The 113649-nt window shown below is 48.5% G+C and overlaps 9 protein-coding genes and 1 long non-coding RNA gene across 21 annotated transcripts; 3 read left to right on the top strand and 7 right to left on the bottom strand.

Moving 5' to 3' along the window:
• Window positions 1-1695: 1695 nt before the first annotated feature.
• On the bottom strand, window positions 1696-14218 carry DMC1 (DNA meiotic recombinase 1). 6 transcript variants are annotated; one of them, XM_079305195.1, is made up of 15 exons: window positions 13928-14218; window positions 13361-13462; window positions 11650-11737; window positions 10975-11019; window positions 8632-8778; window positions 8258-8340; window positions 7596-7648; window positions 6674-6715; window positions 5399-5471; window positions 4634-4725; window positions 4057-4130; window positions 3845-3959; window positions 2950-3010; window positions 2305-2421; window positions 1696-1878 (listed from the first exon to the last, which is right to left on the bottom strand). In XM_079305195.1, exons 3-15 carry the CDS (start codon window positions 11704-11706, stop codon window positions 1809-1811), a joined length of 1029 nt encoding a protein of 342 aa, XP_079161321.1. In that variant the 5' UTR covers window positions 11707-11737; window positions 13361-13462; window positions 13928-14218; the 3' UTR covers window positions 1696-1808. The 6 variants fall into 6 exon arrangements, with proteins under 6 accessions (XP_079161321.1, XP_079161320.1, XP_079161319.1 ...); XM_079305194.1 differs by lacking the exon at window positions 13928-14218 and adding an exon at window positions 13551-13876; XM_079305193.1 differs by having other exon boundaries at window positions 11650-13462.
• A 14236-nt stretch (window positions 14219-28454) lies between these two features.
• LOC306800966 lies at window positions 28455-29502 on the bottom strand. Its single transcript, XR_013773953.1, has 2 exons — window positions 29233-29502; window positions 28455-28845 (listed from the first exon to the last, which is right to left on the bottom strand). It is a non-coding gene; the product is annotated as an uncharacterized lncRNA (long non-coding RNA).
• CBY1 (chibby 1, beta catenin antagonist) lies at window positions 28906-32113 on the top strand. 2 transcript variants are annotated; one of them, XM_079303512.1, is made up of 5 exons: window positions 28906-29152; window positions 29699-29818; window positions 30441-30546; window positions 30631-30746; window positions 31569-32113. In XM_079303512.1, the coding sequence occupies exons 2-5, from the start codon at window positions 29741-29743 to the stop codon at window positions 31647-31649; spliced, it is 381 nt and encodes a 126-aa protein (XP_079159638.1). In that variant the 5' UTR covers window positions 28906-29152; window positions 29699-29740; the 3' UTR covers window positions 31650-32113. The 2 variants fall into 2 exon arrangements, with proteins under 2 accessions (XP_079159638.1, XP_079159639.1); XM_079303513.1 differs by lacking the exon at window positions 28906-29152 and adding an exon at window positions 29284-29302.
• A 127-nt stretch (window positions 32114-32240) lies between these two features.
• Window positions 32241-34155, top strand: TOMM22 (translocase of outer mitochondrial membrane 22). The gene is made up of 4 exons (XM_079303509.1): window positions 32241-32401; window positions 32502-32620; window positions 32917-33034; window positions 33428-34155. The coding sequence occupies exons 1-4, from the start codon at window positions 32291-32293 to the stop codon at window positions 33500-33502; spliced, it is 423 nt and encodes a 140-aa protein (XP_079159635.1). The 5' UTR covers window positions 32241-32290; the 3' UTR covers window positions 33503-34155.
• A 222-nt stretch (window positions 34156-34377) lies between these two features.
• JOSD1 (Josephin domain containing 1) lies at window positions 34378-45486 on the bottom strand. Of its 2 annotated transcripts, none has more exons than XM_079303511.1 (5): window positions 45127-45486; window positions 43791-44580; window positions 38446-38574; window positions 38137-38331; window positions 34378-36804 (listed from the first exon to the last, which is right to left on the bottom strand). In XM_079303511.1, exons 2-5 carry the CDS (start codon window positions 43973-43975, stop codon window positions 36705-36707), a joined length of 609 nt encoding a protein of 202 aa, XP_079159637.1. In that variant the 5' UTR covers window positions 43976-44580; window positions 45127-45486; the 3' UTR covers window positions 34378-36704. The 2 variants fall into 2 exon arrangements, with proteins under 2 accessions (XP_079159637.1, XP_079159636.1); XM_079303510.1 differs by lacking the exon at window positions 45127-45486 and adding an exon at window positions 44934-45074.
• Window positions 45487-45735: 249 nt separating this feature from the next.
• Window positions 45736-64973, top strand: GTPBP1 (GTP binding protein 1). 2 transcript variants are annotated; one of them, XM_079303496.1, is made up of 13 exons: window positions 45736-46120; window positions 51271-51382; window positions 53786-53966; window positions 54965-55313; window positions 55766-55889; window positions 57820-57934; window positions 58387-58531; window positions 58647-58829; window positions 59602-59737; window positions 60253-60431; window positions 60918-61115; window positions 62232-62273; window positions 62710-64973. In XM_079303496.1, exons 1-13 carry the CDS (start codon window positions 45821-45823, stop codon window positions 62800-62802), a joined length of 2157 nt encoding a protein of 718 aa, XP_079159622.1. In that variant the 5' UTR covers window positions 45736-45820; the 3' UTR covers window positions 62803-64973. The 2 variants fall into 2 exon arrangements, with proteins under 2 accessions (XP_079159622.1, XP_079159623.1); XM_079303497.1 differs by lacking the exon at window positions 62232-62273 and having other exon boundaries at window positions 45746-46120.
• Window positions 64974-66179: 1206 nt separating this feature from the next.
• SUN2 (Sad1 and UNC84 domain containing 2) lies at window positions 66180-76634 on the bottom strand. 3 transcript variants are annotated; one of them, XM_079303498.1, is made up of 18 exons: window positions 76497-76634; window positions 76154-76311; window positions 75519-75691; window positions 75247-75381; window positions 74980-75075; window positions 74699-74792; window positions 74446-74516; window positions 74087-74211; window positions 73537-73758; window positions 73377-73454; window positions 73215-73258; window positions 72026-72191; window positions 71713-71940; window positions 70614-70698; window positions 70415-70530; window positions 70113-70280; window positions 69605-69697; window positions 66180-69496 (listed from the first exon to the last, which is right to left on the bottom strand). In XM_079303498.1, the coding sequence occupies exons 2-18, from the start codon at window positions 76279-76281 to the stop codon at window positions 69383-69385; spliced, it is 2136 nt and encodes a 711-aa protein (XP_079159624.1). In that variant the 5' UTR covers window positions 76282-76311; window positions 76497-76634; the 3' UTR covers window positions 66180-69382. The 3 variants fall into 3 exon arrangements, with proteins under 3 accessions (XP_079159624.1, XP_079159626.1, XP_079159625.1); XM_079303500.1 differs by having other exon boundaries at window positions 74087-74208; XM_079303499.1 differs by having other exon boundaries at window positions 76561-76632.
• Window positions 76635-78452: 1818 nt separating this feature from the next.
• LOC306801762 (extracellular serine/threonine protein kinase FAM20C-like) lies at window positions 78453-87232 on the bottom strand. Its single transcript, XM_079305127.1, has 10 exons — window positions 83368-87232; window positions 81765-81940; window positions 81602-81680; window positions 81022-81114; window positions 80732-80847; window positions 80254-80434; window positions 80029-80138; window positions 79283-79364; window positions 79114-79173; window positions 78453-79032 (listed from the first exon to the last, which is right to left on the bottom strand). Exons 1-10 carry the CDS (start codon window positions 83844-83846, stop codon window positions 78798-78800), a joined length of 1611 nt encoding a protein of 536 aa, XP_079161253.1. The 5' UTR covers window positions 83847-87232; the 3' UTR covers window positions 78453-78797.
• A 1216-nt stretch (window positions 87233-88448) lies between these two features.
• Window positions 88449-92648, bottom strand: DNAL4 (dynein axonemal light chain 4). 2 transcript variants are annotated; one of them, XM_079305125.1, is made up of 4 exons: window positions 92548-92648; window positions 91315-91526; window positions 90525-90608; window positions 88449-89620 (listed from the first exon to the last, which is right to left on the bottom strand). In XM_079305125.1, the coding sequence occupies exons 2-4, from the start codon at window positions 91384-91386 to the stop codon at window positions 89456-89458; spliced, it is 321 nt and encodes a 106-aa protein (XP_079161251.1). In that variant the 5' UTR covers window positions 91387-91526; window positions 92548-92648; the 3' UTR covers window positions 88449-89455. The 2 variants fall into 2 exon arrangements, with proteins under 2 accessions (XP_079161251.1, XP_079161252.1); XM_079305126.1 differs by having other exon boundaries at window positions 91315-91529; window positions 92548-92567.
• A 5986-nt stretch (window positions 92649-98634) lies between these two features.
• Window positions 98635-109118, bottom strand: NPTXR (neuronal pentraxin receptor). Its single transcript, XM_079303502.1, has 5 exons — window positions 108336-109118; window positions 101591-101813; window positions 101215-101459; window positions 100707-100886; window positions 98635-100325 (listed from the first exon to the last, which is right to left on the bottom strand). Exons 1-5 carry the CDS (start codon window positions 108906-108908, stop codon window positions 100101-100103), a joined length of 1446 nt encoding a protein of 481 aa, XP_079159628.1. The 5' UTR covers window positions 108909-109118; the 3' UTR covers window positions 98635-100100.
• Window positions 109119-113649: the final 4531 nt, after the last annotated feature.

The raw sequence follows: 113649 nt of genomic DNA, 5'->3' as shown, positions 1-113649 counted from the left end.
AAGCGAGTCCCCTTTACTTTCAGACCCTTGGATAAAAATAGCAGCCTAGAACAACACAGAAATTACCGTTTTAGTTTCACATGCTATATATATATGTATGCATGTATCACGTGTGAGAAAGCAGAAAGCAATCTAAGTGCTTAAAATAAAATACTGGAAGAAACCTGGGTCTTTTAAAGTGGGTGGTAGGGAGTCAAGTGACACGGCATGCTCTCACTGACACTGGGTACTTGGCCCCTGGATAAAAATGCCTGGTGTGGGAATGCCTGGCACATGCAAAGGACTGGACATTGCATTAAATGACAAGGGCTGGTCCATTCCTGGCTCTCTCACATCAGCCAGCTTCCCAGCCATCAGCTCTCTGGACTTTTCTCCACCGTGAAAAATAGTGGTTTACCTCAGGAAAAAAAATCAACTATCTGTTAAGAAACCACTTACAGAAGGCAAGCCCTCTAGGTCTGCCACAAGGAAATACCTGGCTAAAGCGTCAGGCTCCACTTACATTAATTTCTGGTCATTGCTACCTTTTTACTTGATGTTACCTTACATGCATTTGGTAATCTAAACCAAAAAATTGTTTTGCCAGTGAGGACAAGTTCTTTGACCAGATACCAAAATTAGACTCAGGGTAATTACCAGAGGACAAAGTAAGACTACCCCATTATATCCATGTGTGTGTGTATGTATTGTTTAATTCATTTTAAAATATGCAATTCCATTAACATTGGAGATATTGCAAAAGGAATTGCTATTTTGGCACCCAATGCCTTGTTTCCCTCTTTATTCCCAGCTTCTTCTTTTGGCCCCTGTGACCTCCATCTCTGGCTAGTTCAGAGCTGTGCCTGTGCTGGCTGGATCCCTCAGCAAGCTGAAGCTTAAGTGCCTTTTCCTTGGTGTAAGTGCTGGTGCCAGCCTCTCCTATCTAGCCACTGCATTTGTTTTATTCTTTTTAATAGTAACAATATTACCTAATAGTAATCTTTAATATTCTTACTTATACTAGAAGAATGACAAGTCAATTACATCAAGTTTGTTTCTTTAGAGAACTTAAAATATGGTTTTAAAGTGTTGGGTTGCACCCAAATTATTCTTCTCATGAAAGATCAATGAGATTTTTGAGAGGAGAGTTTAATTCAAAACACCCAAACATAGTCAGACTTCTCTTCTAATTCACAGTCTTTATTTTTAATTTTAATAAGAACAGGTTTAAAACATTCTGTCCAAAAAGTAGAAAATGCTAAATAAAAACATAAACATTATCTAGTCAAGATAAAAATGTTTAAAAAGGTTTTCTTAAAACTACTTCCTCCTCTACAGTACATGAAAATCTGTCAAGTTCTTCAGCTGTTGTTCCTCCCACTGCCTTTTCCATCTATATATGTCAATTTTATAACCAAGTTTATTCCAGTTCTGTTGCATTTCACACTGTTAAATTACCACTTTGACACTCACTTTGAAATAAATTAAGAAAGAATATATTCACTCCCATGTGAGAAGAAAGGTTTGATTTTCAAAACATAGGAAAAGGATTCTAAGAACAATTCACATTCTAATTGCTTAAATCTCTGTGTGCTAGAAGTTCAATTGAAAAACAAAAATTCTAAATAAACCAAATTCTAGTTCAGTAAAACTGAACTGTACAAAGTTCATCCCAGTGCTCTCCCAATATCTTAAATATCTTAATATCTTAAATATCTTAAATAGTTCCCAAAAGCTACAAATGCAGCCAGGTAGTTGTTGGCCTTTCAGAAATCTTCATCCTAACTACCCAGCATTTTTTTAGCTGCACATTTGCATAATTTTTTTACCTATTCTTTGGCATCCCCAATTCCTCCAGCAGTTATTGCAAATGTGGCTTCATTTTCAGGCATCTCAGGGCTGGGAGAAAAAGAAACAAGAAACCTGTGGTTTTTTCCATTTGTCTCTAAAATGTTGTGAGTGTGAGCAACCTGGAATACATCAGTGCCCTTATACCTACATGCAAACTGTAGAACGGGATCAATATCATCAGGATCACAAATGTGAAATTATTGTGTCAGGAAAACCTAGGAATTTAACATGTCCACAATTTTCCTGCCAAGGGACCACCACCATGGGACTACCCAAGTATTTGATGGTCTTCATTAAGAGCTGAGCATCTAGTAGAATTTATGATGAAAGATTATGTTATTTAATGTATGCAATGTGCAAAACAACTTTAGTTGTTGGTTAATCTGTTAATTAGTTTGTCCTTCCAGATTTTCTCCCAAGTTTCAACACCTTGAACTTTGTGACCTTCCCTCCTGTGAGGGAAAGGTGGTTTACCTGTCGTAGATCTTTGCAATACGCAGCTCCCCTCTCCCTTTCCTCAAACTGATCCTGGTAGTTGAAGCATGAGCAAGGATGTGGCCCCCAATGGGCTTTTTTGGGTCTGCTTGAAAGCTGAATTAGCAAGAAAATTGTGGTGAGTCACTGTGCAAATTCCAGAGGTTAATGCTGTGATTATCTGTCAGACTGAGCCCTATTCAACTCAGTAATGAATAATCAGTAGGGAAAAGCATTGGAAACCTGACTTTACCACACTTGTCTCAGGATAATATGTTCAAGTGTTCAATGCTGGCATCATTTTCATTTCATTAAATTCAAGAGGATCAAGAAATACACACCTTAAATATCACATATAAGCTTCTCCAAAGGAAAATGTGGTGCTTTTTCAATACTTTTTATAGTTCATTTCCTTTGTTTATCACAGTGAAATCACACCACCATACCAGGCAGCAGTTAAATGTAAAAAAGCTCATTCCAAAAACTGAGAGAAACTTCCAGGTGTCATTTACTTATGATTCCTAATACACAGGGGAAAATGACCAATCTGATCTTTCATTTCACTGCTTCAGTTCTCATTTCTGTTAAATATGTAATACAAAACACAGGATTTTTTTTTTAAAAGAGAGATAAAAAGTATCTTACGTCATAGTTGCTCCTGGGTCAGCAGTCATCTGGTTGGTCACAAACACAGCCACATTATATTCTGCAAGAGAAAACATTGCAAACAATGTTTGTTTCCAATCCAAATAGAATTCCAAAATATTCTCTCATCCATAGTAAAAGCAAGGTTTTTGCTGAAGCACTTCAACTTTCAAATGAATGAGAAGAAAATATACTTTATGACTGATGGCTGCAGTTAATCAGGACACAGCCTAGATTTGCTCCTGTGTGGCTTCATCTGTAATATGCCAAAAATGAGCACTTTTCAGAATTCCAGTGAACAAGTCTTTCTCAGTCCCCATCTATTCTCTGTTGGCTCCCTGCCCTTAGCTCCCTCGACTTCCCTTTCACTGCCTTTTTTTTTTTTACCTCACAAAAAAAGCATTTGTTCATTCCTCATCAACATTTCTGAGACATTCCAAAGAGAAGGAACTCTATTCATCCTGTCATCCTCCCTCAAAGCATTGCAAAGTACTGAGAAAGTGGCAAGAGGCATGGCTTCTTTTTTTCTCTATGCCTTCATCCTCTTTTCTCTGTCTTTCTTTTGGATTTAGACTGTTGAAATTTGGGGAAGACAATTACTCTTACTGAATATTTGTCCAGTTCTACAACCTATTATCTCATTTTGGGGCTTGACAGTATTTCTAGAAAAACTCTAAACGTTGGAAAGGCCAGAAGTTTTCTCAATCTGTCATCTTGAAATTATACATTATCAGTTCCATCTTTTTGGTAACTGACAAGTGGTGTAAAGTGAGGAAAGATCCCTGGGCCAGTGCCTGATTGATAATACACTTGGATTACTAGGTGGCTGTGCTACCAACAGCTACTGGTAGTGAATCCAGCCCATGTTTCCCAAATCCTGCAATGTTTCCTGTACCTTCTGAAATTTTTTGGAGCCTTGACAACATCTGAGCTAGTTTCTGTTGTCGTTCAGCCAACTCTCCACGACCACTAAAATCCACACGGAAAAGTGCCATTATGGAGTCAATGATCTGCATTGTAATCACATTAGATGAGTAAATATAATACAGGAAAACAGGAACACTTAATTTTAAAAAAGTAAGCATATGGGAAAAAAAGGTCTTGTACCAATAACTTGAAGATACCAGCTTCCTCATGGAACTTGGCTGCTACATAGTCAAGCAATTCCATCTGATGTTCACCTAGTGGGAAACAGAGTTGCCAAGAGAAATTAGGACCAGAAAGAAGAAAAAGGAACCAAGCCTGAACTTTAAAATTCCACTTTAAATGTCTGCACAGGTTATATTTTCATTGCCAGCAGTTTTAAATCCTGTGCTCAGTAACAATCTATTTGGCAGGTTCCAGTTTCCTCTCACCCATCTCACAACACTTCTTTGTGAAAATCTTCACTCTGCATGAAGAGAACTTTTTGTTGTGTTAAGAACTAAATACATTTTAATTTCATGTTGAATTAAATGACACACGGAAAATATTTTAATCATATTATTTATGTTTATATAGCACTCTAAAAAAGAAGTCCTATTTCAAAATGTCTTGAAGTTTTAAAGCAGTGTCTTGTGTCACAGAGTGTGTTGAGCTGTTAATAAACCGAGAAGTGCTAAAGTGTTAATAAACTGAGAACTATTAAAATGGGTATGAGAGGAAAAAAGCCTAGATATCATGCCAGTTGGAATAATGGTCTTACTGGTATATGCACGTGCATACAGCACATTGTCAAGTACTGCCTCGTGGTCAACGTTGAAGCGATCAGCAATGTCACGCAGGCGGTCTGGTCGGCTGCCATTAGTCAGAGTTAAGGATTTCTCCTTGTGCAAACCACGCTCTGAAAATAATAAAACTCCATTCCAAAATAGGATTGGGAAGGTGGGGGGGAAAGGAGAATATTTATTTTAGTCTTAGAGCAGACTGACTTTTTGTCTTCAGGCTGTCCCACGTACCCTAAAGATAGTTTAGGGCTCACGATGATAATTGTTTTGTGTTTAGGGTTTGAGGCGGGGGGGTTGACATATGGATATCTGTGCTTTAGGAATTCAGCTGTGAGCAAAACCTGTTTATACACAGTCTACTGCAAATGTGAAGTGTTAAAAATAGTGTTTAGTACTTAGATAAATTTATCTTGAATAGAAAAGCTGCTATAACCTGTAGGAGGCCTACTAAATAAAAAAAAACTCCAAAACTCCCCAAAACAAACCAACAAATAAACAAACAAACAAACAAACAAAACCAAAACAGTTACAATAAAATCCAATTCCTAAATAATTTTCCCAGGATTATATCAAATGACAGAAGACAAACTCACTTCCTTGTGGACCACTACACACTGTGCTCTCCAGGATTTCTGTGCCAGTCATGTTTTACATGTGTGAAGCTATCAGGAGACTTCTACTTCCTTACAACAAAATAAACTAACTTTCCAGTTCATCACAGCTTTTAGCAGTCAAAAAGATACAAAGTGTTTTCAGTATCAATGAAGATAATCTTTCCACCTGTGTAGCCATTTGGTCCTGGGAGCTGAGCTGTCACTACAGAGAACCGTAGATTAAAATGAAAAAGCAGCAAAAATATTTTCTTATATTATTATTATTTAAATAAAATGCAACTCTTTATCCATATCACAAAGAACTGTCAGCTTTAATCACTGTGAAAATCAGGAGTATCTTATCTTACTGCCATCTTGAGAATAAATTCAAGCTGCTTTTCTTGCTTGCAGATCAGATGAGATTTAATTAATGGTGTCAAACTTGTTTTATTCAGTATCATCCCTAAATCTGTATATTTTAGGGATATTATTAGTAAGTTCTTACACACAAAGCCTCCTCTTAATCCTCTGCCCAAATTAATTCTATTGGCTTAGTAGGCACTCTTTCCAACTGTTACTCATATGATCCAAAATTCTTTGGATATGATTTTTTCCTGATATGCAAATAGTTGCTGATTGTGGGTTTAGTCTCTTTGGAGTGAACAAGCTAAAATACTCAATCCAGTTGTAATCATTCATGCAAAAGGGTATGACTCTGCTGACCAGTACACTGTACTAACCAGAAGGGGCCTTATTTTTCCAAAACATGCCACATTTCACTTTACAATATAGGGGGTTCATTTAAGAGAATTTGCCTACCCAGTGTCTGGTAATTCCAGCAGCATTATTAGTTATAGAAGTTATTGTTTACTACTCTTTACACACTGAGAGATATCTCTGGGAAATCAGAATCCTGCTGGTTTTGGCACTGCCCAAATATGGTGACTGCCAAAGTCTGTTTATCCAGTCATGATAGCCAGTAGTACCCTTTCAGTGCCCTTTCAGAATGTCAGATTCAGCAAAACCTCTTGAAACCAGGACAGTCAAAGAGCTGCTGGAAAAAAAAAAAAAGCCTCTGCCCTTTTCTGAGCAATGCCCCATCTACATGTGACCCATTTTTGTGCTCTGCTTTTCCAGATGGTGTGTTTCACTGGTTTATCTAAGACAGCCTATAATCTTCACTCTCCTTATGGCAAAACTTTCATGGATGTGAGCAGTATTAAAGTACCATTATATTAAAGTAACCATTTTTATGAGTTCTCTACTCAAACACAGTTTATGGAGTTAAGAGTCACCAGGTCTGTTTCACTGTATTTGTAGAAACAAAATATTCTGACTTGTCTATGTGTGTTTAATTCTGATACAGTTGTAAACAGTGGATTCACTGAGAAGAAACATCACTCTCTTTTATGGTTTTATGCCTACCACAAAGAGTGTGAGATAGCTGGGTTTTGCCTGTCCGGAACTCTGTTAAATAAAGAAAAGGAAAAAAAAGAGTCAGGGTTTCTTTTTCCAAGTTTGACAGATTCAGGAATTACTGCAGTTAGAAACTCTTACTTACAAATTTCATCTCAATCTCTACCTTTTAAAATTATTTAACCTCAATTTCTGAATTGTATTCTGTGCAGGAGAAATGCATTACATGAAAAGAAAAATCTGAAATGCTCTAATTTGATCGTGCCTGAGTGCTGAAGTAATTTATTCTCTTGCATAGAGAAGTTAAAACCACATGGCAACTGTGGAAAAATGATAATGGTGGGGCGGGGTGGGGAAGAAATGGTTGAGTCCATTAACCTAGTTTCATTTCCAGTAAAATGATCAAGGAGAAGCTTACAAGTTTATTAATTTCATTCTACCACATCAAATTAGTCTCCAGTTTATCTTTTCTAAAGGGAAGAGTACTGTTTTTTATGAACTCTTATTGCTGAAGTGTCAAGCACCAACTAATAAGGTGTACTGCAATAGTAGCTTAATTGTAATTCCAAAGTCTTACATAAAATGTAATGTTCCTTAAGTATGCATAACTAAAATACTTTTTGTGGCAATTTTATTATTGGAAAGGAATACACTGCATCAGGGAGAATTTTGCCATGTCAGTAATAGTCTTAATAATGCTATGCTGTACTGAATCAGCATGCCCTGTAACAATTATTCAGCTCAAACTTAGTCCACAAGCAAATGAAGAGGAAAAATGGGAAAACATTAAGAGAAGTGGATTATTTCTTCTTGCACTAATGCAGATACTCATCTTGTAACTACAGTGTGGTAAATTTGATAGAAGTAATCCAAGTTACAATCAAGTTACAATTCTTTGTTTGGTAATACCCATTTAATGTGGTTCTCTCACCTCCAAAGGCCTCAGTGATTGCCATGCTTTCAATCCCACCACCCAGAAGTTTGCTGCAGACAGGGAGAGGATTATGATCTAGTTAAACCCAAAAAATCACAAGAGGAAAGTAAAAATCTTTTTTAATACTTTAAGGAAAGTAATTTCTGACCTAAAGCCTCTCACTTGATGCATTAAGTGCAGGGCACTAAATGATCATTGATTCATAAAAAATTAACTCTGTCTTTACCTCCCTTTTGGTGTGTAAAGGAAACATCTATAGAAATTATTACTGGAAAGGAGAGAAAATAACATTGAAAATAATATTTCAATATAGCATTCCATAAAAATGTCTCAAGAGAGGACTTGAAGACTTGTAATTTTGATCTGAAAACTTAAGATGATTTTGATAGGTTACGAAAATTATACTTTCAAGATTTCTGGTTGCCAATTATTTATTTATAGTGACTGTCCAAAGTCCAGTTTCCCCTCAGAAAAGGAGTTGGTTTTGGTGCTTATTGATGTAGGCATCTTTAATCCAGCACTAACTCCAAATGCAACGGGATCTATGTGTCCTAGCTAAGTATTTATTCCCTTATATTTCTGTGCCTCATTAAAGGCAATGATTAAAGATGATTATTTGGAACATTTGGATGAAGGAAGGATATAAGAGATAAGCTTACTCAAACTCCTGGCTGCCAGTGGAAATATGAAATACCATCTTCCTTTTTTCACTGTACTCAAAGGCAGTGAGGAAGCCTGGTTCCTAGGGAAGAACAAAGAGAACGTGAGAGGTTTATTTTAACCTAAGTTAAAAGTGTAATATCCCACATAAATATCTTCTTTCCCCCCTAGCACCATTCCCATGGATTGGCTATAAAAAGCACCACAGCACTCGTCTGGTTGTTGTGGAGTATAGAGTATTATGCCTTAAAGTAACAGGCAGAATAATTTTCCAATTATTTTGATAATGCAGTGGGAAATCTGCTACAAGAAATTGTTGCATATCATTTTGGAGAGGAAGAAGTTCAAACTCTCAGGAAAGTGACTGGCTTACAACAAGCTTGTTCGCAGCTTCTTTAATCTTGTCCACTTTGGCCTCTGAGAGCCCCTTCACATTGCACAGTGCCCGTTTTGTGGTCATCTGGATTCCTTTGATTGTGCAAATCCCAACTGCCTTCAGCTTTTTTATATCTGCTACATTCTGCAAAGAAATTTCCCTTCTGTGAGTACTCAGGACAGTTAACAACAAGAGGTGAAGTAAACCTTTGCAAAATATTTTAAGCTTACATTCATACACATATGTTTTCACCAAGAAAGAAACAGATTTACAGTAAACTCTTCATTGTGTAGTTTGTGACACCAACAAAACAAAATTTTGAATAACATTGGTGTGAGGGATCATGGTGCAGAGAGCAGCTCCCGGTGGTTTTGAGAGAAAGGTGACTGGGTATTTACTTCTCCCCCTTTTAGTGTCAGTTCTTCTAGATCAAACCTGATAGTAAAGAAACAGTACAGAATTATTTCAGATAGTGTGGACCTAGGAGACCCTATAACACTCAGTCTGTCCTTGGTCCCTTAGCAGAGATAATCTGTAACCCAGATAATCTGGTGGTGGATAGCTGGGATCTCATTCACAAGGATCACTGGTAGCTGAGTCTAACTGCTGTGCTCTTTCTGCAAGTCCAGTTTAGAACACATGTATCCTGCAGATCTGACTGACACCTTGGGCTGGAGTGAGCTACTAGTTTTTCATAAATTGGGAACAGCACAACGTCAGACAGCACCCTACTGACATATTTTGCCTTTCCTCACCTCATTTTATGATTCTTACATGACTGGAAATGTAAAAGCAAGAACAGATTACTCACAAGAAAACAATCTACGTGAAAGGTGTGGGATAATACATCAATTTACCATTTCTGGCCATGTTTTTTCTTTGACAAAAAATATGAACTGGACATATCATCTATTTATCTAGAGTGTGTGGGTACATAGAGCATAAGAAGGGAGGGGGGCTGTGTGAGAAATTAGTCATATTTATTTGTAATCTTATTTCTCATCCTGTGATATGTGTGTGACACTCAGCAGGGGCTGAGGGGTAACAGCACCTTAAATCCTACCAAACACTTTTGATCACCAAACCACAGCCTCAGTTGTTCTAATCTGATTCTATTTCTGAGCACACTGGCAGATCCAATAAATATTTTTCTCTCTATTCCTCAGAAAAAAATTCTAACCCCACAAAAATTATTTCTTCAGGTAAATTAATTTAACAGATATGGCTCACCATATGTTTGTACAAAGCTTAGCTGGCACAGCTGAGAACAAAAACTTCCTCTGAATTGTGGGAATAACCACTTGGAAGAAAGAAAAAAAACCAATGGAAAGGAACAGAAAACCTTTACAACCCCAGAAGAACAGCCTAAGTCATTATTCTTGGTTTTCAAACTCTTTCACACATTTGTATCATTCTGTGAATGCCATGCCTTGTTTCATACTGACAGGGTAGTACAGCTCCCTTCTAGCTCAGGTCACCCTCTTTCATCAACTTGCTAAATTTTTAAAGCAATAATTTGTTTAATTTTCCTATGTTGCTCCATAGTTTGAACTCCCAACCATGTGATCCTTCTTCAGAACTATCTTTAAAACTGCCAATGAACTGCCAATAAAAAAAATTGCCAACAATTGCACTACTGACAGGGTCAGCCCAGTAACAGTGCTGACTAATGATGAGTCATTGTGACATGTCCTCCCCATCTTTATCTGTCTTCAGTCACTTCTACTAAATCTCACATTACTTCAGGCAAACCCAACTTTTTATTCTATAACTGAATATAACAGGATTCCAATCCATGAACCAGCCTCCCAGATAAACATATAATAATTGTAATTGAAATAATAGGTGATGTTTATGTGATTATGGTAACAATGACAGGAGTTCACATTTGATGAAGAAAACTAACCTCTCATTTCTCTAGCTACTAATATTTTCCTCACTCCTACTCTACCCCCTGCACCAACATGCTGAAAATAGTATAGCAACAATTGTCACAGTGTAATTTCACAGGCACCAAAAATGCAGGAGTAATTACAAAGATTGGCAGGAACAGGAAATAATCTATCACACAGTTTTCAAATAAATTAGCAAGCAGTTGGTTTTTCAAGAGTGCTAGGTGCTAAATACTTTGAGTATCTTGACACTTTATTTAGGAATCTGATGTGAATGAGCTTTTCTAAAAATCTGTCTTATCACCAAAGGCAAAATTTGTCTCCACTGACTGAGTTAGAACTTATTGCAAGGAGGAACTTCAGTTATTTGCATCAATGTGCTTAAAATTTTGGAAACAACCTTACAGTAGCTTTTGAGGGACAATTCTGTGTGATTGCTAATACTTACAATTCCATGCTTCTGCAGCAGGTCGATATCCTGAAAAAAGGATTCCTAAACAAAATAGCAGAAAAAAAAATTAGATATTTCTTTTTCTTGTTATTACATCTATCTCACTGCTTGACTGTTTCAGATTTGTAAACATTAATGATTTTTCATAAATAATACATAACTTGTTGGACAACTGAAATAAATAAAGCCATAGTGAACTAAGTGTAGTGTAGTGAGGCCAACACATTTCCTATCATGTTCTCCATAAAGTGTATCTTCACAGGCAATTAATCCTCTGCTGTGCTAATAAAACTTGTGCTATCATCATAATCTGCAGCTTTTCTGCCATAGTTTCTCACTCTTTTTGTGCTGATAATCATTCCTCAGAAGCAGAAAATTAACTGAGAGTCCCCTTGCCTTTAATATGGAAGTGTAAAATACGATGAAATAATGATAATCCCGTTAGAAACTGTGCATAGCTTTTGAAAGGTTAATGAAGATTACTTCAAGAGGCAGGTTGTACAGGGATTAGGGGAATGAGATTTTCTTGGTAGTAGACTGGAACAAAATTTTAAATGCCCTGAACTCCCTGATGGTTTTTGGGGACCTCCTGTTCCTCCATGGGTTTCATAACACTATCAAAATACCTTCAAACATTTGCTGCACATAGTTTTCAATCAATCACAAATTTACCTCATCATCCTGGTATCCTGGTTCTTCTTGAACTACTTGATCCTCCACGGCCTTCATCGTGAAAGAGCACCCAGTAAAGTATTGATCACTAGTGGGAAATGCAAACAAAGTCATGGGGAGGCAATAAATGAGTAAATGTCTGTAAAAGGACTTTTAAGAGTCCAAGGACTACAGAAATATGTCAGTATGACATCACATATGGATTTCAATTTGAATTCTGCTTCCAACTCTTCATTATCTGACCTACCCGGCCAAAAGTAGAAAATCTATGGCTTTACACTCAGAGGAACCAGTTTGGCTAGAAAGGGCTTCACAGGTTTTAGGAAAAGAGATGTCATTTCTTTGCGAGAATCTTGGGTCAGAGATGAATTTTGGAGGTGGGAACATTTAAAATGAATTATCAATAGTGGAATTTATTCTGATAAGAATGCCAAAGGCAGTCTGTGTTTTTATAACAAAAGTCAGCATAGCTGCAGACAGAATGGGTAATGGAAAGGCAATGGAACAGCTCAGCCTATCCATCTTCACGTGACAGAAAACCCACAAAACAGTGCTGAGAAGGCTACAACTCCTTAGTAGAGCATCTTGAGAGCAGATTATTAAAGCTGTATTTGTTTTGAAGTTCTTGCTGAGGTTCAAAATGGCCAATAAAAGCTGAAGACATGCAGGTAATGGGTGTAAGGAATATACTTGCATGGAGAGAACAAAAGAAGAGTAATAAAAATCTGGAACTTTTATTTTGCAAACCCACATACAGAGAGCTCATTTCATGTTTTTTCATGGTTAACTTGCCATGTCTGTACTCCACCACAGCTTCACTGCCCTCTATGTGACTTCTTATAAACAAGGTCTAGAACTGAAATAGGCACTTAGTGATAGCACAGTTAAATAAGCAAAGTGTAACCTCCTTAAATTTTATGAATGCAAGAATAGTGAATACAAAGCAGTTCCTTAGAAATATGATCTTATAACCAAACTACTCTATAATCTTTGTGGTTTTGTAAATGGGTTAAGCTGCTTCTGTTTAAACTGTGAGTTTACCTTTGGTATTCTAGCTATGGATCATCAAAAGTTTTATAGACCACGACATGAAAATGTGTGTATATATTTACTTGCTCATTTGTTAACAAAATCCACAAACTATAAGATGGGCTATATCTAACAGAGGTTGGGACAGTTTAGGCTAAATATCTGCAAAAACCCTTTTTTTCAGCTTCTAAATGGATAATAATTTGCTTGCAAGAATCTTGTGTATATAGAGGTTGGGAAAGAAAGGAACAGAATATCAGAATTTCAAAATTATCTTATTCTGTTAGTGTTTATTGGAAATATTCCTATAAAATCAGTTGTTTCTGATAGTGTCATGATATATTTAATTTCTGTTTCAGAACCCTGGCAATTATGGAGTGACAAATTATGCCTTCACATAATTACAGCAAAACATTAATTAAAAATACTTTGGGAGATTTGAAAAATCCCCTAGCTTCAAATACTGAAGGAAGAAAAACAAGTAGTGCAAGAGGCATTAAAACTATATTACAATCTCCTTCTTCATTAAAAATGTCCTCACAAAATGCATGTAATTGCAGGTTATGGGATTGTTCTACTCCTCATCCTCAGGCAATTGGCATCTCACAGCAGAAAAACGAGGCAGACTCAAACCTGTGCCTTCCTACAGGCTATAAGGGAAAATGGAGAATTTATACCTCACCCTATCAAAAGCTTTAGGTATGAAAAAAAATCCTCCTGCTCAGTGGAGTGTAGTCCTGCTGCTGGTATGTTGGCACACCTGAAGGATTCCAGTCACCACTGCCTGCAGTGAAGCAGATAAAAGGGTGAAAGTCTGAGACAACTGAGCAAATCCACGAGAAACCACCAACAACCTTTGCCACCTTAAGTACCCAAGGGTGGGTGAGCAAGACCTGGATCCCTGTGTCCTGTCCTGCGGGTGTGACAAGGACGCGCTCCCTGCGATTCCACCTGGCCTTGGGCCGGCAGAAAATGGCAGCAGAGCTCGGCCCCCTGGGTCTCCACGGCGGGGCCTCACATCTGTTAACCCGGAGGAAAATAACTCATTAATCGTCATCAACACACGGATTTATTCGGCTTGTTTTCGCCAGCTGCCTCCTCATGAGACGTACATTCCTGTCCTCAAAGGGCGAGGAACCGCTGAACCTCCCTCCCCCGCGGAGCACCGTAACTCCCCATCAAAATTAGCATAGTAATTAAACCCCAGCTCATGCCCCGGCACTCCGGGGGGAGAGGGTGGGTGCAGTACCCGGGGCTAAGGCTCTGAGCTCGCCACGGCCGCCTCCTTTCCTCCTCCTGAGGGCAAAGCCCCGCCGCTTTCCCGCCGAGCGGGGCGGGGCTGTGGGGGAGCCGTGAGGGCTCCCGGCGGAGCGGGCTCTGCGGCTTCCCTCACCCGGGCTGAAAGGCGCCTAAATCCCCATCTACAATCACTCCATCGCCCGTGGGGGAGCCATGAGAGCTCCCGGCGGAGCGGGCTCTGCGCCTTCCCTCACCCGGACTGAAAGGCGCTTCAATTCCCGTTTCAAATCACTCCATCGCCCGTGGGGGCGCCATTAGGGCTCCCGGCGGAGGGGTTTGTGAGATTTCCCTCACCCGGGATTAAAGGCGCCTCAATCCCTGTGTTCAATCCCTCCATCGCCCGTGGGGGCGCCATGTGGGCTCTCCCCGGTGCGGGCCCTGTGCTTTCCCTCAGCCGGGCCGAAAGGCGCCTCAATCCCCGTCTTCAATCACTCCATCGCCCGTGCTTTATCAACTACTGTATTCGCCGTCTCCCGGGAATATCGCATTGCCCTTACTCTACAGCTGGAAAAGGCAACCTTAGTTAAAGCAGCGTTAGTTTGGAAGGCATTCGGTTTAACGCGGTTCTGCCTTTTGTTTCTCCAGGGTGCCACTCACGCATCTTCTTCATCAAGGCACACACGGCGTTTTTGGATTGGATGGCCAGAACCTGTCAGAGAGCTGGAAGATAAGTGACTTGCCTGGAGTCACAGGACAAGAAAATGAGGCTGAGTCATACATATGACTTAATCTGCCATTTTAAAAGGATGGGAAAGGTGCTTTTTAGGATATGAACACTTCTGCGAGACATCTGCAGTCTTCTTGGAGACAGTATTTGGAAAGCAATCGCTCGTTTTAGCTCGCCTCTGGTAGCACAGTTGGTTCGAGACTGCATGTCAAGGAGACATCACATTCCTGCGAGCAGGAGGAGTTCCTGGTGCCCCTTGTGTGGGCTTGGAATGAATGGCAGAAGGGATTGAGAAGCATTTAATCCTGTTTCAAGGGGATGGTGAAAGCTTCCCCACCCTCTGCCCGTGGGAGGTTAAGGGCACCTTTTCCAAGCCATTACTTAGCCGAGTCAGGAAACCAAGCAACAAAACTCATGGTCCTGTGCCATGGTCAGCACACCACAGGAGTGCTCGCAGGATCCCCATTCGAAACATCAGGCAATGTCTATAAGTACCAAAAGTGCAATCCTGGGAGCCCAAGGCTTTGACTATAGAGAGGAAGAGGCTGGCATAGCTTTTGAAAACAGCATTATTCCGCAAGAGCTATTCCAGAAGAGCACTTAGGCAGACAGCCCTTCAAAGGCGAATTCCTTCACAAAGTGTGCTTTTATTCCAGAGCAGAATGCACATGCAGGCGGTGACCCTTCTGGTGCTGCAGTAGATAATACCTCACTCTGTAAGCAGCCTTCCCTTCATTACCCTTTTATTTGTAAAATGGTTCTCAGAAAGGTCAATGAATCCACAGAATCTTAAGACCATTTCCCACTCCAAAGAGCTACTTTGGGCAATAAATTACATTATACAACTACAAAACGTTGGGTGATCATTAATTACTCTTTTGGCTTCCAGCTGGTGTTGTACAATAACCCCACAGAGTTAACAATGTCCCGTTAGACATTGGCTCAAGTGAGCAGAGGCATCCCTCAGTCTTCTCCTTACATTTTACAGGTTCTGCTGCTGATCAATGCATCTCCATCCCTTAGGGATGCACTGGAATGAGACACACCACTCTGATACACATTTCCTCTCACTTGAGATCTTGTACCTGTTTTTGGACAAGAACCAAGTCAAACCATTGTCATAAAATATTAAGTATCCAGGTGATTTTTTTTTCCCATCCTCACAAACTTCATCCATGGTTGTAAGAGGGAAATCATGAGGGGTTTTGTTGTTGTTGTTGTTGGGGTTTTGTTTTCCATCTCTGGTCAGAATTAAGATGAACTGCAAAATCTCTGTGCATACAGTGGGTCTCAGGGTAGGACTGGTAAAATATCAGATCAGCCAAGCTTCACAATTCAAACTGAAGTAACAGGAGAGCTCTATTGTGAAAATGGAATTACTGGAAGGAATAGATATGGTGCTGGGAGATTGAGTTATGCCTGCATCACAGTCTTGAGATCCTTAGGCTAAGCCTTGACAAAAGTACTCATTATCACAGTATTGGGAGCAATCCTGCATTAAAAAGACACAGATTTTGCTACCTCTAATTTATTTTGAGTTAATCACTAAGGATTTATTATAGGTTTTGATATCTCCTTTCTGTGGCTATCAAGATGTCCTGTCCAGACCATGGTTCAGCATTGCAGCTATGGAGGAAGTGATGAATTAGAGAGCTGTGCCCTTTGTTGTTAAAGAGATGTCAAGTCAGGAACACAACAGATTGTATGTGACTGGAAAAGAAGATAACAGTAAAAACACCAACTAGAGAATTCAGAAATGGGTATTTTTCTGAATGAGAAATAAATAATCTGTGTGTCACCTATACAAGCACAGTAAGTGACAGCAGTCCAAGCACCACAAGGTTCACTATTTTTATAGGTGATTGTGAAATTAGAAATTCTTCATATATATAATTAAGAATTATATGATAAAATAAAACTAAAAAAAAACCCCAAACAAACAACAAACTGGAAAAAACAAGGCCACTTTCAAACTTTACAAAACCCAAACTGAGTTAGAGGATTTATGGAGACACACATCATCAAAAAGACAAAGGAGATAAGAAAAACTGTCCATTTTGAGAATGCACTAGGAATATTTTTTTTAAGATAAAAAAACAAACTAGCAATAGAGAACAAATGGACTGAAAGAGACATCAGGAGATTATCTCAAAGCAGAGTCAGATCTTCATTTGGCTGGGGAGGCTGTGGATTTTCTTTTATCTTTTGAGAAAGCACAAGACAATTTCAGTGCTTGCCTATCCTTGTCATTACCCTTGTCTACCCTTCACTGTGCCATACAGCTTTACCTGTAAAAAATATTCAATATTTGAGCTAACTTCTATTGTTAAAAGTTCAGTAACTGAGACTCTAATTCTTGCGTGCTTTTTTCTACCCCAAAAGACAAAAAAAATGCCAACATAAGCAGTTCTAAAAAAATGCCCAAACATGATGGATTATGTGATAGTGCAGTTTGTTCTTACCTGCTCATGACCTTTGAGGCTGAAACATGCAGCCCTGGAATATGGTATTGCCACTCTCAGAAACTTGCCATAAGCTTTGTACTGGATGTGCAAAGCCTCAGGACTGAGATTTGTCAAGTTTGCTTTGTTTGAATTTCTCTTGATCCTTCTGTGTCTTTTCCTTGGTTAGCTGTGACAGCAGTTTCTATAATTAACCAGGTCTATGGCTAATTTATTTTACTTCTGTTTATCTGTGTGTGGTACAACCATCATTTTATATAAATAAAGTAACAAGCAGTTATTCTGTGTAGAAAAAGAGATGTATGACTAGCACAATGATGCAGTACAGGGAAATGCAGGCATGGAGCAATAGCAGAAGCCTCAAGAAGTGGGGGCAAGAGATTTGCTGAGGAATACAGGGATATAAAGGTGACAGACAGGGCATGGGCTGGGCACAGCTGGCCTGTTTGCTGTGAGCAACTCACCAGTGATCTGTCAAAGAAAAGCTGACCTGCAAATGGATTTAGGGGTAACAAAGGAAAAAAATAAAATAACATTCATAATAGGCAATACATACCATAAAATCAGATCTAATGTGGTGCTGCTGGGTGTAGGTGCAGCAATGTTGGGGGTCTGCCAGGATCACTTGCCATGCCTTTTCCAGCCCCAATGTTCCTGGAGCTGTAGGCTCTTTGAGTCTCTCAACCCTAAATCTAACCCCATAATCACTATCCTGACCCTTCGAGCACATTTCTAACCAATGCTAATAGATAGTATTAAAAATATATCTCTTTCAAGCAGCTTTTTCATTTTTAACATTTCTTTCTGCTTGAGCAATGTGCTGCAACCTTTTACAGTTTATCAGTCTCTGCACAAAAAAAAAAAAAAAAAAAAAATCTCTATTTTAATCACTATTGAAAAAAACCAAAATGCACTTGGTAAAATATATTACTCTGAATCATGAAATGTATACTTTGGGAAGTGCATGTCTTTTTTTAAACTGTGAGAGCTTTCTAAACAGCTGTTGCAAATTCCAAAATAACTGCTCTTGACTAACTCCACATACATAGATTTTTGTTGTGGAAGAAGTGCACCTTGTTCTGCTTGAGCTTAATATTAACTTTATGATAAACAGAAGTAACAGACTAATTATGAAATAAGACTGCCCACATATGTAACTAAGTGGGAGTAGTAATTGCAATTGCATATATCTTTGTTCATTTGAATTACCTCCAAGATCAGATAAAAGTAGGATGAAGAAAGCAGTAATAAAATTTATTTGATATGAAACCGTTATCAGTCTTCAGATTTGGTGGCAGTGCTCTGACAAGCTTGCATTTGAATCAAAGCTCAGTCACAGCTGTGGTTAAAGTCCATGGGTATATTTTCATTTCGCTAAGTAAACCAGAAGAATTGACTAAACAATCCTCTGCTCACAGATTAAATGGGAAGCCATTCCCCAGGGGAATGAAGTGCATCCCATGGCCAGTCTGTGGCACCAGGGGCCTGATCAGAGCACAAAGCATGGGCAGACTCCTACACTGCCCTGGCTAATGCTCCATGTTCCAGCTCTCAGAATGAGCCTGAGCTTTAACCCAGCAAGGCATTATGATTTGCTTTTCTATTATTTGTATTCCCTCTGGTGCTTATCTGAACAGCAAAAAAGGGAAGATGGAACAGGCAGCTGTGAGATGAGGGAGAAAGATAGGGAAAGACTGCCTCGGCATGGTGTGGCATCAGTTTTGCCATTTGGTGGACTGTCACTGTTCCTGAAGACAGAGGGATTTCTCTGGGACTGAATGCAAATACAGGGGGCAGAATTTGTCTGGCAGCAGCCAAACACATTGGTTCATAATAAAAAAATGAGAGAGAAGCAGCAAGGATTTGTTGCAGGAAGCTGAGTCAGAAAACTTGGTTTAATTCAACTCATGAGAAAGGAAGTTAAAACAAGAAAATGTTTCAATGCTGGAAAACACAGGACTCTGTGTATGTATTCTTCACAAAGACATTCTGACTTCTAATGCAAACAAAGTTGGAAGTACTGCAAATACTGTCTTAACTGTTATGGCCAAAAAAGTCAATGCTTCTTTAAATTATTCATGCACTAGCACTGAAAATGAATCTGAAAAAGACATGAAGCAAAACAGCTTTATGCACCAGACATAGGACAGGAGTTTTCAGTGTTACAGCTGAAAAAAGCATAATTCATTGAATGTCTTTTTTTCCCGTTTAATGCATTCCAGCTCAAAGAAGCTGAGGGCTTCTTTGTCAAATAGAGTGAATAATGACTTTGAGTACACTGCTCTGTTTTGTACTCAGGACAACATTTTTATTAACATGATTCAGAAAGAAGAATGTGTTTAAAGTGCAGCTGATAGAAAATTTTAAATTTTTAGGTCATGGCAGATTTCACTGGTCACATAAAAAAAAATTATGTATTGCAGGAACAACATTTTTAGATTTGCATTTGGAAGAAATTCAGCACTGGTATTTGAGACATTTCTTCATTTAAAAAAACACCAAATTTTGAAGAGCATCTGCTTGAAAAACTAATAAATTTAACAGTCTTTCCACATTCCTTATCAGTTTGGAAAAGCTTAGGTTTTCTAGCTTAGAACTGAACATGCTCTTCCTTTGGCCAGTTTTCTACTCTTGGCTTTTCCTGCTGCTTCCAATTGAGTTTATATGTAAACCACAGATAAAAACCCCAGTCTTGTTCCATTTGTATTCCATATGTTTGCCAGGTTATTGGCCACAAAGGATCATAAGCAGTCTGTTTTTCAGATCTCAAAATTTGGATAGGCATTGAGTGCATCATCATGGAGTTATTTTTAGATTAGAATAATATTTAAAGGTCTCAGGAATTGTAATTGGCTTTAAAATACTGTTTCCTTGATTTTGCTACAATAGAGCCTTAATTTTCAGTGATGGTCCAGCTAATAATTTTCTGCAATCTCAAACCTTAAGAGATTCATTAGCCTGATTGTTTTTTTTTAAATCCATTGTTCTCCTTTCCTTGGATTACCATGGTTTCTTTACCAGCCTTACTGGAAGTGAGTTCTTTATTAAACATTTCTGTGCCTATATCTGAAAAAAAGCTGTTAATCTCTCCTTCTCATGTTTCTTGTGAATTGGTGATTGTAAATGACATATCTGTGGTTCTGAAGCTCTGTGCAGGTGCACAACTCCTACTCAGTAACAACTCCCATTGGAGTTCAATATACTCTAGTACTTTCTACTGCAGTCTTTCTTCCTATTTTGTCTGTCCTCCACTATTGTTCTTCCACTGGATTATTAAGGCAGCACATCCTATTTTAACAGTCAGGCAATCCAAGACAGAGGAATAGGACAGAATTTCTGAGACCAGAGTTCACATATGACCTGTGTTCAAATGTTTGATTTCAATTACTGAATTGCAGCCATGAGCATGAACTGTGCCTAACTGACCAGGCACAGTTCCCCAGCCTCAGCTATCACACGCTGCTGATGCAGCACAAGCAAACTGGAGATATGAAGCTGAAGAGAACAACCACCATCTTTCATCCCAGGCATTTTCTAGAAATCACTGAGTAGTCTTGAAGAACGTTTTCTAAAGTAAAAGCATCTGCAGATCAACTCAGGGTTCTGAATTGTCTGGGTGAAGGACATTCCTGGGTATCATTTCAGAAGGAATTCAAGTGTATTTGAAAGGATAGAGGATGTGCTTCCAAAGCAAGGAGTAATGTCCTCTCACCCATTCTTCTTAGGAAGACAAAAGGGTTTAAGTGGTGATGGGTCAGGACCTTACTGGCTTATGGGCAGAATCTGTGAGACAAACTGGCAAAAAAGCAGCACTAAAATGTGCAAAGCAATCCCATTTCCACCCCACCTTTACATGAGCAACTGCCCTTCAGAATATTTTTTTTGCTTTTTTGGTTTTTTTTTTTGGTTTTTTTTGTATTAGAGGGTGTATATGGGTGCCAACAAACCAGCTATGTCAGCAGGAGAGAGAAAAGTTAACTCAATCTATGACATCATGTCCTATCCTTCTCCAAACACTGCATCACCTCTCTAGGATGAGGTGCTATTTTTAGTCCTCTAGTTTCGAACAGATGTTGAGATTGCTTCCAAATGCTTTCCTTCTTATCCTTTTCAAGCTCTGCACCTGGTGTGTGGAGGTCTGAAATACTAAGTATTAGCAGTCCAGATTCCCTGCTCTTAGCACATGTCAGTGAATCCAAAACCTAAGGAAGCTATTTGCACTACTTAGGCATGCAAAGGAACACACACACACAAAAGCAGCTTTGATGGGTTCCAGCTGTCTGGGATTGACAAATATATACACATCTGTGTATAACACTCTCCTGATTCACATATGGGGAACACATATTGTAGCATAGTAAAGGCCTTCACAGCAACAAGCCTGAAAATTCTTAGTAAAACAAATAGTGTTGAAGCTTTACCTCCCCATTATATACCTGGAAAAGTCACTGGTTTATATTTTACTTGTTTGGACTTAGAGGATTTGCTTGTTTGATGTGGATGGTACTTTCTAGAAGCTTGTCCACATCTCAGTTCCTTCAAGAGAAATGAAGGGCATTAAAAAATCCAGTAATTTACCATGTTGTTAGGATTAATGCCTTCATTCTCATGCACTCCCTTTAAAAAGTCTGGCCCATCCCCAAGTGAAACATAGCTATCTCTAGGGCAAAATACAGCAGCACTAGTGCTAGCAGCACCACAGTGGACTCATGGGAAAAGGAATAAAGGCATCATCTCCAGTTGAAATGGCAGGAGAAATTTCAGGGTCATAGAAGGCAATTGTAGGCTTGCAAAATACTTATGACACCAGGGAATGTCCTTATCTAGTAAAAAGCAACTGATGGAATTATTCCATAGAGCTCACAGCCAACTCAGCTGTCTCCAACAGAAACAAGTTTAAGATGTTTCTTCCTTCAAGATTTATTGACTCCATAAACTCTTTTCACAAAATTAACAAATCATAACACACTCGTGTGTTTCAGTCTGCCAGCCTGGATAGAAAATGACACTAGCATCACGTGGTTATTGTATTTTTCCAACACAGTTTTATAAGCAAGCTAATTTTTTCCCAAATTCCATTATAATTCCTTAGTGAAATGTTTCCCCCTTGCCAATCCATGGTGAAAAAGCAGCACCAGTTAAAGGGCTTTTCCTAACATGCTGTGATGGCAATGCCCTGCCTGTGGCAGGAGGAATGTGGCTGGCAGCACAGCAGTATCACTGGGATGATACTTAAACATAAGCAAAGACAGGGATTCCAAAAAATAAAAAGTGACCTGGATTACATCAGCATTGCTCTAATAGTGACTATTAAAAGAAAAAATAAACCAAACTCAATTCAGCTTGGTCAAGAGAAGCCAAAGATTTTGCTTTTACTTGTTGACATTTTTCCTTTTCCCTAAAACACTAACAAAAAGCATGTTCAAAATTCCCACGGTTTTCTGTTTTGCTACTTTCTATCCACCTACAGTGGTCATGCTGTTGCATTATACTCCATCATCCAGATTATTCAGGTCTCAAGATATCAAACCAGGAATTAAATCAAAAGCTCATAATTAAACAGTAAAATTTTAGTGGTGGGCACCTGCAGTTCCCATTGACTGCAAAATAAATGCTTATTATGAAGCATATTGGAAAGTGTCACTACTTGCCTAAGTGCCTAATATCAAATTAGGACATTAGTTTGGATACTGCAATTCCCATTTTTTACCAGCAGATTATCCTTTTTTGCAGCCCATTGCACACTGGCTCACCTGTCCCGATTAATACAAGCTTTCCCGTGTTCTACACCAGGCTTGACATCCTGACATGATCCCTGGCAACAAGTTATCACTACCAGTTGTTTAATCTTGGAACTGAAGTAGCACATTACTTCAACTGTAGATGAATGAGTGAATTGTGAGAACAGCCTGTCTGCTGACCCATGAAAACAATTTCCCTTTCTTTCAGAGTGACAAGATTTAAATCTTCAGAGACTCAGATTTTCATTTGCTTTTATTTCCAAAATGAATCAAATTACACAGATGTGTGAGCAGGGAACCAGTTTCTAAGCATGACATGCCTTCCCTCCCATTTAAAAGATGAGATTCTTTACAATATTTAAGCACTTAGTGTGTAAGTCAAAGTTAAGTATAATTTTCCCTGTACCACATTCTTCCCTTACCTGTTTTCTCAAGGAAATCTTGGATTTTGGCTCTTGGATCTTGGCTAGCGAGTACAATACAGGCAGTGAGTGTTGACTGGGGAATGATGACCTGCAATAAACAAGAACTTCTGAACAGCAGAGGAAGTGTAAAAGGTGCTTGTAGGCCTGTGTTTGAAATTAGGGTGATAGAACATCTGCTGAGGACTTCAAGAAAGTCTTTTTGAATGGTTACAAGACAACACCGGTTTCAGGTCATGTGACAAAATGGACTAAAAAAACCTCAAAAAACAAGAAACCAAAAAACAAAAAATCCAACAAACCCAAACCAACAAACTTTTCAGTTATAGTAACAAGACAAAGTGTGCTGAGGAGCACATTCAGTGCAGGTAGCTTGGTGTGCAGCTGCAGTGTCAGCCACAGAGTGGGCTCTGGGTGGTGAGAGCCCCAGGCAAGAGGGCAGGAACTGGCACTGACCCTTTGCACAGCAGAGGCCACAGGACCTGTGGCACAGCCAGGTGACTGGACACTGAGACACAGCAAGAGCCAAGGGCTCAGCTGCAGGAGCCAGGACTTTGTCACTCACAGACTGGGAGGGTATAAAAACTCAGGGCTTTCTTTGGGGTCCCTTCTCAGAGGCACCCAGCTCGAGCTGCTATTTTTTTGTGTATCTCAGATGTCTGAAACTCTGCTATGGGAAATCCTGGTTTAAGTCAGTGGGAAAACCTGGTCTGACTGTTGGGAGTGTGGGGGATATAGGGAGTCAAGTGAGGTACCTGCTGAATGATTGGAGCTGCCCCCTGAGAAAGGGCTTCAGTCCCAGTGCAGATCACTGGTGATCTGTCATCTGCAATCCTCAAAAGCTTGAAAAGCAACATCATCTGCATATAAGCAGGCAGCTGACACCCAAAAGGACTTTCTGGGTCACACAGTCCATTGTCACAGTCGCAGACTCCACATCATCTAAAGACCACATTACTTCCAATTTTTGCATTTGATAAGACCTGTTTTCTCTCCCTTATAAACAACTCAGCAGCACAGTCCAAAAGCCAAACATCTTGTCTCCAGCAGCTGCCCGTGGTGAAGGGTTACAACTGCACTAAACATCAACTCATACAAAGAGACCCTTTCCCTGGCATTCCCTTTCCCTGAATCTGCTCATCAGGAATGTACTGACTGGAGGCTAAAACTTCATCATTTCCTGGAAAGGACATCTTAAGTGAGGCATGGAAACAAATGACTATGAAAGTAAGAGGCAAGGAAAAGAATGAAATACATATGTGGAAGCAAGCAAAGAGTAGCCAGGTAATAAGAAGAGAGTAAAATAAAGCTTAAAACAAGCTTTCACTGCTATGTGGGCCACACATGTTCTCTGAATGTTTGGTTTCCCAGTCTCCAAGGAGAGCCTTGTGGCAAACTCTGTCAGGAAGCAATGGATTCTCTCCAGAGCAACTCTCCAGAGTTGAGTGGCTCAGCTGCCTGTATATTTTGTGTAAACTCTTTCAAGTGAACAGTGTGGTCAGAATGGTGAGCAATGATTGGAAAACCTCCTCAGAAGCCTGGGAACTTTGCATATTTCATGCATGGCTTCATTTACACTTTTTCTGCTTCTTAGAGCAGAGGATACATGTTTTCCACGTTAGTACATATTAGAGAGGCCAAAGTACACAAATGCAAACAGTTATTTGTATGTATGTAAATTCAGGGAAGAGGGTAGGAACTGAGTTTAAAAGACAAGGGGTAACTCAGTTTGCAACTGAGGGTAACTTACAGCTTGCAGGAGCTCCATTTCTTGACAGGAGGGAAACTGTTCTCACCTCTCATCCATTCTGAAATTGCACTGCACAGCTGCGTCTTGGACTCATCAGTACTGAAACATAACCTTGGAAAGTAAGCAAGAAGCAGATATACAAGGCTTGACTCAGCAGTGAAGACAAAAATAAATAGGGTTTAAAGAAGAAAGAATGACAACTCTACATAGTTTTTGGTCAAGAGATCATGTACACAGTGTTCTTTTGAATAACAAAGTCTACATTTCAGCCAAAGTAATGACTGCAGCTTTGAAAAACTAATAGGGAAGACGTACGTGGTTTGGTAAAAAAATATGGACAAAAACATTTCTCCTTCCTCCTTTCTTTAAAGGTCTGGTTAGCAAAATAAAGCAATCAGAAAGAGTGTTAGTGCAGGACTTTTAGGACACTATAAAAGCCAGCTGTGAAAAGTGAAAGAATTAAAAACTGCTGAATAAGTAAGTAACTAAAAGAGGGAAGGCAGAGGCAAAGTAGGTGAAAGTGTATTTGTTGGGTGATAGAGGGCACACATGAGGGATTAGAAATATAACCTGTGCTTTACTACATTTTATTATTTTTTTAGGTTACTAAGATACATCCAGAAGACAGAGGCATGAAGTTTCCTGGCTATCAATCAGCTATTCAATGAAGAGTACCACCTGTGACAGACTCCATTATCTCCAAAAGTCATGGCATCCATGATAGTGGGATATTAGGATACTTGCAATAATTAATAGATGCCTGCACAGTACTCTGAAAAATCTCAATTTATAGGATAAGTATTAATTTCAGATTAGTCTTGTGCAGATGTGTTTCTCCACTTCGCTCTCCTTGTGTTTTCTTTGCCTAGCTATAAGCACTGCAACGAGGGCCTCCTGGTGGTGGAATCTGTGACAAGCAGGAGGAAAGCCCATTTCTTCACAAAGCAGTCTGGTTTGTGAAAAAAAAAAAAAAAAAAACCAAAAAACAGAAACGGCTGGTTTTTTTCTCTTGAGTTAGCTATGGTGAAATAAAGAAAGAGAGAGAGAAAAAGAAGTGTTGGCTTTGACAACAAAACATATTTTTGGTATTTAATATCTAGGATTCTAAAAGAAGGGGCATCATAGACTGCACAGCACTGAAGCAATGAGAATGACCTCACTGCTGAAAATTTTAATTGGGCAGGGAATTAATTTCAATATGCCAAAAAAGTTTTCGTTTAGAGATTTCAAACTCAGCCTGATTTAGCCCACCAGGTATTACCGATAGGTAAGGCTTCATAAAGATTTTAAAAAATAAATACTCTCTAAGTCTAGAATAAGTCTACTGAATTCACCAGTCAATGGTTTCCCTGTAATTACAGAGAACAATAATAATCCCACAGTGTATGTGAAAAAAAACAAGGGAAATGCTATGGAGTTAAAAGCAGCTCTGAGAACATCTAAGCTATAGATTCTCTAACACTTTTGAGCCAAAAAAGCTGAAGATGCTCCAAATTAGGCTACCAAGAGCAGCTTGGGTCTGTTCCAGAATTTCCACAGTGCCATGTGCTACAGCCCTATCTTCATCCTGTCAATCTCTCAGACTTCACTAATGTTCTCAAAGATGTCTTCCTGAGAACACAGGAAGCTTCCTTACACAATGACTGTAGCATACAGGTTCTTCAGCATTTATTGGGCTTTTGCAGTTCCTAAGTGATCTCTGTAGTTATTGTCTTGGGAGAAAGAGTGTGTGCTAGGTGTTCTTTTGGCCACAGAGTGACAGGAACAGAAGGATGCATACTACTACACCATAATGCTTTTAACATAACTGAAAATCATATGTCAAACTATATATAAATACATATATGTATGCATTTGCAATGTATTGAGAGACAATGCTAGAAACAGCAACAGTCAGTTCTTGTCTTGGTATCTACCTGATGTAGGTGGAGAAGCAATGATGAAAAGCTGCTGCCAAAATACCCATGTGCAGTGAGGAAATTCCATAGCATTTTTCAAGGAAATGGAGTCTGGCGAGAAATGAAATTTTGTCAATCCGTGCAAAAGACGACAGATTCCTGAAGCAAATCACAGCAGAAATCAAAACACTGAACCTCCTTCTCTTGGTCTCCAGGGGAAGCTTTTTGCTCTTGTTGACAAGCCCTACCAACTATGATACCATTCACACAGGTATTATCCACTGTGGGCACAGCAACCAGGCACAGAAGGAAGCATTCACCTCACATGCCAAGGCAGTGAGGATGGGCTGCCTGCCTTTTTCCAAGTCTCTGCTCCACAGAAAGAGGCAGTAAGAGAATTACTTTGAGACCCCACTGAGGTAGTTTGCATGAGGCAGTTTAATTTTATAATAATTACAGTGTGTTTCTAGAATACTCATCCTGCTCAGCACAAGGAGAACTCAGGCAACAACTGTCCTGAAACATACAGGTTTCTTCTAGGAAGGTGAACATTACTGAAAAAAAACACCCCAACCAAACTGAGCTCAGTCCCTCACTATTCTGTATGGTCTTTGACTCTTATAAGCACCCAGGTAAGCTGCCTTTATCTTCTCATTTCAAAATTGTAATTCTACATGCTCTCAGCTTTTCTTCCAAAGTTCTTGCCCTCATTCATCTGGACCTTTTCTTTTCATATTTCCTATTAATAAAATCACACACGTATGGTTATTAAATGGTGATAGAAACCACAACTACTTCACTGTTCTGAACAGTGAGGTTTTATTCTACTTTTATGGGTGTTGACTTCTACCCCCAGCCCATTATAATCACTTCTCTTGTTGCAAAAATCACTGATTTCCAGTGCACAGACTCTGGTATACTAGGTCAGAAGGCAACTGTTTCTATAGCATGTGTCCTGCAAGAACCAGATATTGGTTAATTGGACTACCAAAAGATACTGCAGCACTAGAGATTTTTCTTGTCTCAAGTCACTGGGTTTAACTGTGCTATTTTTCCAAATCACATTCCAAGCGAGCAATTTTCTGGTTCACTTAAGGCAGAGTGCCAATTAAGCACTCTGGGAATGAAAGACTATTAGATTTTTTTTTTTTTCCTGGAGAAATAATACATGTACAAACCAAATCAAAATGTTAGTGACTCTCTTCCTTTCTCCTCCTTTTATCTGCCTGCCTCTGCTTTTTTCCCCTCTTGTCTTTATTGTTCCCTTTTAAGTAAAAGCAGGATCTTAGTATCTCATTAATCAAAAAATTTTCAGGAAAGCCCAGGAAGTCCTCAACTAAGCTTTTTTAACAATGAAGCAAGTAACTTCAGATCTCTATTCTAACATTGGATAATTATTTTATAGTATAGGAGTGGCATTTTGCCTCTGTAACATAAAAAGTGTTTGCTGGTGATACGTGTTACACATCCATGCCATTCATTCAAAATATCCAAATCAACTGCCACTGCCACCTCCCATGGAATACAAGCCAGCAAGTAACACAATGAATCTAAATGTATTCCATCATGTGCTGAAAGGGAGGACTTTGCAATGCGCACGGGAATCAGGGCGCTGGGACTGCTTCAAAGGAAGGCGTGTGAGGAGCTGCTGCTGTGGAGTCACCGTCCCTGGAAGTGTTTGAGGAAAGACTGGACGTGGCACTTAGTGTCACGGTTACTTTCACATGGTGGTGTTCGGTCATAAGACAGCACTTGATGATCTCAGAGCTCTTTTCCAACCTAGCGGATTCTGCACGACGCTTTTCTGTCCAGCTCCTCAGCCATCATCCCCGGAACCCGTGCAGTCCAGGACGCCAGAACTCCTCCACTTCTTCTCCCACGCTCCCACCAAGAAGGGGTTCGCTGCCTCATGGCATGTAGTTATTTATCTGGAAAAACAAACAAACTATCCCCGCCAAAAAAACAATTTTAACAACTCTCCCAGACGATTCGAGCACTTTAGGGAAGGTGATAAGTAAAGCGCGGTGAGCACGCCACTAGTTCGACACAACGAGCAGAACCCGAGTCCCGAGCCCGCTGCCCGGCACTCCGCCCCCGTCTGCCTCCAGCACGGGAGGCGGAGCCGCGGATCCCATCGCCCCGGCAACGCGGCGGCCGCAAACCGCTCCGGGACACGCGGCGGATCCCACCGGCGGCGGCGGCCAGCGCCGGGAGCGGGCGCGGCCCCACGGAGAGGTGCGGCCCCCCCGGGATGAGAGCGAAGCTCGATGGATCAGCCCGGCCCAACCGCCCCCGCACCGCGGGGCTGACCCGACCACTGCGGCGCGGGGGGGATGGCGGCATTCTCCATCGGCTCCGCTCTTGCCCAGCCCGCTGCTTTCGCCAGTGAGATGCCGGGAGGGAAAACAGAACAAAGGAGCATCCCGGTGGTGGCGAATAGCGCCCCGCGGGGCTCCCGTGCCAGCTGCTCGGCGTGCCCGTAGGGTGGTACGGCCCGTGCGCCCCGCGGTGCCGGGCCGCGCGGCGCTGGTACCGGCGGGGCGCGGGGAGGGCCCGAGGGGAGGGGGTGACACCTGCACCGCCCTCTGTCACCCGCCCGGCTCGGGCACGTGGCGGCCGCGGTGCGAGGGACGTGCCCGTTGAGGGCCGGTGCTGCCTGGTGACAGTGGCAGGGAGGTGGCCGGGACCCCCTCCCTCTCCAGTTGCCATCTTGGCCTGAGAGCTGGGGGCTCTGCCTGGGGAGAGCAGCTGCCTTGTCACATCGCTGCTTTTGTCCCACAGCCCCGCTGTGTCTGTCCTGCTCCTTCAGGAGCCCGCCGTGCGATGCCTCTCTTTGGGAACTCCTTCAGCCCGAAGAAGACTCCCCCCAGGAAATGGTCCTCGCTGTCCAGCCTGCACCTGGTGAGTCCCAGCACCTGCAGATTGCTGCAGGAGCGCTGCCTCAGTGACAGAGGGGGGTGGCTCCTGCTCTGAGTGCCATAAACCTTACAAGAACTCCCAGAAAGTTCTTGGACACCAGAACAGACTTCCCAGGGCAGTGCTCACAGCACCAAGCCTGATAGTTCAGGAAATGTTTGGACGATACTCTCAGGCACATGGTGCAGCTCTTGGGGATGGTCATGTGCAGGGCCAGGAGTTGGACTCAGTGATCCTTGTGGGTTCTTTCCAGCTCAGTATATTCTATTATTTCAACTGTGCTGCTTTCTTCCTGCAATGCAGCACCATTCCTTATCATACATGAAGCTAGAAATGGAATAACTCAGGGAAGAATCATCATCACCCCACCTGCAGTCCAGAACTGTGTCACTGAAAACCTCTCACCAAGTGGTGTCCAAGTGCAGGGAGATGAGTGGGTTGGAGTGGGTGGCAGGGATGGCAGTGAGAGGAGCCAGTCCTCTACTGCAGCAGTACAGGGCCATTTGGACCAGCATCTTCCACTGCAGTGCCAGTCACTAAGAAATGGGAGAGCAGGGGGTGGCTCTGTAATTCTGTGAAACTCTTGAGTGTGATCTTCTCCCTGTAGATGGATAGATCCACCCGTGAGGTTGAGCTGGGCCTGGAATACGGCACCCCCACAATGAACCTTGCTGGCCAGAGCCTGAAGTTTGAAAATGGCCACTGGGTTTCAGGTAGAGTATAGCTCAGCTTGCTCTGGTCTGAAGTAGCCACAGTTGGCTGACAATCTGTATTTTGAGCACCTTCTTTCCTTCAAGAATCAGGAAGCTTCATGGGGGATCGCAGGGAACTGCAGCGCTTGCGCAAACGAAACCAGCAGCTAGAGGAAGAAAACAACCTACTTCGGCTGAAAGTGGAGATTCTGCTGGACATGGTGAGCCTCTGCCCAACTCCTGTCTGCCCATAGCAGTGGGGATGCCTGAGCAGATGGTGCTGGGTCCCCTGAAGAAGGCTGTTCTCACTGCACCCCACTTCCTGCTTTACCCTGCCCTGCAACACAGGTGTAATGGCAAAGTGACAGAGGGAGTAAAGCCTGATCCCCTCTGTGAAAAGAGGGGAAGCTTCCCCCCACATCAGTTTGTTGTGAATACTGTGACTGAGGAGAGGGAAGCCCCTGCAAGTGCCATATCTCCTGTTTCCCTTTCTGCACAGAATATGGCATTTTTCTTCCTAATCTGTCCTCTGCCCTAACTATGAAACTGAGCTACTCCCACTGTTTCTGGTCACAGAAAATTAAAGCTGTCATGAGGGGTGTGACATATATTCTATGTGCAAATCTATGGATGAAAGAATTTCCAGGAAATAAACTGAAATTCAACCTTACCCAGAGATCACAGTTTTCATGTTTAAAATCTAGAGCCATTCAGTGAATCAGAACACACATGTATTCTCAGTTAATAAGTGATTTACCCTTTATGTTGCTCTAAACAAATATTTTCTTTCCTCACTCTTCATGTGTTTTAAAACTGGAAAATGGCTTTTGTGGCTGGTACACTTAGCAGAAGTGCTAGCTGCTCTCCAGTTTTTCCAGGCGATCTCAGTGAAGCGTGACATGGCAGCTTCCCCCTTGCTCAACATTAACAAATTCCCTCCTGCAAGACCTGGCTTGTGGCTGTAAATCTCGTTTGTGCTGTGAAGTTGGGAGGGCCTCATGAGCCTTTAACTCACTGCTGCTGTTGTTGTCTGTGTGTTGCAGCTCTCTGAGACCACTGCCGAGTCCCACCTCATGGAGAAGGAGCTGGAGGAGCTGAAGCAGCATAACCGGAGGAAGAAGTGAACAAGAGGCAGCCAGGCTGGTCTGGCTGGGATGCTGGGGCTGGCTTGGGCCTCCCAGCCATGTTGGTACTGTGTGGAGGTACTTTGTTTGACAGGACCACGGGTGCCGAGACACCTCCAGCGTTGTGTGGCGCTGAGGGTACTGCCGATGGCTGGTTCGGCACCACAGCGCTGTTCAATAACACGATTTTCCTCAGAGCACTTTACCTTGCTACGTTTCCTCACCGCAGCCCAGCACAGGTACCCTCTCTCTAAGGCAGCCGGACGACAGGCGGTGAAGATGTGTCTCCATGAGGGCTGCTCCTCGCCCTCTCCGCTTACCGAAGCGGGGAGACCTGTGTCCGCTCCCCCTGCGGAGCCCGCGGGTGCTTGTACAAACCTCACCGTCTGCCTTGGGCGAGCAGGATGCTGGAGTTGCTCGTTCTGAGAGTTCTGCATATTTTACATAAAACCTTGCAATTAAAACCCGGTTCTGAGGGTGTTTGTAACGCGTCGCGCAGTGCTGCGGGGGCCGGGGCGGGGGGCGGCCGGTGTTCCTCCGGGCCGCCAGGGGTCGCTGCCTCGCCCGGGCTGCGTGGCGGGAGGGCCGCCGCGCTTCCGGCGGCGCTCTGGCCGCTGCTCCTTCCGTCCTGTCTGCTGGCGATGGCGGCCGCGGCGTCCCTGTCCCCGGAGGAGCTGCTGCCCAAGGGCGGCGCGGGCAAGGCCGAGGAGTTGGAGGACGAGCTCGACGAGGAGGAGGAGGACGACGAAGAGGTATCGGGGCAGGCGACGGGGAAGGCTGGGCGGGCGCGGTGACCCCGCGGGGGCGCGCAGGACCGTGTGGCGGGGCCTGACATGGTGATGCCGCCCGCAGCTGGACGAGACCCTGGCGGAGCGGCTGTGGGGACTCACGGAGATGTTCCCCGAGAGCGTCCGATCGGCGGCCGGGGCTACGTTCGACCTGTCCCTGACGGTAGCGCAGAAGATGTACAGGTGAGGGGGCGGCGGGCCGGGCCGGGGCCCCTCGGAGCGGGCCTGGCGGGCAGAGCGGGGCCGCGGGGCCGCTCCGCCGCCTTCCGCGGAGGCTTCGGCCGCTGGTAGCGCAGTGCGGGGCCTGCGGGGATCGGCAAAACGGCTTTTGTTTATGGGCGGCTTGGGCAGGGCGGGGATAAGAAGACACCCCGGAGCTTGGGGTTGGATTTGGAGGCAGGTTTATGGTTGACGCACGGGAGGGAAACGCGGGATTGTGCCAATAAGAACTGATTCCTAGGGTTCTTTCTCCTTGACAGATTCTCTAGGGCAGCTCTGTGGATTGGGACCACCTCCTTCATGATATTGGTTCTTCCTGTCGTCTTTGAAACCGAAAAACTGCAGATGGAGCAACAGCAGCAGCTGCAGCAGCGACAGGTGAGGCAGGAAGGCCGGCCCTCTCTCCCGGCCCTGCAGAGTTGGCTGCGAGTGCCTGCACCTCCCACTGCTTCGGGAGCCTGGGGAGAAGGGGGCAGCCTGTTGTAGACTGTGGCCTCACTCATCCCACCAGATTCTCTGGCTGGATGTTTTAATTGGACAATCCTGCTGATTCCCAGTGTCAGGCTGGCAGCAATCCCTGGCAAGCACAGCCTGGCTTTCACCAGCTGAAATGTGCTCTGAAATAGGGGCTGTGGTCAAGCAGTGACCTTGGCTGTTGCAGCAGGCCCAGGACTGGTGCTGCTAAGTGCCACCAGTACCTGTGGGAGGGGGGACAGCATGGCAAGGCTGTCTTGTGTCCTTAAAACCCCTCACCAATTGTTTTCTTTGCAGATCCTCCTCGGACCCAACACCGGGCTCTCAGGGGGAATGCCAGGGGCCCTTCCTCCGCTGTCTGGGAAAATTTAATTTGTGGAAGCTGAGTTGGATTCATATCAAGTGGGAAGACCTTGCGATTATGATGTATTGAACTGTTGATTTGTTGGGCCAGGGCATTTTTTCTTTTCATTTTTGGTTCTCCTTTGGGACATTGACCTGTTCATAACGAGGGAGGGAAGCCCCCCTCTGGACCTGATGATGGCTCCTGTCTGCATCCCCCTCTCCTTTAGAAATCATGAGTATTTCCTTTTATTCAATCACTATGCCATAACCAGTTACAGACTTGGACCAGAGGAGCTCCTCTGCCAGCTTCTTACCCCCACGAAACACCCTGGGGCACAGGTCAGGCTTTGAAAAGCAGCAGTCAGACACAACAAATGCTTTCCTTCCTGATTTGGAGCTGAAGGACAGTGGTGGCAGGAAGTGTGACTTTCCCAGCAGAGGAAGGAGGGGTGCTGGTGGCAATCAATACCCCGTGGAAAATACTCTTTGGGAAGATGCATCTGCAGAAACACTTTCACTGCAGCTGTGTGTGTGTGAGAACCGAGGGAGCAGCAGGCCAGGTTTGAGACGATCACATCCACGCAGATTCTCTGCCTCATAAAGTAGAACAGACATCAGCTGCGTATTTTTTTGTATGGAATATTAAATAAATCCAACCTGAGCAGTGTGGTTTTAATAGATGTCCTTGAGGGAGGCTCAGTTCTTTCAGAGCTGCTGGGGGATTTCTGGGTAGAGATCTCTCCATTCCATGCACAGCCTGGCAGTGCAGAAGGGACTGATGTGGCTTTGTCACCTTCAGAGGGGTGGGGAAGCCTTGCATGGCTTAAGGGAATTCTCTGGGAGGTGATCCTACCTCAGCACCAGTGTCCCCCGTTCAAGGTACTTAACTCACAGAAATGTGGTGGTTTTATAACCAAAGAAAAAAATTTATTTATCCTTTACATACTTTGTTACAGAACAATTCAATTGAACATACAGAAGTGATAGGACATTTATATGGAAACTTTTTTTTTTTTCCATTTTTAATATTTGGTTAAACAAAATACATCTCTGTAAACAAACCCAAGACAAGGCTCTAACAAAACCAAACAAGCAAGGAAACAAAGAGGGGCTTCCCCGCTCCCGAGCAGTGGGACTGGACCAGCTCACCCACCCTCGGGCACAGCAGCTCACCTCCCAAGGGGATGTGATCATACACTTTCCCTTTACCTGAGCAGCTGGATCACACTGTTTCTCCCCCGGGAAAGCAGCTGACATACAAGGAGAAGAAAGCAGCCCCTAAGTATTTTAAAACATCTTTGCATATTGTGCACTGATCCATTGGCTTGCAGTTTCCATGCAAACAGGGTTTTTCTCCAAAGTGCAACTTCAATCAGCATAGAAAATGTTGCTGTTGAGATTTTTTTTTTCCCCTCTTGAAGAAATGGCTTCAAGTTAGGAGCAGAATGCCTGCAGGCTGAACATCCTGCCTGGAAAGTGTTTAAAAACTCTGCCAGCTGGTATTGGTCATTGGAATGTGTTACGAAATAGACTTTTTAAAACATAAGAGCCATTTGCCCTTGACTGTGGGAGGCTGTGCTCAAAGGACTGCCAAAGTGCTTGCCAGATGTCCAGGGGTCAGCAAACACCATCGTCCTGTCATCATGTGGCCTCTGTTCTCTGTTGGGACGGTGCCACTTTGGTGGTCTCTCGGGTTCGAGCACCTGCTCATGCATTTGCAGAGCTCTGAAGAGAAAAATAACTGAGAAAAGGTCATTACAATCCCTCCTTTCACCACCTCAAACATCAGTAATGAGAGTTTCCTGCATGATGGAACAGGATCCTTCAAGCTCCATCACGTCCCAGAGGTTGCTTTTCAACCAAGACATCTAAAGATGGAAGCAAACAGCAGCTCAGCCAGGAAGTGCTAAACAAAGTCAGTTCCAAATTCAGCGTTTCCTCCTCCTGCTGCAGAAGGCATGGCTGAGCTACAGCTCTCCTGGGTGACTGGGAAACAGCTGGTGGAGATTCCTCTTACTGTCTCCGTGTCTAGTCTCTCTTCCCCATGGAAGGCAGGAAAAAGCAATTCACCCATTAATGGAATGTATGCTGGCCGATGCTAAAGGAGAGGGTGGTTCAACTACCAAGCCAGGGTGTCTCCAATGCCTGAAAGTTCTGGTGGACCCTCTGCAACTCCCACACCAGTGGATGGTAGCAATAAAAGGGAAAAACTGACTGCTATAAAGGCTCCCTCTCCTCAGCCCATTTTTGTTTTATAACTTGACCTCTTTCAATTCATGTGACATCCATGACTGTGAGCTAGACTTCTGGAGAGAGGAAAATAAAAGGGAATTCAGCTTTATTCGTCTTCAGCTTTATTTCTCTCTCCAAGGAGCCCCTAAACTACTGGGTGACCATGCAGAAAACCAAAATAACTGTCAAAAACTAGTAAAAAAAAACCTCACCATAGCATGAAGAAACCCAAGCAGACTGTGGCCTCTCTCCAGTCCAGAAACTTGATACTCCTCAGTCAGCCTGCGCTTGCTGTTTCCATGTCACCTTGCCCAGACACACTGCCAAACAACCGCTCACCACATACAAAAATCCTTGGAGACCCTGGGGAAGAATCCTCTATCTAACCCAAGAATTTCTTGGAAGATGACACTGGTTTTATTATTCTTTCCTAATTCCTGGCACAAACCAGCCCTAAGAAGTAGAGGGTCGTGCTGAGCACCGTACCATTGCTAGTGTTTTGAGTGTCCTGAGAGACCTTTAGGAATTGCAAATGTCTGCACAACAACTTGTTTTGGAGGGAAAGAACTGCAAAGAGGTGGCAGCATGCTCAGCCCCTGCTCCTTCCTGAGAAGCCCTGGAGGGAGCAGTGTCCCACCACACGCAGCCTTGAACCACATGGGGAAACAGAGGCCCGGGGTTTCCAGGCACTCTTTCCCCCAACCCAGTTTTTCAAGAGCATGATGATGCCTTCCAGCTGGCCAAAGGGCACTGCAGCTCTTCCACCTTGCAATTAAAGTGACTGGCTTCCAGTTTCCTCTGCTCTGCCCTCAGGTCTTCCCCACCACCACTCCCAATGTCCTGTGCCATTGCCCTATTGCACCGAGGAGGGAAGAGAAGAGCCTAACAAAGGAAATTCCAGACGAAGAAGATTCGGGGCACCTATTATCCAGGTTTTAGGACATCAGGAGTTTGATAAAGGGGAAGAACTGTAGTGGGAGGACAGAGTTGGCCCAGGTCACACGTCAGCTCTCCAGGTCTGATGTGCTTCAACCTCCTCTGGCACCACCAATAGGAGTTCACAGTTCTTTCCTCTCAGCTGGTGTTTCAAAAATTTCCTATCATAAAGAGAAACAGAAACTATTACTGAATGTAGAACTTTGTCATCTGCAGCAACAACTAACTATTCAGATGTGACAAGAAATGGAGAAAAACCCCACTGTCTTTAGTTATTTTATGACAGAAAAATCCCAAAACAAGTATTAAATTTGCCCCAATAAATCTCTACCCAGAAAATTCTCATAATCAGACAGACATTATCTTAACCTCATCAGAGATGAGTCTATATAGATGCCACTTTCTTACTTTCCATGGTAAGAAAAATAGAATTAAAATCAAGTTTAGTTTCTTCATATTTCCAAGATCAAGAATTCCACCTTAATTTAAAATAATTTCAACAAATCTGAGAAAAAATATATTTCTTGTAAAAAAAGAACACCTCATCATTTAGATGTCCTTAAGGAGCAGTGTACCACTTGGTCATTGGACAGGTTTTTTAGCCCCTTTCTGCATCTAAGCTTTTTTTAATACCAAACTGGGATTACTTCCAATAAATATGAAAACTCAACATTTTCTCCAATATATTTTGGTCCAGATTTCCAAAGCTCCCAGTGGAGAAAGCCCTTATTTATTGCTGAAGAATAACACACCTACGATAAAATCCACCAGACCCTCTGCACAGTAGTTTCATAAGAGAGTTACTTTACTCCAGAAATTCACCAAAACTTGGCATGGCTGGCTCTGCAAACACTGCACATGTGCAATCCCTATCTCAGAACAAGTCTAGTCAAGGAAGTAAAGCTTAATAGGATGGCAGCATGATGGAATGGAAGCTAAACAGCAATCAAAAGCAGGTGAAACTTTACAAAGTATTTACAATGATCATCTTTTGTTGAGATTGAAGAGGGAAGGGAAGCTACCAGAAAGGCAGTGTATGCATACATAGGAAAAGTGACTCCTAACAAACAGCTCTTTACTGCTGTCAGGGATAAGGCTGCACTTTTAGTCTGGAAAGCCTTTTGATAGAAACATACAGATTGTTATTGAAGAGGCAAAGAATGCTGATACTGTAGTGTTGGAGGAGGGAGCAGGGCACAGCACATTGTGTTGCAGGTGTCACCCAGTAATACCAGAGGTGGCCTCTACCTTCACCACTGATAGAGCCAGACACGTGAGAGGCCAAGTCAAGCCCTCCTGAGCTCATGCAGACACCGCTGCCAAAAATCATTTCCCTAGCTTTGCACAAATGGGGCATAAATCCAAGTGAATGCAAAAGAACTCTATTATTCTCAAATTTTTACTCTTGAAGGTTAGCCATACATGTTTAAATAACCAACTGTTTAAGGACAGACTTCTTACCCCCAACAGGGAAGGATTAGAGGAAATCCTACCTGAGCTCACTTTCACCTCCAATCCACTCGGGCACCTTGAGCTTGGAGTCGAGGTTGTAGTAGGTGCCTCCCACCTCCCGCACACAGATCCAGTGCTGTCGCTTGAGGGGGAGCTTCAAGGGGCCCCAGCAAAGGCTGGAGGGCAGATTCATGATGAAGCCCATCACGTTAGACAGGGCAATGGCATTAACATCCCTGAAAGAGTGCAGAACACAAGACATCAACCAGACTATGTTCTGGTGCTTTCACTTCAATCTCTCATTTTTACAAGCAGTAGCCACCTCTAGAATGACACAACTTCTCAAGTACCTGCGCTTATCCCACCAAACTGCCTCGTAGCCTTTGGTCTGAAGTGCTGCCATAATCACGTTCACGTCATAGTTCCCATTCCCCAGCATGCTCTTCTTGTGGGGGGTCACCATGGTGTTGGGAGACAGCCTGCAAACAGAAGAGGAGACTGCTCTAGCAGGTATTTGCTGAACCTGTATTCCACAACTGGAAAGGGGATACTTGCTGTGTAACTCATTTTCAGTGGTTTTGTGTTTAAACACAAACTATTCCACCCTCCTTATCCATCAAATGGGCTTAGGGAACTAAGAAATAAATTACTAATAACTTTTATGTATAAATCCTCCAAAAATCCTGCCTTTGATACAAAAGAAATCACAAAGCTCTTCCTCCCTGACCCCTTGAACTGATACTTCTCAAGGATGCTTCAATCATGATTTTTCCTCAATTTACAGTTGGAGTAAATGCCAGTTTGCTATTTAGGACAACAGCTATTACAATTTCAAGAGTTCAACAGCCAACAGCAGTCTTGAAGACTGGATGAGAAAAAGAGGCAGGGGAGGTTGGCTGCAGGAAAGGTTGTTATTCCTCCTCCACTAGTAAATGAAACAAGTATTCAGACATAAAGCTGTGAAGATACTTGGGCCTGGGAGCTTTCCAAAGTGTTGCTGTTGCTAGATGATAAAAAAAATATCTGTTGCTGTAGGTAACTAAACAGATAATCCTCATGCAAACAAATCTCTTCAGCTTTGACTTGTAAGTTTGCTTAGATATTACTTGCATTACTACAGCATCTAAAAATGCAGAATCACAGTCCATTGCATTCATATAATTGCAGAATGTCCTGAGTTGGAAGGGATCCACACGGAGTCCAACTCTTGGTCCCAGACAGGACAGCCCTAAGCATCACAACGTGTGCTTGACAGCATTGTCCAAGCACCTCTTGAACTCTGTCAGGCTTGGTACTGTTACCACTTCCCTGGGCAGCTTGTTTCAGTGCCCAACTACCCTCTGGGTGAAGAACCTTTCCCTAAAATCCAACCTAAGCCTCCTCTGACAGTGCATCATGCCATTCCTTCAGGTCCTGCTGCTGGTCACCAGAGAGGAGGGATCAGTGCCTGCCCCTCCACTTTCTCTGATGAGGAAGCTGTGGGCTGCTATGAGGTTACATGCCAAAATATACAACGGTCTTTGCACAAGTTCAGATAACGGATGTGAGACATAACATGGAGACGTGTGGCAAAAAGAGACACTTCTCCAGTTTTATGTTCCCCCCTGCCCCCGCCCAAGAAATTTTGTAAGGAGGGAAAACAACAGGATGTACTATTATGAAGATGACAGCAGGAAAAGCAAGCACAGGGGAAACTTGGAACAGAGAACAACACAGTCACGTAATGCCAATCCAAAGAAAGCCAAGCCACAGATGAGTTCTGTTGTGATGAGTTGCTCTCTCCATTAATAAGGACTCCATTAATTCTGCTAGTGCAAAGTTCAGATTTTGTATCATCCAAACATCTGTATTTTATCTGCCTCCTCCTCCTCCTGTCAACTCCATCCCCAAAACTCCTAATGTTCCTGCACATTTTTCCCTCAGCCTTTAGCACACTGCATCTTCTGCAGGCATATCTCATCCACTGAAAATCCCTCAGTCCTTCTGCATTCCTGCCCTTGTTACCCAACAAATTATATTTTTTTAAAAAGGTGTCCATGCAGCAGTGGCAGAAGATGTTGGAAAATTCTTTTTAACTTTAGCACAATAGTGTTTGATCCCTAGATCTGTGATTAATGCTTTGTTTTGTACTATATAGTACTTTGTACAAATGCCAGAGATTAATGTGGCTTTGTGTTAACTCCCTACATCTGTGACTAATAGTCTTGTACCAGCTAGTGCTTCCTTATTTACCTATATCAGCAATTAACATGCACTAGCAGATGTCTTAATTTTGAGAACTAGTTTTGAGAACTTAGTTTTGAGAACAAAGATAAGAGTCCCAGGGCAAAGAATGATAAGAGAAGTGCATGGTGACCTGACAACATACTTGAGATAGTCTCAAGGTGAAATGATTCATTAGAACCATAAATGGGAAATTTGGGGAATGGGATGTTCCCAAATGATGCTCAAAGACCTTCATAAGACCCCTACTGATACCCCTATAAATCCATGAAAATAATTATCATATATGCATGTATTCAGGAAATACAATGCATTTGTAGTAGAAATGCAGTGAATATATACTGGTTTCATGCATATAACCTGGTCTGCTTATATGACTGGTAGACTGCTGGGTGCATATTAGGTGGAGCGACCCCCATGCACCCAGCACACTGAATAAAGCAGTCTCAGCTTTCTTGCCTAACCAGCTGTGGAGAGCTTATTTCCCAGTTTTCAGTGACACCCTGACAGCATAAGGCATGTGACAAGAAGAAAGCAGTGGACTGAGTAGGGAGTTTCAGAGCAACCAAGGCTAGAGAGGCTACAGACAGGTAGCCTTTGTCTTCAGCTGTGAGTTCTTCTGCAGTGGAGCAGTCTGTAGCAGAACAGTTTGGGAAGTGTGTTCACTATAGAACAGAGAGGAGTACACAATACCATAGTAAGAGGAAAAGTTGTTAATACCCACCATGGGGGAGTATTTTACCAATCACAGAGATAGAACCTGCAGCTTGTCACAGCTCTTCCAGCATATCCATAAAACAAGATCATTTGGCTACAGCTCATCCCTCAAGATCATTGCTTCAATCTACCAACTCTCCTGAGTGCAAGTGAGCAAGGAAAACCTTACAATTGAGAGAGCCCTTTGGGCTGCAGAAGCACCCTCTCATGGCACCATTTTCCAGAGACAAGTTCATTCAAGAGTTGAAAGAACACATTTATGTTTGTTCCTTCACATAACTTCCAGAGCACCAGAAATTTGATGAGGTGGCCAGCATGGGCAACAAAAAACTGGCACCTGTGAGCAAACTTGTCCCAAGAAGCACCTCAGCATCTTGACCCACACATACCCAAGCAGAACCCACAATCATCAGCTGAAGTATTCTGACTAGGCAAGGAATTAAATTGCTGGTTTGGGCTTTTTTATCAAGCCACTGAGCTGAGAAAGACTGACAAAGTTGGACAGAAGTCCAGGTAATAATCCTCCTGATCTTTCTACATCAGAAACTTTCATCAACATGTTGTCTTAACACAAGGGGCTCCAAGATTCCTGCATGCAGTTGTCTTTCCTAATCAGGTCTCAATATGCAGATTCCAGTGAAGTGAAGAGATTTTGTTTGTATCTCCACGCAACACTTGGAACATGCAATCATACTTCCTGCAACAAAAGCACCAAAAATATCAAAAAGGTATTTCTTGTTTTAGAGGAAAGAAGGGGGAAAGACCACAAAATCAGAGGGGTGCCCAGATCAAGTTTTGGCATATGGTTGAGATGATAATCATCAGACTACCCTGGCCTTACACAATAGGATGCAGCAAAAGGGAAGCTAATGATTAAGCAATGTGGTTCAATCATTCTCCAATGAATGTGGTAAAAGCTGGAGAGCTTAAGTTTATTTGTGGTTTTGTTACCTTGTCAACACCGAGTTTAAAAATCAGATCTCAACATTTTTGCATATTATTAAAAATATTCATCAATCCTTTATCAATACACAGAATGTGAGTAGACACAGGAAAAGACAAGTGACACATAAGGCAACTAAGTTCATGCTTCTTAAAGGCAAGTCAAAGAGCTACACACAAGTAGTCAACCAACAGAAATAGAAAGGCAGTGGCAATTCTTATGGATAGCTTATAGCTCCCCCATTTCTAAGAGGAATATTCATATGCATTTCCATATTAACATGGGGCTGAATCCATCTGTGTATCTTGATCTGAATATTAGGATGCAACAACTCCAGGACAGAACAAACTACAAACTCTCCTTTCTAGGTAAAGAGGTCCAACAATATTAATACACAGTCTTTTTCTGAGAGGTTTCATGCTGCACACTAATTCTGTCTCAACAAACGCAATGAAAGCCAACTAATTAGATCATCACACTCCTTCTACCACATGAACTGCCTTTGTTTGCTTCAGGCCAAGAGCAATCCAGCTGTGATTGAGATTCTGACAATTGCTGCTCTGGAACAAAACCACAGTGTGTTTACACTGGACAAAAAGTGCCTTAAGCCGGCCATGGACCAGCTCCACTCCACCAGCAGGAGTTTTATCTACAATGCTATAATAAATAGCATTTCAATCTGATACTTGCTATTGTCCTTCACCACATTCTTTTGCCAAAGACAGGCATGAGTTTGATGAGTCAAGTACCAGTTTCATAATTTGCAGTTTTCAGGAAAGCAGCAACAGGCTCACAGCTCCCTGCTCATCAGCACACGTACCATGACTGCCTCATCCCACAGCACGTGCTGCCATGATCTGGGATCTCCTACCTGTCACCAACACAAGATGCTGGCAACTGCTGGTAACAGGTATCCAACCATAACTTACAGGAAGTTTACAGCATCTGCAGGTCGAGTATCAGAGGAAAGCCCTTTTCCTATATCACCACTTAGCTTCATCAGTGCTGGGTCACCAGAACTTATACAGGCTCACACCTTTATGGAGAATTTCCATAAAGCATCAAAACACCATGAAATAAACATTAAGCAAAATATGAGCTATTGCACAGGCCACATAAATAATTTACATTCATTCCTTTAAAACTCAAACCCGCTTTATTAATTATCTGAAGCTCCTGGGAAACATTTAGCAATGCCACTGGAAACAGGCATCCAGCTACTGAAATTAAATCCAGTTTGAAAGAGTACAGAGTCTTGCTTCATGGGAAAAAAAGCCCATAATATTTGAAAAACTTCACTGAACGTCTTGAATAAGGAGTCACTCATTTGATAAAACTCCTAATTTCTAAAAAACTTGTAAGTGTTGCAGTACTAAGTCAGTAAGTTTTTATGATGACCTGTTAGTCATTCCTGCCACCTTCATGCTCCCAAGGCAATCCCCAAATCTATTATTAATATCTAGGTAATTTATCTACACAAGGCAGAGGCAAACATATGGAAGACAGGTAGAAGAGGCATTAAGGTGAGCAGATAAGAAGAGAGCACTCCAGCCACATGACAGAATCTGCAATAAAGGCCTTGGACCCAGGCAACCAGAACAGGTTAAGAAACAAGTAAAATGAGAAAGAATATTTGCATGGAAGAGAAAAAAAAAAAAAGTCTGGGGTAAAAAAAAACAAGATACATTCAGTTCAAAGCAGTGGCACAGTCTGAATCCCTCTTCTTTCTATTCCCCCCCAGATAACACCCAAAAATTCCTCCAATCAGCAGAAGACAAGGGGAAGCTAATGGCAGTACAGGGAGCATCCTACCTCTGGAAAATCTCCTGCAGGGTTTCCCTAGTGAAGGCGTTGCTGTCCTGGAAGACATTGTTGAGGGCGTGGAGGGCACACAGCTCCCTGCGCTGCTTCTCATGGTAAATATGCTGTGGCGGCGGCTGCGATGGCTCTGGCGATTCCGATTTGGTCTTGTCACCTTTCCATGGCACACAACTCATTTTCTCGATGGGTGGATGGGGAGTAGGTGGTGAAAAATTAAGGAGGCTGAAGTTTCTGCCCCCACAGTCACAACAGCAGCCCACTGCCACTTTCTTTTGTGGGCTAGTGCTGCTTCCAGCTTACAAATCCTCCTCTTGTGCTTCAATTTATTCAGTAATTGCCTCTGACAGCTGGTTTTAAAAACCACATGAAGATCTGCAACCTCCCTCCTCCCATACCCCATAAAATGTAGTATTTCCCTCCAGTCCACAGGAAGAAAAAAATTAAATGTCAAAATATACGATTCTCCTTAGTGTCAAGGTAGCAGTTGGAATTTATCACACCGCTCCTTTTCTTCCATCTCCTTTGGATATTAAAAAAGGTACCCAGACCAGGTAACGAGGAGTGGCCCACCCTCAAAGTGCCAAAGGGAAGATGAAGCCGGCGCCTGGTACTGCCTATAGGAGCACAGGGTGGTTAAGCACTTATCAGCTGCATTCCTCCATTCCTTTGGGAACGACTGAATCCTAGCAGGAAGATGCCAACAGCTCGGGAAACCACTTCTTGTTAGGCCACGAGAAACCCAAGTCCAGGTTGCGGGGAAGGCGATTCCTCACAGGTCACCCTGTGCTCCGACAAAGGGAAGTCTCCGTTAGCAACCAGAGGCAGCACAAAGCCCGCAGGAGCCAGGGCAGGCGGGACCAGCCCCACGGCCTGCCTCGCACCTTTCCACCCCGCCCCTCTCCACCCTGCGCCCTCACAACCACCACCAAAACAACAACAGCGACTCCGGCGGGAGCCGCTTCCCACCACCGAGGCCCAGCGACCCCCGTAGCCCACCGCGCTGAGTAGAGGCCCCTGTCTAACCCCCACCCAGCCCTTCGGGGCTCGCTGCCGGGCCGAGGCGCCCGCCCTTCCCCCGGGGAGGGTTGGAGGGGCCCCGCCGGGCCGGGCCGGGTCCCGCCGCCGCCTCCTCACCGCCCGCTCGGCCCCTCGGGCCGCCCCGCGCCGGCGCACGCGCGCGCCGGGCCCCGCTCGCGCCACTCTCGCGCACGCACGCACACACGCGCGCGCGCGCGCCACCCCGCCCTCCGCACGCGCCGACGTGGGACCCGCCCCTCTCTGACGTCAGCGGTAAAACTAGTCGGGACACCAGCGAAAGCGGTCTCACCGCTCGCCGAACAAACAAACGAAAATCTTTCCCCGGCTTCGTTCAGTGCCACAAGTTGGCGCTAGTGGCGATGGTTGCACAAGCGTGCGTGTAGCCAGGAGGAGGAGCAGCACAGGCAGCTTTTCCCGCCATTCTGCAGGGGTCACCTGCCAGTCCGCGGAGCCCCTCAGCCAAGGGGGGTTTCCTCCATGGCGCTGGCGTCCTGCCTGGCGGGCTCGCGTGTCGAGCAGGTGTAGGGGCTTTCTGTTGGGAGCTCGGGCGGGAGGGGCGGGGTCCTTTGCAAACCCCCGGAGCTGGCGGCACCACGGACCGGGACAGCAGGTCCCGCGAACTGCAGGGACGCCAGGCGCGCTCCCACCCCGTTCCATTGGCTGACACAACTATCAGTAAAAAAATCTCCTCTCTTTCATTGGCCAGCCTGAGAGAACGCCCGCCCGCCGGGGCGGGCTCTCTTGCGGCACTTAGTCCCACCCAGGCCTTTGAGATCCCTTATTCGATTGGCTGTCCAGGTTGTTTATCACTAAGCCCGCTTTCCTATTGGACAGCTGGCCCGGGACACGTCGAGCGGGCTCTGTTGTGTGTGTGTATGTGTAGAAAACAAGCCGAGCTGGCAGTGCTTCTCCCATTGGCTTCGCGCTCTTCGAGGGGGCGTGGCCTCTCCTCATGAATAACCGCGACTCCACCCGCTGTCGCTATGGCAACATGCAAATTAAGCCGCTGCGCCGGCGGTGATTGGCGGGCGCCGCCTTGGCGGGCCCGGGGGCGGTGCCGGGGCGGAGAGCCGGGCAGGGAAGGGAAGATGGCGGCGGCGGAGCGGAGCAGATCCCCGGTTCCTGGGGGGTCCCCGGTGCCGGCCTGTATGTTCGCCCCGGAGCCCGGCTCCCCGGGCGGGCGGCCTCGCGTGGCGGCGGCCGCCTGTCCCCTCCGCGCAGCCTTCGACGGCGAGGACGGCGAGGCGCTCAACGGCGAGCCCGAGATCGACCTCACCAGTAAGGTAGGCCCGGCGGGGGGGCGGGCGGCGGCGAGCGCCATCACCCCGCCGAGCCCCCGCTGCTCTCCTCCCTGCCGCTGGGCCGTGCGCGGGGGGCTGCCCCCCGAAGCTGACCGCTCCCCGCGCCTCAGCAGAGCGAGCGGCTGGGAGCTGCTCCGCCGGGACTGGAGGCTCCCCCGGCCCCAGCATCACCTGGGCGGGCGGCAGAGCCAGCGGTGCCGTGTGGAGGCGGCCGGGAGAGGCGCAGTGAAGTTGTCCCGTACCCGGGCCGGGACGGGAGAGTGCTGGCAGGCCGCTCCGCCCTGCCCCTTGCCCGCCTCGGCTGCCCGGGGGGAACGGCAGCCCGCAGCCGGTGTAGCATCGTCGGGAAGCGCAGGGTTTGGAGCTGTCAGCTGACGTTTGCCCTCCGCGCTGGGTCTCTGTAGTTATCTCTGCTGCCAGTTGTACGAGTTCCTGGGACTTTCTCCACAATCTTAAAAAGAGGTCAGAGCTTGTAACTTCTGAGCACAAGAGCCCAGCGACAAGGGTGCCTTGCTGCTGCAAACAGGGTTAAGTCAACGCAGAAAAGGCTTGTTTGACTTGTGCAGCTCCTTTCTAGGATCCCAGTGACTAAACGGTGGCGGTCTTGTTTCTGTCAAAACCAGTTCTCACTTCCATCCTGCAGGAAGGTACATTGTAGTAATATGTGTGTGCCAGAGCCTGCCACAGACTACGTTAGCTGCCTTCTGTTGCTGTCTTCTATTTTTTTTCCTAATTGGCTGATCTCTTTAAGTGTATACCTTTTGCTGCCACGGGTTTGGTGTATTGTGGTGCTGTCTTCCACTCTAACACCTCCTGCAAACTTCATTTGGCCCACTTGTAATTATGTGATCCAGAAGTCAGCATAGCTAGCGTTTCCTCCTCGTTTTCTTTCATCCTTCTCTTCATGCTTCCAGCTTAAATTGTTTCAGAGTCCTGGGTTTTCTTGCCCTCTATGCACAGTGAAAAGAGGAATTGTGTTTGTGGACGTGGAAACTTTTTTTTTTTTTTTTTAATGGGTATTTTACAATGTGGTACTGTATTAAAACCAATGTTATGAAGATGTCTTGTAAGATAGTAAAGAACAGAGATCAAACCTGTAGTATCTATTGATCGTGCCTTAATGAGCTGGACAAGATTTTTATACAGCATGCCAATATTGATCTGTGCTTTGTCTTGGACTCGACTGCTATGGAAGGGGGCCAAGGAGGATGCCAAGGACTGTATCACTGATTCTTGACAACCAGGAACCTGACCAAAACTCCAGCAAAGAGAGAAGAGCACTTTTCTCTCACAGACTCCCATTTGTGGTGTCAGTTTGTCTTCCATCCTAGAAATCTGCGGGTGCTGTGAAGGTGGTAGGTAAGTTTGTTTTTTTAATCTTTGTTACAATATACTTTTCCATACAGCATTGTGCCCATGCAGTCTTTTCCCCAGACTTTTCATTCATCCCCAGCTTGGATGAGAGCTAAAACTGTGAGCTCTTCTCCACCTTTCCAAGTTGATCTCCCATTGTGTGCTTGAAACAGCAATCCCATATGGTAAGAATGCAGTAGCTAACCTGTGCTTCCCTGACCTTCTTCCCCTACCCCCCAGTCTTTTCTGTCCTCACAGTTGAGTTGTTCCACTCCAATCCCTACTTAAAATGGGACTCCCATTGCAACCAGTTTGTTTGATAGTTGCTAGTTCTGTCCTTGTCATTGTGACCCACCCCCTGGCTGTGTTAATACTTTTCTCATAGTCCTTTACCTGTGCATAGGGTGAGCTCTTTTTAGAGAGGAACACTTTGGGATTCTGTTACCAAGTGCACCTTTTCAGCTGATCAGGGAAACAGTTCTATTCATCAGCACAAATTCATTATCATGTTGATCTTAATGGGTGTTTGTTTTCCCTTCAGTGCCAGCACACTGCAGCAGTAATCAACTTTCAGGTCAAAAACCATAGCACACAAGGCAATTAGAGTAGCTGATACTTATATTAGATCTACATTCACAACAGAACATAGTAACACCTGAACAATGTATGTCTACAGGGCATAGAAAACAATATATGGCATTACAGAAGGTGCCTTTCCCCCAGCTTCTCGATGGCTGGTGGTGGCTTTCCAGCTGTGCAAAATGTCAGATTGTTTTTCTAATAAAGAGCAGCACTACATACCACATAGTATTTGGTTTGCCCCTAATACTTATAGTTGCCTCTATGAGGCAGGCAAAGCCACTTCTCCCCAGAGATTGGGAAAGGGACTTGAGAGATGGCATTTCAGACTTGTGAGATATGTTTTCTTCTGCTGTCTTAAGAATAAAACAATAACTGGTTGTTACTTTTTTTGCTCTATAGGAAACCTGAGGTTGCTATGCCTGCATGGTTCTTCCTGATAACTGCTCAGTGCCTGACAGAGTGAAATGAACAAAAGTGAACATTTTTGACTTTGTGAAAACCTCTTAAAAACACACATTCGTAGTGGCGTGGAGTTGCTCAAAGATGAAAAGCAAAAAAAGCAGGGGAGCCAAAATGGAGGGCTTGTCTTTGACCAGGGAGATGGCAGAGAACAGGCTCTCTCCATCCAGGAAGCTAGAGATCTTCAAAACAGCATGTCAAGTTTTTCAGGAAACTGCACAACTGGCTGGGTCTGTGACATCAGAAAAGTTGTCAGAATTTCTGAGTGGCATTGGAAGGTGTGATCTGTGCAAGCTGCTGTTTTATCTACAGATACTTCTCTTGATGTCCTGCTATGTCATATGAGCTGTAAGCTACATTGGTCCTGGAGTAAACTTTGGAGATAGTCTGCCACTGGAACACCCTTCAGGAGCACCTTTGCATGGCAGTGAAAGCAGCAGTGTGGGGGAGCAGTGTTGTGAGCTGATGTGAGTGAGCCTGTGCTGTCTGAGGCTCCCAGCCCTCCTGCCTGGCAGCCTGAGGAAAGCTTTCAAGGAGCTCCTGAGTGCTCTGGTACTTGTTTAAACACCCTGCCTGCTCACACTTCTGAAGTACGTGTACTCAGAAAAACAAAGCTGGTGATGAGACTTGAAGAAATTTGTGTGCCTGGCACTGATGGACCTTGCTATTTTATTGATTTCTGTGTGTGCTACAGCCTGTTTAATAGATCTTCCCAAGTCTGGCTCGTGCAAGTGCACTGGCACCAAGAGTGAGTTTGTCTGCTGTGCATCCAGGAATTCCTGAAAGTACTTGCAGGGCAAAATGAGCCCTGCATCAAAACACAGCCTTCCATTCCTGCCTGGATTGAGCCTTGCAACAGTTGCTGGTTTCACTCTCAATGCGTTTACACCCAGTGGTTTCCCTCAAGAAGAAAGCGAAACTGAAAGGAAAACAACTGAAAGAAAAACTAATAAAAGCAACACTTGTTCTTTTATAGCATGAAATAGAAAGACTGTGACCTTGCAGAGTGCTTTGGTACTCTTTGCAGACCATGCCAAGTAGTTGAAACGTTTAGGTAGGGCATGTGTCCAAAAGGGGCACGTGAAGGTGATTGTATCTCTTGTAGCTGTCTGGCTCTTGCAGACACATCCCTGCTCTCTGGGACCCTTAACATCTGTGGAAAAAGTTGCTTTGGCAGCCTTAAACCTTCTAAGCAGCACCTGCTCTCTGTGCTTCAGTGTCCCAACATGCATTACTATTGTTTAGAAAGCTGCTTAAATGTTATTTGTGATGAGGTTGGGTTCCTTTACCTTCTAGATTTCCAAAAAAGGCCTACATCAAGTGTATAATAGTGTAGTAATAGTAGTGGTAAGGGTAGTTTCTCCTTGCAAACACGTTGTGTTAACTGTGCTAAGCAAGTAAGGCTGTGTTAGACAATGTTGGGCAGACTTGGGGATGGTATTGTCAGCTGCTCTAAGCTGTATGTTTTAGGCAAACATCTAATTGAGCACAGCTTTCCATCTCAGTGCATAGTGAAGTGCTTCTTTCTGGGTGTGATTTTGGGATGTGTACGTAGGAACAGCTGTGGATGTCACTGAGTGTTGGCACAGGTGTGCCTACCCATAGGGCTCTTGGTGGGTGTCAGCCTTTAGTAGCTGTTACTAGAAATGCCCTTTTCACAGAAATGTGTATCTCAATTGCTACACCTATCAGGCTGCTGTACTGGGATGCTCAGCCACCAACAGATTGGTAGCTGTGGAGGCAGCCAGAGAGCAGATACAGTGGCTGATGCAGGTCTCCTTGGTCTGTCACTGCCATGCCACCATTGTGGCTGCTCTGTGCAAGTGTCTTCAGCTGTACTGAAGTGTGAGCAGTGCAGGTTTCTGCCAGAAATGGTGCTAGACAATTCTAGGAAAAATCTTTCCTGAAGCAGTCTCTTGTCCTCATTTTCTGCTTTGTTTCTGATTTATGTTTTCATGCTTTTGATGATCATGCAGGGAAGAGCAAAGGAAGTTTGATTACTGCAATAGCTGCAGTCAAAATTTGTTGGTAGCACAGCTGCTGGCCTACAAAACTGCAGCTCTCCACTGCTGAAGCCTCCAGATGTGCTTACACAAATTGCTTTGCATGTCTGTCCCTCAGCACTGTTAAGTATAGTACCTACAATTTGAAAATAATGCTTATTCCTGTTCTCTTCTTTGCTTCTGCCCCCTCAGAAAACAGAAGGGTACATCAACTATGTGAAAGACTTAGGTGATGCTCTGGATTTTAGTGCCCAAGTGTTCTCTGCAGTGAGATCTGGTTGGCTTTCTCTGACTGTCCAGTGATGTTTCAGGGGAGCATCAGCACTCTTTGCAGCAGAGACTGTGGAGCACCCAGCTAAGGAATTTCTGTGGGGAAAATATCTGCTCCCCTTTCTGTTTTCCTTGAATGAAAACATATTGAAGTGTTCACTTAAATGTGGCTTTTAAACATTGGTTTCATCACAATGAGATGCTTGGTATTCTTACTTGCTTTGAAGTGTATTTTCCTGCATAAATGAACCCTGAGCTCAGGCAAACAACCTTATGTGGTGTCACAAGGAAATAGCTGTCAGCAAAACTGGTTTAAAAAACAAAACAAAACCACCACAAAGCGGTCCTGGGAAAAGAGTCCTTCTCTTTCAGTGAAGCACATGGGTTGATTGTGCTTGTAACTGAAGCTGGGTTTCAGATTGTTTGCCTGACATCTGCAAATGGATATTCAATCTTTTTTTCCAGCTGGTGATGGTGAGTCCAACTTCAGAGCAATATGACAGTTTGCTCCAACAGATGTCAGAGAGGATTGATGAGGGATGTGGGGAGACCATCTATGTCATTGGACAAGGATCAGGTGAGTATAGTTTCCCCAGCAAAACAACAAAAAATCATTAAAATTACAAGAAAAACCTGGTTCTTCTGACTAGACTGCTGCTGAAGGTTTCCAGAATAACTTGAAAATGTCCTTAAAATATAGCAGAATATTCTTTTACTTTATTCCTACCAACAGCTGTCTCATGTAGTGGAGCTAAACAAATTTAGGGTTTTTTTAAATAAAATCATGCAAGTTCTTTTTTGGAAATAAGGCATATCTTGTCTAAGCACACCAGGAAAAGACAAAAAGTCTAAAATTATAGTAACGGCTTTAGTACAGATGTCCTCAGTGTCTGCAAAAGTCTTGTTCTGTCTGATTTTTTTCATTGCTCTGTTGGAAATAACACATTTTTACCCCACAGGAATGTATTATAGATACTTCACATAGCCAAAATATATGCTGCTGACTTTCTGTATTAGTATGTATCTGCTATGGAGGGAAAGGTTTTCCTTATCCCAGCATAAGACCTTTATTGTCACATTAATTTGCATGTGACTGCAGCAATTTATCTTTGCAGATTTTAACAGCATGGATTACATTTTTGTTCTTTTTGACAATTTGAGTCTTAGCATCTGATGCTGGTAAAATAATACTGAGCATGCCCTTGCTTTGAAATTGAAATTTCTGAATATGAAATGATTGTCTATGGTTATCATAAGGCAAAAGGCATGTTTCAGGCATACTGGATATCTACTGAATATGAAGCTGCCATGATCATACATTTGCTGTGGTTGAGGAAGAATATGAAACCCTGCCAGGGTTGGCTGAAATAATGAAGGGATGGAGCTGTATAACCTCAGAACTGTGTGCTTTTTGGGTTTTCTTGGAGTTTTGTGAAGCAGCCAACACAGAAGAGAGGCCAGAAGTAGATGGCCAGTGTTCATGCAGCCAGTATCACAGGGATTATGCTCTTGTCTCCAAGCAAGCTTCCCACATGTAGTCTGTATCCTTGGTGTTTGGGACAAGCACATCTGCAGTGGAGATCTAGCCAGTCAGGCTACAACCTGCTTTCTCTTCTAGGATACCTTGTGAAAATATTAACTGGTGGTTGTTGCAATGATTTACTTAGAAGTAGGCATTTGTTTCTTAAAATATGAGGTTAAACTTCTGACTTCATTTTGGCCTGCAGCATAGTTGAGGAAGATGGGGATATTTTCAACAGAGAAATGATCTTGGTGTCCCTGCTACTGTTGCTCCTTCTCATTCCCTTTCAGCATCTGTGATTTTGGTCATCCCAGATAACCAACACAGCTGACTGAGAAGCAATTGAAGACTGTCACAGGAAGATTATTAGTTCACCAGTAGTGACCTTTCCCTTTCTTCCTTGGGTCTTGCCCTCTCATGTTCTCTACTTCTTGTTCCCCTTCTGTAACCCAAGGCTTGTTTTAGTTTTCCTCGGTCTCAGCCAGCTGATGAGGAAGGTTGGAAATTGCCCAGTAATTCTGCTAGTTTAGAGTTGGGCAATAATTAAAATGCTGATAAGTTCATGCAAAATGCAGTTCTGCTTACCAGCTGATGAGTCAGCCATGCATATGAGCATATATACATGGCAATAACCTTGGTCATCGGGGTGCAGTGTGGCTCTCCACCTTTGTTTGTTGTTCTCTGAGCATTTTTTACCCACAGAGGAGATTCTGGGGTCAAATCTGTGCATCTTCACAGCATCTGGTTTGGAAAAGAGGCAGTGGTGGCCTTGACCCTGTCCAGTTAGTTGCCACTGGCATGCTCTGGCTGTCAGCTCTTTTGGTTGGATGAGCTGCTTAGAGGAAGCAGTGCCTCCTTTTTTCTGGTGTCATGTGCTGTCAGCATTTCTTTCAAGTGCTAGGATGAAGGCAGTGAAACATGCCAAAAACATTGTTTTAACTGGAGGATATGGGGTCTAAAGAAATTGCTGTGCAGGTCAGACTTGCAGAAAATGTGTATTTGGGGTGTGGTTTCATAAAATAAGCTGATTATTTACAGTGGTCCCACATTTACTGGTTAATTGTGGTGATGCTTCACTCAGAGCTTTCCTTTTGTCAGTGCTTTACCTTTTCTTGCAATGTGAGAGGAGATACTTTATCTGAAGTACCTTCAGCAAGTGAAGTAAGGGAATGAGACAGAAATGTCTTTCTTGCCAATCCCTACGTATTTGCTTGTAAAAATTGTGAAGGAAACTCCTCTAGATGAAAGATGATGCTTTTTGGTGTCTTTTAAGACTTAAGAGTGAAGACCATCCCTTATAATTTTGGTCCAAGGGTGTTTATTCAGTGTGCACGGCTGACATCTCCAGTGCACATATGAATCCCGATGGGTGTGAAGGTCCCAGGCAGGGTGACATTGCTGCTGCCTGTTGCAAGGTGGTGCTCACTGCCTGCCCTTTGTCTCCTCAACACCCCCCAGATGGGACTGAGTACGGGCTGAGCGAGGCAGACATGGAGGCGTCCTACGCCACCTTGAAGAGCATGGCAGAGCAGACCGAGGCCGACGTGATCCTCCTGAGGGAGCACCAGGAGGCCGGGGGCAAGGTGCGCGACTACCTGGTTCGGAAACGTGTGGGTGACAACGACTTCCTGGAGGTCAGGTGAGGAGCTGGGTGGGGACAGGGTTAGTCAGCAGCTCAGCTGCATTTTTACCCTGTGAGCAGTGCGTGGTGCTGAGGCAGCAACGCCGCTTTGAGTCTGGGTGTTGGAGCTCCCCAACAAAGGGAGTCGAGCTCGACCACTCCTTGCTGATGAAATTGCCTTTTTGTTGTTGTTGCTGTCTCTTTTGTGAGCAAACTGTTGGTGGAAATTTGCCTGCCTTTAGCAGAGGGCTGTTGCTCTCTGGGTGACAAGCTCACAGTTGGGGTGATGAGATGCCAGAGAGGAGTCACATGTGCACGTGTGGCTGTATGTATGTGTGTGTATATATGCACACTGTTGGAACACCATACTTTTGACAGAGGATCCAGTTCTGTTCCAAGACTATCATGAGCTATATAACATGATTTGAGAGTCTGCCCAGACCTGGATTGAGTGGATTTCCAACATTTGCCAACAGCCATTATAGCCACATTGATCAGAGTCAAAGAAGAAGCTTGCTGTAGGATATGGCTTTCTCCTAAAATATTTCCTGGTTTTTTTAGTTTATCCTTTTCTGGGAACAACAATTTTAATTTTTGTGTTCTACTTAGCGCTTGGTGCTGTTGCAACATGAGAAATGTGAGAAAGGCAGAGGTGTAATAGACCAAGTTGGGATTTAGTCTTCCTTTTGAATTTCCACAGTGTTTATGTTCGATTGCAGAGAGAATGAGTTGGAATAGAGATGCTCTGTGTGGCATCAAGCAACGTCATGTCCAGTTGACTATATTCTGGACCCCAGTGTGTTTTCACAGTCTTCCACATCTCAGTCCCTGGGATGCCCACTGTTGCTTAATAACTGTAAAAGCTTGTGAAGCTCTAACATTTTTAAATATCTGTTTGTAGGATAGGGAGCAAAATCGAGTTATTTGCAGGAGCAGTGATGTTTGGGGCTTTTTGATCACGTGTTCATTTCTTCATGTACCATGTTTCACCAGGCTGTTTCTTCCTTTCCCTGCAGGGTAGCAGTGGTTGGCAATGTGGACGCAGGGAAGAGCACCTTGCTGGGAGTCTTGACTCACGGCGAGTTAGACAATGGCCGGGGCTTTGCTCGGCAAAAGCTCTTCCGCCACAAGCACGAGATCGAGTCAGGGCGCACCAGCAGCGTGGGCAACGACATCCTGGGCTTCGACAGCGAGGGCAACGTGGTCAACAAACCCGACAGCCACGGTGGCAGCTTGGAATGGACAAAGATCTGTGAGAAATCCACCAAGGTCATTACTTTCATTGACCTGGCTGGTCATGAAAAATACCTGAAAACCACCGTCTTTGGCATGACCGGACACTTGCCTGACTTCTGCATGCTTATGGTAGGTAGCAAGAAAGAGGGACCATACTAGCTGGAGTGGGGCTGTTCACAGTTTTAGCAGCCTCGACTTCTTTCCTGTTGCAGAGTGCCTGTGGGGTTTTGGAGGGAGGCAGCATCTCACAGTGCAGGAGAGCAGAAGCCTCTGTGGCTATCTGTCCTGTACTGTGAGGCAAGTGGTCCAGGACTGTCAGTCTCAGACAGGCCCAAGGTTTGTGATTCTTGAAAATGGAAAGATTTCTGAGTTTTAGGAAACCTTGTTAAAACTGGGGAGGAATGAGTCAGTCCTCTGCCAGTGTCCAACATCTGAGATGAAGTAGGTCTGGTCATACGGCCCCAGTGGCACATCTACAACCTAATCACAGTCTACTGCGTGTCTGACACAAGGCCTTGTCTGTAATCCAGCTTGCTGCAGAAGGAACATTGACATCCCTGTATTTTATATCCCTGGTGTAGGTTGGGAGTAATGCTGGGATTGTTGGAATGACCAAGGAGCACTTAGGCCTGGCGCTTGCACTTAACGTTCCTGTCTTTGTTGTGGTGACCAAGATTGACATGTGCCCTGCCAACATCCTGCAAGGTGAGTCTGACAGACTCTCCAGGGCTGTTTCTTACCTCTGTATGTGTTGCTGTCCTCTGCTTGGGGTCAAGAATTAATGCTGGAAGAAAGCTGCTGAATCTGGTTCTGACTGCATCCTAAACACCTTCCAGAAATCCATCCTTTCCCCTTGCTCATTTTGTAGGTGGTTGACTTGTACTCACCGTGTCAAAATTACCCATGCTGGGGAACAGTTGAGCAGCCCAAAAGTGTTTCCTACAAGGTTTTGCCTAACTGACCTTTAAGAAGAGCAGCATATAGTTGAGATTTGGGTTTTGCTTTCTTTCTGGGTATTTAAACCTGGAGGAAAAGTGTGGAAGTTCAATTGAAAGCTGCTTTCCTCCCTTGCTCACAGTTTGAGTGTGATCTTAAGCTATGATTGGACTTGGTCTCCCTCTGCTGTTAGTGAAGGGGCAGCTGCTTGTTACCTCTTGGGCACTTCTCAGGTATGCTGGCATAATTGCAGCAGCTCCTTCCTCTTGTCTGAACAACCAACCAACACTTAATAAATCACAGTTTAAAGTAGCTACATTATGTAGGCTATGGTAGCAGAGTGGGAGGCAGGACTAGACACAAGCAGGGATGGCAATATAGTAGCATGGGCTAGTGATCTTTTACTCATCAGAGTTAAAGCAGCACCTCTAACCCCAGCAGTGTCCCATTAACCCATGCATAATGGTTTTTCAGGCTGTGACCTCTTCTCACTCTTAAATTTCTCTAAGTATTTCTTATGCCTTCAGAAAAATACTGTGGTTCACTGGAGCAATAGGTTTTCTTGATAATCAGTCCTAAGCATCAGGGAAGTGAATGTTTCTGGTACTGTCTGTAGTTCAGTTCATTACTATAAAAATCCTAAATATGTTTCAGGCAAATAGATGCATCAGAAGATAATCTGTATATCTCTATACTGGATGTTTGGCAAATAAATGTAAAGCCTGACCATAAGATAATAACAAGGAAGGAAGGAGAACCTTTGGCTCAGTGTGAGGAGAGAAGAGCTGCTCTTAGGGGAAGCTAATCCCATGACATGCTCTGTTTAAGTAAATAGAATCAAGATTTCACTCAAGTATATCTCTGAAGAGCAGATGGCCTGATTAGATGTTTGTGTTTCTGTATCCAAAACATTACTTTCCCATAGGCAATCATTTGTTTACAAAAACCTGTCTAATTGGATGACAATTGTAGAACATAAATTATTTGCTCTTTTAAGCCCTTGGTACCCTTTTCTGTTTTTTCTTTATTTATTGTCAGGCATTTTGTAAGAGGTTGATGTTATTGCATCAGGTAATGCCCCTGCTAGCTGCTGGATATGAGGATTAGAAAATAAGTTAGAAAGAGGCAAAAGCTGAAAAAACTGAGAGCCATGAGATTTGTCCCAAAACACTGATTTCTGAATCTGGTCCACCCACATTGTCCTAGTCTATGATGATAGGCTTTACCTCTTTAATGCTTCTCCAGCCTCCTATGGCAAATTGACTGCCAGGAAAAGTGTATTGAGGTTTGCTTGGTCAAAAGTGATTTCCAATTCGCATATTCTCAAATATTTTTGTCGCTGAGTCCTGATTTTCAATTAATTCATTATGAAAAATCCATTATAGAAAGAGGAAATACCTTGTAACTGCTTAAAGCTACTAATAGCTATAAAATGTCTACTTCACAGCATTGCAAACTTCTGTCTTCTGTCTGTCTGTTCATGTATGGTGTTGCTTGGCAGCAGGCTAGCTGGCATGAAATGGAAGATGGAAGGGCTCCTAAGTCCTACCTGGGCTGCAGCAAGCTCATAGTCTCACCTTTAGCCATCTTCTCCTGTCCTGTGGCCACAACACCCATCTCCCTGCGGGGAGAGACCCCACAAAAGTGATTTGTAAAGATGGGAGATGCTTCCCTAACAATATTCATTTCACCCTTTAAGAAACCCTGAAGCTGTTACAGCGACTGCTGAAGTCCCCAGGGTGCAGGAAGATTCCCGTGCTGGTTCAGAGCAAGGATGATGTCATTGTAACAGCCTCCAACTTCAGCTCAGAGAGGTAACGAGAGTAGAGGAGAATCATTTCTCTTTCAATCCTGTGTGGAAACTGGGTGAAGAGATTCAGAGTCCCATTGTCTAGATGTGTGAAGGTTGCATCTGCCATGTGGTGTGTTGATTCCATAAGAGTGTGTTGATTTTGACCTGCCTGTGCTCCCCTCTCTGAGGCAGAAATGAGAGGCTGCTTCTGGGCAGTCTGCAGAAGATGGCAGGGCATTCGGCTTCCTTCAGTCCTTCCTTCAGAACCTTACACCTTTTCCCAAATGTCATTGGAAGGCAGAGGCAATGTTGCAGGTTTTCAAACATGGGATGTTGTGCATCTGACTGTTTGCCAGGCTCTCCCTTCCTAGCACTAGATATTGAATTAGTCCCAAGATTTTGGATGCCTCCCTACATGTGGAAAGCCAGGTAGGAAGGTGAACTAACTCAATTTTCATCAACTTTCCTTTACAGGATGTGTCCAATTTTCCAGATTTCAAATGTTACTGGGGAGAATCTAGATTTGCTGAAGATGTTTCTTAATCTCTTGTCTCCACGGACCAGTTACAGGGAAGAAGAGCCAGCAGAATTCCAGATAGATGACACTTACTCTGTCCCGGTAAGGGGCCTGGTATTTGGAAGAATATTCTGTTCCCTCTTAGGCTGAAGAAGGTATCTTCTCTAGAGCTGTTCTGCTGACCTAGCAGAGTAACCACAATTTCTGTTCTGGCTAGGGTGTAGGAACAGTTGTCTCTGGGACGACACTGAGAGGCCTAATCAAGCTAAATGACACCCTGCTTCTGGGGCCAGACCCCCTTGGCAACTTCCTCCCTATTGCTGTCAAGTCCATCCACCGCAAGAGGATGCCCGTCAAGGAGGTGCGGGGAGGCCAGACTGCCTCCTTTGCCTTGAAGAAGGTGAGATGGTCTCCTCTAGACCCCCAGAACAGGAGCTGCCCTCTTAATTTTCAAGTGCTCTAGGAGTTCAGCTGCAGGAAGGCTGTTTCTACAAACATCAGCTGCTTCATATTGCAGTGGAATGGAATCCCATAGAACCTCTGTGGCTGCCAGGGGATAGCAATGCCACTAGATATCTATATCTATATATTGATGAGAGTGGAGGCATTGCAAGAAAAGTGTCCTTTTGTGCTATAACTGCATTAGTAGCCTGGGCAGCATATTTACACTACTCTTGGTTTGTAGGACTGGCTGCATGATTTGGGATTTAAAAATGAGCAGAATTTAATATGACTCCTCTTGCAAAAGCTTTCTGTCAACAGAAACTGCACTGATTTTAAGGGGGTATAGTTTAAGCTACCATACTTCATGTGTTCAGGCTTATCATGTTATATTAACAGACATCATGATTTTGGAGAGATTATTTTCTTGGATAATGTGCAACCAGGATGTATGTTTTGCTTTTAAAGGGTCAGTGAGGTAAATGCATCAAGTGTCCAGCATTTTCAGTACTCTAAAGCTTCCTTATAAACTTCAGCTGAATTTGATTTTTGCAACCTTTACATAATATCCTACACATAACATAGAGCTATGCAGCTCTTGCTTTGCCTTTTTCTGGGCATGAGATAGTATCTGTGAAATCCCTTGGGATTCTGCTGGATGCAGTCAGCCACAGCAGCAGATTTCTTCCCTGGAGAATCATGCTAAGGTTTTTTGTGTCTCTGCTTTTCAGATCAAGCGTTCTTCCATCCGGAAAGGCATGGTAATGGTGTCACCCCGCCTGAATCCACAAGCATCGTGGGAATTTGAAGCAGAGATTCTGGTGCTCCATCACCCCACCACCATCAGCCCACGGTATCAGGCCATGGGTACGTGTGTCATGTTGGTTTGTCTTTGTTTCCCAGTGGTAGCAGTTTGTATCAGATCTAGCCTAAGATAATTTCACTCCAGAGGTTTCTGCCAACCTGAATTTATGCCTTTCCCAGCATTGTGGAAGAGAGAGGGAAGGGAGCTTACAGAGTAGAGTGGGGGAGGCTATAATGTAAAAAGGAGATGTGTGCCCTCAGGTGTACTTGTAGCTGCCTGTGCTATATCTCCGTGGTGCAAAGATTCTCCACTTTCAAATGGTGATGGAAAGGCTCATTTTTGGTCCTGCCCTCTAGCCCAGCTCCTTGGTGTAGGATTCTGTTGAGGGTGCTTCAGGATGGGCATGATATGAGGGCAGCAGTTGCAGCTTATGTGCATGTTCTTTTTGGGGATGGAACAAAGGCATCTGTGTGACCCGTACAGTCCTTGCTGTAGGGTGAGGAGCTGCCTCAGATGTGTTGAAGCTCGTTCCACTAATGGGCCTGCTGCTGAAAGCCTGTGTGCTTTACATTCCCAGTGCACTGCGGCAGCATCCGTCAGACAGCCACGATCCTCAGCATGGACAAGGACTGCCTGCGGACAGGGGACAAGGCCACGGTGCACTTCCGCTTCATCAAAACCCCGGAATATTTACACATAGACCAGCGGCTGGTCTTCCGGGAAGGCCGCACCAAAGCTGTGGGTACCATCACCAAGGTAAAGGCTCCCACTGGCCTCTGCCCATTACGTGCTGCTTACACTGAGGAGCCAGCAGGAGAATCTGGATAGCTCTGGAAAATTGAGGGAAGAGGCTGTGCTTCAAACACCAGCGTCAGCCCTGATGTGGGTCAAGGATGTGCTTTGTCATGTGGTGGGTCTTGAGCTGCTGTGAATGAGGGAATGGAAGGGGAAGGGCTGAGCCATATGCTGGTGGTTCTTAAGGCACAGTCTTTTTCTTACATCTTGTAGCTGGTCCATTTGAGTCACATTGTGGAGGTTAGTGTCACCTCAGACAATTGTCTCTTTCCAAGGGTGGAAGATCAGAAGTCTAGGTTTCTTTGAACAGCTGTTGCTGCATTTTTCTCCTTATGGTTATTTTTACAAATTCTCCTGAGGCTTTTTGTTCAAAAGCAGCATTGAACCTCACCAGATCAGCCTGGCTATTTCAACGCTGAGTTTGGTCTCTTCCTTTGCAATTTGCAGCTACTCCAGACCACCAATAACTCACCAATGAACTCCAAGCCACAGCAAATCAAGATGCAGTCAACGAAGAAGGGAGCTGTTACAAAACGAGAGGATGGTGTTCCTGCTGCTGGGACAGCAAGTGGAGGCCCAGCAGCTGGGGATGAGGCCCCCTCAACAGCTGCAGCACCACTGACACCTACTGCCCTGCAACCATTGGTAAGTGAGGAAAATACCATGTCTGTCCTAGCTGTTTGTGTCCTGGTTTCACCTGTTGGAGGAAGGGCACTCCAAAGCACAAGTATTATCCGCTCATACCTCGAACTCACCTTGCCACAGAAACAAATAGAAATATAAGTAGTCTCATAGCAGGAATCATAATTCTCTGGTGACTGGATGACTCTGTGGCTGACCTTCCAGTAGACAGCAGCTCAGGGTACTGGGGCAATTCAGGTTGGACCCCAGGAAGTGTCTAGTCTAACCTCCTGCTCTAAATAGGATTAGCTGTGAGGGCAGACCAGGTTGTTCAGGGTTTTATCCAGTCATGTCTTAAAATCCTCCCAAGGAGGAAAACTGCACAACCTCCCTTGGCAACCTGTTTCACTACCTTGACCATATGCATGGTGAAGAAGTGTCTCTATATACCCAGTAACTGAACTAGTGAAATGTCTAATAACCAGTCACAGAATGAGTCTTCAATGTCTGAATGAGGGGTAGAATATCCCTTCACTAGAGAAATTACAACCTAAGTATTAGGCACAGGTCATCTGCTCTGTCAAAAGATAAGGATGGGGACATTCAAGAAGAAGGAAAGGCTTTAAATTTCTCTTTAGAGAAATGTATCCAGGTTGTTTTGTTGGTTAGGATTTCTAAGTTCAACTTGTCCATGTAGGATATCTAGTCCTTCTGGCCTGAAAGGAATGGAAACTCAATTCTCACTGCAGGCTTTGGGAGCCTACTAATCAGCTTTATTACTGATAGAAGAAAGGTGTTCTCCTTGTAGGGTACTTCCTCAGGAAGTGAAGGGTTCAGGAACCGACTCTGTCAAGTGACAGGGTGTTCCCTTTCTTAATTCTAGCTATATGGTCAAATCTAATCCTCTTGAGCCAGACTGCTCATCAAAGGGGGCACCCTCGCAGGGGTTCTCTCCCTCTGCTTATGTCTGGGGTTTCACACCACTTCTCCATCTCATCCTTGTCTTTTTGTAGCGTCACTGTGGTTGTAAGTAGTGTCCCAGCTCCCAGCTTGCTCTTTGTTTCATCCCTCCCCCTGAGACTCTGGGTTGCTTTTGTTCTTGCTTACGTCTTCCTCTCTCTCCTTGCTGCATCCCCTCAGCCTGCACTGGATGAAGAGCCCCACATCCGTGAGGGCAATAAGGTATTTGGCCGCTCTCAAAGAGAAACAGTGGGTTTGCTGAGGTTGGGAAGAAAGTCAGGTGGGCCTGAGAGTCACGGTAGGGGGTGGGGGGCTCTCCTTCAATTCTGCACAAAGTCAAGGGAGCATGAGGCCTTGATTTCCAGTATGCTGAATCCCGTGGCACCTGCTGGCTCTCATGGGAAAGAAGCATTTAGAAACTTGGGAAATCAAAGTCTTGGCAGCTTGAAGGGCAAAGCTTTGTGGTGCATCTGTCTCTCCTCCTCCCTTATGGTCTGTCTGTCTCCCTCCTGCCTTATCTCCTTCCTGCAGTGGTAGAAAGCTGATCAGTCACAACTGCCCTGCCACTGTCTGAATGTGTGTGATCCATCTGAATTCCTGCTGTGTTGATATCCCAACTGAGAGGTTGCTTTGTACTAAAGTCTGTCTTGTTTTTCAGTCAAAAGTCGGAGGAGGAGGACGTCGACGTGGGGGTCAGCGCCATAAAGTGAAATCTCAGGGAGCCTGTGTGACTCCTGCCAGTGGCTGCTGAATTTCTTATTCCTCCTCTCTCTGAGGAATTCCTCCCCTTCCCTTCATTTCTTATCCAAAAGATCCAGAGCAGCGTAAACCAAAACCCATCCCAGCTGATTGGCTGCAGAAGAATCGTCCCTCCTCCCTGCAGGAAGCAATGGAGAGGAGCATAATTTATAAGCTAATGAAGGTGATAAGACAGAGAACTGAGTAACTGACACCTTCCTCCTCCCCCTGTCGACACATTTTTGTACATCATGGGCTTAGTTTTTATTCTTCTTAGTTTTTATTATATTTTGTGTGCATGAAGATGAGAGGGGAGTTTGGATAGAGCTGCAAAGAGCCAGTTAGTTGCCTCCCTCCTCCCTCACCCCTTTCTGCCCACAGGACTTGCTGCTCTCCAGTATTTGCTGTCTCAGATCCAGGGGTTATCAGATGCCTGAAATTTCAGACTTGCAAAGGTTAAAACAGGTTGTTTAGGATGGCTCCATGGAACATTGTTTCATCACCACTGTGGCCTTGTGCCAAATATGTTTTGGATTCCCTCCCTCTTCAACTATTTCTAAGTGGATTTAATTTAATGTTGTAATGACTGAAGGTTGAAGGAGATGGTGAGAAAGTTCCTTAGTTGGAGATCTAAGAGGGAAACAAATTGGAGTTGTTGATATTAAGTTCAGGGATCCTATGCTCAATATCCTCAAATAATGTTGAAAGCACTTAAAATTTTAACTAGTGACAGAGTTAAATGGGCAGACATTCACCCGCCCCATTCCCCTTCCCATCGTGCTGCTTTTCCTAGTGTTTGTTGAGTGCACATTGGAGCAAATCTAACCTGCCTCTCCAGGCTGCAGCAGCTCCACTGACAGTATTAAGAGCAGTGCAGGAGCACTCAGTCCGTCCCTTGAGCCAGAGAAAGCCTCTCACCTCGACGGGCAGAGCTCACAGCTGGCAAGATACCTTTGGAACAGAGACACCAGGCTAACATGATCTCCCCTTGATTTTGTTTACTCCAAGATTTCCAAAACCTTTTTGGAACTCACTGGCCAAACTTTGCCATGGCAGAGGTAAGATTTGTCTTCTTCCCTCTTGGCCAAAGAGGGCAGTGACAAATTGGTACCAAATTTGTAGGATTGCTTTCAAGGTTGGAAGTACATGGTGATTTTTCTGACTTTGATTGAATTTTTTTTTTAAGATTTTATTTTTCTTAATGAGAAATTCTGGCTTCTCCAAGAAAGCCCTGCAAGGACAGTTTACAAATTACTGTTGGAATGGCTTTTTTAACCATTTAATGAGTTTTTCAAGTGATTGATCCCTGCTTATTTTGATCTCTCTTCTTGTAACCCTGCCTCCTTGCTTGGCTGTGGTGAGGACAGGAATGATCCTCTGCCAGCTTGTGGTGAGCTCTGGGAGCGTGGTAGCATTTTGAGGAGGAGGTGGCATCCTCAGTAAATCATGGCTCTCCCCAGCAGGCGCAGTCAGGCTCGGTTTCTCTGAGGGCTTCCTCCTCCAATGAAGGACTTTTATTTTAATTAGAGAGAGACTGCAAAGTTTCTGCCCCTCCTTAGCAGGTTGTTCCTGTTCCTCACTCTGTGTCACCCGTGTGGAGCTCATTGCAGCTCACCTTGTGACTCGGGGTAGGCTGAGTGGCAGAGCTCCTCTCCCGCTGCCAACACCAGCACTCCAAGAGCATTCAGCGGCACGGGAGAGGTGAGAAAGCTGCTCTGGAGACGTTTGGAGACGAGGGCCCTTTGCCTTAGAGACTGCAGTGGGTGGAAGGGGGAGGTCAGACAGTCCTTTTCCCAGCTATGTGCCTAAATACCAGCACTCTCCTGGCGAGGGAGGAACTACAGGCGGCTACAACACTAACAGCACCCGCATTGTGAGGGGGTGTGAGGTGTGGCTAAAGCAGGGCACAGGGGCCTGGCTGGTTTGTCTGCTGGCCCTGTAGCAGCACCAAACTGCATCTGATTTTACTGCCCTCTGCTTCTGAGGGGAGCAGGGAGCTCCAGGCGGTTTTCTCTTTCTCCATTCCTTGTGCTCCAAATGAAGGAGACTGCCGAGACTGAAAGAAGGTTCACTTGTTTGTGCAAAGGAGGTGGTGTGATCTCTCTTTTGTGACCAGCATTTACAGATCACTCAGGCCGGTGTGATCTATAAAATAAATTTTAAAAAAGTTTGTTCCAAGTAAAAGTGTGTCTTCTTGATTTTTGTCGCTCTGGAAAACCAGGCTGAAATCCAGAGGAAGCAGGTTTGCCTGGCACTAGGTTCCTTTGCTGGCTACAAGAGGAGGTTGTGCTCATAGTGATGGCAGGGCAGGACCTGGCACAGCACAGGAGAGCTGCTGCTGAGCCTCTGCACAGCCCTGACAGCTCTTACTCTGGCCAAATGAAGTGCACCTAGGTGCTAGAGTGGTAAAATGAGAACATGGGTGGGGTGTGAGCTGTGCTGTGTGAGATGTTTGCTCCAGCAAATCACCTGGGGCCAGCCCCATGAGAGAAACTCTGTTAGAGGTGCAGCATTAGCACAGCACTTGCAGTGCCTTTGAACTGTGCTCCCTGGGATATGCACCTCACCTGTTTCTGGAAAGGCAGTGGGACTCTCCAGGGTTTGCAAGGAGCCTTTTTCTGCCTCCTCAGTTGCTCTCAGAGGTTCACAAAGGCTTTTTCTCCTCTGCACAGCCCTTTCACAGGTAAGTGAAAGCTGGAGCTGAGGCCCACACAGTCCTTTTCCTCCTGGAGAGGGCAAGCCTGGTCCTAGCATAGTCTTCAGGGAGGAGCTGTGTGGGTATTCCTCAACATAAACCCTCCTCCAAGCCCAGGGTCACAAAGTCACTGGCTCCTCAAGCCAGTTCAATTTCCCATTTTCCAGCTTTTTTTATGCACTAAGTTAACTTCCTCCTGCTAAGGAAAATTAAGTATTTCCTTTCTGCTTGCTTTGTAACTGATGAGTAGTTAACAGTCTATGTGAAGGAGAAGCATGCAGATACCTTGAACTGAGCTTTGTGTCTGGCTTTGTCTTTACTGCTCCTCAGGGCCAAGCTGGGCTCTGCTCATGGTAAGGCAGAGGATGGGAAGGCTTGGGAGGTGACTGCAGAATGAGGACAGCCAGGATAGCACAGACTTAAGCCTAGCAGAAGTTTTCAGTCCCAAGGAATTGGTATTTCTATGAGTAAGTCTTGTTTTCAGCATGGTTTCAGTTTTTGCATCCTCGAGCCTGCTCAATGACAATGTGAAAACTTCGTTAACTGGCCCTAGACTTTGTATATCAGGCTGGAAAATAAGGATTTGCTGTAAAACTACACAGAAGAAGAGCTCCAAGAATAGCTTTGTCTATCTACTAGCTGTGCATCATTCCTAACAGCAAATTCAGTTACAAAACATCCAAACCACTCTGGGAAGTTTTGATATAATTTATGTCTTGGTCTTTTTTTTTTTTTTCTTGCATAGGCATAAATTACAATCTGTTGATTAAAAAATAAAAGGAACAAAACAGTGCAGCATTTGCAACAGGCTACAGCATCCAACACAAACTCCTGTCTGTAACCATCTGTTTCTGCAGGGCTAATTTGTAACAGTGAGTAGGGCAAACTGAGAAGGGGGGAGAAGAGAGGAGGGAAATGGAGTGAATAAGAGAAATCTGCTCCCACAGTTGTTCTGCATTTCTCCTCCTTCACCAGGCTCATCTTCAGCATCAGCTCTGGGATTAAATACCCCTGGGCAGAGAAGTGCATGCTGAACCAAGAGTTTTCTGTGCCCTCTTTTGCAGCTCTGGGAAGTGCTGCAGAAATGCTGCAAACCACAATCTCCAGAGCCAGCAGCTCTGGGCACTCAGCACAGGTGCTCAGGCTGCAGCCCAGCACTGATGCTGAATTTGGAGACCGAAAACCCACACGTTGTTCCTAGGGATCCTCACCCAAATGGCATGGTGTGGCCTCTATGCTCTCTCCTAGCTGGTTTTAAAGCCCCAGGATGAGCTCTCACTGGTGGCTCCAGGGAGTTTTACTTAGAACAGCAAAGATTTTCATGTCCAAAGGACAGGACAAGCTTGCACTGTAAAGCCAAATGCTCCCTAACCCAGACAGAGCAGTTAACACTCACATGGAGGGAGCAGAGATCTCACCACAACTCCATTTTCAGGGGAAGAGGTCACCTTTTCAGCCTCTCACCAGCATGCCTGATTTACCACAAACCCATTTTTTCTTGGGCAAAGACCTTGTCTGTCCTTACAGTCCAAGCCAGAAGGAACATAAGAAAAGGGGTTTTCCTAGGCTCATGGTTATAGCTCTTGCTCCAGCAGCCAGAAAAAGGGAGAGCTTCATCTCTGCTCTCTCTTTATGCTTCAAATAAATACAGGAGCTGGTGTGCTGAGCCCAGAGCAGGTCTAGGCATTCATAAAAGCACAGCTCCATGTGCTCAGTGCACTCATGGACATGACTCCAAGGCAAGTGGGCAGCTGTAGACAAGTTTAAAATAACTTTGGCTGCGGATGCCAAGAATTAAGACTATGCTCAATATAGGAGAGAATTTATAGTCCCTGGCTCTGGCTCCAGGTCAGCTTTCTCCCTGCAGCAGGGCCTCCCAGCTCTGCAAGAGGCTCCACAGGGTAATTTTAACCTGTTTGGAGACAGGACTGTGCCCTCTGGCTTCACTTCCCCTGCTTGGAGCAAGGAGACCCCTTCAGAAGGGATGTGCTGCCACCAGCCTCACCCTCCCAGGCTGGAATGGAGGGAGTCAAGGCTCTCTATGCCCATCAGGGGATGCTGAAAGGAGACACTTCTTCAGCCCCTCCTCCTCCTCTTTGCCTACAGTGCTTCAAGCAGAGACCACCAGAGTGGGAATCAATACCTGGTGTTCTCATGCTGTCAGGGGAAAAGCAATACCATCACTGGACAGGGCTGAAACACTGACCATGAGCCCTTTAGCTTTTCTTTCAGTGGAACATAACTAAGAGTTGGAGGCAGTTAACACCATCCAAGAACATAACCCAAACTGTGATGCAGGCAGCCAGGAGGTGGAGGGGCCAGATGGCCATAGCACCCCTCAGCCTGGGGAAGGTGCCTGTGCCTCCTTCCTGCAAACCCCATCCACCCATCCCAAGAGTACAGGCAAGATTTACATGCCCACTGCAGGCAGAACTCCCCCTCCTGCTCCAGCCCAGTCCTCCCACAGCCAGGGCTCAGAGAACAGTGCAATGCCAGTGAGGAGAGGTAGGAGGAAAAGGGAGCCCTTCCAAGAGAAAGGAGGTCAGCCTGCACCAGCCATCTGCCACGGAGGACTGGAGAGCTGAGGGAGCCCTGCAGGCAGGGGGTGGCTCTGCATGCTGGCACCTGCAAGCCCTGCTGATTGCCCCATCTCCCCCACCAGGAGCCCTGCAGAGCCCTGGGGCAGCAGCTCCCACTTGCTGCTAACAGTCAAGTATATACAGATGCAGCCATGGGCAAGAGGCCACAGCCATGCATTGCAGTCTCAGAGGACATCCAGAGCAAGGAGGGCAGGGAATGCCTCCAGCACCCCACCAGCAGCAGTGCACAGAGGACCCCAGCTTCCAAGCCCAGCTACCAAGCCACCAATAACGTGAGGCCCATATTCTAAACAGCTCTGCTCATCTTATTCTAGCTTATCCTACTGTGTGTGCTATTCTCCTACTAAACAAAGCTCTAGCCCTCCCCACATCTAAGCCACTCATCCAAGTGGCACCATGTAACATTCTCTGGTTAAGTACAAATTGCATGAAAAAAGTATTTTTTCCCTTTGTTACTACAAACCCACCGCCCCCCTCCCCCCCCTAAAAAAAAAAAAAAACCAACCCAAACACCCCAACTGGAAAATAGCTCCCATCCCCACACCTTAAAAAAAAAAAATATCAGAACAAACCCCAGAGGAAAAGCAGGCAACAGGAATTTTCAAAAGCATCATCAAGCTTAACACTGGGGAGGCAGCCAGCCAGGGAGGCCAACAGCATCACCAACTCGAGTGGATAAATGGCAACATGGAAGTGGGCTGTGCCACCAACACGTGCCACACTCCTCTCCTCCTGCTGCCCCAAACCATTAGTTTTATGTTAATACTTCTTTAATACTGTCTTATTTCCTCTCTGCCTGCCCAGCATTGGAGGGCTGGAGATCTCTACCCAAACCAACACCAAGGCAAGAGAAGTGACCCTGTGTGGAGGGGACTTGGTGGCCACGACTGGTGGCAGCACCGAGTCAGGCACCAGCGTCCCACACAACCATCTCCTGCAGCCAAGCCCGCATGAAGCACATCACACAATGACACACCCCTTTCCCAAGCCCTGGCCATGCTGGAAAGGAGCGGGACAGCAGGGAAGAGGGGCGGCGCAAACCCGATACAAAGTTAGCTTACAAAGTTAAAATGTCCCGTGCGCTGAAAATGAGCCGGGCTGCGCTAGGACCCGGGGGATGCTCCAGCCTCACCACCCGGTCCTTAGAAGAGTGAGAGCCTCATCCCTTGAACACCAGCTCTTCTCCTGCCCCCAGGGCAGCTCCCTGCTGGCGCACGCCAGGGCTCCAGGTGCGAAGCAGTGAAGCAGACGCGGCCCCGGCGCTGCCAGCCCGGCACATCCTGGTCCCTGGGCGCGGGTCAGGGCGCCGGCTGGCCGTGCACGCGGAAGCGGTAGATGCACGTGTACTCGGGGTGGCCCCAATTGCTCAGCACCCGCAGCTCCACCAGCTGGTACCTGCCCACCGAGTCACCCTTGGGGAGCAGGAAAAGAAAAACCTTGTGGGCTCTCTAAGGCTCAGAAAGCCCAGAGGCCTCATTTTTGTCTCGGGGGTCAGGTGCTCCAGGGGGAAAAGCATTTACCTCCAAGTAAAATGTTTGGATGGGGTCGCCATTGTGGTCGTAGGTGAACTGTCCAAGGAGAAGGCCCTCCTCCTCTCCTTCTTCTTTTAAGCCCTAAGAAAGGGCAGGGAGGCAGAAAGGGAGAATCAGGGGTCATCAGAGAGGGAGAGAGAGGTCATGCACACATCCAGGGCAGAAGAGGGAGAGGGAGACACAAGCGTACTTGGCCCCCACTCCTGCTCTTCCAGGACAAAACAGACAAATGGGAACAGGGACCAGTGGGGAAGGATGAAGGGGGGGGAAGACCAAAAGTTACATCTACTCAAGCCCCTTTGTCCCTGTGCTCCCCCAAACTCTTTCTGAAGCTTGGTGCTCTCCCTCTCCCCACCAGTATTAATTATTCCCTTTCCTCAGGGTAAGGTCAACCCCCCCAGAGCATCCCACAGCCGGGTATGGGGTTTGTTAGCCACCTCTTCCAGCGCCCTGCCACTGTGTCCCACCCCGCTCAGGTCTGGGTGAGGGCACTCACATAGACAGCAAAGTCCTTGGGGGCACTGGGGATGGTCCCCTGCGGTGAGAGGGCTTTTGGGATGTGCTCCAGCGTCACGGCCGTGGGGCGGATAATGCCAGAGAGGCGGATCACAGCGAAGCCCTGGGAGCCACGGAACGCCCAGCAGTTCCCAGGGTTGACGTCTGGCTACGAGCATGGAAGTGAAACACCAGCAATGTTACCACCACCACAGTCACTTTTCTCCCACCAGCCTGGCTGCTGGCTTGGAGCAACAGCCAAAGGCCAATAAAAGCCCCAGGAGAATCCAGCTCGGTGCCCACCTGCAGGATGACACGGGGGGACTGGGATTGGTACCACAGCGGGATCCCAAACAAGCTCAGCAGTGCCGTCCGTGTCTCGTAGGTCTCTGAGCAGCGAGTGTTGATGACACTGGCCCCTGGCAGGAGAGGGGATGGCAGCAGGTGAGCTGAGTGCCAGCACCCCCTGGTCACCTCCCCAGGGCTCATCCCAACCACCTACCTGCTGACTCGAGGGCATAGTCAACCATCCCCACCCGGTCCTCGCTGTAGCGCTTCAGGGCCTGGCCCACGATGAGATGCACTTGCTGCAGTGGGAGCAGAGGACACAGGAGGGTGACAAACTGGGGCAGGCATCCTGCCCCCCACCCGCCTGCCCCTGCAGGGACAGAGGGTGCAAGGACCTTCCCACAAAAACACGAGGGCATGGAACAGCCAGGGGATGAATCACCGTGGCAAAAATGAGAGGACACGCATTTGGCTGGGAAGCCTCGTTAGAGGTTGCTAAAAATAGCCCAGGGGAGAGGAGCTGTGCAGTGAAGGGGCAGCACCCAGGCACGCTGCACTTGCCTGTCCCCAAGAGGGGCAGGCCCAGAGGGAAGAGAGCTACCACTAGACACAGCCTGACAGACCACCCAGAATCATCTGCTGGTCCTGCCCTGTCCCACAGGATTGATGGTAGCTCCCCTCAACCAGAAAAGGAGAAGATAGCAGGAGCATCCATCTGGAGCCAAACTCAGCCCAAGGAGCCAGGACCCTGCAGCACCACTTTGAGTCTAAACTTTACAGGCTGCACAAAGCTTGCGCAGACTATGGGGACTGCTAATCCCAGCTTGATCCCTCCCTCCACTACCTCCACAGGGAATTGCCAACAACTCTTTCCAAAGCAAGCAGGCTCATTTTTTCCCCTTGGTGTCATTCTGCTGAAATGCTTTGCACCAAACAACTCAGCAGCGCTGCTGAAGAATGGAGATAAGCAAGATGCTCCACCCATGGAAACCTTGCTGGCACCTGTCCCACATTCTGGGTGATGGATGCATGACCAGAAGCTTGGATTTCAAGACAGTAAGAGCCTTGCAGGGCTGCAGGCATTACCACCTGTGACCCCTTCCACAGCACAGAGCAGGCACAGACTGAGAAGGGAGTGGCAGAGAAGGAGTTTCAAGGGTGCTCGTGCATCCTGTGAGCCCAGGATCAATATCCCAGCTGTGGGGGCCTTCCCAATGCCTCTGCCATCAGCCAGGCACACACAAAGTGGGGCATAGTCCCCAGCCCCACACCTGCAGTCACCACACATCCCTGGGGCTCAGGTCAGTACTCACCTCCTCTGTCACTCCTACAGTTCCTCCTTGCCTCAGGGCCACCCCAATACCAGCCTGGGCATCCCGTGCCGACAGCCTCCGGTCCTCCAGGACTTTTGCAAGGATCTTGTGCTCCAGAGCCTGAAGCTCTGCTTGCAAGTCCTCCCGCTGGAGGATGAAGGCAGCAGCACCATCCTGCTGGGACTGTGACAGGAACCTACTGATCCACAGTGGGAATTGTGCTTCCACCTGGAAGGGTGCAGACAGAGCTCAGCCCTGGGGCAGGGAGCCATGCTCGCCTTTCTGCCAAACAGCCTAGGGACCAGGGACTCACATCGGCCCGCACTGTCTTCAGCTGCTCCAGGATCCCCTCCACGTGCTTCCCCATCACCTCCTGGTCTGATTTGAGGCTTGCCAGCTCCCTCCTCAGCACTGCCACCTCCTGCTCCAGCTTGCCCAGCTCCTGCCGGAAGGTCCCTCGCAGGCTCTCCTGCGCCGAGCTGTGCCGAGAGAAATGTAACAAGACTCGTGCCAATAGGGCCAGTTCCCCTCTGCAAACTGGAGGAACAGGTTCATCCCACACCACCTATGCCCAACCCTATCTCCAGACCCAGCTTTAATTCAGTGGCAGTGATCTCTTCTACTGCATCCCATGGGAAAGCATCCTCAGCTGAACGACCACACTCCAGGCATGCAAAATGACAGCAGCAAAGGTCATTTGATGCCATTGCTCTTGGAGCCCTGCTGCCAGAATGGGTCAGGTTGGAACAGACCACAGGGGGTCATTTGGTCCAACCTCCCTCATCTAGCAGGGTCATCCCAGAGCACATGGCACAGGATTGCATCCAAACAGTTCAGAAATATCTCCAGGTGACAGAGACTCCACAACCTCTCTGGGGAATCTGTTCCACCGTGTGGTCACTGCACAGTAAAAAAATTCTTCTTCATATTCAGGTGGAACTTCCTGTGCATCAGTTTCTGTCTATTGCCTCTTATTGCTTGGCAGCACTGAGAAGAGCCTGGCTCTGACCTCTTGTGGCTCTCCCTTCAGCCACTCTCATTGGCTAGGTCCCCTCTCAGCTGTCTCTTCTCGAGGTGAACAGGCCCAGCTCCTTCAGCCTTTCCTCATCAGAGATCCAGTCCCTTCATCATCTCTGCAGCCCTCTGCTGAGCCAGCTCCACAAACTCCACATCTTCTTTGTACTACTGAGGAGCTCAGAACTGGACACAGCACTCCAGAGGTGGCTTCACTAGGACTGGGTAGAGGGACAAAATCACGTCCCTCAACCTACTGATGCAGCCTAGGATACCACTTGCCTTTTTGGCCACAAGAGCACAGTGCTGGCTCCCACAGACACCCACATATGCATCCTTCCTTCCTTTCCCCCCACACTATGCCTCTTGACCTCTCCTTTGTCCCAAACCAGGCCTGCAGACCCCTCCTATGCCTGGCTGAGGGGAATTTACCCAGCTGCCTGCCTGCCCCTAACAGAGCAATGGCCTTGCCCCACAGCCAGCATTACCTCTGCCACTCCGAGTTCAGCTCCAACAAGCGTGTCTCCATCTCCTACAGGAAAAGGGGGAGGGGTGAGACCCGTGACACCACTGGGGAGGTTGTCCTGCCCAGGTGACACCACTGGGGGAGGGTGTCCTGCCTAGGTGACACCACATGCTCATCTGCTTACCCGGGAAGCTTGTGCCATCTTGCCCAGGCGCCCATCCAAATCCCTCTGCACCTGGGCTCGGAGCGTGTCCAGCTCCCCCTGAGGGATGAGGGACAGGGTGGAATATCAGAGGCTGGCCCTGCACAGCCCCTGCACAGCCCTGCACTCCCCTGTCACCCACCTGGAGGTGGTTGGCCATGTCGGCACGGAGATGCTCCTTCAGCCCCGCGTCCCGGCGGCTCACCAGCCCCTCCAGCTGTGCAAGGATGTCCCCTGGGGGAGGTTCTCCCCCTGCTGTCACTGCTGCTGCCCCACGACGCAGCTCCCACCGTGACAGCTCGGCCTCCAGTGCCTCAAAGCGCTTCTCCAGGGACTGGAAGCGAGCCAGGAGTCGGTGTCCCCCCTGCAGCAACAAAAACAGGGTGTGATGCAGCCCTCGGGGATCCCTGTGAAAGGCGAGCCTGACCACCCATTCCCCAGAGTCAGTGGCATCTTATCCATCTGTTCACCCCATGAGAAGGCAGATGTTCCCCCTGCTCCATTCCCAGGGACACCCCAAGAGTGAGATGGCCACAAACTGGGGGAGCCAGTGTGGAACCATCATCTGCCCCATTCTCCACCATTCTTCATCCCCTGGAAGCACTTGTTCTGCCACGGATCACACCATCCCAGTTCTCCCTGCAAGGCACTCATCCCACCTGGGCCACCATCACACCTTTGCTGAAGCTTACCTGGTCCAGCGTGGTCAGGTCCCCTGCCCCAGGAACATCGGAGGAGGAAAGTTTTCCAGCTCCCCACCATGGGAAGGAAGGCAGGCTGAGTGTTGACAGCCCATATGGGTAGAAATACCAAGCTCCTGGGCACAGAAGGACAAGACAGTCAAAGCCACAGGACAGGGTGGACATACTGATAGCTGAGCACCTGCATCTCCAGGGATTACCAGGAGACACTAGCATGGGGATGCAGCTGGACCAGGTTACCAGAAGCCATGAGCACTGAGCTCCAGGCCATCCCAACCCCCAGCTATGGCAGTGGGATGCTCTGCACTGCCCTAGATCTCAGGGCACCACATCAAGGGAGGCTGGCTCACCATAGGCAGCACCAGCAAGGAGTAGGAGGAGGAGCAGTAGCAGCAGGGACCTCTTCAGACGTGGGTAGCGCCTGGAGCATAGAGAAGAAAGAGGTGCCTGTAGGACTGCAGTACCTTCATGACTTTTGGATGGAGGCCAGAGGGAAAGCAAAGATGACAAAACACTCATCACCCCAAATGTGCCTCCCTTTCCAGGGTCCTGCAGGTTTTCCCTACACTTCCCCCATCCTGGTATCCCCCCCAGCACACTCACCTGGAGAAGGGGACTCTGTCCAGGTGGGAAGCTGTGCCGGTGAGGCGGCGCCAGGCCCCTGCCAGCCCCGAGAACAGCCACCCCAGGAACCGAACTGCCAGGAGAAAAAACCAGCCTCAGGAGGAGTCCTGGTGGAGATGTCCCCTCCATGCCCAAAGGTGGCACCACAAGGGGATAAAAGCCCTCCACCCACACAGGGAATAGCACACACAGCACCCAGAGAGTAGAGATGCAGACTGGCAAGAACACTGCTAGAAGTGCCCTGCCAGCCCTGTACTCACCTGGGGAGGTGAACACTTGCCAGAGGAAGGTGCCCACCCGGGAGGCTGCAGTTCTCAGACCTGACCCAGAGCTACTCTGGCCTGAATAATAGTGACCTGGAAAGGAAGCAGCAAGTCACCAATGCAGACAGCATCCCAAGGCTTTGCACTGGGGGTGGCATCTAGCAGGAACTGGCAGCATGCTGGGTACAGCCAGGCCCTGGCTGCTCCCCCTGGGGGTGCCTCCCCTGTATTCCTGCCACTACAGGCAGACTAGTGCATCCCTACCAGCGTAATCGTCCTCGGAGGAGTACCCAGATGAAGATGTGTAGGTGTCGTACGTCTTGCTCTCTAGCACCCCATTGATCTTACTGGACTCAGTGTCCCCTGTGCCTCTTCTCCTCCTACTGGAGAGCTCTCCACCTGCCCACAAAACACAGAGTTCCACTGAGAAATCACTTCCACAAGGGACAACCCAGTCAGCCAGCCTGGGCAGCTGCCCCAACACTCTCCAGCGTCCAGGGAGGTCCCAGCTGCCCTAGGAGAGCGGGAAGGCTCACCCCAGTAGGTGCTGCTGTCCAGATCATCATCCAGCATGGAGCTACCCAGGGCAGCCAGGCCCCGGCTGCCCCCCAGGTAGGACTCGCTCATCATGGACTCGCTGTAGTAGGAGGTTTGTGTGCTGGGGGCGGGGGAGAGGCGCTTGGTGCTACTCGATTTTCTCCTGATCGTCCTGCGGGAGGCGAGAACAGGCTTATCAGACACGTGGGAGTACAGGGCAGCGGGGGGAAATGGGGAATTCACCCCAATCCCTCGAGAAGCATCACTTCCCTGCACACCGGATGGCGGCAGCTTTCAGAAGCTGCAACCTCTGCCGAGCGCAGCCTCCCCTCCGCCCGTCCCGCCATCGCTTCCGCTCGCACCGCTGCGGTTTTCCGCTTGCAGCGCACCTCCCTCCTCCTCCTCCCTCCTCCCTCTCGCCATCCAGCTGCACGGGAGCTGGGATCTGGCACCCGGCCACCCCGGCGGGCTCCTGCGCCGGGCAGGGAGCGCGGGGTTTGGCCGGAGCCGGGGCACAGCCCAGGCGGCCATGCCGGAACGCCTCGGGCTGCCCGTCACGCTCCCTAACGCGGGCTATCCCCACACCCCACCCAGGAAGGTGGGATGGAACCCACCTTCAGATTTGGGCACTGACCTGCCGGTGGTCTCCTTGAAGGGGAGCTGTGTCCCCCCCAGCAGAGATGCGCTGCTGCTGCTGGCCGCGGCATCATCGTCCCCGGGGTAATAGCGGCTGGTGACAAGGCGCTGGCTGCGGCGGGACATGGCGGCGGCAGGAGGGGGGGCTCGGCTCACCTGGGGGTGGGGAGAGGGAAGGCTCAGCGCCAGCGTCCCTGGAGGGACGCACCCAGCGGGATCCCACTCGCGGGACCCCACCCCTGTGGCAGGGGTTCCGGCCCACATCGAGCACCGTGGGATGGAGCCGCCTCCCCGATAAACCCCTCTCCTCCCCCCCCCTCCGCACCCCCGGCCCGACACACCTTCCTGCCCCCGAGGCCGCGGTGCTCCTCCCGCACGGCCCCGGCTTTGCCCCCGCACACCCACCGGCGAGCGCCGCGCAGCCAGAACGCTCCGCTCCGTCCTTCCCGGCCGCTCTGCCGCCGCCGCCGCCGCTCCCTTTTGTTTTGCGGGGGAAGGCGGCACCGCCTCCCCCCGGACCCCCCCCGCCCGCCGCCCCGCCCCGCCCGCCGCGGAGGGGGGGCAGCCCCGCTCCCCCGGCCTCTGGGGACCTCTTCTTTATATTATTACGGCAGCTGGCATAGTTATTTTATTTTATTTTATTTTATTTTATTTTATTTTATTTTATTTTATTTTATTTTTATTTTTATTTTATTTTCATCATTTTAGGGGTGCTGATGATCAGGGCCCATCCGCACTCTGCTGCTGCCCGCCGGGACCTGCCCACCTCCCCAAAACACCTCAGCCCTGGGTTTCCTCCCGCCGTGCCCACGCTGCCAGGGCGTGGGTGATGCCAGCCCAAAATGGGAGCTGCCAGGTGCAGCGCTGTACCCCAGCCCCGTTTGGGTTTGCTGGGGTGGCTGGTCTGCTGCTCCTGGTGTGGGGTGAGAAATCCCCGCACCCCACGCACCACGCATCACGGCGACACGGCCGAAGCTGTCCCGGGGCGTGGGCAAGCCCCGCTCGACACCCGTGTGCCCACGCCGCCTCGACTGGGCGGGCGGGTTCTGCTGCTCCCCAGCACTGGCTCCAGACACTCCGCTGCCGCCGCTCTTCCCCACGGGCGGCCGGGCGGGCTCGTCAGGGGTCGGTGAACCGACCCGGCTGCTGCCGTGGGACCTTGAACCGCTGCGGCACAGCTGGGATCTTGTGCAAACTCACCAGGCTGCAAAAACAGCCACCCTCCCACACCCCGCGTTTTAATCTGACGGCGCCTCGGAAAAAGATTTGCCTGGGGGAGCTCTGAGAGTCAGGGCAGCTGGCCACCTGTGTCTGGACGCTGTTTTTAGGTTGTGTCTGCGGGGCAGGGTGCAGGAATGGTCCCCCTGGCTTTGGGTACGGAACAGAAGGGTATTTATATTAAGAGTTTTAAAACTACGAAGCTGGCAGAAGGGAAGGAACCTATTGCAAAACAGCCCTGAAACCTTTTCCTCCGTGTGCTGGGCTTTGGGGCACAAGCCAGGGCAGTGGCAGGAGGACGTGCTGTCAGCATCGGGGGGGCACACCGCAACAAACCCCGATTCAACATCCCCAGCCCCGTTGTGTAACACAGACAGATCCTCTTTGTCTCCCTTTTCTTTTTTTTTTTCCCTTCCTTTTGAGCCCTTTTTTTTTTCCAGCCAAAATCTCTGCCTAGCTTTTCCAGCTCCATCTCCCACTGTGCCAGCTGCCCTTTTTCACCCTTTCCCGTGGCTTCCCATCCCTTTGCAAGTGTCTGTCTGGGACAGAGGACATCTCCCCTCCCCATTGGCACCTTTATCCCTGGCCATGCAGATGGCAATCCTGTGTCCCGACCTGGTACACTGGCAGTTGCTGTCACAATGGCACCTGCTCCAGCTAACCTAACCCTGTGTGGATTAACCCCCCCAGGAGGCTCAGGGGATAAGCTGAGTGCTGAGCCACCAGGCACTAAGCAGGGTGCATAGCCCCAGGTCAATCCATCCCCTCCTTAGGAGCCACTTTTTCAGATGTTAAAGGAGTCAGTGGCAGCTCCTGGGGGATTTGGGAAGATGTTATGAGGGGTGTGGGGTTTGTCCTTGCTGCATCCCTGGTCCTGTGGAGGAGGTGGTGATGTCAGAGTCATGGGAATTTTTGAGTGGGTGTGGGAAGACTGGGGCAAAGATAAGTGGTGTGTAGCTGGGAGCTTCTACCTCATTTTCCCCACACCAGCAGTGGGGAGTCTCAGCTCTCTTTTTGGGGGTCACCAGGGCCTCACCTTGCTGAGGGTGGGGGTGGGGCAGAAGGAGATTGCCAGCTGTTCCAGTTTGACAGTTCTTTCTGGGGAAAGGCAGGAAAAATCCCTACCCTTTCCTAAAAGGCTTCGGAGGGCTGAAGTGACACGTCCAGGCACGCAAGCACAGGCCAGGGCTGGGAAAGCAGCCTTGGTGGGGAAGATCACAGCTCATGTCTTCCCCACTAGGCCAACCTTTTTATTTAAATTCCCTCCCTGTCCCAGCTATCCTTACAACCTGCTTTCCTGGTTCATCACGTCACCAGCTCCGGCACCACCAAAAGCTGACGCCGCACAGAATCTGAGCCGCACATCGATCCCCACACCATCCCCGGCAGCACAGCAACACAGCCCAATCCGGCAGGGCACCCCATCACACCCATGAGCCCACATCGTCCACCAGCACCTCCTCCTGGCGAGCTGCCCTGGCCAGGCAGTGTCCCACGGCCACCAGCACCTTGCCCAGGCGCCGGTCCAGCGCCCGCAGGTGGGGCTCAGCCAGGACGGGGGCCAGCGGGTCTGCGGCCAGCGCCTCGCGCAGCACGTCGCTCAGGCGGTAGGGCTGTGTGGCCAGCAGCTGCAGCCGCAGGTAAGTCGACTTCTTGATGCTGCCAGAGTGAGGAGGGAGAGTTCTCAGCAGGAGGAGCCTCTCCCCAACAGAAGACCTGGGGTGGGCGGCAGCCCCTTACCTGCAGCACTGCTGGAGAGGGGCCAGGATGGACGGTTCATCCCGTGAGTGAGTGCCAAAGCTGGGGTGGGGAGAAGCCCATAAGGATGTATCAGGGTGGCATTTCAGCAAGACTGGAGGTCTCTCCCCACCCCTTTGGTGTGATTGCTCCCCCTACTCCCCAAGTTTACCCACGGCCGTTGTCCAGGTGGAGCAGAAAAGTGTCATTCCCAAATTTCTCAAAGGTCTCGTAGTGGTGCCGGTCCATGTTGCCTGTGGGGGGCCAAAAAATTTGTCATCAGGTGGTGGTCTGGGAGGTGGGAGCAGGGACACAGAGCACTCTCCTGGTGTGGGACTGAAACCCAGAACCTGGGGAAAAGGGGTAGAGGCACCTCTAAGGTGTCCATCTGGTGGCCATGGCTGTGCAGGGGAACTGAGCAGAGACCCCACGGCCTCCAGGCCCCTTCTCATCCCAGCAGCCCTACACAGGGACAACTGTGGCAAATGGAGCAGAAGTAATGGCAAAGGCATGGCTGGATGGTCAGGAATGAAGAGATGGGAAACTCTCCCAGTCAGATGCTGGTGAGGGGACCGTGCAGGGAGGAAGAAGTGGCCCACATATAGCATAGCAGCAAGAGCCCTGTGCAGCATCATCTCCACCTCTGGCTCTGCAGGGGCTGCACGCGAGAGTGTGCTGGAAGGTGCTTCCAATGTCCAGGGTATTCAGCTGGGGTTTCCCTGGAATCCCTTCCCCTTTGACTTCTGCCTGGGAAATGCCCTGGTGGCACAGCCCTGTGCCCTCAGTGTGGGTAAGACTGGTGCTCCCCGCAGCCTGAACAAACCTCGCAGGGCATAGTACCACGGGACACGGAGCCATTAGGGCCTCGTGGTCCTGAGGGACCCCCACAGCCCCCAGCACAGGCACAGAGGGGCTCACCCATGAGGAAATCGAGGATCGTCATGTCGATGAGGTCGAGGAGGCGGTGGCCCCTGTCATAGGGTGGAGTCTCTCGCACCTGAGCACAGTAGCTGGGATTCAGCTCCCACCTGGCAGCAGAGGCCGGGGAGGGGAATGGAGCCATGAGAGCGGCTGTGGAGAAACCCCCTCCCGTCCCACAGCTCTGCTGGCCCACCTCCCCACGCCCCCCGTGCCCCGTCTCACTCAGCCTTCTTGCTCTTGTGGTAGGAGCGGCGCCAGGGGCTGCGCCAGGAGCGGCGCTTGGCCAGGGTCTTGTCGGGGAGCAAGGCAGCCATGGAGCCCTCCAGCTGGTCCGGTTTGCCACAGAGAGCGTGCTCCGTGGAGCAGTAGTAGGAGCACTCCCCGTAGAAGCAGACGTTACCCGCTGGCCATGGGGACAAAGCAAAGGTTGGCAAAGAGAAGGAAGGCAACGAGCCTGCGACCCCCCAGGCAGAAGGTCCAGCAAGCAGCCAGGGGAGGATGCCCCATGTGCTCTGGCCATGTGGCACCAGCAAAGCAATGGCAAGGGAGGAGCAAAAGCCTGTGGCAGGGTACCCATGGGAGCTGGAACAGTCCCCAGTGGGATAATTTGAGTGTGGGGTGAGCCAGGGCAGCAGCAGCCAGCTCCAGGTGAACTCCATCCAGGTGGCCACAGGAGAGGACAGAGAACATGAAAGCTCACCTGGGGAGATGAAGAAAGTCTTGGCCAGTTTCTTGTCTGTGGTGATATCCCGGATTTCTTTTGTTATGTTGACCAAACGGCCAGAAACTGGGGGGATTCGCCGGAAATCCAGGATCCTGAAACACACACCTTGTAACAGTTTCTCACTGGCCTCAGCTGGTTTAATAACAGCAAATTATTAAAATTGACAGGAGACACAGGTATCCCCCACAAAAGGGATGAAGGAGCCATTTCTCTGGTTTCTCTGGTGCTTTGCCAGTATGAGAGGGCAGGGTTGAGCTTATGCTCACCTGTCCAGGTGGAAGGCTGCAATCTCTGCATTGTGCCGCTCAAAGTCTGAGAAGTAGAAGAAATCAATGGGGGTCTCCTGGTCCCGGGTCTGCCTGGAAGGAGAGAGGATGATGGGGGCAATCATTGTGGATGGGGTCACTCCAAGCATGGGATTAGTTCCAAACCACCACCTGGTAAGATGTCACTGGAGACACAGCCAGACCCAGTCTCCTCCAGTCACTTCCTGATGTGTGGGTGGCTCCAAGCCCCCTCTCCAGGCTCCCATGCAAACCCTGCCTCCAACTCAAAGGTGGGGAAGCCCTTATGGACTGGAGGCTCCTGGATGGTCCTCATGGACCACCTTCTTCTTTCCACCACTGGAGGTCACTACCCCATCACAAGCTGCATCCAGTTTGCAGCAAACACCACCAGGGAAGGCAAGAGAAAAAGGACCATTCTGCTTGCCTCAGTTTTGAGATGGAGGTGCTGAAGTGAGGCAGCACATGAAGCATTTCTCCTTCCATGGTCCCCTCTGGCCACTCCTGGCTACCTAACAGGACCGTGTGGGTGAGGTATGCAGTTGTCCCAGGCTCTACTCACTTCATGGGCTTGAAGAGGGCCTGCCCATAGTTTGGGAACGTCATGATGAGCTTGAGCTGGGTCCCACCGGATTTCTGGACTGAAAGGAGGCACATGAGGATGAGGGAGGCAGGCAGCAGGCAGCAGGGCAGGGTGTGGAAGGGGTGCAGGCAGGGAGTGGTACCCGAGCTGACGATCCTTTGCGTGGCCAGATCGCGGAGCAGCGTGGGCAGCAGGGGGTCCCGGCGGGGGTACAGCTCGTAGCGGGTGATGCCGACGTGGAACTTGAGCCAGGTGGGGTAGGTGTCATAGGCTGTCTTCCCTGTCGGGAGGAGCGTCTCGGCTTTACTGCTGCTGACCCTGCAGCCCAACAGCCACCACCACCCCAACAACAAGGACAGCTTTTAGTGGGGACAGGATGGGTGCCGTGTCCCCAGGCCCTTCCTGGGAGCCGGTGCATGGAGGGCGAGGTGGGGAGAAAGCCCAGAGCATGCCCTGGATGGCTTCTAGGTTTTGTGGTGGTGGAACCCCCTGCCCTATGCCTCCATGGGGCTCTTGGCACTCAGCAGATCCCACCCAAAGTTGGTGGCCAGGAAGACCAGCATGGCTGGGTGGAACATAATGTCTTCCCTCCATCCCCCATGGAAAACCCCTGGGTTGATCCTGCCTCTCTTATCCATGCATTTATTTCTCTGCTGGAACAGATCATCTCATTGTTTTTCCCTAAGGGATTGGCTCCCAAGAGTACCGTCTGCTACACCTCTCCATGTGCTTACTGGGGATGCACATGTGAACACAGAACAAGGGTGGAGAAGCATGGGCTTCCCAGCCATCCCCAGCACTGACCTGATCTCCCATCCTCAACAATCCATTCCCCTGGGGTGGGTTTCCCCAGGGGCATAAGTTTGGGCTAGCACTATCCCTGTCTCTGTGCATCCTGCAAGTTTGCAGTCTGCTGGCATTCAAGGGAGCCCCTGGGGGTATCTGCCCCACCTCTGTGCTAGCACACACTGGCACTGCAATGGGAGAGTTAGCCCAGGGCATCTATAACCCTAATCCATGTCTCTCTAAGAAAATACAGACTATACCTTGATTTCATCAAACCAGACCCAAGGCTACCCATAGGCGGTCCTCAGAGACAAGGCAAATGCCTATTTGTGGAAACCAGCTCTTAAGCCAGCTTTTATTCTTCCCCAGTTCTAGCAGGCACCACTTTTGGAAGTGTGCTGTCTATAAGGAAACTGCTATGTGTTACAATGCAAAAGCTTTTAATATCTTCCCTTCTAATTAGAGGTTAGTAGTCCAAAGATAAAAATAGACAGCCATCAGCAGTGAGCTCACCATACGGCCGAGCCAAAAGAGGTCAGGCAACATCCTGCAAAATGCAGGACAGGAATGGTCTCATGGTTAGAGGTAACCTACATTGCAGGCTTTGCATCTCCAACATACCAAGAGAGGGGGATAAAGCTGGTTAGAAATCTGGAGCAGGGACTTCCTCATATACAGAAGGAAACACTAAGGGATAGTCTGCATTGGGTAAGGGAAGGAGCTGAGGCGATCACCTAATAGAGATCCATAATACAGTGAATAATTCAAAAGTCTCCATTACCTTTGCTGTGTACTACAAGCTTATGGGTAACAGCCCAAAAATTCAGGTCTAGGAAAGGATTTGAGGTATGAGGAGAGCATGCTTAGCAATGGGGTAGGAAAAGGTTTGCTCCCTGCTGCTTGTCCCCTCAAACCCACATATCCCCCAAATGCAAGCTAGGATTCAGCTTGCTCCTCACCATTCATCACTCCCGCTGCTGTGCAGGCTGAACTTCTCCATGGGGTTGATGATAAACAGCTTGTCTCTGTCTGTCACCTCTGGCACTGGGAGGTTGTAAAGAGGATGCTGGAAGAGTGCTGCCAGCTTTGATCCCTTAGTCCACCCTGCATTCCCCTCTTCATGTTGCTGTTGGACTCTTGGCTCTCCAGCCCTCAAGTGCAGCCTCTCTCTCTGTGGCTGGGAACTTTTCTCCAAGGAGCCATTGCTTCCACTAAAATCCTGAAGGATTCGCAGGTTCAGCTTTTTGAGGCTGGCTGGCACAGGGCTGCCTGGTGGGACACCCACAGCTTTTGATGCTTTCATATCACAGCTGCAGGGCCTGCGGGCCGTGGGGAGAGCAAAATCCATCACCAGGTGCACGACAAGGGCCAAGAGCAGAAGAAGGAGAAGGCTGATCTTAAATTTCCTCTGGAGAAGCATTTGCAGCCGGCAACGCATCCTTCCTCACACAAAACACTCAGCAAGGGTTAAAAATGTTGGTGTGGCTGCAGCCTTTGTGCAAGAATAGGAGAGAGAGGTTTCCTGGATTTAGAGCATCGCAGCAAAAGAGCAACTGGTGCAAGGGCAGAATGGCAGGAAAAGATCTGTCACCACGGCACCTCACGGTGTGACACCACCAGGATGGGACAGGAGGTTGTGGTGGGGTTTATCAGCACTGATAAGGGTCAAGCTGGCACTGCCAAGGTTAGAGTGAATGGGGCAAGTTCCAAATCAATAGCTGTAAGGCTGGCTCAGGGACAGCAATGCCTGCAGATTACTCCCCACTGTCCTGCCTCTCTGTGCTGTCACCTGCACAGTGCTTCACAACATTTCCTTGAATACAGGGTATTAAAATGGTTCTGCCCCTTTACAGCACACACCCTGCCAAGCACTGTATATCCCACTTTCCCATGTTCATCATAGCTGCACTCTCAGAATCCAGATTTTTTCCCTCAGTGCTTGGCTATATCAATTTTATCACCCTCCCCCATCCATTGAAAATCAGTTGTTCTCAAGCCTTCTCTCAAAAACCACTCAAACTGGATAAAAGAAAGAGGATGTGAGTATTGACATGGCTGGACAGGCAGTGTAAAGAAGGGCTACCGAGCAGGTGAGTTTCAGGGGCAGGGATGCTCCCAGGGCCTTTAAATCAGGTATGGGAGAGAGGCAGGCAGGAGTGGGGATACTGCCTTGGGCATCAGCACAGTGGGGCAGTGGGACCCACCAGGTGCTGGGGAGGACTGTCAACTGGTGGAAGGGAAAAGCATTTGTTTTTACAAGAAATTCACTTTTTCAGTGACACCCAGAGACACAGAGCTGGGATGCATGCACAAAAATGTTTTATGACTTGTAGTGGTGGAGCTTTGTATTTGATAAGGGACAGAGAAGCACAGGACCACCTGCAATAAGTCTGGGGACTGAGGTATAGTCTAGCACAATGTTTCTTTTCCCTTTGATCTTCCAAGGGATGGAGAAGACACGTGAAATCCCGTACATCACGCAGCCCTTCCTTATCGCGTGATGCACCAGCAGCCAGCTCGGAAATGCTCGCTCCCAGCCGGGGAGGGTACGATGATCAGCGGGCAGTAGGGATGCTCTGCAGCCTCCTGCTCTCCTGTGCCGCCATCCCTGCGCTCCCGCTCCGCGCGTGTCCCGCTCCCCGCCCGGGAACGCGCTGTTCCCGGTGTTCTTGGCTCCGTGTCCCACGGCGCCACAGTTGCCTGGAAACCGCCTCCGGCTGACACCATCACCGCCCCAGATCCAGCCAGCCCCGCGTTCCCCAGCCTTCTGCTAGCAAGATGGCCGGGGAGAGCCGGGGCAGGCGAGGAGGAGGAGAGCTTCCCAGCCCGGCTGGCGAGCCGGGAGCCCCGCAGAAGGAGCTGGTGGAGGGGAGCAGATGGCTTCCCTGGGCGGGGGAACACAGCGTCTTGCTCCGGGAAGTTTGCTGAATTCAGTCCGGACTCACGTTTCAGACAGAAAGCCCCTAGGAGGGGCTGTAGCTGGAACATGGAATCATTAGGTCATGGCTCGGAAAAACAACAACCAACCAAGCAAAACACCAACTCCGTGTACTGACTGATCGCATCAAAGGAGCTGGGCTCGGCTCCCGGAGCAGGGCCACGGATTCCATTATTCCAGAGCCAGCCCTGAAGAGGGAGACCTCCTCCTTCCAGTGCCCCAAACCAGCTCCAAACGGGGCTGGAGGCGATAGCAACCTCCTTCTCATGTCCTAGAGTGAGATGGGCAGAGGGACCCCATGGGCTGAAGCCACCCTACTGACTGTTAGTCCCATTCCCAGATAATGAGCCTTGCAATCCTGCCTTCTCACCCTGATTTAGCATCCCATTGGAAAGCAAAGGCAGGGGGCTTAGGCGAGGCATTTGGCACCCTTAGCACTTCAATGTTGGCATTAAATATTAACCAAAAGATTTTTCAGCGAGTCAGACATGAGCCTGCAGCAGCAGAGAAGAGCTGCAGACCTTCAAAGTCTGCCCTGATCACCTGACAAGCACTTCGATGTACCTTGTTGCCATGACATCATCATAGAGACATGGTTGAATTTGCACCTCTTTCTTCTCATCTCCCCCCCTCCAGCTCTTCCTCCATCTTCCCAGCAGGTTCGAGTCACCCTTGGGGTGGAGGAGGAGCCCTACATCCGAGGACATTTTCACTGCTGGCTCCAAATCATCGGCAGCTGATAATGATGTTCCCATCTCCCCTCAGCAGGGAGGGATGAAGTCGTGAGGCACAGCCTCTGAGCTACTATCACAGCTTTAGGGGATGGATGGATGGAAAGAGTCATTTTGGCTGCCACCCATCCATCACCCTGAGTTTTTCATCTCATTTTCTACATCTGACTCAGCCTGATGCTTTGATGGGTAATGGCAGCAAATACGCAGGGGGGCAAGAAATGAGAGGGAAACAGAAAAGCAAGCAAACTGTTGCCAACTTTCCCAGCTTTCCACTGAAAATCCATAAGGAAAAATGCTCCAGCAACTGGGAACAGTTTTATAGTATAAAGTAGAGAGGCTTTAGAGGCTCCAAACCCTCATGGAATCACGGTTTGGGTTGGAAGGGACCTTTAGGGGTCAACCCAGTCCAATGTCCCTGCAATGAGCAGGAGCCCCTTGAACTAGATTGTATCACTCAGAGCTTATCCAACCTACCCGGGAATGCTTCCAGGGGTGGGGCACCCACCACTTCTCTAGGTAACCTGTTCCAGTGTTTCACCATCATCATTCTAAAAGACTTCTTCCCCTCCTAATCCAATCTAGAACAAACCTCTTTTAGTTTAAAACCTCTAATCCTTGTCCTATTGCAACAGGTCCTGCCAAAATTCCCTCTCTAGCTTTCCTGTTGACACCCTTTAGGTACTGGTATGAGATCTCTCCAGAGCATTCCCTTCTCCAGGCTGAAAAGCCTCTCAAGCCTGTCTTCATGGTAGAGGTGCTCTGATCATCTTCATGGCCTCCTCTGAACTGGATCCAGCAGGTTGATTAGCCACAGAGGGGTCTCTTATAGGAAAACACAGATAAGGGACCATCTCTGATCCATAAACCTTACCCCACTGAAAATTACAGGTATGCCCAAAGATGTTCCAGCTCCACAGCAAAAGGAGGGTGAAAGTCTTTTTTCTAAGACACAGGGGCCAGCAAAGCATGCATCAACTTGGAACAGGCAGGACAACTGATCTGATTGAACATTTGCCTCAGGGCAGGAGCTCCAACACACAGCCACATTTTTGGAGGCTGAGGCTTGTGCTTTCAGGTACAATGCCAATGATGGGAATGCAAGCCAGCTAACAGGGTTGACCTCCTCATGATAACTCCCAGTAGGAAAGCTGTTAGCCTGCCACTCACCTGTGAGCCACTTTGCACTTACCTGGTGAGAATGGCAGTGTGGGAGCTGACCTGTTGCACATTCACACCTAGCTCACCTTAACCTGTCTGCACACTGAGGCTTTGAGAAGGCTGGGGAGCACTCACCCTTCCCTTGTTGCCAATGCAGGTCATAGAGACATTAGCTTTGGTCAGCTGGTGGCCAAGAAGATAAACAGGCAGCAAGTCCAAGAGACTCTGTGCTGAGGTCAGCAGATCTGTGTGGTCATCTGCAGGTCACCACGACCCTGCAGAGATGCCCATGACCAACGTGCTGTGCATAGCACAGAGCAGTTAATTATTCATTAGTGTGAAAGAGGCACAATTAAAGTGACCTTGGGATAGCTGAAGAGATCATCCTATTCCAGTGTGGGGCATTCCAAAGACTTTACCTCCTGCTCTGAATTTAGAAGAGACAGAAACTTGAAGAAGAAGAAATAGTCTTTTCCACCTGCTGGCTGTAGAAACTGTTGTCAATAGCACTATCTTCACAAAGGCAGCCAGCTGGAGGGACACAGAGCAACTGCATGATGAGACAGCTCAGAGAATTTGGGGTGTTCCACACAGCACAGCAATTCTGATCATGGGGCAGGAATCATGGTACCAACCTACCCTGGCCCAGCCAAGCACAGATGGTCCAAATTGGAAATAATTCTTAGTTGTCTTCATATTATTCCAATTCCTGGCTCCCTGACACAATGAAATTGAGAAAGGGCATCCCTAGAACAACACTTGAGGTTCAGAAAAAGGAACAAAAAGAATTTTGTTGACCAGGTTGATCCACCACAGGCGTTAATGCAGAAAGATCCTTCAGACTTAACTATGGACTAGAGGTGTCAGCTGGCAACATTTTGAGAGGAAATCTGAAAATTAAGGAGGCTACAAATACGAGACTCCAACGGTCAAAGTTGAGACACACTGGTGAGGCAGCAGGCACAGTTACATTCCCTTGCTGCTACTGCTCAGACAGCTACCTGGGCAGAGGGATGTGGCCAGCAGCACCACGGGTCTGGCAACCTTCCTCACCATCGTGGCTGGCACTGGTAAAAGGAACTGAACAGGGAGGATGAGAGTCACACAGGAAACCTGCAGGATGGAGCTCTGTCACTGTCCTCTGCCTGTGCTACACCATGGCTTATTTCCATGTTTCTTGAACAACTTTGCCTACATAAACGCACACAAAGACATTTTACTAAACTTTTATTGTAAAAACACAGTTCCCCAGGTTTTATAAATAAGCCGTACACGTAACATAGTTACGCTCATTCGATCCTCCAACACCAACAGCTTTAAAAAATGAAACAGGCTAAAAGGATGCAAATCCAGAAAGACATTAGGTTTCTGATGACCAAGTTATATTTCACATGGAGCCTCCTTCCTCTGTCAAGCTCCAAAGAAGATGCTGAAAGTACACAGCACTTGCAACACCCCCAGGAACTGACAGGGAGGCATTTGAGCCTTAAAAAGAGCTCTCACCCACTCCCCAGGCATCGTCAGCCGCCTGTGTTTTCATGCTGTCTCCGTGTGCTGTGGGTGAGAAAGGAGGGGGCAGTTTGCATAGCAACCTCCTACACCCAGGCAGCTCAGCTGTTGTACCCTCCCAAAACAGCAGGGAAGGGCAATCTGGGACTGCTTCCCTGTGGCTCACACCTCCACAGACAGCCTGAAGGGAGACCCTTGGTGCTATCAGCTCTGCACAGACATCTCAGAAGGGAGGAAGAATGTATAAGCAGCATCCAGAGAGAGGAAAAGACAGGTGCTGGTCACAGCCACACTGCATGATTGCAGAGAAAGCAGAGGAGAGAGGAAAACTATGTGGAATAAATGGGAGTTTAAAAAACCTATAGGGCTAGATGGCACCTTTTTACTTTTGCTTTCCCCTGCTAGTGGTGCTGTGCAGTGTGTTGAGAGATTACCTATTCCTCACTTCCCTCCTGCTCCAGCTCAAACATCAAGGAAAGAGCCACAGACAGATGAGAAATCCCACAAGCAAGGACAGGACAGTTTAGCAAGTTTATACACACACATGCACCAACTTTATGTATCCCACAGAACTGTTACGTCAGTATGAAAAAAAGAAATCTTGACATTTAAGTATTAAAAATAAAGCCCCACCTCCAGATCATACAAAACTTGTCAAGAGCAGGAAGAAATCTCTTGTATTCAGCAAGTCTGGGACCCGGCCAGGGGTCAGGAGCACTTCCAGACACACACTGCCAGGCTGCCACCAAAGAACATGTACAGCAGGTTCTTCACCTCATGAGTGATCTCAAAGCCAAAACCTTCTCCAATCACCACATGCCAGGAGGACCCAAATTTCTTGTCCATCGTCTCTTTGATCATCTTTGCAGCACTCTGGAGAACATCAAGGAATAGAACATAGGGTGAGACAAAGCAACCAGGAAGGTTTTATGCAAACATCCCCCTAATCCTCTCCTCCCTTTACGACTACTCAAGCCATAGGCAAGAGGTATAGCAGCTGCACTGTAGGAACTGGGAGCTCCCCAGAGGTAAACCCAAGGGTGGAACTGATCTCAGCAGCCTCCTGTACAGCAGCTAGGAAAAATGAAAGAACTGCATCACTTCTGTAGTTCCACAGTCAGAAGCAAGAGCTCTGCTTTAGATGCTGCTAGAGTTATGCTGGTTATGGTCACCATGAGAGCAGATTCGTGTCACTAAGCTGCAGCTATTTTTACAGGAGTCCATTTTTTTTTTTCTCCAGCTAATTACTGAAACACTGAAAGTAGGCTGACTTTTAAAAGGCTTACTTCTCCCAGATCACACCCTGCTTGATCCAAAAATAGGTGAGAGGGAGATTTTTCAGTGACAGGTGCTGCCCTGCCTATGAAGCAAGGTATGTTTTCCCTTGATTGTTGGTCCTAAAGCCAAGAGGGAATACTTAATAGACTTTCATGTACTCATCTCCAAAACGAGAGACTCCATGCAGTTCTGAACCAAGCCTCCATGACACAGGGCATTTTATGAACAGAGTGGAAGCACGTCTCAGGAAGGCAGGATAACCAAGGAGATAAATTTGGGAGCCAGCATCACTACTAATCTCTGCAAAGTGTTATAATAGGCCTTGCAGACCAATAGAAGTGAATCAGATCCAGCCAAGCTCTTTGCCTCCGTCTACCCTAGCTCAGTGCAGAAAGACAGTAACAGGATGCCAGGACCTGGCTCTGCTCTGCCCTATCCCCCATCCCTGCTCCTGCAGGCTCCCTGAGCTGCAGGCTGCCTGTCTGGGAGGTGCTGGTACCTCGTTGTTGGTGGCATGCTTCTCACACGCTGTGACACACAGCTCCATGGTCTCTATGCGCATCTCCTCCGGCATGTCCGAGTGCTGCAGAGGGCAGACAGACAAACACAACTAAGCAGGAAAATAACAGCTGCACACAAGACAACAGCAAGCTGCTCTAACTTCTGCATTGGCTCTATTGGGGGCTCAGATGCAGTAAATACAAAAATGGCTTATTGCATTCTAAGTGAACCATTACTCCAGCCAATGAGGAATTCTTCTCTACCTACATGAAAACTAGCACTGTGTAAGCACAGCTTAAAGGAGGAGAGCAAGACATTTGCCAGTCTTTCTGCTATAAGATAAAGGGAAAGCACACTAACACTGTTTCAACCACAGTCCTTAATTATTGCTATATGAGTAACAAAGAAGCCTAAATTACACAGACTTTCCTTCTGCTGCTGCTATCTGGCTGGCTAGCAAGATCTTTCGCTCCAGCTTTTCAAGGACAAAAAGCAAGCTGCATCCAAAACAGAGGAGAGGGCTCCAAAGGCAGTGTGCTCTCAATCTGTTGGATGGATCACTTTGCTCCAGGCTTCCTCTGGCTGACATGAGGGACACCAGTGCTACTGGATTTCCCCAGGAGAGGTCAAGGACAGGGAGAAAGCAGCAGTGACAACCAGATCTCTCCACAGGACCAGCAGTACATCTGTTCTCACAGTAGCTACTCAGCAGGAAAAGGACAGTAAGAATGAAGGCAGATTTTCATATCTCTGACACTGGTAAATGTGTAATCCATCCCCCTCCTTACCCTAATCAGAGGAAAACTGTGAAGCCTTTTATAATCAGCCTCATCCTTTTTTTCCTCCTCAGTTTCTTCCATGGTCCTTCCACAGAGACTCCAGGAAGGGGCAGAGGGGCTACCTGGAGTTCAGCAAAGTGCTGTGGCACAGCCAGCTGACAGAAACAGGGCTCTGTGTTCCTCTCTTCAGCAGCAGGAGTCACTTCTTGGCCTAGAGGACACTGCTTCAACAAAGACAAACACGGGCAAGAGACAGATGGCTTTCAATTAAAACTAAAGGCAAATGAAAGTGTTATGAGAATATCACACTATCTCACTCACTTGCCATTTCCCAACACCACCTTCACACCCCGCTGAGAGTCTTAGCTCATAGACCATTAACGCAAACAAACTATTAAACTGTATCTTTTTCCATTAAACTGTATCTTTTTCCATAAGTGAGGAGCACAGCACTTCCCAGAAGCACCAGTGGAGCTGGAGGGAAGAGCTGAGCCAAGGTACAGCTTCCAAGAAAGGACAAGAGAACAATATATCAGCTGCTACTACTCTTGATTAATGCCAAAAGGGTTTTCCCAGGACACTATTATCTGCAAGAGTTTCAAACTGCACATGACAAGAGAAGGGTAGGAGTATTTTAGGCACAGAATCTGCGTACTTGTCTGGACGGAAATGTTTAACAGGAACATCTTGGTCTCGTTTGTGCACTTGCGCCTCAGATCCCGAGCATTTGCCAGCTGGGGAGGGCCATATGGGAAAACTCTGGACGTGCCTCATTACCAGCCTGCCTCTACCAGGGCAGCACAGAGGCACAGCACTGACTGAGAGATTCAGAGCACTGCACCGCGCTCCTCAGGCTGGTTTTTTCACCCACAACAAAGCATCCTCCTCTCCTGCCCAGAGGGAGCGAGGCTGAGCCCATATTGAAAGGAAAACGAAACCACCACGGTCTCAGGCGACACACCACGTACATAGAGCTGTTGGCTAAAGCACCGAGTCAGACCACCAATCCTCACAAAGGGACGCGCAGGTGGCCCAAACCACCTCCGCAGGACAGAACCCCCGTTTGGCCGGCGCCACCGCCTGGAGCCACTTCGATACCCACCCACAGCCCGAGAGCGTGAGGCAGCGCAACCTCACACGCGAAGCAGCCCCGCCGCGCCGGTCCGCCGCCCTTGTCCCCGCGGAGGAAGAGCTCGGCCAGCGGCGCTGAGCGGGACCGCGGGGCTGCAAGCGCGGCCTCACCTGCGCGGCCGGCGCGGCCCAGCGCTGTTGCTAAGGAAGAGCCGCGCTTGTCATAGCAACCGGGCGGGAAGTCCCGCCCCCTCAGCGTCCATTGGGCGAGGCGCGCCGCCCGCCGAGCCTGATTGGCTGGCTGCCCGCCGGCCGGCGCGCGGGGCCTCGGGGACCTGGCGGCAGTGAGGTGGCCGCGGAGCGCCTGTGTTATGCTGTCCACCCCCCCCCGCCCCCTAACCAGGCGTTTGGCAGTTTAACATTTGTCTGACTTAAGACCCCTTAGGGGCCTATTTATACTTATTTTTTTGTTTTAAACAACAATGATAAGTTTAAAAACAAGGAGCGATTTGGGGCAATTTTGTTTTTTTTTAAATCACAGAATCAGGTTAGGAAAAAATTCTGAGATCATGAAGTCCAAGCTATGACTGAACAGCAGCTTTGCCAACCACACCATGGCACTGTCACGTCCAGTCTTTCCTTAAACACCTCCAGGGACGGTGACTCCACCACCTCCCTGGGCATCCCAGTGTCTAATCATTTACTGTGAAAAAGTTCCTACAAATGTCCAACCTGCTTAAGACAATGTCCTCCTGTCCTGCCTGGTTGCTCGGAAATAAAAAAAGTTGATCCCCACCTGGCTACAGCCTCCTCTCAGGTATTTATGGTGATCAGGTCACCCCTGAGCCTCCTCCTCTCCCGGCTGAACAGCCCCAGCTCCCTCAGCTGCTCCTCTCAGGGTTTGTGCTCCAGACCATTCCCCAGCTCCATTGCCCTCTCTGGACATGCCCCAGCTCCTCAATGTCCTTCCTGAACCGGGGGCTCCAGAACGGGACACAGTTCTCCTTGTGTGGGAGAGGCAACAGCTCATGTCTGCATGTCAACGGGAATGTAAAGAAGGAGAAAGTGATGCTGGGGGGATGAATCATGGGTTTGCAAACAGCTCCCATAGCACCAGCCTCCCTCCCCACTGAGAAAATTGCCTTCCTCCCACCCTCGTAGCTTTATGCTTGTAATGTCTGTTTGTTTTGAGGTTTTTCTTGGCTCTGGACTTGCTACAAAACCTCTGTTGTCTCTGCACCCTGCTAGCCAAACACCAATTTCCTCTAAACCAGGTCTACCATTGTATTAATCTGAAATTAACATGGGTGGAGAAGCAGCAAGCTCCAGGATAATACCCAGGGAAAGATTTCTCCTGAGCAATGCCCCAGCTGCTGGGTGTGATCCCTGGTTTTCCACCAGTGGCCATCCTTGTCTTGCAGAGTGGCTCATGGACTGATTTTTCACGTGGTCCTTCTGGCTGGTGTGTGTTTGAAACCTTCTTGCTGCTCGCTGCCTGCTGAAGGAAGAATTTTCTTTCCAGCTGTTTGAGAAGGAAAAGAGGTGGGGGAGGAACAATCTGGGTGCTCTCCTGTCCCTGCCAGCTCAGGAGTCCTCTTCCCTCACTGTAGCACCAAGCTGTGCCCTGTGATCATGGGGAGAACACCTTGTTATCTCTTTCACAGGTTCAGCAATGAATCCGACCTCCTGGCTGTCCTTTGCCTGACAGAGCAGTGCTGGGGGCTGGGAAGCTGCCTTTGGGCTTGGAAAGACAAAGCTGCAGTGATCATTCATCTTTTCCTTTTCTGTCGCTGCTGGTGGTGACAAAAATGAAGCACTGCCTCCTGTGCCACTCGTTCTCCTACCATTCCTGCCTCCTGGGCTAATTCCTTCTCCTTCCTCTTTTGGGCCTCTTGCAACAAGGCAGGCACAGAGCTAAAATTGTCAAGAGACAGATAAAAGCTGGGAGATCATAATTTTTTCTTTTCAGACAAGATAATTAGCAAGAGAATCTCTGCGAGGAAGAAGATCTTTCCATCATCATTACTTTATCTCCAGGCAGCTACTCTAATCTCTCCAGGGACACGGCTCTTTCAAGCACTGTATCCTTGCTGTGGGTTTTTTTTTTTAATGCTTTAATGCCTGTGTAGTTCACCCACTTTTACTACCAAGCAGCAAGTGAGTGTGAGCTGGTGTGTTTGTGTGCATGTGCCTCCGTGCATGGGGCAGGGGGGAGCACACTTATCTGTGTGGCTGTGGGTTTAATTAAATGGGCTTTGGTTCTGATCAATGTGACCCCCAGGAGTGTTTCCTTCGGGGAATGCTTGTGAGGATTATTCATCAGGTGAGAAGATAAAGGGAAATGGTCAAACAAAAACTGCAGCTGGCCCAAAGATAGGAAGAACAATGTTTTTGTGATGGTGGTGGGTGATACAGTGGGGCTGCGAGATAGAGATGCCTCCTGAGGAAGGAGAGCGTTCTGCTGGCCTGTCTCCATCTACTGTGGCTTAACAAAATGTGAGCAGTTGGTTTCTGGACCCTCGAGTGCAGGGTTTCCACAGGCTGCCCCTGTATAACTCTGCAAGGCAGTCAGAGCCTTGTTGAGCCAGCAAAGGTTGGGGGTACTGGTCCTTTTGCTGCTGGCTCTGATGGCACAGACAGCACATCACCTGATCTTTAGTTTCCAATACCAGTGGACCAGATGCCCTTCTGTAAGTGAAAGCAAATCCAGAACAAGGGTTCAATTCACCCCTGTGGATCTGTAGGGAGCTGGAAGTGTTGCTTTGCTCTGGCTGGTCATACCTTACTTGCCACTAGAGGTGGAAACTTTCATACCTTTTTTTTCAGCAGCCATTTCAGTGAAATGCATTGAAACAAAATCCATTTGCCTTCTGACAAGAGGGTGTGTTGTACTCCTTAGCTGAGCACAGGAAAGTAACCATTAGCTGCAAAATATACATATATGTAATAAATATTCTGCCTCCTGCTTTCTTTTAGTCGTCTTCATTGACCTGACAGCAGGCTGACTCTTCATCAGGTGGAGGGCACCTTTATTTTCTTTCTTTTTTTTCTTACCTGCTTCTGGCCAGGTTTTGGGACTTTCCCGTTGTCCCTGTGGGCACAGGCTCTGCTGTGCCATGTCCCATCTCTTTGTGGCAAAGCTGGAGCTTGCTGTCCAGACTGGACACTGCCTCCACACTGCCTTGGGTAGTAACAGAAGGCCAGGGTTGGGGTCACATCCCCAGGGTGTGGAGGCAGCTCTCAAGAGGGCCCATGGGAGTGCTGAAGCCACATTTTGCTGGGATCAGAACCCCCACCATGCTGAGCTGAGGGGAGGCAGAGACGGGGATGCTGGTGTGCAGGAATGGATGGCAGCCCAGGAGCAGCTCAGCCTCTGTGGCAGGGGACAGGGCAGCTCACTTTGGGAGAGCAGGATCCATCCCCTGGTGTGCTGGGAAACAGATCCACGTGATGCTGTAGTTACTAGCTCTAGTAACGAGAGCTCCTGTTAGTAAGGTCTGTTGCTGCAGCACTAGAAGCCGTGCGGGGGCTGTTCCTGTGCCAGATGCTCTGGAATTGTGGAGCATGCATTCCCTGTGCAAGGCTTAATGAGCCTTCCTGGCTCTGGGAGGCAGCAAGGGAGGCTCCCAGCAGGACAGGGAGGTGAAAGGAGGCAATTAGGCAGTGCCCCATTGCTAGAGCAGAGCAGGTAATGGGGACTTTGGAAGTCACCTCCTGGGGACAGGTATTGACTGGCTTGACCTCGTTTGAGGGCACCAGGAGGCTGACACACTGCAGGGAGCCGTGACAGGCAAACTCTGCTGAGGTTGCAGCTATTGGGGAGCACTGGAGATCCCCAAAGCCCACTCTGAAGTCAGGGATCCCAGGATTGCCCATGTCCCTGGCAAGGCCGTGCCCACATGGCCAGTGGTGCCCTCTGGAAGGAGGGGCAGGGGCTGGAGGGTTTCATAAATGTCAGCATTTTCTTTTCAAATACAATAATTATAGCCATCATGCCTGAAGGTTTCCCATTGCCATGTTTCTCTTGGTCTTCTTCACTGCCAGACAAAACTCTTTGGGAGAATGGGGGGGGAGGTACTCGAGTCTGGCTAAGCCCTTGGCTAGCAGAAAGCCCTGCAGCAGCCAGTCTTGCAGATTAGGAAAGGAAGTGGCAGTCCCTTTCCTGTCCTAGAAGCCTGCTTACAGCCCCTTGGCAGGGAGATAGAGGACAGCATTCATCACACCTGCCTGTCTCCCACACCACCTCCTCTTGTGCCAGTTCCTGCTGAACTGCCACAGCCCAGCAGTGCCCCTGCCCTGCACTGCCCAGCTCTCCACCTTTTCCCTCCTATCCTGAATATCTGGACACAACACACCCAACCAGCTGAAGCACCTACCACAACCACAAAACATTCTCCACACCACTGTTAAAAATTTCCTTCTTTACCCCTCCTCTTTCCCTCAAAGCTTTGTTGTTCCTCATCTCTTCTGTGCACAACACGTTGTTTTCCAGCCAGCTGCCCTTAGAGACACATGGGGCTTCTCCTGAGTGCTCCTGGTTAATTTAGAAGCAAGCAATATGTGTAAGTCATTGTAATTACTCCTTGCAGCCAGCAACGCTATTGATTTGCCATCTCCTCTACCTTTTAAGCCCTGTTGCAGGTTTGCAGCTCTTGCAAGGCTCAGCTTACTGAAAAGAAATGGTCTCAGTCTTGCTCTTCTCCTCCTCAGATGGGTAAGAAGCAGACAGACGTTGCTTCCTGCAGAGAGCCAGGGCAGGATGGAAATCAAATATTTATTTCTGCTCTTCATTTGTGTCTCCCATCTAGTTTCTCATCTTTCCATAATGCCTTTGTTTCCTGAACAGCCTTATGTGAAGGCATTTTCTGGAAGTTTTTAAAAAGGTTTGGGGAAATTCTACCACTGTTTCCTGTCTGCCCCGGGTCTGTCTAACTGGCTGTGAACCCCTGGGAGAGAGGAGCTTGCCCTGCAGAGGCTCTGCCACTGGGCTCTCCCCATTCTCCTGTTCCAGAAGTGACAGATCCACATCCTGGGGACATGGCTGAGATCAGGATCATGCCAGCATCATTTGGCAGGGATGAGGAGGGCAGCACTGAAGGCCCTGATCAAGCATCTCCTGGTGTCCCCTTCATTTCTGCTTTTCTGGAGAGCATTTGCACCCAGTTTCAATGTGGGCTGGGTTTCCGGGCTCTGGAGGAGATGGGTGTTTTGCCAATAGCCTACATCAGTGGCCAGGCTGTTTCCATCCTTGTTCATCCTCTCACATTTCTCCTGCCGTGGCCAGCAACCCTAAGAACCCTCTCACAGTGCTTTTGCAGTTTGGATAGGAGGATCTTCTGGACCAGTTTCCCTCCCCCCCCCCCACCCCACCTTAACCTCTTTTTGAGTTTATGATCCCAGTAGTGTTTCTTGACATTTTCTTCTCCAGAAAATATGCATCTTAACTATGCTGCTGTTATTTGGCTGCATGAGCAGATGGCAGCTGTTGAACCCTCTCCTCTTAGTAATGGGGATGTGAGCTTCCAGCTCAGCAAGGCCCTTGAACCGAGGTTCCAGCTGAAGTATATACGTACTCTTCAAAACCAGCCCTCAGCTTCGTGAAGATGTGCTAAAGGTGAGAGGGACAGCCTTTCTTTTATAGCATTAAACACCCTACAGAAGGAGAAGTGTGGAAGATCAGCTGTGACTCAGAGAGCATGCCAGCAATGGGAAAACTCAGTCCTCTGGCTTTGTGTTCTGTTTCCCCCATTGGTGAAGCTGTGCCTTTTGTGGGAGGAGCAGGACCCACTGAGAGGCAAAAGCACCATGCAGACCTGGTCACGAATTGTTCTACAATAGGAGCTCCAAGAGCCATGCCTGAACCATCTTGTGCCCAGCTAGGTCAGAAACTCATTACTAGTACTTAATTAGATTTATACTCAATGTGAGTTCCTTGCTATCATGCTCTGACCTAGAGGTCATGATTTCTCACTTGTTTTTTTTTACTTCCCTCCATGAAGAGGTGCTTCTCTCAGCCCTCATGCCCTACCAGCAGCAGCCTGTACCCCACACTGCTCTGCAGTGGAGCAGATCAAAGGTGGCCAGTCTGTGACACCATCCCCAATACCAAATACCAAACCCTTGTGACGATATTCCTGTAATGCCAGCAGTGGGCTCAGCCAGCTCCCATCAGTGAGCACCCTAAGCACCCTGTGGAAGGTCACCTCATGTTGGGCTGACCAGTCCCATCCATCCTCCCAGCAGCCTTGTGCTCCGCAGGAGGCTCGAACAGAAAACATCACGTTTATTGTTCACGATCAGCTTTACAAAAGAAATGTCCCGACACGGGCGTGGTCAGGGGCCCTTTTCACAAACGTGCATTGGAGAAAGCGCGAGCGAGCGAGGGAGAGGGGGCAGCTCCTCAGGGTGCACGGAGGTCACAGTGCTCCCACTTGGCACAAGGGCTGCTCCCCATCCCCGCTGTGTCATTCCCAGCGGGCTGAGCCACCCCAGCACTGGCAGAGACCCTGGACAGGGAGATGGGGGTGGCAGGGCTGACCCTTCTGCCAGCTTTGCCTCCCCTAGGGGCAGGAGCAGCTGTCACCCAAAGTGGGACTTGGGGTAGGCGGGAACACTGGAAGCTGAACACTGCATTGAGCAACCATGAGAGCCCCGAAATAACCCTCCCACCCCGCCCCCAGACACACACACATGTGCACGTACACACACTCACATATCGAGATGTCGGTGACCACACAATGTGGAAACAGAGTATTCTCAGGCACTCCACAGGGAAAACACCAGCCTGTTCTTTCACCCTCCCAGTTTCAAGGCCACTGGCAGCCCTGTTCTTGGCAAGGAGCAGCTAAAGAAGGGGAGCTGGGTGGAACCAAGGGCAGTAGCCCAATCCAGTACTAAAAGACAGGGGGATGGATGGCAGGGTTCCTCTGACCACCACCATCCTCCATTTCTTCTTTTCTTGCTTTTGCTCCCTTTGGTGGCAGTCCTGCCCACTTTCCCCCTCGGCCAGCGCTGGGGGAGATGTTTGCCCCTTTCCCCCCATTCCCTTGGTGGCTGACCCATCCACAGCTTGGAGGTGGTGGGGAGTGTCCTCTTCACTCGGCCTCAAAAACCTGGCTCCCCTGGGGCAGCCCTGCCCAAACAGGCAGCAGAGGCAGGGAAAGGGGTGCAGGGGGTAAGTGCCACTGACTTTCTGCCATTCTCCCTCAGCTTCCCTGGGGCCACATTTGAAAAACCAGGGCAGCAGGAGAAGGATGGGGATGAAGGTGAGATCCTGGAATGCAGGCTCATAAAACTGGACAGTGAGGTTGTTAGAAATAAATAAGGAAAGGGGGATGTGTTCAGGTGATGCCTGCACCTGGCATCCCGCTGAGGCTGCATTGCACTCAAAGTGGATGGAGTTTTCCTTCCCACTCCCTGTTAGGTCTGGTGAGGAGAGGACCCTCACTGTACCAAGGACACCTGCAGGTACGACGAGTTCCACCCAAAACAGAAGTGGGGCAAGACGAGACTCAGGAGCCAGCCTGCCAGAAGTGAGGACAAGCCACAGCACCAGCACAGGGACAACAGGGAGACTTCCAGGGGCCCCTCTCCCTCCTGGGACACCAGCACAGGGGGCTCAAGCACTGCCCCAGCAAGGCTCACTGGTCTGGGAGGAGAGAAAGGGGCTCCCACTTCGGGGCTGCCACCGGGCTCCTTGGTGCTGGGGAGAGGGCTGGGGGTGCTCATGCCTTCCTGCCTTCCTCGCAGGCAGCAAACCCTGCCTTGCTGGCACCTCCAAACACCTCCACCGCCTGCTCATCCCACTGGATCACATTCCCTTGGAGGTGGGAGGTGCAGTTAGCCAAGGCCAGGATCTCCGCTGGTGCCAGCATGTGGTCCCACACGCCAAACTGCGCCAGCTCTCCCACGAAGGCTTGTGTGGCATCAAAGCGGCCCCCCAGGGTGTCCTGGGAAAAAGCAGGAGAGGTGATCCAACAGGGATGGAGAGAAGAGGAGGAACATGCATCCAGTGGGAAATGGCAAGGGGGAGAGGGAGAAGTTTGGGAAGAAGCAGAGCAAAGTGTTTGATGGCAAGGAGGGGATGAATGCATGGAAGAGATTGAAGAAGATGAGGCAGGGAGGCCAAAAGGATAGGGAGAGGGAAGAGAAGAGAATGAGGGCACATGGCCAGCCTGGAGGCTGGATGAACAAGCAGGAGAGCCAACTGCCATGCTAAGGGCTCCTGCCCACACTGCCCTCTCTCCTCACCCCGCCTAGGGGCTTTTCCCCCCAGCCAGTTCCATAGAGCGATGCTAACTGGCAGCTCTTGGTGTCCAACTGGTACCTACCTGCTCCTGACCCAGGATGATGACGCCCTGGGGCCTGATGGAATGCCAGGAGGCCAGGTACTCTCCGGCACCCCGCTGCTCACCATCCTGGTACGCCAACCACTTGCCGTCCCGCGTGGTCCATGCCACGCAGACGTGGTGCCAGGCCTTGTCCTTCAGATTCAGCGGCAGCTGGGCAACCTTTGAGAGAAGAGCAAGGTCCCGGTGCTCAGTAGGACTGCTGGGGACCCCAGAGTCTCCCCAGCCCCTCACAGAGCAAGCAATGCATCCCTGTGGTGGTAGTGGCATCCCAAAATCTACAGACATCCAGATGGGCTGCTTCTCCGTCTCAAAACTCATCCCAATGAGCCATCCTCCCAATCCTCCAGCCTCCCACCATAAACCTTGGGGCCCCTTCCTCCCAGCTCCCCCACACCAGTCCCCCCAAGAATATAATTTCCTAAGGGGATTGAAGCAGGGAAGATGAGGGCAGGGCTTTCTCTTCTGTCCCTCCTGCAACTGGGCTGACCTTGTCATTGATGAGCAGCTCCAGGGGGTTAGAGCCCCACTCCAACAGCACAATCTCGTTGGCTTGGCTTGAGACAGAGTAGGAGAACGGGGTGCCAATGCCTGCCAGGGCCTTGGACTTCAGCCACATGCAGATGGTGAAGGCATACAGCTCTGGCAGGCTCTTCTTCATGCGGGCATACATGTAGTTGTTCTGCACCGGGATGGTCACCTTGAAGGCATCAGGAGGGCTGTAGCCCAGTGGTCCTACATATCAGGGATGGGGAGGAGAGAGGAAGGTCAGCACCTGTAGCTGGGATGAGGGTGAGCTGTCCTGGGGCTCTCCTGGCAGTGTGCCTCAGGGTAGCCTCATCTCCATCCCCGTGGGCAGGACTCACCGTGCTCCAGCTCCGTCACCCGGTTCTGCAGGGAGTTCAGCTCCTTCTCGATGTTGTGCTGCTGCTGGCTGCGGTCAGTGCTGGCGGCCTGGCGCTCCTTCTGCAGGGTCAGGATCTTGGAAAGGAGCTGCTCCTCCAGCTGCTCCATCTTGGTGTGGAGGGCATCACGGGCAAGTGCTGGGGCAGTGGGTGCTGAGCCATTGGTGCGGGCTGGCAGCTCCTGCTGCACTTGGCAGCAGTCACGATGGCAGGAATAGAGGCACAAAAGAGAAAATTCATCACAGTTTAAATAAGGACATTTATTTAATGCCCAGCCTGCAACACTACAGGTAATGCTGGGATGACAGTCCCATATCCGCACTGGGGTCTTCTCCAAGAGCCTCCAGCTGACTTTGTACCTCCCCTCTCAGAGCCCCCATTGAGCAAAATAAAGCTTGGCTGCTCTTAATGACTTTCTGATGCTTCAAAGCCAGAGCAAGGATGGGATGTTTGGGTCATCCCTTGGCTCTGCTCCTGCAGGCAGCCTCCCACGATGAGGAAATGATGCAGGCAGGACCTTGGAGCTCACAGCCACTCCTGCTGCTCGTGAGGCTGCTTACCTATAGCCAGCACATTAACATCACTTAATGGGACTGTAATCCTCTTAGCTGAGCTCAGCTGGCGTGCGGGGGTGTGTGCACGTGTGCCAGGTAGCTCTCCATAAGCCAGTCTCTCCTGGGCCACCAGGATGCCAGGGAGAAGTGGGACTGGTGCCAGGCTGTCGTGTCTCTGATTCTCAAGGCATGAACCATCACCTGAGGACATTGAGCCTGTCTTGTCTCATCAGGGTTAACACTCAGACCAAAACTCTCCCCATCCAAATCCAACATGGCAGCTGGTGAAGGCGCTCCCAGCTGCTACTGCACTCTACAAAGACCCCAGATCCCACCTTACTGGGAGACCCCATCCCAGCTGGAAGAAAACCAGTCTGGAAGGGAGAAAGTGACCCATTGCCATGCTCCTGGAGTTTGTAAAAAGGAGCCCTCTTCTGTCCCCATGTCCTTAGTGCATTAGTGTCTCTGCCACGGGCTCTGAAAGAAGACAACCACCTTCTTGGTGTTGCCAGACCCTCCCAGAGGTGCTGGAGCAGCCATGGCTCCAGCCATCACTCCTTGCCTTGGCTCCTCCAGCACTGAGGGATCTGCATGGCTGCTTCAGTCCTGGTCATTCATATGGCTTGTGCGGCAGGACAAGGGGGACACCATCCCTGTCAATGTGAACAGCCTCCTCCTGTCTCAGAGCTCACCTGTGGTTGTGGCTTCCTGCTTTTTCTTCCTTCTTATATCCAGCTTCTCCAGGCTGGACAGGACCTGATCATCATGCACACAAAGCTGAAGGGGAGGGATGGCTGCTTGTGTCACCCCTAATCTTTGCTATCCATTATGAGCAACAGAAGGGAGAGGAAGGCTGGAAGAGAGTCAGGTTTGGCTGGGCAGGATGCAGCCTTGGCGGATGGAAACAGCAGGGAGAGGAAAAGTGAGAAGATGGTGTTGGTGTGAGCACAAATGCACCCACTCTGGGGAGCAACATGCTCAAGCTACCAATAAAATAAAAGTTGGGGTGACCCAAGGTCTGTAAGAGCTGCCAGCAGGATCTGCTGGGGCAAACCCACAGGTTCTGTGTGGAAAACCAACCTGGAAAAGCAAAACCCAGCAAGAAAAGAGATATTGGGCTGGGGACATCTGCCAGCCCTGACCAAATGCCAGGTCTCACTGCCAGCTTGCTCTGGGCAGCACTTAAGGGTGCTCTTGCAATGAGAGCAAAATCTCCCTGGTAAAGGAAAAGCGCCCAGCAAAGAGCATCCTGCCTTCAGCCTTTGCAAAATTGAAGGATTAGCCTACAGGAAAGGGGCTTTAACTTTTTTTTCCTTTTTTTTTGTAGGGGGTCTTGGGGATCCACTGAATGAAAGGCAGGGTAGAGATGACATGAGGAAAGGGAAGTGGAAAGGTTAATTCTCATCCTCTTGGCAGGGATAATTCCTGGCTGAGACTCTCTGCATTTGTACCCAAACTGAGCTGGCTGAGGAGGCAGCACAGGTGGGATGGGGTTGCCTTTGCCTCTCTGGCCACATCCCATGGGCTCCAAGCTTTTTTCCTGCTTTCAGGCTGCCTGGCTGCAGCGGAGGCTGGCACGCTCCTGTCTGCCGCACGCTTTGATTGCTCGAGCTGCGGGTTGGAGCCTACGTCCCTGCTATCATGCATGGCTCCATCTGTTAATGACGAAAAAAGAAAAAGCTGGGAGATTTTGTCACTCTCACTAGCCCCCGATAGCCTGCCCTACATTATTCAGTAGTGATTGAGTACTTTTTTTTACCTCCCTCTTCCTCCTGCTTTTCTCCCTGCTGCTATTTTCTTCCCTCTGTAACTTTTTGCCCTATGGCTTTTTCATTTCTCTGGCTTTGGAGCATCTCTTCCTGATGCTTCTCTCCATGCACACACACTGTGTCTTTCCCCTTTCATTCACTTTCTTCCCCCTTACTGAGTTTTCCCCCACCCAGCCCTCTCTCCAGCTGTTGCTGGTCCTTCCAAGTTGGCAGCCAGGGAGCCACATGGCCAACTGAACCACTGCTGACCCCCTGTTCCTTATGGAAAGGATTGTAGCCAGTACCCTCATCTGGCAGGGTTTCAGGGCCATCCCAGCAAACACCATCCGTGTCCCTAAAGCCAGATGATGGCTGGAGGGGAGGCTGGACTCCCCACTCTACCCTGTGCAGCTGAGTTGTGCTGGATGATCCCTGCAATGCCAGGCTAGGCTGCATCCCCGAGCCATGATCCTCATCTCCGAGCACCTTTCTCACAAGGCAAATTATTTACACAATTATTAATGGTTGATGTGCAGCTGTTATTTAGTGGTGACCTTTGGGGAGGGGAAGGGGGGGAAGCGCCTTCTCCCTGGCTGTTCAGCAGGCACCCGGCTTCCCATCTGCCGCCGCGCAGGCAGCCGGGGAGTGGGCAGTGGGTGTGGGGGAGGCTTGTTCCACGCTTTTTGGCCACCAGAACCGGCAAAAAAAAGACTGAAAGATGCCAGGTGATATTAATCACGTTAAATGTCAGCGGCTGGCAGGCGGTGGGGAGGGGGAGGTGGGGGCAGGGGGCTGCAGCAGCCACGCCGGCGTGTGCAGCCCTCAGTCGGCAAATGCACTTTGATTTACATAAGGAGATCAGAGCCTCATTTACTAATGCACCGGCGAATCTGGGCGCTGCTGCTCCCCCTCATCCCCCAGCACAGCAGTTCCCACCTTGGCTGCTGGGACAGGGCAGGCAGGAGCACAGGATGCCTGCGGGATGGAGCCTGGCACATCCCAGGGAGCATGATAGGTGTGAACACACAGCAGACCCACCCCGTTACTTGGACCCATGAATCCTTACAGCTCCCACAAAACTCCTCCGTGGCTGCTAGCCTGGGATGCTCACTACTGCAGGACACCTGCTGCACTAGGGTTTTTTGGACCCTGCCATCTCTTTGGACCCAGGAAGGAACTTGGGGATCATTAAACTACATAAGGGACTGCATGGAGTAGAAGAAAAACAGAGACTTTTCCTCTTCCTCACAAGAGAAGGGCTCACTGTTGATCCTGTCCCCCTAAAACCATTCTTGGAGGGGCTGGGACTGTCACAGTGTTTACATCCCTGCAGTGCTGGAGATGAAAACAGGAGGGAAGCAGCTAGGTCACTATCATTCCCATTCCCTTTCCCCTGGGTTTCCTGCCAGCAGGCAGGTCACCAGCCACAATGGCAGAGCCACGAACCAGCTGAGCAGCAAACAGGCTGCTGCAATTCCAGCAGGTGCCCCATGGAGCCCATCAGGCTTCTGTCCCCTCTCCTGCTCCACTCTCCTGCAAGGGATGATGGGGAGAAGGGAGGCATCTGCATCTCGGCACAGCCCAGGTGATTCTCTCCCTGATCCCTTTCCATTTACAGCAATAACTAAAAGCATGGAAAAGAAGAACCTGGGTCCCTTGGCTCTGTGCTCCAAGATGCACCTGAGTGTACATAAGCACATGCTGAGAGCAAGGGGGGACCGTCAAAACCAGGATGAAGGAGCCTAACTAGGATCAGTGCCTGGGGTGGCATTAGGAAGAGGTGAGGGAAGATGTGTGAATGCTGTGCTGATGCTAGCCCAGCCCCACAGAAATGGCAGGGGACAAAGAGCGAGACCATGGGGGCCCTCCCTGCATCCTCTCCTGGGAAATCCTTCTGCCATGCCGACAAAATTAAGAAACAAATGCCTTAATAGGTTTTTCAGTGCATGAATAAATCTTGTTATGCCTTACAGACAGGGCTGAGAGTGCCCAGATTAGATCAGCAATCTTCCCTGCAGTCCCAGCTCTGAAGCATCCAGCAGTAATCCCTGCTGGCAAGCCTGACTGGAGACTCCCTGGGATGCAGCCTTCCCAGAGGGGCTCGTGGCATTTTGTGTCATCTCTCTTCTGAGACTAAGCCACTACAGACTTGGCAGCATTTCCTCTCCCTCCCAATGGGTTTTGCAGAGTCTTCATCACATGGGGGCCACCCCAGGACTGTCCCCACCCAGGTCACCTTTTGGGATGATCATTGCCATCATCCAGGGTAGCTGTGGAGGCTGAGTGCCTCCCATGTCATGGGGTATCCCAGGAAGCTCCCAGGGCTGACAGCTGGAGCCATGTGGGACAGAAGAGTGCAGGTACCCCCACCATGAAGTTTTTAGGTGTCTGCTCCTGGAGTGGGGTGAGAGGCAATTTGGAGAGGGAGGCCACAGGCAACCATCACTGGATGGCTGAGGTGTGGCCACAAGGCTCAGCTGGCTGGGCTGCAGCCACCACAGGGGTGTGGCACACACAGGTGACACTTTTACCAGGTGGGAGCCACGACAAAGTCCAGCCCACCTGTAACACACTGCCTTATTTCCTCACCTGGCAGGGCTCACTGAGCCTCAGGTAAGCCTCAGGGTGCTGTGTCTCCCCTGCAGAGTATATTTGGGACCCTCAGGCCCCTGGCAACACAAAACAGAACATTTTTGGTCATGTGCTGCTTGGCTTTCTCATCAGTGTGTGCATGAGCCTCATCCCAGCACTGTTTTAGGCTCCCTAGGCACATGTGACACCCTTCTCCAACCCGTGTGAGCTTCACCCTCCTCCTCCACCCCAAACCTGCCACCATCATCAGACACCACTGGAGAGGGGCCAGGGCAACTTGTGGATGATGCTGCCCCACAGAGAAGAGGAAGAGCATGACTTTATGGCCTGATGCTCCCCGAGATCCAAACTGATATACTGGGCACCATCCCACAGTGCATCATCTGGTGTATGTGTGCAGAGACTCATTTGCCCCCTTTATTTTTGCATGAGCATACCTGCTGTGTTATTCCACTGCTGGAAAATCATTTCTTCAGGGCTGCAGGGGTTTTTGTTGGGGTTTGTCCCTTGCTTTGGCTGCCTTTGGCTTGGCAATGTGTCAGACAGGCTGCACATCCCACCCTCCCTGCATGTTCCTGGCATGCCTGTGTTTCTTCTTGTACCTGTGTGTGCATCACCCTGGCAGGTCACAGGTGCTTCCTCTGTGGTCTTCCAGCTCTTTTCCTTTTTTGTGTTCATGTGTTTATTTGTCTCTCTGTCTTTTTTTTTTTTTTCCTGTTCATATCTGCATCAATTACAATAACCCTCTCTCCCAGTCTTATTTCTCAGTTTGTGACCTTAGTGGCTCTGAATTTCCCATCCATTGCCTGCTGCTGCTGCTGCACTCACATATGTGTAGTGTGGGGTGCAGAAGGGCAAAACTGAAGAGAGGGACCCCATAGATGCTGCATGATCCCCCTCCTAGCTCCACACTACTGACAAGAGTGGAGAGGGCAACGGGGAACTGAACAGGAAGATGAGAAGGTTGAGGACTTGCAGGAGGCTCTTTGCTTGTGGCTCTAACACCTGACACACCTCAGGGAACAACCTCTACATGGAGTAATTCCCACAGGGAAAACAGACAACTCTCCTCTTACAGCTCCCATGTGCCAAAACTATTGCTACAGCCATATCCTGCAAAGTCTGCCAAGTTCTGTGGGACTGCTGAGCCCAAATAAATTAACACTCACATGCACTCTGTGATGTGCCCCAGGACAGGCATCATGGCAGAGCCTTTGGTGCCACTGGATTGTGGCTGGACCAGGACTGAGCCTGCCAGGCACATGCTGCACAACTGCTACAGAATGGGGTCTGCATCCCACGTGCCAACAGCACAGTGCCACAGGAATGGCCACAGCAAAGGATTCCAGCTGTGCCCTTCTCCCTCCAGCTCCTGTGGACCATGTGGGGAAAGGGTGCCAGGCTCACGGGGGTGGCACTGCACTTTGCTTTGTGAGACGTCCCGTTCACAACCATGATGGCATCAGATGGGATTTCTCTTCTTGCTAAAGGGCAGGATCTGGCCCTGAGCTGCCAACCTGCTCTGGAGGAGCCCTTAGCAGCTGCCATGGGGCAAGCAAGGTGCCCTGCCTGGGTGCAGACCGGGGGCAACTGGGGCAGTCCTGGTGCTTTGGGACTACCCTGCACGGAAAGAAGAGAAGGAGGACTCAAGGTGAGTCCCTTGCCCCTGGGCAGAGATCTCAGGAAAGAGGGAAATAAGGACAACCTTCCTGAAGCCTCATGAGGGGGACGAGCTGGCCTGGGGAATGGCACGTGTGGGAGCATCTTTCCCGGGGAGCATCCCTCCCAGAGCCCCGGCAGCATCCCTCGCACCTCTATCCGGTCGATTCGGTCCTGGAGGGTGCGGACAGCCTCCTCCAGCTCCCGCACGGCGGGCGGCTCGTCGGGAGGGTGGCCCATGGTGCCGGGGCGCGGGGCGGCGCGGAGCCCGGCGGCGGCGGCGGCGGCGGCGGGGGGGCTCCGCAGGCCGCCCTCGCAGCGGCTGAGCTTGCCGGTGAGCTCGCGGATGGTCTCCTGGTCCATGCGGATCCGCTCCTTCTGCTCCAGCGCCGTGCGCCGCAGCTGGGCCGCCGCGCTCCGCAGCGCCAGCAGCTCCTCGGGGCCGGCGGCGCTGCCGGTGCCGGTGCCGGTGCCGCTGGCCGGGCACTCGGTGCTCAGCGGAGTGCAGACGAAGCGGCTGAAGAGCGGCGGCCCCCCCGGCAGGCGCGGCCCGGCGCTGGCCAGAGCCTCGGCGGGGCCGTGCAGCGCTCCCAGCCCCTTGTCGGCGGCGGGCAGCAGGGCGGCGGCGGCCGAGTCATTGTCGGCGGCGGCGGCGGCGGGCGCGGCGGTGCCGGCCGGGTGGACGCTGGCGATGATGCAGATGATGGCCCCGAGGAAAGCCAGCATGCCCGCCGCCAGCAGCACCGCCAGAAACTTCAGGGTGGCAGCGGCGTGGGGGGCCCGAGCCCGCGGACGGCGAGAAAAGAAAGCGGGCGGGGATGGAGAGGGAGACGGGCGGTCGGAGGGATGGATGGACGGGCAGCCCGGAGCGAGCCGGCGGTGAAGGACGGTACCGGCAGCAGCACCGGCGCCGGGGCCCCGCCGCGCCGCGCCGCGCTTATATGTGCCGGGCGGCGCCGCCCGCACCGCGCCGCACCGCCCCCGCCGCCGCCCCCGGCCCGGCCCCGCCGTGCCCCTCTCAGTGACACCCCTGCCCGCTGAGCTCCCTCCCCGGGCGGTGGGAAGCCAGCGGGCAAGGGGATGGGAAGGGCAGGGAGGGCGTCCCGGGAGCCTCCAGCGAGAGGATGCTGCTCCGGCGCTGCCCAAGGGATGGTTTTCCCCTGTGAGATGCCTGGGCTGGAAATAAAGGACCCCTTGATACCCCAAGGGTGTGAGAGTCGTAGTCTTTCCCTGTAACAGTCTTTCCTTCTCCGCCTTGCCTGCCTCCTAAAAATTAAGCTAGCAAACTTCCTAGCTCTCCCGTCTCAGACAGGACTGCTGCAGAGAGCTGCCTCACCCTCTGCCCTGTATGCCCATGTTATCCATTTGGGAAATAAAGATACATGTTTAGTCTTCCCCCACCATCACCCTACTCTGAGTGTTAATAAAGTGGTTGAAACAACCACTTTCTCCTTGCCCCAGCAGAAGCTGTGCCATGCCCTCTCCTGTTCTCCAGGCACAGTGGGAACGTGGCAACAGAGCCCTGCCGAGACAAGAGGAGCAGGAGAGGGAAAACAAACAAAATCAATTTCAAGCGCTACTCAGTAATGGCAAGAAATCCTTCCTAGCCGGCAGGGAAGCAAGAGCATGTGTGCTTAAAACAGCTCCAGTGCTGGCTATGAAACAATGGTAGAGATTACCTCTTCTTTCCCCCCAGGCATGTTTGAGTGGATAGCAAGGGAGCCAGAGCTACAAAAGACTCCTCAAATTTGGCTGTTGCCAGGCTACAGTCACCCTTTCTCCCCACAGAGTGCATTGTAACCCAGCCCCTCAAAACCCTCACCCCAGAGCCAGCAAGAAACTTGCCTGACTTGTGGTGTTGTAAAGCTGTGGGGAGGAGGAGAGGAAGACAGATGTGGCTGTTCAAGGAAGAGGTAGAGATGAAGGGAATGCTGAGGAGGAAAAGTGGAGCCAGTCATGGAGTAGCCTGGGCAGGTGGATGTGAAGAAAGCCCAAGCAACAGGTGTCTGGCCCTGGTGGCGAGGCCAGTGAGAGCTCTGGCAGGGTGAGTGCTTGGAGTGCTGGGACTGATGTGGGATTCAAAGGAAACAGAAGCCTGCACCCCATGGCATAAGGGGAGGCCACCAGCCTCCAACCTGTCCCTTGCTAGCAGTGGCAGGGGACTGCACCCTGCTGTGTCACCCCATGCCTGCTGCACATCCACCCTGCAGCTGCCAGGATTTGGAAGGAGCCCATGTGAGTGCTGCACCAGGCCACCCTACCCCACAGTGTGCAGATCAGGGTGGGAGGGGTGCCTTTTCTGCAACCCTGCAGAAAAAAGTGCCATACCCTTCTACAAAGCTTCTTGCCAGGGTGATACTGTGCTGGGGACTTTGCACTGTCCAGATTTTATTACCAGAGGTTGCAGGGTTGTGGTGGCAATGTTCATGCCTCTGGCTGATGCTGCTCTGGCAGTGAGGGGAAGGGTGAGCCCCTCTGCACCAGCCCAGCCCCACTCACCCATGCTGGGATGGGGGAGAGTTGGGTATTGCAGCAGGGCAGGGCTCACCTTTCCCATGGTCCCGACCTGTCCCTCAGCAGGGACCACAACTTCCTCCCAGAGACAAAGCGGTGACAAAAATAGATTTTCACAAGGGGTGATGACTCAGACTGGTGAGTGGCCAGAGCAGCCTCCCTGTCCCATGAATAACAATTTAGAGATGCTCGGTGGGCAGCCGGCCCTTGCAAGGACACGGTGTGTGACAGTGGGGAAGGCAACATGGGGCTTTTTTAGTTTCTGTTTTGAGCAGGATTGGTGACAGAAGCTGGATTTAACAAGAGCTCATGGATTCAACCCAGAGGGACGGGGAGCAAGAAAATAAGGGATTTTCTTCCATCTAATTCACACCCACATGGTGACTGGGGCTAGCTGCTGTCCCCAAGGGGTGGCTGCAGGCAGGGCAAGGCGGGACAAGGCGACACCCTGCTGTGCCCCCTGGGTGAGAGGGATGTTTGGGATGGACTGCTGGCTTTAGGGGAAAGATATCCCCTGCTCCAAGGCTGTCCTGCATCCAGCCCTCCCCACAGGAACCCTGGCCCACTCATGTTGCCAAAGCCAGCAGGGTGGGGGAATGAGGGAAGGGGACATTTTCTCAGGGGAGTGTAAGCTGAAGCCTCTGAAGGGAAATTCCCTCCTCACAGGTCACCCAGCTCAGGAGCATCCCCAGGGCCACCCTAAGGACATGATAGGGCTCCTCTGCCACTGCTACTCCATGGACTTGTCCTGGGGATCTGCAGGTCCTACACAGCATGGAAATCCTGGCTTCTTTCATTTCCAGGTTTCTCAGCCCTGCAGATGTGACTTGCATCACCTTGCTCTGGCTCCTGGGAGTGCCTGCACCAGTGTACTGGTGCAGGACATCACTGGATGTGCTCAGTCAGGCTGGGATCTCTCTCCAGCCTTCCTTCTGCTCCAGAAAGCTTGGGTGGGAGTTGGTTTCATTTGGTGCTCTCAAATCCAGCCAAAAGCACAATGGCTCCTGAGCAAAACCAGGGTGCAAGGGCAAGGGAGGAGGGAGCTTTGTGATTTGGCACACAGAGGAGGCAAGGTGAGCCTGATGGCATGACATGAATGACACCTGGGCTGTGCTTGGCATTCCCTGCTGCCAGCTGTGTCACCACTGGAGCAGGCCCTGCTGTGGCTTTCCAAAACTCAGACACAGCAGTACTCGAGGCAGCAACTCTCCAAGAGCACCCAGCTCAGCCCAATCTCTCCCCTTCCTTATATCAGCTTTACTGAACCAAATGCTAGGTTCTATTCGTTCTTAAAAGAAAAGGATGTGGGAGACCCATTGGAGATTCTCCAAAGCACTTGGGAAGAGGGTGTTCAGGTTCCACATGCCAAAGCTGGGCCTTCCCAAATGCTCCCTCTTCCCTTAACATTCTGGAATAATCCCCTATCTTTTGTCAGTTTCTCAGTGTCCAGAAAGGTCCACAGACCAAACCAGGGCTGATCCGTGGTGCCCAAGAAGGGTGCAGGTGCTTGTGCTTGACTGCAGAGCTGATCTGTGCTGGCTCAGGGCAGGCAGCTCTGTAGCCCTCCTCCCAACCTCCACAAATCACAGCCCACACCAGGAAAACAACAACAGGTTTTGGAATGTAACAATTTATTGGGGTTAATTTTTTGTTTTAATTTTTAACTCCCCATTTCTGGCATTGATACAATATTCAAGAGCAGCAGAAAGAACAAAATGTACAAGAATACAAGAGTAATTAGCACAACCCCCACCCCCAAACCTGGAGCAAACCAGTTTCTTGTAGGAAGCACCAAGGGAAGGGGTGATTCAATCACCCTTCCAGTGGCTCTGCCTCCCACCCATCCACTCTAGACAGAGTTTAGCCAGCTGGGAACTGGATTAAAAAAAAAAAAAACAAAACAGAACAAACACTATACTTAAAATGAAAATTGCAAGACAAAAAAAATAATATATAGATATACAATTCATCCGTGCACAATCCTTAAATGCATTTTTTTTCAAAATAATAAAAAAATTACATATTTAGGTTTATTTTAAATTAAAAAAAATACCACCTTCACTCTGTATGCCAAGTGAGGGGAAATGAAGAGACAGATGGGTTGCACCAGAACTATCAGCACTCTTAGAGTTAGGGCTGACCTTCTCCAAGAGAAAGGAAGGGCTCTGATGCTGCCAAAGCTCAAGCACAGGCAGAACCTGAAGCACCCAAGTACCACAGAACTCAGGGGGTCACTCGCCTGCTCCAAGCTCAGTGTTTGCAGGAATCTGCAGCGTTTGAGCCCAAGCTTGGCACAGGGGAAGGTGAAAGGAAGGAACAGATGAAGCAGGCCCCTGTCCTCCACCACCAGCAGACAACTTTCTATGCAAAAATAAAACAAACAGGTGGAAAAAAAAAATCCCAAAGCAGAGAGTCTCCTCTATTCTTAGGGAGTGTACAAAGCTTAATGGCACAGGGGAGAAGAGGAAGGAGGACAGCACACCGAGTTGATTTGCCTGGGGGAGGTGCAGGCATGACAACTCTTTTCTAAAAAAAGTCATCACAACGATTAATTTTTTTGTTCTGTTTGAGAACTTGACCTAAGATTCTGCCCCGCTTTGCAGCTGGGGGCTGGAAGCAGCAGGATCCCCCCAGGGCAGCTGAAGAGAAAGCTAACTGTGCAAGAGCACCTACCTGCTGCTCTGCCCAGAGGGAAACCCTCAGCATCCAAGAGGGCAGGGGCCAGCTGGGGGGCTGCTTGGGAGCCTGGAAAAGCCCCTCTAGTCCCATGAGACCTTGAAGCCCCACCAAGTGCTTTGACCCACCCAGCTGTGTTCCAGAGGTTTAACGTGAGCTCTAAGTGCTCAGCTGAACAAGGAATGAAGTGAAGAACCAGGGCTGTGCAATGGGAATTAACACTTTGCCTGCATGTCCCACCATGCCCCTTTCCTCCCAGCAGACACATTTTCTCAAC

Source organism: Erithacus rubecula (genome assembly GCF_903797595.1).
Source record: "Erithacus rubecula genome assembly, chromosome: 4".
In the NCBI taxonomy this organism is placed as follows: domain Eukaryota; kingdom Metazoa; phylum Chordata; class Aves; order Passeriformes; family Muscicapidae; genus Erithacus; species Erithacus rubecula.
This window is presented reverse-complemented; position numbering and strand designations above follow the sequence as displayed.

Excerpts from the sequence above, each read along its gene's own strand:
- DMC1 (XM_079305193.1), bottom strand. The coding sequence starts at position 11,763 with ATGACTTTGTTTGCATTTCCCACTAGTGATCAATACTTTACTGGGTGC. Across the intron at positions 8,779-10,974 it reads TGCTGCAGAAGCATGGAATT|AATGTAGCAGATATAAAAAA; the intron begins GTAAGTATTAGC and ends ATTTCTTTGCAG. Across the intron at positions 5,472-6,673 it reads GCTATCTCACACTCTTTGTG|TGACAGCTCAGCTCCCAGGA; the intron begins GTAGGCATAAAA and ends GGTTCTCTGTAG.
- CBY1 (XM_079303512.1), top strand. The coding sequence starts at position 29,741 with ATGCCTCTCTTTGGGAACTCCTTCAGCCCGAAGAAGACTCCCCCCAGG. Across the intron at positions 30,547-30,630 it reads AAATGGCCACTGGGTTTCAG|AATCAGGAAGCTTCATGGGG; the intron begins GTAGAGTATAGC and ends CTTTCCTTCAAG. Across the intron at positions 30,747-31,568 it reads TGGAGATTCTGCTGGACATG|CTCTCTGAGACCACTGCCGA; the intron begins GTGAGCCTCTGC and ends TGTGTGTTGCAG.
- TOMM22 (XM_079303509.1), top strand. The coding sequence starts at position 32,291 with ATGGCGGCCGCGGCGTCCCTGTCCCCGGAGGAGCTGCTGCCCAAGGGC. Across the intron at positions 32,402-32,501 it reads AGGAGGAGGACGACGAAGAG|CTGGACGAGACCCTGGCGGA; the intron begins GTATCGGGGCAG and ends TGCCGCCCGCAG. Across the intron at positions 32,621-32,916 it reads GTAGCGCAGAAGATGTACAG|ATTCTCTAGGGCAGCTCTGT; the intron begins GTGAGGGGGCGG and ends TCTCCTTGACAG.
- JOSD1 (XM_079303511.1), bottom strand. The coding sequence starts at position 43,975 with ATGAGTTGTGTGCCATGGAAAGGTGACAAGACCAAATCGGAATCGCCA. Across the intron at positions 38,575-43,790 it reads CTGCAGGAGATTTTCCAGAG|GCTGTCTCCCAACACCATGG; the intron begins GTAGGATGCTCC and ends TTCTGTTTGCAG. Across the intron at positions 36,805-38,136 it reads GGAGGTGAAAGTGAGCTCAG|GAAATTTTTGAAACACCAGC; the intron begins GTAGGATTTCCT and ends TCTTTATGATAG.
- GTPBP1 (XM_079303496.1), top strand. The coding sequence starts at position 45,821 with ATGGCAACATGCAAATTAAGCCGCTGCGCCGGCGGTGATTGGCGGGCG. Across the intron at positions 58,532-58,646 it reads ATGACACTTACTCTGTCCCG|GGTGTAGGAACAGTTGTCTC; the intron begins GTAAGGGGCCTG and ends TGTTCTGGCTAG. Across the intron at positions 58,830-59,601 it reads CCTCCTTTGCCTTGAAGAAG|ATCAAGCGTTCTTCCATCCG; the intron begins GTGAGATGGTCT and ends TCTGCTTTTCAG.
- SUN2 (XM_079303498.1), bottom strand. The coding sequence starts at position 76,281 with ATGTCCCGCCGCAGCCAGCGCCTTGTCACCAGCCGCTATTACCCCGGG. Across the intron at positions 75,382-75,518 it reads GGACAGCAGCACCTACTGGG|GTGGAGAGCTCTCCAGTAGG; the intron begins GTGAGCCTTCCC and ends TTTTGTGGGCAG. Across the intron at positions 70,281-70,414 it reads CCCCCCGTGTCATCCTGCAG|CCAGACGTCAACCCTGGGAA; the intron begins GTGGGCACCGAG and ends CCATGCTCGTAG.
- LOC306801762 (XM_079305127.1), bottom strand. The coding sequence starts at position 83,846 with ATGCGTTGCCGGCTGCAAATGCTTCTCCAGAGGAAATTTAAGATCAGC. Across the intron at positions 81,681-81,764 it reads GCAAAGGATCGTCAGCTCGG|TCCAGAAATCCGGTGGGACC; the intron begins GTACCACTCCCT and ends GCCTCCTTTCAG. Across the intron at positions 79,174-79,282 it reads CACCTGGACAACGGCCGTGG|CTTTGGCACTCACTCACGGG; the intron begins GTAAACTTGGGG and ends TCCCCACCCCAG.
- DNAL4 (XM_079305125.1), bottom strand. The coding sequence starts at position 91,386 with ATGGAAGAAACTGAGGAGGAAAAAAAGGATGAGGCTGATTATAAAAGG. Across the intron at positions 90,609-91,314 it reads ACAGTTTTCCTCTGATTAGG|CACTCGGACATGCCGGAGGA; the intron begins GTAAGGAGGGGG and ends TGCCCTCTGCAG. Across the intron at positions 89,621-90,524 it reads AGCATGCCACCAACAACGAG|AGTGCTGCAAAGATGATCAA; the intron begins GTACCAGCACCT and ends GATGTTCTCCAG.
- NPTXR (XM_079303502.1), bottom strand. The coding sequence starts at position 108,908 with ATGCTGGCTTTCCTCGGGGCCATCATCTGCATCATCGCCAGCGTCCAC. Across the intron at positions 101,814-108,335 it reads ACCGAATCGACCGGATAGAG|CAGGAGCTGCCAGCCCGCAC; the intron begins GTGCGAGGGATG and ends TGCCAAGTGCAG. Across the intron at positions 100,887-101,214 it reads AGCTGCTCATCAATGACAAG|GTTGCCCAGCTGCCGCTGAA; the intron begins GTCAGCCCAGTT and ends CTTCTCTCAAAG.